Here is a 144,179-nt window from a genome sequence, read left to right on the forward strand (position 1 = left end):
TGATACGGTTGCTTCGTGCTTCTTCTAGTCGAAAAAATTTGATTTCTGGGGAAACCATTGGCAAAGTTGTGCGGGAGCAAGGCTCCTTCAGTAAACTACGCGTAATACTAGTCGGGAACTAGTAAACGGAGTGTAACTAGAAGTTTGGGAGCAAGGCCCCTTCAGTAACATAGAAAACTAGTCAGCTAGGAACTAGTAATCTGGGGATTACTGGTAGTTTGGGAGCAAGGCCCCTTCAGTAACATAGAAAACTAGTCGGGGACTAGTAATCTGGGGGTTACTGGTAGTTTTTGATAAACAATAGCGTAGGTGCTTTGTTTGACTAATTATCAGGTTCCACTAGTCATTGCCAAATGAGGCAAACACTTTTGGCAGTCGCATGGTTTGGCTGTGATAGGGTTCCCTGAATTTAGTTAGGGAATCGTGATTAACCCGAATAATGAATATAAATATTGATCCTGGCTAAGTGCTAAAAAGGGGTGCTTTTAGGTGTATGCAACCTCTTGTTTCAAGATAAGTCCCAAAACAATGGTTTAAACAGACGAAGCACCAAATAGATCCTCAGAAAACCTCCTTGAACCGGGTACTTAATTTATGAGTAAATCATTAGTCGGGTAGTCTCGTCGCCTGTCTTCATAGGCTTGGTGGAGCTCCAATGCCCTCCGAAGGGCTTGACATTCAAAAGCAGAATGCTCGCTCTTTGGGTGGTACGGGCATTGCCCGTGGAGCACTTCCTCGAGACGTTTCTTTGATCCGGCAATCTTCTTTCTGTGAGTGGATTGTTCCCCGGCTTCTGGCTTGCACTTCCGAGTCATCTCCAGGTAGTTGAGAGGGAGCTAATAGCGGGTGGGGCTGTGAGCTTCCACTTCTTTGCACTCCTGCTGTCTGGCAGTGATGAAATTGCGGGCGTCCCAGCCAGCATTGATGATGGCTCGAAGGTCACCCGTGGAGAAGTTGTAGAGGTTACGGCTTCCCTACTGGTTTGTCTTGACAGCGCAGTGCCTGCGTTGGGCGCGCTTCGCATTGATGAGCCTGCGGCGTTCCTTCTTGATCTTATCTGCGTCTTCCACCTTGATGTTGGATGAGGATTCACTATCCATTGTTTCGTCCACATCGTCCTCGAGTGGATCAAGGAGGTACTCGTCGTAGTCGTCTAGCTGGACCCGCTCTAGGCCTTCACAATCCTCGTCGGCGTGAATCATGAGTACATCTCGATTGAAGTGTTTAGCACACCGCACCACTTGGCCCTCATCTTCATCATCGGAAAGGAGGAGGGGTCTGCCTTCTTGAAAGGGGAGTTCCCCGGGTGTGGCAATGAATCGTGGTAGACTTGATTTGAGAGACTTGGAGGGTTTCATGCCCTTCCGATGTCTAAACCCGCCCAATCAATCTGATCCCCTTACCAGACCACGGCTCACATGAATAGATGGATCTGAGTAGTTGTCAGAAACCATAGCCTCCCGACAAGCGGTGGCTTTTCCTTCTCCGAGTAGTGGTAGATGAGCAAAATCCTCTTCCAAAGTGGAGAGGGTCATGGGTTGAACCGTCTCAACACGATCTTGATCCGTGAGTGATTTGTCGATGGAGCCAACTAGTCGGAGTTGATTCCGACTAGTTGTTGACCGAGCGGAGCTAGTCACCGAGTAGTTTGCGGCTCAGTCCCAACTAGTTTCTAGTCGAGACAAGTTGTCGAAGTTGTCGTTGGCGCTGCCGATTTGTCGAGGCAGTCATGACTGCGGCGCGAGTCGAGTAGTCGAGGTTTTCACGGTAGCGCGTCGATGTTGAGCGGAGTGAAGTTGAGCGGCGTAGTCGAAACCTTCCGGCTTCCTGGGGTCGGTACGCTGAAGGGTGGATTGTGCTACAAGGCGGGAGTCGAATTCGAGTACCTCAGAGGGATCTAGACCCTTCCAGTATAGGAAACAGCTTTGCGGCGTGGATGTTGTAGTTAAACCCGGATGATTACCCGAAAATGACTCGGAGTAATCATCGGGTTGCGAGTGGATCATGATAACTAGGGCCTCCCGACAAGCGGTGGCTCCCCCGACCTCGAGTCCTCCTCGGCCCGGAATTGTAATTGACGGGTACTCTTTGTTTGAGTCAGAGTCGTAATCGAGAACGGGGAGCCCCCGACGCGTGGTGGCTCCCTCAACTTGAATCCTGAAGAGGCGATCCAAGTCCTCCTCCGAGTCGGAGAGGGACTTGGATCGCGAAGCTTCCTCAGATCGGTTTGAATCCGATCCAAGTAGTCCTAGTGCAGCACGAGTTGGAGTCGAGTTGAAAACGGACATCCTTTCGATCTACCTAGGTAGATCGGGGAGCAGCATCTCGTTGAGATCGTCGATGAAGTAGTCGAGGTTGCTGCGTCGAGTTGCTGCAGAGGCCTCCGGCTTCCTGGAGTTGACTAGGTGGCTGATGAAGCCACCCAAGCCGTTGGCGACGCAGATCTAGGAGCCAAAGATGAGAGTTGTGCCCTCATCGAGCACGGTGCTGGTGAAGCTAAGCGATGCCATCGAGTTCTCCAGTGGACGCTCGATGAACACCCCTACCTGGCACGCCAGCTGTCGATGTTTTACTGCCATGCCCAACGAGGGATACCCCCGAGGTAGTGAGTTTGTAGGTAGGGTGTCGCTAAGATCAGAAACTCGAAGGTGTAAGAAACACAAGGTTTAGACAGGTTCGGGCAACTGAGAGCGTAATACCCTACGTCCTGTGTGGTTTGTATTTCCTTACGTAGTGATTGGGTGATCTCCTGGGTGATTCCCCGTGTGGAGGGGATCCCTGTCCGCCCTTATATAGTCCGGGGGATAGGTTTACATGGAAGTCCTAGTCGAATACAAGCCCTAGAGTCCTACCCGAGTACTTTTCTAGTAATTCCCTACCGTATCCGACTAGTTTTACTACTGTATGAGTAGTTCTACTAGGCTACGAATAGTTACAACTGGTGTAAGGCGTGGGCCATGTCCCACTCCTTATTATGTAAAATGTAGGCTATCTGCGTAGTCCCGTGGTTCCGGATCTGACAGGCCGGCCGATGAAGCCCGCGGGCATAGCGGCGATGGCCGCCGCACAGCCGACGGGGCAGAAGAAGGATCCCGTTTGGCTCGATAGGTCCATTTGCAGTGAAGCCGCGGGGTCCATGAATGCGGCTAAGCAGGCTGCAGGCCCGCCCCGCCGTGTGATCCGCCCGCGGCTCTACCGGCAGAGCCAAGAGGGCCACGGCTGACACTGCAACCTTTTTAGTAGTAGAGATTATTTCAACTCGATTGCAACTAATGGGCTAATGGACTTATAGTAGTTGGGGTATGCATAGCAATTCTGCATGAATAACAGCAATAAAAAATTAAAATAGATAATAAATAACAATAAACAATTAAAAGAGGGGAAAAAAGAAAGAACCTTTAGTAACGGTTGAAAACTGCAGCCGGTACTGAAGGATCTTTTAAATACCAAACTATGCATGCAGCCGGCCAGTACTAAAGATAAAGATATCAGTTGCTTAATACCGGTTGAATATCCGACACGGGCAGTTTCAACCGGTGCTGATAAACCTTTCTCCATTGTTGCTGCATCGCTACTCTCTAGTCCCGTGCAACACGCGCTTGCCGCAGCCTGGCCCGACGTAAAACGAAGACTTTTGCCGCATCCACGGAGCCAGACTGAGAAGGGAATCTTGCACAGCATGAAACAGGCCAGTGACTGCTGTAGCTAACTAAACATGCGCTGGTTGCATGGTGAGAACCTGGCTCAGCTAAAACCAGCCAACCAATTAGCCCCTTAGGCTCCCCACAGTGTGGTAGTAGTGCTTGAAATTTTTTTGGGTCCATGTCGATTTGTTGGAAATTAGTATCATACTTTGCAGTGTACAAGCACCACTCGCGGATCCCACAAATGAAATAAAGAAACTACGGGCCTGTTTGGGACTACTCCACTCCCAGTTTTACAACTCTGCTCCAACTCTGTATCGCCAAACACCTCCAACTCCACCAACTCTACTCCTTAAAAAATCATGGAGTTGGGGCAAACTCCACTGTTTTGGTGGAGTAGCAAAACAGGTGCTCTACAAATCATTGAAATCAAAGTCCTCATGGAGTTCAGGGGTAATTACCCACGTATACCGGTTACACAGAAAACGGTTCGCTTCTGTTCTTCCCACCACCCACCCCGACCCCCAGCTTATCCCTTCGTTCACCTCCTCCACAGAAACGCACGACACCACCACCACCAGGGAGAAACCCTAGCCCACCGGCCATGGATGCCACTGATGAGCTCTCCCCCGACGTCAACAGGCAACAAATGGGTGAATCCGTCGAGCCTTCACCCCAAGCTGCTGTTATTGGGGTCGAATCGGCGCCGGATGCACTGGATTTGGAGGGGGAGCTCGAGCCGGCGGTCAGGGCACAGGTGCCGCGGGTCGGGCTATCCCGCGCAGGCGCTGGCGGGTGTGGCGCGGGCGGCGGCGGCGCGGGCGGGCGCGGCGCAGGCACGGGGGGCGGGCGGCGCAGGCGGGCGCGGCGCGGGAGGCCGGGGCGCGGGCGGCCTGGGCGCCGGCGGTCTGGGCGCGGCCGGACACGGCGCGGGCGGCCGTGGCGCCGCTGTTTCGTCCGCTCAACGTGCACCAGCTCCAAAGGTAGTATATTTGCACTGAATATTTGAAGATATGCTTGTCTGCACTGAATATTACTTAGTTCATGTTTCTTGAGTGCTGTTTGCTTGAAAATATTGCTTGAATAATGGATAGGGAGATGCAATGGACAGGACAGATGCGTACCTCACCATAATATGTCAATTGTTGGCTGAACAAGTTAGGAAGGGTAATAGACTAAATACCCACCTAAACACTTTAGGTTACACTGAGGTTTCGGATAGGTTCTTTCAAATGACCGGTATTGAATTGACGAAGACACAAATAAAGAACAAGTGGGATAAGTTAAAGATAGACTGGACTATTTGGCAGAAGTTGATGAGATTGCAAACAGGAACAGGTTGGGATAGTGCTAAAGGGATCATTGTCATGGACAATGAATGGTGGAGAAAGACCAAAAAGGTTAGTTCTTATGATTTTAAGAGGCATCTTTGTATTCTTCACATATCTATGTTGTAATCGAAAGTAATGGTGTTGTACAGGATATTCCTGGGTGTGGAAAATTCAAGAAGAAACCACTTTAGTGTGAGGAACAACTAAGAGAGATGTTTGGCGATATATCTAGTGATGAAACAGATCATTGGAATCCCATGAGCAGCAACCCTGTTGTGCCAGAAAATAATGTGGAGCCTTTCACTGTTGATGGGATTAATGATGTGCCTAACGACGAAGATCATGAAGATATCATTCATGATTGGGCATATCAAGAGGAAGAGGAGGAGGATGTCCAAGAGGTCACACCTACATCTGAAAATGCGAAGAAAAGACCTCGTGTTGTCTTAGAAATACCGAAGAAGGCAAAGTCCAGTACAGCTCTTATTATTCAAGAAAAGATTTCAACAATAGCTGAGTCAGCAGCGTCTTTCACATCAAGGAAGGAGGCTGAAGTTTCAATTAAAGAAGTGATGCAACATGTGTTGGAGTGTGGGGCTGATTATGGTAGCAATGAGCATGACATTGCTACACAATTATTTGTAAAAAAGGATCAAAGGGAAATGTTTTTAACCCTTCCAACTAACAAAATTAGGTTCGATTGGCTTACCAGGTGGTATAATGATAAGTATTGGAGTGTCTAAGTGTTTGATGTATCCTTGAACATTGATGCTTTTACTCTTTTCTTGTTTGTTTTCATGACATTATTTATGTTAGTTTGATGTTCTTTTTGAATAACTATCAATTCAGTACGTACCTATATTGTTGAGTCTCTTATTTTAGTTTGAATTCATGTTGTCTACTTGCAGATTTGTGAGAGTGATAGTGACAGTTCTGATGATGATAGTCAGAAGTTTTGGAAAATTGTATTGGGTGGTGTTAAGATTGTGGAACAATACTTTTCATTATACCTTGACAAGAATCCTCCAAGGATTGCAAATACCATTGGTATGGGATGGTTGCTAGAAATATTGAGGACACCGGGTGAATGTCAAAATGAACTTCGTATGAGCACAGAAATTTTCACGGACCTTCATAATTTGTTAGTTTCAAGGTATGGGCTCCAACCATCCATGCATATGAACACATATGAGACTCTTGCAATATTTCTATTCATTTGTGCGGGAAATGAGTCTAATAGAAAAACTCAAAACCGTTTCAATCATTCGGGTGAAACAATTCATAGAAAGTTTGATCAGGTTCTTGAAGCCTTGATACTTATGGCTAAACATTTCATTGTTCCAAAAGATGCCAACTTTCGAACGGTTCATAAAAGAATCCGGGATGATAAACGAGCATACCCTCACTTTAAGGATTGCATTGGTGCTCTTGATGGCACACATATTAGAGTAGCTCTCCATCCAAATGAGCAAGTGAGATATATTGGAAAATCGGGGATTCCAACAACAAATGTTCTTGCTATTTGTGACTTTGACTTGAGATTCACTTATGTATCTGTTGGTCAAGTGGGATCGAAGCATGATACAAGTGTTTTGTATGATGCAATGCATGTGGACACAACTTCTTCCCACACCCTCCCAAAGGTATGAAGTGTCATAATTTCATTTCTATAAATATGGTTACTATAGTATCTGTCTAATTATATTATTGTTTCTACGTAAATATTATGTTGTTGATGCGGGTTATCCTAATCGCATTGGATACTTGGCACCATACAAGGGTGAGAGATATCATTTGCCGGAATGGCATAGAGGTATGGAGCCAAATACTCCTAAGGAAAAGTTTAATCGCATTCACGCACGTGTACGTAATTCTATTGAGAGGTCATTTGGAGTATGGAAAATGAAGTGGCACATTCTTTACAAAATACCGATCTATCCTGTAGGGAAGAAAAAAAGATAATTGTAGGAACTATGGTGGTTAATAATTTTATTCGTGATCATAATAGTGGTGATTTGGATTTTGACCGTGTGGAGCGTGATGATGATTATGAGCCTACAGTTTCAGAAAGATACAACAAGTATGTGGCGCTATCCGATAGATCAACTTCAATGCCTAATGCACCTACTATGGATAATTTTCGTGATGAGTTAGCGACGACTATTTGTATGAATTGGACCTAGTCATGTAATAGAAGTGAATTTATCATTTGAAATATTTATGTAATGGTATTTGGATTTTAATTATTATTCATGAACATCGAACTATTGTAATGGTATTTGAATTTTAATTATTATTAATGTGCGTCGGACTATTGTAATGATATTTGAATTTTAATTATTATTTATGTGCATCGGACTATTGTAATACTACTTGGTTTAATCACAACATTGTAATCAAGTAAAGAGTACTAGAGTCATTTCACATCAAAATTTCAATTTTCTGGAGCTGGAGTTGGTCTGCTAGCCAAACACTTGGAGCTGCTCTGGAAACTCTACAGTGAAGCTGCTCCATGGTGGAGTTGGTGGAGCAGAGTTGCAAAATTGGGAGTGGAGCGGTCCCAAACAGGCCCTACATCTGTGATATGCATGCTAGTTGCTCTGACAGAAGAACCAATCGGAGGCCCGACTGCCGCTTTTCCCATTTCTTTACTCCATAGGCATCGACACAAAGTAGATGCATCGCTCTCAAAATTTCAGGCATTGGTATCGCCGGCCACAGCGTAGAGAGCGGTGCTTCAATCCTCTCTTTATCTTCAGACATCATTTAAGATACACATTGTGGAGGGTGTTAGGGTTCTAGATTTTGGGAAGGAGACGTACCTATATATCTTCAACGATACTGGAGGGAGCTCCGGGGCGGCATAGTAGTAGCGGGCGGTAATGGCGGTTCGAAGTGATGACGAGGCACCGTGGACACCGCCAGGCGTGGATGGCTGGTAGACAACTGGCTAGCCTGTGGAAGGCCGACGGGCCTCATTGGTGGTGGAGATGGCATCGGCGAGATTTACCATTGATGCATGCAACAGGAGTAGATAAGGTGGGGTGGTGGGAGGTGATGGAGGATGGTGTCGTAGCCGTCGATTTTTGACCCGAAAGTTTAAGAAAATTCGAGCATGGGGAGGTGCTTTTTCACTCAAGTATAGTACAGTGGAGCCATCCTCTTCCACAATTCGTAAGTGGAGACAAGATCTCACTGAAAACAAGCAATTATACTGTTTAACACGTGGACAGTGAACTATAAGTACGGTTGTACTAGTTAATTAGAGGAAGTAGTTAAAAGTAAACTCGGTAATATCATAGAAGGTTGTGATAAGAGGAAGTACTTTAGTGAATCCTATTTTTGATTGCTGGCATAGAAGGTTGTTCAATTAATACAAAGTTCTAAAAAATTGAGTACAACGACCCCTACGTAAAGACATGTCACCCCAAGTCTAACGCGGCTTGCAATTTCTATTGACGACTACGTGAAGATTCCAGCAAAACCTACCTCCTACCACAATCTCACTCCTCATAACCAAAGGCGTGGATCACGTGGCATGATAATATTAAGAATACATCGCAACCTATATGTTTTTATTTCACCACCTTCCATGTCCATCTGCACAATTATACTAAAAAAATTGATCTGAATAAAAAATTACTAAATAATCACATATACTCCGTAACATCACGTTGCCATACACTATACATCAAACAGCAGAATTTAGAGAATAACACAGAGAGCACAATAATATAGAATAGTCTTTTAGCTTTTTTTTAGTGATTGGCAAGGTATTTATTGATGGCCAGATGCAACTAGTAACTTTGTCAACCTCCAAATTTGTTGGCTGAGTCTCCCGTATACGTTTGTTGCAGTATAGGTGTATTGTGTTCATATGGGTGAGTACGTGCTTATGTGAATGTCTATAATAGTACTATTTTCCGCAAAATAATAAGAGGGTCATAACGTGAAGCTAAAGCATCTATACTCCCTTCAGCCACAAGAAGTGACGTTTTGGGCTTGTCTTATGTCAACCATTTCATACTCTGGTTGGACATTACCATGCTTGTATCGAGTTTGAATATTTAAAGATTGTATACCAGTAGATGCGTCTCGAAATACATTCTTTTATAAAAGTATACTTCTGATATGTTGTAGAATTTTTTTTAGCAAAAAGTGTTAATGAAATTTGTATTTTCAAGATAGTGCCGTCACTTATTTGTGACTAGAGCTAACATTCGACTATAACATGTTTAGGTAACATTCCATACATGTTAAAAGGTACTATTAGACACTACCTTCTTAAGCTGTGCTCTTGCCTGACCCAGAGCTGCTTCCAAGAACCCACTAGGAAAAAGGGTACATGACTCATGTATCTCGCATCAATAAAATCTTGTGGGACCAAACTCAACCAAGGAAAACTTGTGGGACAAAACTCAACCAAGGAAAACAGAGTCTAATAATACTTAAATTCATTCTGAAGTGAAGTTTGATTATATGGATAATCTCTTGTATTAATTGTCCCAATCCCACCACAATCTTCTTAAAATCTGAACTATGATGATCACTCAAAATAATAATATTAACTTCGGTACATATACAACATTAAATTTTAACCATTAATCAAGAGAAAAGACGTGTGACGATTCCAGTAATAAAGTTATGCAGAATGAGGTTGTTTTCTCCAAATCACTTAAAGGAGTTTACTAACTATTGAGAAATTTCTTTTCTTGCGAAAATTATTAAGAAATATCCACTCTGTTCCAAATTATAGATTAAAAATGAGGTTATTATATATCTAAGTGCATAGTAAACACTATGTATCTATAATGATCTATAATTTGAAATGGAGGAAGTACTATTTTGAATTTGAAGAAGCTTGAGTCGTCACATGTCAGTATCAAATCGCTAGGTTGGGCCCTGAACGGCTTCGTCGACTAGGAACTAAGCCCACCGCACACCCAAACGGCCCAGCCTAGCTCAAGCTTCTTCGCCCATCCCCTCCCCGGAGACCGGGCAGGACGGCAAGGTAAGCGGCGAACGCCGGGCCGGCACGACCTCTCGCCCCACCACCACCAAACCCCCGATCGCATCCAACCCCTAGGCCGCCGCTCGGCACGAACTCCAGCGGCGAAAGACCCCTCGAATTTCGCTGCTCTTCCCGGGAGGCGCTTCTGCGGTGAGGTCTATGTTGGGCGTGGTGGCCTGAGTACCCAGCTAGGGCTCGGATGAAGGAGCGGAAGCCGGCGGCATCCTCCCCCGCTCTCGCCCGCATCCTCGCATCCTGCGCTTCCCAGGTGCCGCTCGCTCTCACGCTCGCACGCTAGCCTCCCTTCTGTGTATGCTTATGTGGTGATGACTCTTGACTCATGATTCGATCTGCTCGGTGCTCGAGTGCTCGACTCGGCTGCCGCGTCAAGTTCTAGTACGACCAATCTAGTTCCGCTTTTAAGGGTTGCTGATTAGCAGGTACAGACATGGGGAATTGGTAGACCTTGTGGTGAATTGTGGCTAGCAGTTCGATGCTCATATGGTCCATTACTCTGGTGGTGGCAGATTCCGTGGAGTTGCACGGCTTTGGGGAGTTTGTTTGGTCTCACTGCGATTACCATTATAGATTGCTGATTTGCTGCTTGGAGTGCTTGTAGATGTTTGCTAGTTGCTCTTCACCGTGATAGTAGTTTCCTTGTGATTCCTATCCCGTGCCATCGGAGCATCTGATTGCACTTCAGTTCTGATACTGGAATCCAGCCAATCCTATCACAGTTTGAGAGTTTGTGCAGCCAAAATCATCCTGCAGCAACTTAGTACTGCTGTGACCAACGGCCAAGTATCTTATTTAGGAATATACAGCCTCATTTGCTATAGAATGTGCGGTGTTAACATGTGAATCAGCTCAATCTAAAGACTTTTAAGTATTAAAGCATGTTGCACCTCCCTGTCTTAGTTACAGGCTTTGAAGCATGTGCCTAAAATCCTAAATAGGAAAACATCCTGCTAGACAAATGGCAATTATTTACAGGCTTTGAAGTTTATTGAAGCATGCTACACTTCTCTGTCTTAATTAGTTAGTTGCATCATGCACATTACCAAATGCCTTGGTTGTATACTTAATAAAGAATGCCTAATTTTGAAACCATGTCTTTCTATACTTATGTTTTGGATGTTCTTGTTTTGGCTACGTAAATGTAGGCAAAAGATTATGGGAGATGCATAGCTGCAAAGGTCCCTGAGATTGAACATAATATGTGTTCTAAGGAGTTTCTAGCGCTCAGAGCATGCATGCAGACCGTGGTAATTCTCTCTGCCAACAAATATATATGGTCCTATTGAACCGTAAAGTTACAGGCATGTACTTAAGTGCCCAATCTATATGCAAGGGGTCATTTATCCTAAATAAGTTCCGTCGCCTGTTTTCTAGGTCCTCTAGAAACAAAGGTCTATACATGAGTACACATTGTTGAGGTTCAGTCCAACTGTAAGAGGCTTTGCTTGGAGTTATGGCTTCATTAGTAAATGTGTCCAATTAAATGTTAATGTTAGTCAAATGCTCTTTGTGCTGACTGCATCTCCTGATATCTAGGTCATGTAGGATTATTGGTATCTGTTGCCTTCAGTGTCGTGGTCCATTGGTTGAGTGAGTCCTTGTTCAAATCAAACGTCTATTTTATGTTAGTCTTTGTAATCTGTATGATGTCCTAATGTTTGAAACATGAGTTATTTTCCTGTGTATAAGTCATCAATTGTAACTGTGCTCTCTCTTCTGTTCTGAAAGGTTAAGAACAAAGCTTGAGGTTAAGAACAAATCTCTTTTGGTGTGATTGCTGTGGATTTCAGGTGAGAATCTTTTTAAACCAAAGGAAAATATTTGATATCATGTAGTAAGAAAAACTATACCATGTTGATGGAACATCCCTTTCTAGTTTCAGTCATCTTGAAAAGTGGAACCTCATTTGCTTGGTTGAACAAGCAGTCTATCATAGTCACTTGAGGAGACAAACAATGCTGGGCAATCAGATGCAAGGTGGTTTGGGCACTCCTGGGGCGCTGTCTCATGCTTATGTCCAACATCCTCCACTGCGATGTGATATACCAGACATCCGGGGTCTGTTCTATGATGATGCGAATAAGTTTCTTATAGCTCCAACAGCTGATAGGGTATATGAACATTTAATCAGCTGATTTTCTTTTTTTTTGTGGCAAGAAATCTGGTTATCACTAAAGTTAAACTGTCCATACTGCAGATTCTGTACTGGAAAATAGCTCCATCTATTCCATCTGGACCTCCAAATTCTGATCCAGTTAATGAAGGGCCTGTCTTGTCAGTTAGATATTCCCTGGATCACAAAGTCATCGGGATTCAGCGTTCCAGACATGAAATTGAGTTCAGAAATAGAGAAACAGGGGTGACCTGTAGCAAAAAGTGCAGAGCCGATTCCGAAACTATTCTTGGCTTTTTCTGGACAGATTGCCCCACATGTGATGTCATACTTGTTAAAACAAGGTACGTAGAACATGTTAAAAAGCTACAACTTCAGGAACAGATGGTCTACAATGAGTCCCCTTTACGGAAGCATGCAACTATTAGCTGTTTATTCGTTAGGCCAATAAGTTTTGTCATTATTTGTGTTCTAATTTTTTGTCAACTTCAGAGAAGTAATGTCAAGTTCTTTCGTATTTTAGTTCTATATTGAGGATACAAACATATTCTTAAGTTATTTATGCAATAAATTTCTGTTGCAGTGGCCTAGATCTGCTTGCCTACGAGCCTCAGTCCCATGCTTTTCGCTTGGTAGAATCAAAGAAATTCAATGTGAGCTGGTATCTTTACACACATGAAAGTAGGCTGATTCTTCTTGCTTCTGGAATGCAATGCACGATGTTTACTGGTTATCAGGTAATTGCACCCATTTTTAGACAACATCCTCCAAACTCAAGTAAAGGATTCTTTTAGTGCGTCTTTGACTGGGATACTTTTGCATTTTACTGTGCTGAGCCATGCTAGAGTCACATGCTGGCTGATGATGTGGCTGTCCTAGAATGTAGATCCCTAGTTGAGAATTTTGCTAGTTCTTTCTGGAAGTATTTTCTTGTGAGTATATTTAAATCTTATTACTTACAGAGTATACAACATCCTATAGATAATAAAACATCTTTTGAGTGCTGATATTTATTCAGATTGAATACATTGCTTCAGCATGATTATTTCTCGAGTTAGCCTTTATTTATGTATATAACATCCAAACTTTCTTTTGATGTTAGCTGTGTGCTAAGTTTCTTTACCTTCCTTTCTGTCAGTTTTCTGCTGGTGGGATTGTCAAAATACCAAAGTTTGAGATGATGATGTCTAAAACTGAAGCAAACAACAAGCCTGTTCTAGCTGCAGATGATGTTCACATTGTAACAGTGTATGCTTTCTCAAATTTGGCAAAACTTTAGCCATCACAGTTTATGCTGTCTTTCTTTTGGCAAAACATTTGCTCCTAACTTATTCTCAACTTTGGCAGCTATGGTAGGATTTACTGCTTGCAGCTTGACCGAGTTAGTACGTCATTGAATTTATATCGTTTTTACCGTGATGCTGTTGTACAGCAGGTCTGAACTAATTTTCCCTGTTTTCTTTCTTTACAAGGAATGTCTGGCTCCTAACTCACAATTTTAAATTTCAGTGTACTTTGCCTACTTACTCAAGCAGAATTGCAGTTAGTGCGGTTGACAACATAATTATGGTTCATCAAATAGATGCAAAAGTAATCATACTTTATGATGTGGCCTTGGATTCTTACGCCCCAGTTTCTGCACCACTTCCACTGCTAGTGAGAGGGCTGCCCAGCAATAATAGGCAAGCTTCTCAAACTGCAGATAGTCAATCTAGTGCATATGGTGGAACTATTTATGGAGATGGTTGGAACTTTCTCATTCCTGACCTGATCTGTGATGCTGAGAATGGGCTCTTATGGCGACTTCATTTAGACCTTGAGGTAAGAAATTGATAATAATCTATTTTTTGTATTACAGCATTTTCGTTGTAAATAGTTTTTCTCTAACATGCATAGCTATTACAGGCTATTGCTGCTAGTAGTTCTGATGCTCCTTCAATTTTGGAATTCCTTCAGAGACGGAAGTCTGACCCAAGCATGGTAATACTATTTTCTTACTTTGCTGATAAGCATATCTGGTTGTTCAATTTTGGACAACTATCACCACCACCTTATTAATTTATGTTGATTATTATGATTCAGGTTAAGATGATATGTCTTGCTATAGTTCGTATGATCATCCTGGAGAGGAGGCCGGTAACCACAGTTGCTAAGGCAATGGATGTTGTTCTTGATTCCTACTCCCGCTTGATGAAAATGGGAGGCGGTCTTCCTGGGGTTAGGCAGATACATGAGCAAAGCCAGCGGTTGGGTGGTCAACCTGCTGAAGGCTCCCATGTGATTTCTCAGGGAACTAGTCCTGGACCTACAGTTAGTCCTTCTGTGAACCCAGACCAAGCAGGTGGGGTTGCAAATAGGTCTACAGAGGCAAATTCAGGAGTTGATCATGGAATAGACAGGGCAACTTTAAATACATCTTCAGATTCTGATGAGATTACGAATGTATCAGGAGTGACAAGTCAGGGAACATCTGGTTACCAGACATCTGATGCTATCAACAAAAGACAGCAAGTTGTGGGTGAAGATAGCAGACCGTTGTCTTCAGGCACATCGATGCAGCAAGGACAACATGCTGGAAGTGTGGCAATTTCTCCAATTGAGATGTTCCAGTCTGTCTTTGCACTTGTGGAAGATGAAATGATGGGTGACCCTGCATATCTTACTGCTGTCATCATGGAGTTTCTGCGGAGGTATTTCTTTTGTTGATTTTGTATTGATAAATTGTTGAGGAATCTCAATATTCTTGTTCATAATATAGGAGAACAATAAATCTGCAATATAATGCCGCATGATTAGCATGGTGTTTCCATGCAATATGACCATGTAACCATTCACTCCATTTTACCAAGCCAATGTGATGCCGATGATCTTTTTCTAAGAAATAATTAACATCATCCGTTTTCATCTTTCATTTTCTTGAGTTGACTTCATCAGTTATAGTGTATGCATGGGTTTTTATGTAGTGCTTGCTGTCTATCTTATCTCAAGGAAACACAAGATAAGAACAAATACTTTGTTGTCTTTTTGCAGTACCTCAAAGGCTGGGCTCAAGGCTCCTCCCAACCTTTATGTGATGATGGCAACGTTGCTAGCTCGTAGCAACCGTTATGCTGAAATAGCATTGTTTGTATCAAACAAGGTCAGTTTATTGTTCTCTGTTTTCAATGATGATTATATTGTTTACTATCGAGCTATGTTTCACCCTTACGGGATATGGATACCGATACGATACGGCAATACGTCATTTGCCCCAAAACAAGGATATGCCTATGCCGTTACGGCGAGTATATGCGAATATATATTTTAATGGCATTGGCATGTTTTCAAATAAAAGAAACAAGCAACATATACATATACAAAGAAGTAATGTGGACTCCTAATCTTTGTCAACCTCTGCAACTTCATTTTGAAGCTGTTGTCATCTTTGAGCATGCATGGATCCCATACTTAGATATTTGAATCAAATGTGTTTCAACTTTTAACCCTATAGCCTCCATTGAATTCTCTAGCACAGTACTTGCATTTGAATCGAACCATTCCAGCACTAGTTCTCCACAGAACAGTTACATGATTCCACAATGGACGAGTGTCATTTTTCCCTCCCACTCCCACATCCTGAAATTGTGATTCTAGCAATTTCAACAAACCGGATATGCATGAAAGAGAGGATCTAGAGGAATGAGAAAGCAAGGAACTCACCATGTATCATGTGCTTCTGTACCTTGATGGCTAGACCTTCCCCGCGACAGCACAAGATCCGGAAACCTGATGGCTTCGTGATGCCGTGGGGAGACAAAATGCAGAGGGTGGCCCTTGGCTTACACTGGCACTACGGATCCAGGCGCCAGTGCTGGAACCAGGAGACAAGGAGAGAAGAGAACGATATGAGAGACTGACTGCTGCTGTGCCAGTGTGTTTTTTGGATGGGCTAAAGTTGTTGGGCTGGAGTTGGGCTTTGAAATGAGATATTACTAATCCAATTTATCGGGATGGAAGTATCAGGCAGTATTGAAAGCATATTGGGAACTAAATCGGTTATTTTTAAATCATATCTTCCTGGTACTTGCCAATACCTGTGTCGGGCCGTAGCAGACACTGGTATGGTGACCTTTTTGGAGTATAGGTGGCTATTAAGTCCACTAGCATGGCTGGGGTGTTTGTGATTAATTAATGATGTAGCCCTTAGGTTGTGCATTGTGATTTGCCTAATGGTTTGAGCGCTAACATAACACATAATTTTTGTCTTGTGGTTCGCTTAATATTTCAATAATTATGGGTAACTTTTCATGTAGATTAGGTTGTGTTAGCATAAATCACAAACTTGCATGCAGTGTCATCTTGTCTTCTAAACCATTTGGACTGTCTAATGATGATCAACTGGGCATTCTCATACATTTCGCTTGCCTAGTATGCAATGCTTTGTTACTTTGGTGGAAAAGATGATGATGCCAAATATCTCGGAATGTAAAAATTGCAGTCCAGGATGGTTGTGGTTTTATTTAGCAATTATTTTTTGTTTCGATGCTAATGAGCTAATTTTCCCCTTGAATGCTATACCTGCAAAACTGGAAACAAGTATAGGCTGTCCACATCAAAAGAAATATGGTATTAACTTTTGTTCGATTTAGTACAAATTTGGAATTTCGTCTAATAACAAGTATATGTTTACCTGAATTCTGTGTAACCAGATCTCCTTGCTTATTGAGACCCTGAGTCCATTCAACCAACCATTCGACAGATTCATTATGGCCACCAGATTTTGTGAACATGAATTGCTAGGCTATTTCTGTAAAATATTGGGCTGATTTCATAGAGCTTTTTCTACCTTTAGTGATTCCCTAAAAGTTGGTGGTTAACAGTCAAGATTGAATTCACATTTTGGTTGGACAAGTGATGCGGATGTTGATTATCATTAGACACTTAGGGAAAATGTGCTGTCTTCATTTTGGTTATCGATCCATCCCTGCAGATCCTGGAGCCATCCAAGGAGCTGGCAATGCAACTCATGGAACTGGGTCAACAGCACCCTCCAACTAGGAAGCTGGGCCTCGACATGCTAAGGGAACGGAGCCTGCACCACGACTACGTCGCTGCACTTCTGCAAGACGGGTACTACCTGGAGGCCCTACGCTACGCAAGAAAATACAAGGTACTTGAGTGACGACGCCCCAATTTGTTCTTTTTACCTCTCGCCCGCTCGCCTGCTCGCCAGCGATTCACCTTGCATTTGCTTCCTTAAACGTTTTTGTCGCCTCGGATCACTGACTCGAGGATTGGCCCAGGTTATCACCGTGCAGCCCGCCCTGTTCCTGGAGAAAGCCGTGGCGAGCAACAGCGCCCAGAACCTGGCCACAGTGCTGAGCTTCTTCTGCGAGTTCACGCCTAGTTTCAAGACCACGTCGGACTTCGGCAGATACCGGCACATTCTGTCCGAAATGGTTTGAGCGGCTTTGTTTGTACAATCTTCTTGCGCCCAAATGACTTTAGCACGTCCGTTCTATAGAATAGTTAACATTGCTTGGGAGATACGACGTTCTGTCGGGTGATATTTTTAGCAGCTCTTGCAGAAATAAATAAAAGAAATAGATTGAAAATGTTGCTATATGATGAATTGTGCATAATCTGGTGTATCGCCTAGCCATCTTTGTAGATCCTTGTGGCCGTTACTTTTGTGATCCGACGACCCACAATGTCGAATCTTTTTACGGCTCGCGCAGAATGAGATGGTCACAGGGCATGTTTGTGGTAGCTTCCAGAAGCATAATCAGCAAGCGATACTTGTGTTTGGTAGCAGTAAAAGAGAAACGTTGCCTCGTATAATATGCCTGCGTAAACAAGGTAATACTTGGTCTCAAGAAATGAAAACAAGGTAGTACTTGGTACTTGGAAACGGACTATGCAAGCAGCAGAAACAAAGTGATCGAGAGTCGCACTCCAGAATCAGCTTCCAGGTTTGCACAATGCCACATCTACACAGCGCATTACACGGCGACAGCGAGTCAAAAGACAAGCGGAAGAAAGGAGAAAGAAAATCAATGCCTCTCCTACAGGTTACAGACACTCAGACAGAGTTAGGAAGAGCGCGAGAGCAGCTAAGCGGAGAAGAAGCCGTCGGCGGCGGCCATCCCCAGCGCGCCACCGGTCTCCGCGCGCGCCACGCCGGCCCCGGCCACGGATGCCGGTGCCCAAGCGCTCTGATTGCTCCTACCGGAGGCGAAAGCAGGGCGATCGCAGCCGTAGCCGTCGCCGGCGGGCGGCTCTTGGCTCCCCCGCCTCATCATCAGTGCTGCCCTCTTGGTCCCCCGCTCGAACTCCTCAATCACCAGCAGCGCTATGTCCGCCATTGCAACCCTGCAAGCTCGCTCACACCCACTGGCAGGCACACACAGCCAACCTTCCTCTGTCTTCTCCTCTGCTCTAGCTCTTAAAAGGCTGCTCCGGTGAGTCGCGATCGAGCTGGCGGTGGCCGCCCTGTATTATATCTACCCTGGCGACTCGACTGCTGACCTGCTCGACGGAGCCGGCCGGGTTTTGGATAAGCCTGCCACATGCGCGCGACGGGAGGGGGACGCGTCGACCCGAACGCCGCCGCTTGAGTAAAACATGGACATCTGGCGGCGCGGTGCGTGCGACGTGTCGAGCTATCTGTGGGAGTCGCAGCACCTTTCTTTGTAGGTGGCGTCGCACTCGTTGCTGGTTGCTGCGCCCGGACCAGAAAATACGTTCGCCGTGTACGACGTTCCTCGGCCAGCTAACTCGGTAACTCCGCTAGTGTCCTTTTTTTATACAATCGGAAGTTCACCAGTGTGGCAGTGTCCTCTAATCATGTTTTACAGGGCAACCATGGCCGCACCATTTCGCCGTCGGTTTCTACGGTAACCTTAGGCACAGTTCATTTCATCAGCTTAGATTTATGGACGGTGGTTTTTAAAAGTCTGAAGCCGAAACGCACACACTGTTTTTTACCCCAGATATTTAGCTGATCTAGATTTCACGATCCAACAATTTACCTAGATCAGCTAAATATAGATTATGAACCACATTTCACAATCCAACAGATTATGAACCATATTTTTATCAAATGCCACTGGACTTGAGAAGTAATTACCTACACTTTACCACCAAGTGACCAAACTAAGAGTAAATTACACTACCATACAACAACTTGACAAGTGGGTGTGGGTGCTAATTAGTTCAACAACCTATAAATTACTTAACATGGTGCACCATCCTAATAGGTTGGTACATCTATGATCTAAACATAGCCAGTGTGACAAAATATGCACTGATCTATTATGACCTAAGGTAGTGTTTGGTTCACTAATTTTGGGATATGATGTTATCAGGTCACAGCGCAACCTGATTCCTTTAAATATATTTGGTTCAGCTATGTCGTAATCAGCTCCCATGCAATCCGGTTCCACGCCAATGCAGATCTGGCATTAACCGATATCGCTTGCTTACGAGATTAATCGAATCCTGTAACCACACCTACGTCCGCACGGCAACAGAAGCGCGCCGCCCTTACCTTGTTCCCGCACTGCCGTTGGCATGGGCAGGCGATGGTGCCACTCGCGGCCAGCGATGCGGCGAGAACAGCCGGACGAGGAAGCCCACCGGACGCAGCCTGCCGATCGGCCGGACTTCCTTGCCGGTGGCCGGCGCGGGTGCCGTGGGCACTTCAGCGGGATCGGGACAGTGCGGACTGATGAGAGGTGGGTCTGCGGTAAGGAGGCGGCGGCCCATGCGCAGTTACGTGAGATGCGATGAGGAGGGAGGGAGAGGAGAGCCCTAGCTGGAGCAGACGCACATGAGGCGGCGGAAGGGCGGAAGGTTCCATTGTGTTCTGACGCGGTGGCTCATGTTGCCTCCTCCGAAATTATCCTATCCCAGTTACAGAGCTGTCTCCTCATGAACCAAAAAAAATGGGAAATCCTTTATTTGGTAAATGTTCCCTCCGTGATCCTATACGATTTACGTTTGCGATACAGTCTGTGAACCAAATGCCACCTAAGTTTAATGATTTGCGGCATATGCATTGGACATGGTCCTTGTAGGTGAGAACCCGATGCCGCGCCTCCCGTTGCTTTTTGCCTTAATCCTCTATTCATGCGTGGAATGAGATGGAACAGCCCACCCGGAGCGTAGACGTGGTCGTGTCCAGCTCGGTCAGGGAGAGAGGTCTCCCTCCGGTAGGCGTGAGGCTTCGCTCTCTCCCAGGGAATACAAAACAGCTCGATAATCATGATTATCGGTTAAATTTATCGTTACCGATGCTAGCTGAGAACGTAAACCGACTGGAATTTCGCTAGATTTCAATGAAAAATTCAAAAATTTAAAAAAATTTATAAAAAGTAGAGAACTTATTTTTATAAAAAACTAGACCTTCTCTTGATTCCAGAATGTTGTCACGTATTAAAAGTAACCATTGTTTGCTTAGGGAAAAAAATATTTTTATGTGCAAGGTGCTTGTGCTTTGAATCCGATGGTGAATTATACCATGAGGACAACAGATTCCTTAATGGTAGATCGTCGCAAATGTTTAGCAAGGATGTGTGATACAAACACAGCGGCTGCTGCACTTCAGGAAGCTGTGTTTTTTAAGCAAAAGCGAGGAGATTTTGCTGGAGAGCTAGCTAGGAGGATGGCCACTAATCATGCTACTTCACCGGCTAGTTGGTGGTCTATGTTTGGTAATGATACTCCAACACTTCAACGCCTTGCAATAAAGCTTTTCTCCCAATGTGCCTCATCAAGTGGATGTGAGAGGAATTGGAGTACTTTTGCCTTCATCCACATAAAATTGTGAAATCGGTTGGGACACAAGAAGTTGCATCAGTTGATTTTTGTGAACTACAACTTTCGACTTCGTATCCAGCGAGCAGGAAGCAAAATTGAGCCTAGTGACTTTGATCTTGTGAGTGGAATGATGGATCTTTCATTCTATCGCCAACGAAGTGCGATTCAAGATTGGATGGAGCACAACAGATCCAATGCCCCTCCAACATTGGATGAGGACTCTGATATTAGTGATGTTCCTCTTTCTAATCCAATGTTCACTTCTTTAGCAGAGGACAATGAAAATTTAGAGCAATGGGCAGGTGAGAATATTGGTGATACACATCTTGGCAAGAGGAAGACCAAAGTTCTCCGACCTCAGCGACCAGAAAAGAAGGGAAAAATGATTAGGAGCCCTCCAGAGGAAGAGCTTGCGAGCAATGAGACAACACCTGAGCCTAGTGGTGGTGGTGATGAAGGCAACACTGATGATGACGATGACGATGACGATGATGATGACAATGATGATGGAGGGAGTGGTTATCCTGTATCTAGTCAAGCTGGTGGAAGGAGTGATCGTAGTATGTCGCCTATTAGATTTACCGGGGAGACAGATTTCACCCATGCCACACAAGATCAAGATCATGGTCAACCCATGTCACAACGGAGGACGACAAGCAACCAACGTCGATATGATCCTCGAGAAGGTGATAGCTCCAGCTTAGTGAGTTCAACCTTCAGCTATCCACGTCCACCCTCCTACCCACATCCATACCCACAACCATACCCATATCCGTACCCACAACCATATTCACACCCACCACCATATCCAAGCCACTTCATTCAACTACCGGTACATCTTGGCATGAGCACTAGTGGTCAGATTGGTGAATTACAGGTATGTATGTACATATATTACAATTTTATCATTATGTGTTCCCCTCTTATTTGAGTTCATTTCAATATTTAGGAATATTATTATGGATATCACATGTACCAGCAAGAAGAGACCGATTGATATGCCGAATGCCTTCATGTATGGACTATGAAGGCATTCGGCATATCAATTTAATCATTCTTCGGTCTCTTCTTGCTGGTACATGTGATATCCATAATAATATTCCTAAATATTGAAATGAACTCAAATAAGAGGGGAACACATAATGATAAAATTGTAATATATGTACATACATACCTGTAATTCACCAATCTGACCACTAGTGCTCATGCCAAGATGTACCGGTAGTTGAATGAAGTGGCTTGGATATGGTGGTGGGTGTGAATATGGTTGTGGGTACGGATATGGGTATGGTTGTGGGTATGGATGTGGGTAGGAGGGTGGACGTGGATAGCTGAAGGTTGAACTCACTAAGCTGGAGCTATCACCTTCTCGAGGATCATATCGACGTCGGTTGCTTGTCGTCCTCCGTTGTGACATGGGTTTACCATGATCTTGATCTTGTGTGGCATGGGTGAAATCTATCTCCCCGGTAAATCTAATAGGCGACATACTACGATCACTCCTTCCACCAGCTTGACTAGATACAGGATAACCACTCCCTCCATCATCATTGTCATCATCATCGTCATCGTCATCATCAGTGTTGCCTTCATCACCACCACCACTAGGCTCAGGTGTTGTCTCATTGCTCGCAATCTCTTCCTCTGGAGGGCTCCTAATCATTTTTCCCTTCTTTTCTGGTCGCTGAGGTCGGAGAACTTTGGTCTTCCTCTTGCCAAGATATGTATCACCAATATTCTCACCTGCCCATTGCTCTAAATTTTCATTGTCCTCTGCTAAAGAAGTGAATATTGGATTTGAAAGAGGAACATCACTAATATCAGAGTCCTCATCCAATGTTGGAGGGGCATTGGATCTGCTGTGCTCCATCCAATCTTGAATCGCACTTCGTTGGCAATAGAATGAAAGATCCATCATTCCACTCACAAGATCAAAGTCACTAGGCTCAATTTTGCTTCCTGCTTGCTGGATACGAAGTCGAAAGTTGTAGTTCACAAAAACCAACTGATGCAACTTCTTGTGTCCCAACCGATTTCGCAATTTTATGTGGATGAAGGCAAAAGTACTCCAATTCCTCTCACATCCACTTGATGAGGCACATTGGGAAAAAAGCTTTATTGCAAGGCGTTGAAGTGTTGGAGTATCATTACCAAACATAGACCACCAACTAGCCGGTGAAGTAGCATGATCAGTGGCCATCCTCCTAGCTAGCTCTCCAGCAAAATCTCCTCGCTTTTGCTTAAAAAACACAGCTTCCTGAAGTGCAGCAGCCGCTGTGTTTGTATCACACATCCTTGCTAAACATTTGCGACGACCTGTCATTAAGGAATCTGTTGCCCCCATGGTATAATTCACCATCGGATTCAAAGCACAAGCACCTTGCACATAAAAATATTTTTTTCCCTAAGCATACAATTGTTACTTTTAATATGTGACAACATTCTGGAATCAAGAGAAGGTCTAGTTTTTTATAAAAATAAGTTCTCTACTTTTTATAATTTTTTTTAATTTTTTAAATTTTTCATTGAAATCTAGCGAAATTCCAGTCGGTTTACGTTCTCAGCTAGCATCGGTAACGATAAATTTCACCGATAATCGCGATTATCGAGCGGTTTTGTATTCCCTGCTCCCGCAGCCCCCATGGAGCTAGGGTTCGCGACCGGGAGAGAGAGAGAAAATCTGGTCTGGATCCGAAAATCCCTGTGAGAGAGCAAGTCCTTCACCCCGGAGGACTACTTCCCCGCAAGCCCAGGAGATCAGTGGAGCGGCGAACCGACGAAGCTCAGCTTTGCTGCCGAGATCTGGGGTAAGGGCGTGAAGCAAACCTTCCTCCAGGCGGTGAAGCAGATGACGTGGAGAGGACACGGCAGAGGCAGGGGTCTGAGGCAGCCAGGACCGGAGGAGGAGCGTGTGACACCTAGATATTTAAAATGCTAAAATAAAATTTATAAATTTAGCATCATGCATAATAAATAAGAATAATTTAATCATACATATTTTTTAAATATACGTGCATGTACTTGTGCATATAAGGTTTTCATAAATATGTTCATAACCATATATGTTCAACTTATCATAAAAAAAGTATAGTATAAAAACACTACCTTATATGCATAGTGTCCTGCAAACACCATTTGCAAATTCAAATTTTAAACGCATGAGATGAATAGAAATTCAAATCCTAATAGTTTTAAATTTAAAATAACTTCTAAACTAAAGCTCAAATGAACTTTGATCCAAAATAAAAGTTGTAGATTTTATAATTCCCTGCAACTTTTGTGTTCAAATTTTTTTTAAGTTTCTATTCAAAATTTTAAGAAAATTTAATTTGAATCCGACCCTTTTCTCTCTCCCTCCCTCTCTCTTCTCTCCCCTCCCCTGGTCTGCTTTGGCCAGCAGAGAAGCACCGCCACGTGGCAGGGCATCCCCGTGCTGGCGAGCCGCGCGAAGGCGCAACCCCAACGGGCCGCGACCAGCCACCGACTAAACCTGCTGCCGGCGATTTGTCGCGCCCCGTATCCCGCCTCTGCCTAGCTCTCACGCGCTACGCGGCCGGAGAAGCCCGACGCCGCACCCTCGCCGGCCCCTTGCCGCGGCCTTGTTCCGGCCGCACCTCCCTCAGCTTGGCTGTGCCCAGCCCCTCCTCCCCTTCCCTGTGCGCCTATAAAAGGGCTGCACCGAGCTCCTGCTCACGCGCGTCCGAGCACCACCACCACCGCACCGTTAGCGCCGCCGCTCGAGCTTGCTGTAGAGCCCCTACCTCCGGCCTATCTTCGCCTCCCCCCCCCCAAATCAACTCCTAGGATAGGTTCCCCTCGACCCACTGAAACTCCCTAGCCCGGCCCCCTTCGCTCTCCCTCACCGGAGCCGAGCTTGCCCCCGCTGCCAAGCACGCCACCGCCGGCAGCCCAACTTCCGCCATCCCAGCACCAACTGAAGCCATCACAAGGTAGCCCTCTCTTCCTTCTTGCTCCTTGCCCCTTTTCCCCTCGCCGCCGGCCAGTCTCCTCGCCGGAATTTGACCGCCAACCATAGCAGCCGCGCCTAGGGACTACATTGCAATCGTCAATTTTTTTTAGGGTCCTCCGTGCATAAAACTAGGGACCTGTTCATAAGACATAAAGCTGTGTAATGTGGTTTGAATCTGCAAATTGTAAAATCCACTAAAAATCATAAAAAATCAGAAAAATACAAACTAAAATGTTCTAAATTCCATATAATAAGACCTACAGCTTTCATTACAGGCACATTTAGATTTTCTTCATAAATCTTGCTCCAGAATAAATATTAGTTTATTTAACTCATGAATGTATCTTTTAATCTAGGCAAGTACTGATGGTAATTTTTGAGCAATGGCTTAGTATTTAGATGAGTAGCCTTGTGTAAAAAGTTTAAGACCAAAACAGACCCCTAGCTATAGTTGCTACTAAATCTTAATTCATGCACTAGCTTGGTAGATTTATTTATTTACCATGTTCTAGAGTTAGGCTAAGGATGCAACTTCTACAGTATTCTTACCTTACTGTATGGATGCTATAGAAAAAGTTTGGAACTTGTTACTTCTATCTAGCATACACATTTGATTTTACCATGAATACATGCATTAAATCACTATAAATAGTTCCTATGCTTGGAAAAAAATATGAAACTTTTACCAGAGGCTATATGTGAGTAGATAATCATGCTAGAAAAGTTTGATGTTCAGATACTCTGTAGAACTGCTAATAATAATGAATCTTGAGTAATATATATCTGTTTTGTTATATTTTGTGTGCTCTGACAGTTGCTCAATAAAATCTGAACAATTCACAGTAGAGTCTCTGTAGGTTGCTAACTTCTCTATAAAAATTTTAAGCACCATTACTCGTATGGTTTGGTCTTCATAAATGAATCCATGTTCTAGTAGTAGCTGTTCACTTTTTTATGACTTTTCTACTACATAAAAATGGCTGAAATTTTTACAGTAAGTTTGTCACTAAGAAATGTTCTCTCAATAAAAATTTCAATAACAGAACCTATGTCTAGCTTTAGTTAAAGAGTATCATATGTTGCCTTGTGTTGGGTTGACAAAAAGAAAAATGGCTGCAAGTTAATAACTTATGGAAACCCCTTTTCCCTAATGAAGTAAGCAAAGTTAATTAATACTCTCTAAATGACTTCCCAAGTAAATGTAAATGAAAAATTTATAAATTAACTTGAGTTTTGTTGGTTTACAACTCTATAGTGATGTAATCAATGAATCTTTACTATCAAAATAACTCTTGCATATGCATTACATGTAGACACTACCGCTCTCGCTGACGGAACATACAAGTTGGTGCCCAAGTCCGAGACTGAGCAGCGTGAAGTTCAAGTTAATCTAACTGAAGTTGCTGAAGACCCGAACCAAAGTTCGGAAGAGCAAAATGTATGTTCTAGTCGGGGACAAGTTGGTGCCTATGGAGTTGATTGAGCATTGCCTAAAGGTCGACCCCAAAGCCCCTCCGAAGAAGCAACGACTACGACGCTTCGCTCCCGATAAGAGGGAGGCTATCAAGAAGGAGCTGGCAAAACTACTCGCAGCCGATTTCATTAAAGAAGTCTACCACACCGAGTCATTAGCCAACCCTGTAGTAGTCTTGAAAAAGAACAATAATAAATGGAGGATTTGTGTGGATTACACTAATCTCAACAAACACTGCCCAAGGATCTCTTCGCGCTCCCATGGATCGACCAAGTCATCGACTCTACGGCTGGCTGCGTTCTGCTCTCTTTCCTCGACTGCTACTCGGGTTACCGCCAGATCGTTCTCAAGGAAGAAGACCAGCTCAAGACCATATTCATCACCCCCTTTGGAGCATATGCCTACACAACCATGTCCTTCGGGTTGAAGAATGCAGGAGCCACCTATCAGCGGGCCATCCAATTATGCCTTGCTGATCAGCTACATCGCAACGTTGAAGCCTACGTGGATGATGTGGCCATCAAGACCAGATCTCACGACGAATTCATCCCTGATCTCGAGGAAACCTTCAACAGCTTACGCAAGTTTTGATGGAAGCTTAACCCAACCAAGTGCATCTTCGGCGTGCCACAAGAAAAACTACTCGGTTTCATTGTTAGTCACCGAAGAATTAAAGCAAACCCGGAGAAGATCACCGCCATCATAGACGTGGATGCTCTACGGATGGTCAAGGATGTCCAGAAGCTCATAGACTGTATGGCGGCTCTGAACAGATTTATCTCACGACTTGGAGAACAGGGATTACCCTTCTTCAAATTACTCAAGCACCACGACAAGTTCCAGTGGACCGAGGAGGCGAAGCAGGCGCTGGAAGATCTCAAGCATCATTTGCAGTTGCCCCCCATCCTAACGGCTCCACAACTAGGCGAGAACCTGCTAGTCTACATCGCAGCGACTACTCACGTTGTTAGCACGGCAATCGTGGTGGAACGCCAAGAGGAAGTCCATGCCTTCGGTGTGCAGCGATCAGTCTACTTCATCAGCAAAGTCCTTTCTAAATCCAAGATTCATTACCCGACAATTCAGAAACTTCTCTACGGTATACTCATCACCTCCAGGAAGCTTCTTCATTATTTCAACGCATACAACTTGTTGGTGGTCACTAATTTTCTATTGGCGGATATCCTCCATAATTAGGATGCCACTGGGCGCATCTCCAAGTGGGCAATGGAACTTAGGGCTCTCACCCTCGACTTCAAGCCCCCGACGGCCATCAAATCATAGGCACTAGTCGATTTCATGCTGGAGTGGCGAGAAAACCAAGTGGAAGCCCCAGCCAACCAGCCAGAGCATTGGGTCATGTACTTCGACGGCTCACTCAAGTTCGGCGGTGGCGGTGCGGGAGTACTCTTAATCAGCCCAAAAGGAGAACAACTCAAATATGTGTTCCAAATACTATTTGAAGACTCCAGCAAAGTCAACAAAGAGTGGGACGTCAACAAGAACACCATGGACGCGTACGTCGTGGAAATACTCAAGCTCGAGAACAAGTTCTTGGGGTTGAAAATTTATCATGTGATTCGCGACAACAATATGGGAGCGGATGTGCTCTCAAAACTGGATTTTGATCGAGCCAACGTGCCATCGGGAGTTTTCATTCACGAGTTGTATCACCCATCCATCAAGACTCCAGATCCAAGTACCATCGCTCAGGGTCCAACGGAACCCGACCGAGAGGTCTTGATGATCGAGGTCGACTAGCGGGTGACATTTATCGACTACATCCAGGAGCACAAACTGCCCCCACCCCCAGCGTCGACCCACAAAGTGCTGAGGCCACACGCATCCTAAGGCGCAGCAAAAGGTATGTTCTAGTCGGGGACAACTTGTACAAGCGTGGATCAGCATCAGGCATACTCATGAAGTGTTTCCGTACGGAGGAAGGCAGAGAAATTCTCCAGGAGATTCACGAAGGTGTGTGTGGGAACCATGTTGCTTCTCGCATAGTAGTTGGCAAGGCTTTTAGATCAGGTTTCTACTGGCCGACTGCTTTGGCAGACGCCAAAGCACTCGTTTGCTGGTGCGCAAACTGCCAGTTCTTCATCAAACAGCCCCATGTCTCGGCTCACAACCTTATCACCATACCACCTTCATGGCCGTTCGCATGCTGGGGCATGGACATGATAGGGCCTTTGACAACTGCGCCAGGTGGTTTTACTCACGTGTTGGTAGCCATCGATAAGTTTACGAAGTGGATCGAGTACAAGCCAATCACACAGCTCTCTGCAGATCCAGTGGTTAGCTTCGTCTGCGACATCTTTCACCGACTTGGCTTCCCCAACACTATCATCACGGATCTGGTATCCAATTTCCACTCGCATCAGTTCTGGGATTTCTATGAACGCAGTGCCATAGAAGTCAAGTACATTTCAGTGGCTCACCCGCGGGATAACAACCAGGTTGAGCGCGCCAACAGCTTCATTCTTGATGACTTGAAGATATGATCTATGATGCTAACAGCAAAAAGGGCAGCAAGTGGATCAATGAGATCTCGTTAGTAATCTAGGGACTTCACACACAACCAAGCAAAGCCACAGGACAGTCACCTTTCTTTCTCATCTATGGGTTCGAAGCTATATTACCAGCTGATGTCATCTGGCAATCTCCTCAACTGGAGATGTATGAAGAAGGCGAGGCTAATGACGCAAGACATTTTGAACTCGACTCGGCAGAGGAAATTAGATGCAATGTCTTGCTCCAGTCGGCCCGCTACCTACAAGGAGTCCGTTGTTACCACGACCGAAACGTTCAACAACATTTTTCAATGTTGGAGATATGGTCCATCATCGCATCTAGGACGAAATCGAGCTGCACAAGCTTAATTCGTGATGGGAGGGAGCCTTCCTCGTGCACAAGGTTACAGGACGAGGATCGTATCGCTTACGGTACCCTGATGGCCAGGAGGTCCCAAACTCCTGAAATATTGAGCACCTATGCCATTTTCACCCTTAGCTAACTTGTGTCCCAAGTTATTAGCTATGGTGTAGCATGGTCTATTAGAGCGGCATCGTTCCTATACTGCCAGTACTACTCCGTTTACTGGTTCATGACTAGTACTACGTAGAGACTACTGCAAGGGCATCGCTACCATACGGCTACTGGTTCACGACTGGTACTACGTAGAGTTTACTGCATGGGTCTCGCTCCTGTACTCCAGTACTACTCTATTTGCTGGTTCACAACTGGTACTACATAGAGTTTACTGCATGGGTCTCGCTCCTATACTTCCAGTACTACTCCATCTATTGGTTCACGACTAGTACTACGTAGAGTTTACTGAAGGGGAATCATTCCCATACTGCCAGTTCTACTCCGTTTACTGGTCCACGACTGGTACTACGTTTACGTAGAGTTTAGTGCATGGGCCTCTCTCCCATACTTCTAATACTACTCCGTCTACTGGTTCCCGACTGGTACTACGTAGAGTTTATAGAAGGGGTATCGTTCCCATACTGCTAGTTCTACTGCATTTGCTGGTTCATGACTGGTACTACATAGAGTTTTCTGAAGGGGCATCACTCCCATACTCCCAGTACTACTCCGTTTACTGGTTCACAACTGGTACTACATAGAGATTACTGCAGGGGCATTGCTCCTATACTTCCAGTGCTACTCCGTTTACTGGTTCACGACTAGTGCAACATAGAGTTTACTGCAAGGGCATCGTTCCCATACTTCTAGTACTACTCCGTTTACTGGTTCACGACCGGTACTACGTAGAGTTTACTACAAGGATATCATTCCCATACTGCCAGTACTACTCCGTTTACTGGTTCACGACTAGTACTACATGGAGTTTACTGAAGGAGCTTCGCTCCCATGCTTCCAGTAATAGTCAGATTACTAGTTCTCGACTAGTACTCTATATTACTGAAGGGGCCTCGCTCCCATGACATTGCGTTTACTAGTTCTCGACTTTTCGCATCGTCGACTACTTTGACTACTCGTCTCGCCTACAAAACTAGTCGGAATCGACTCCGACTAGTCGGCTTCATCGACAGTTCAAGATCCAGCAGCAACTTGGCCAATGCTTGGGCTCGGGTGCTGGCGCCACCGACTACTAGGTGTATTATGTGCGACTCATCTAGCTTCCAGGCTCTGGGGCTGGATACGACATGGCTCTCAACGAACAAGGTTTGATTTGAGCGGTCTAATTTAGGGCGCTTTTTGGATCAGTTATTTGCTTAAGCATTTCTTAAGGGAAGTCTGTTGGTGTTTTACCGCCACGCCCACCGAGGGATACTCCCGACGTGGTGAGTTTGTAGGTAGGGTGTCGTAGAGATCAGAAACTCGAAGGTGCAAAGGAACGCAAGATTTTAGACAGGTTCGGGCCGCTGAGAGCGTAATACCCTACGTCTTGTGTGTTTTGTATTGTCTTTGATGATGATTGTCCCCAAGATGATCTCTGTCCGCCCTTATATAGTCTGGGGGGATAGGTTTACATGGAAGTCCTAGTCGGGTACAAGCCTAAGAGTTCTACCCGAATACTTCTCGGGTAGTTTCCTACTGTGTCTGACTAGTCTAACTACTGTACGAGTAATCCTACTGCATTACGAGTAGTTACAACAGATATAGGGCGTGGACCATGTCCCATCCCGTATCCTCGAAGAAGTGTGCCATGTGGACAGTCCCGTGTGCCCGGATCTGACAAAGTCATTTCAAAAAAGCGGTTTTTAAATTTCTGAATCAATTTGCCTATCTTAGCCATCAAATCTTTACCGTCATATATTGCATGCCATGATTCTTTGGATTCTTTATTCAAAACCTTGAGGATTTGGATTCAAAACTCGGGGGCTGCAGGGAGACTTGTCATCAACAACTTATTTTTCAAATCTTTTAGAAGATAAGGACAGAAGACTAAATTGACGCTCAGCCTGATTTTACGAGTCAACCTAAGGCTCGGGGCTACTCCATATGGAGTGCGAGTTCAATCGCACCCCATATAAAAGAAGACTTCACAAACTACTCAGGGCATGAGCATCTCACAGTCTCGATGCAGCCAAGGAAGTAGTCGGAAGACACCTTCAAGATGGAGTTCGAAAGAACTCGAAGACGCCTTTAGAAGTACTCTAAAACATGCGGTACTCGACTACGAAGAGCTTTGGGGCTTGTTAGACCCGGACCCACGGGACTACGCACATGGCCTGCATCTTACAGGATAAGGGGTGGGATATAGCCCACATCCCACACTAGTCGTAACTACTCGTAGCATAGTAGAACTACTTATACAGAAGTAAAACTAGTCGGAGATGGTACGAAACTACCCAAAAAGTACTCGGGTAGGACTCCTTAGCTCGTATCCGGATAGGACTTCCATGTAACCCTGTCCCCCAAACTATATAAGGGCGGGCAGGGACCCCCTCCAAACAGAAGATCACCCAATCACTATCTAAAGCAATACAAACCACACAGGACATAGGGTATTACGCTCTCGGCAACCCGAACCTGTCTAAACTTTGTGTTCCTTGCACCCTTGAGTTTCTGATCTCGGCGACATCTTACCTACAAACTCACCACCTCGGTGGCCCTTGGTGGGCGTGGCAGTAAAACACCGACACTTGGTGTTACAATGTCTCTTAGAATCTAGGATGGGAAAGTAGAGTCTCTTGGAAAACTAGTGGAGGCCTGGATCAAAGTCAGAGGGCTTCCACCAAGATGGTGTCACTGGTTGGTTTTTCAGCAAGTGGCTTCTAGCCTGCAGAAACTAGCTGATGTAGATTGGTACTCTCTGTTCTCAAACCACTTTGAAATGGTTAGGCTGAAGATTATGTGCAAAGACCCCACCAAGATCCCCTTCCAAAGGGTGGTGGAGCTGAATGATGAACTCTTTCTGATCTACTACAGAGTGGAAGGAGTGGAGCAGACTCCTAACAGTAAAAAGGAAAAGGATGATGATGATGATGACCCTCCAATGAATGATGATGAGGATGATCTTCTAGGTGACGACTTAAACAACACAGAACCCCGGGGGGGGCCTCCAGCACAAGGTGGGTCTGGTCAGGGGAAACCAGAATCAAGCCACAAAAGGAAATTGGGTGATTGTTCCACATCTCAGCAGAAGACAGGGGGTAACCATCTCAGTGAAGAGGTGTAGAAAGCTATGATGTCTATTCAGCAAGAAGAGAGATGGGATGGTCCAAAGAGCGAGGAAAGTCAGATCTGTATCAATCTGCTGCAGGCAATGGAGCTGGAAGACAATGACTCTGAAAGAGATCCAAAGGAGGAAGACCTATTGCTGAGAGATGAGGCTCCCAGAAGAATGGTCTTATGCCCTTGCCAAGGACAAAGAGCGGAGTTAGCAATCAGATGTGCATCCTGCTGATGCAAATATAAAAGAGTGGTGAGGAGAAGCCGGCCACTGAACCTATGGAGAATGGGGCTCAAAACCAGCAGAAGAAGTGGAAGAAAAAACCCACCAAAGTCTGGGGTCCAGTACAAGCTGAAAGGAAAAGTTTGAGGCATGTGGATGATCGAAGACCAATGCTGGAGAAAGCCCACAATCTGAAAAGAAAAGTCAACCTGGACAACAATGCAGGTAAGAAAAGCTATGTTTCTGCAATACTTTCTAAAGCTACTTTATTGCACATTGCTTGTAGCATAGATTTACATATAGAACCCGCTGATGATAGTGTTTTAGTGGATCGGTTACAACATCTAGATGAAAGTAGAATAAATACCTTTGTTAATACCTGCAAGACTTATGGGTGTGCTAGTGGTAGAATGAGCCCAGAGAAAAATGATCTGTCGGTGGACAGCCTAGAAAATAGATTAGAGGTTACAATTCCTATCTTAAATAGTAATGTAGAAGAGAGGTTGGTGCAGGAAGAGGTCCGTGCAACACCTCCAGAGCAAATTAGAAACAACCTGGATAATGATCTTCTAGAGGCAGAGGCACTATCTGGGTGGACAAAAGTAGAGCCTAGGAACAAACATAAAAGTAAGTTTAAATGATTGGTATGTTTTGGAATATTAGAGGCTTAAGCGAACTTGAAAGAGTCCCTGCCCTTATCAACATGATAAAGAGTAATCATGTGGACTTTGTAGGCATTCTAGAAACTAAGAAAAAATTCTTCCATGAGGGTTTCCTTAGGTCCTTGACAGGTAATATTCCTTTCACCTGGAACTATCTCCCTGCACAGGGGAGTGCTGGTGGGATTTTAGTTGGAGTAAGTTTTGATAAATTCCAGGTCACTGTGGGTGACAAGTTAGAGTTTTCTTTATCTGTTATGGTCCAAGATAAAAGATCCAGCTTCTGTTGGAAACTGGTCACCATCTATGGTAGTCCCTATGACTATGAGGAAGGGAAGCAGAGCTTCCTTGAGGAGCTTCATAAGGTCATGCAGCCCTGGTAGGGGCCAATCATGTTAGGTGGTGACTTCAATTTAATTAGAGGTTTAAGAGATAAAAACAATAGCAACATCAACTTCAAGTGGGTGGATGCTTTCAGTGATTGGATAGACAAGTGGGGGCTGATAGAGCTGAACCCAAAAAATAGGAAGTATATTTGGACCAACAACCAGGAGGATTTTGGTGTTGCCAAAAATTGACAGAATTTTTGTTTCAACAGACTGGGATGCTAACTTCCCTCTGACTAGGATTAAGGCTTTAGATAGGCTTCCCAGTGATCACAACCCTCTTCTGCTTGACACTGGTTTAGGTACCTCTAGCCCAGTTAAGCGCTTTCGTATTGAAAAATGGTGGCTAGAAAAATGAAAATTTCTATAAAGTAGTTGAGAAAGCCTGGGCCATTCCCTGTAGTGAGAAGAAAGAGTATCGATGTTTGGCAGTTTAGGATCGGGACTTTTAGAAGGCTCACTAGAGGATGGGCCGCAAATGAGGTAGCAGCCATGAATCGGGAGAAAGTTGCCCTGGCTGAGGAATATAATAAACTAGATCTAAAAGCAGAAACTAGCGATTTGCTAGATCGTGAGAAGGATAGGATGAAAGTGATATCTTCATCCCTAAGTAAAATTTGGGCTCCAGAAGAGATCAAAGCTAGACAAAGGTCGAGAGATAGGGATATCTTAGAAGGATATAGAAACACTGCGTATTTCCAAGCGGTGGCAAACCAGAGAACTAGAAAAAAGAGGGTAGAGGTGTTAGAAGGCCCTAGGGGCTTAGTTGAGGATGACAAATGTATGATGGAAGTGGCAGTGAACTTCTACAAGGAGTTATTCGCCAGGGAAGAGAGTGCCAAAGCTAGTTTAGGTTCAGAGTTCTGGAGTGCCGAAGAGCTAGTTAGTCAGGAAGAAAATAATTTTCTAACCGCTCCCTTCTCTGAGAAAGAGATTAAGGAGAACATCTTTAGCTGCTACCCAGAAGGGGCCCCAGGCCCTGATGGGCTTCCCTTCCTTTTCTATCAAAAGTTTTGGGAATTTGTGAAACATAGCGGCCATGTTTAATGATTTTTGGAATGGGTCTCTGGACCTCCAAAGGCTTAACTTTGCTATGCTGACCCTAATCCCTAAGGAACCAGATGCTAAGAATATGAAAAAGTTTAGACCTATTAGCCTGTGTAACTGTAGTTTTAAAATCTTCTCTAAAGTGTTGATGTTAGGCAAGGTTATTGGACGGTTAATCTCTCTTGAACAGAGTACCTTTATTCGTGGTAGATACATCTTAGAAAGTGTAGTTGTAACACATGAGGTAGTACACTCCATTCATAAGAGCCAGAACCCAGGTGTGGTCCTGAAAGTAGATTACGAGAAAGCTTACGATAGAGTCCAGAGTTTTTTTTATCAGCCGATTTTTCCAGATTTTTCCGATATATCTCGTTTATCGGTGGAGTCCGATTTTTTCCCTTACCGGCCAAAAATTTCGGCCTTTCCCGCGCGCGCCACCATGGTCCAAAATCTACCCACGCCGGCCCATTTACCTTTCCAGCCCATCGAAACCCTAAACTCCCTCACCCTCCGGCCTCCAGGCACAGGCTCGCAGCGTCGGCGGCGCTTGTTCTCCTTCTTCCTCCAAATCCCCACCCTCCGCCGGCGCCGCGCACCTGCACACCGCGCCCAGCCTCGCGCACGGCAACGTCAAGTCCTCCAACCTCTTGCTGCGCCAGGACCCCGACGCGGCCACGCTCTCCGACTACTGCCTCCACCGTATCTTCCCCCCAGCCCCCGCGCGTGAAGCGCCCCGACCCGAAGATCAAGGCTAAACCATGTATTAATTACCGAACAAAGTCTCCGGCATAATACATGTTACATCAAGTGGAGTCCAGAGTCATACAGAGCTTTATTCTACAAGTACACAAGGAGTAATGCGACAACACAGAGCTACACAACTCAAACATAGGATAGTGACTATCATGACGGCGTGGAGGACTAGCTCTTCATCCATCACGACTCCACTCGACCAGCTTGGGTGCGGACACGATCTACTCACAGTCTTCTGGAACAAAGTCGGGATCCTCTGGAGAAAAATCAACAAGGGTTGAGTACAAGAGTACTCAGCAAGTTCCACCTCACCCTACGGGAGGGGAATGTCATGCATGACTCACATTAACCACAATGCATATGCAATGCAACTCATGGTACGCCCTTCTTCCCGACACAACCCACAGTAGGTAGCTCACTAGTTGTTAGGACCACACTGTAGCTTGTCCATTCCGTGGACACGGACCATTCGAATGGATTCTACACTCTGCAGAGGTCGTACACTGTACCCACAAGCTCAACTGCCCGCACGGACAATCGACATAGCCGACACCCAGCCGTGGTCACGCCCCAGCCCGGCCGCACAAACCCTTGGGCCCTGACCACAATGGTCTATACCCATGAAACATCCCTGCGACCGTCAGGCTAACAAGTGGGATTAGGCTAAGTCCGCCCCATAACGGAACCTGTGGTCGTACTAAGGTAAGCTAGGTGAGATGTCAAAACAACTCGGTCCTTATGGTTCGCCAGGGCAGCAGCCATCCCTCAACACATCAACTCGAGCCTACCTCCACGGTAGCACTCACCTGCCAGTCTACCACCACGGTAGCGCCGGCTTCCAGCATACCCAGCTGCCCTAGCCTCAGCCAAATTCCTTCATAACCTAGCCTCAACTCTGGATATGCATAACTACTCATATGTAGGTATGAGCACACTCGATCACTCAAGTACCGATATATATAATCGATCCTAAACCAGGGCTACAACTAGACGTCCTCACATGGATGCAACCGCTCACGTAGGGGTCGATGAAATTTGCCTTCGCTTACGTATGCGTCATTGGCGGCGGCTTCCTGCTCGCGGTATGGGTCTTCTGGCTCCTTGGCAGGCTCCTCCTCGGTCACTCCGTGATCTACGGGCGGAAACGGCACAACCGGCAAACAAACACAAGCAAGCTATAAAATAAGCTCAAATGGAAATGACAATAGGAATTGATATGAAGGAGATATTGGGTTTATAGTTTTGGTTGGTACTTAAATAGAATGATTTGGGTTAGGTGCTCACGGCCTGGTGGATGTTTTGGGCCTTTATTAGTATTGCGGAGTTAATGGTCGGGGCTGCCTGCCATCTCACCTTGGCGTGCAACAGCTCGAGGAATAGGGTCAACTGTTGGGGCTTCGTCTCGTGAGTGAGCTGGGCTCGTGAGGAGTGGTTCAGCTAGCGGAGTGAAGCGGCTCGGTGTGCTTGGGCTGGTGATGGAGTTCGTCACGGCCTCGCTCCTTTTATAGGCGAGGGGAGTAGCAGTGGCGTCGCACGGGGACGGGCGACGGCGTGGGCTGCGGCAGCTCGCCGTCAACTCAAACAGTGACGGTGCTGAAGGCGCGAGCGTCGAGGCGGCAAAGCCGGCGAGGACGCTGCGGTGGCGTGGGCGAGGTGGGGACACGGAGGTGGGCGGCACGGCGCGGTGCCGGCGGCAGTGTGCGGTCCCGTCGTGGGGCCACGGAGGTGGGCGGCACGGCGCGGTGCCGGCGGCAGTGCGCGGTCCCGTCGTGGGGCCGGCGTGTCGCGCGTGCGCGGGCGAGAGCGAGCGTGCGCGGCGAAAAAATATCTCGACCGGCACTGTGCATGACGGTTTATTCCAAGGTCAATGGTGTGAGTACTTTGTGGTTTCCAGGGGATGATGAAGTTATTACGAAGGAAGTAGGCGCTGTTATGATTATCTGAGAATTAGGGCGTGGTGCGGTGACTTGAGAGGCTTCTGGTTACTTAGTGTACCGGGTCCTTTTGAATCACAACTTATATACTAAGTACTTAAGTTTAACTAGGAGACTAACGCTTATAAAAAAACACTTACCTTATTGGAGCGGCAAAGTCCCGAAGGAACACGCGCCTTTAAGTGGCTAGTCCAGCACTAACCCTCCTAGCCCTACCACAACCTATCTACCTTGCTCATGGGTGGATGTCATGGCAAGGAGGGGGCTCTATTTATAGGTCAAGGGAAGCCATGGTATTAGGACAAGTGTCCTCCTTCTAGAGAATTCCAAAATATCTTAACATTTTCAAAATTTTATTTATTACTATTTCTAGAGTCTTCCATGGAAAATATCTCCCCCCTTGCTTAGTGGAGAAGGATCCTTGAGAATATTTTATTCTTGCTTAGGGGCTAAGGATCTAGAGAGTTGCCTTGAAAATATCTCACTATTGCTTAGTGGCTAAGGATCTAGAGAGTTGCCTTGAAAATATCTCACTATTGCTTAGTGAAGAAGGTCTTAGAGAGTTTGTCTTGCATCTTCTTCAAAGTGATGAAAATTAGGATGTTACAAACCTACCCCACTTAGGTTGAATCTCGTCCTCGAGATTCAGGTGGGTCCTGAAAAAGGTGGGGAAACTCGGCTCTCAGCGCTTCCTCTCTCTCCCATGTCGCTTCCGCTTCTGAGTGCCTGCTCCACTGGACTCGGCAAAGCTTGACGGTGGACGTCCTGGTCTTACGAGTCACAGTGTCCAAAATCTTAACGGGCACCTCTTGATACCTCAAGTCATCTTGCAGATCAATGGTGTCCTGTACCACTTGTTCTTCTGGCACTCTTAAACATTTTCTCAGCTGGGACACATGAAAGACATTGTGCACATCTGACATCTCCTCCGGCAATTGGATCTTATAAGCTACGGCTCCCACTTTCTTCAAGATCGGGAAAGGACCGATAAATCTTGGGGCCAGCTTCCCACGCACTTGGAATCTGCGCATGCCACGGATTGGAGAGACTTTAAGGTACACATGATCTCCAACCTCAAAGCTGAGCTCACGCCTTCTCTTATCCGCATAGCTTTTCTGGCGCGACTGAGCTGCCTTCAAATTTGCTCTTATCTCGGCCACTTTGTCTTCTGCTGCTTCAATAAAATCCGGTCGCTCCACGATGCGATCCCCAACTTCAGACCACATCAGCGGAGTCCGACACTTCCTTCCATAGAGGGCTTCGAACGGCGACATTTTGAGGCTGGTCTGATAGCTATTGTTATAGAAAAACTCGGCATATGGCAGACTATCTTCCCAGTCCTTACCATAAGTGAGGACACAAGCTCTCAGCATATCTTCTAGGATCTGGTTGATCCTCTCAGTTTGGCCATCTGTTTGAGGATGATAAGCCGAACTAAAATCCAACTTAGTGCTGAGTGCTTCATGCAGACTCCTCCAAAACCTTGAGGTGAACTGGGTCCCTCGATCTGAGACTATACGCTTGGGCACTCCATGTAACTTCATTATACAGTCGATGTACAGCTTAGCTAGTTTGTCACCTCCGTAAGTGGTGCGCACAGGTATGAAGTGGGCAACTTTTGTGAGGCGGTCAACAACTACCCAGACGGAATCATTACCACTCTTGGTTCTAGGTAGGCCAATAATGAAGTCCATACCAACTTCATCCCATTTCCAAACTGGAATTGGCAACGGTTGGAGTAATCCACTAGGCTTCTGATGCTCAGCCTTTATCCATCGACATACATCACAGTATGCCACAAACTTAGCTATATCGCCTTTCATTCCATTCCACCAGTACTTTTCCTTAAGGTCCAAGTACATTTTGGTGGCACCAGGGTGAATAGAGTAAGCTGAGTTGTGTGCCTCATCCAAAATGGTTTGACGGTAATGACCTTGCTTTGGCACACACAGCCGCTTCTTAAACCATAGAACTCCATCCTTATCCACCCTGAAATCCGGGGCCTTGTTTTCTCCGGTTTGGGCCTTGATCTCCATTAGCTTCTCATCATCCTTTTGAGCCTCTTTGATTTGGTCATCCAGGACTGGTCGAACACTAAGGTTGTAATTATAGGAATGGGGTACCACACTTAGGTTCAACTTCTCCATTTCCTCACGTAACCGTAGCTCCTGGGTAACCAAGTGGTGGCAATAAGCTTTTCTACTTAAGGCATCTGCCACTACATTTGCTTTACCCGGATGATAATGGATCTCCAGATCATAATCCTTAATTAACTCCAACCATCTCCTTTGCCTGAGATTAAGTTCTGGTTGGGTGAAGATATACTTAAGGCTCTTATGATCCGTATAGATCTCACACTTATTCCCAATCAGATAGTGCCTCCAAATCTTCAGAGCATGCACTACCGCTGCTAACTCCAAATCATGAGTTGGATAGTTCTGCTCATGGGACCTTAATTGACGAGAGGCATAGGCTACAACTCTCCCTTCTTGCATAAGCACACAGCCTAAGCCTTGTCTGGAAGCATCACAGAAGATAACAAAGTCCTTGCGAATGTCAGGTAAGACCAACACGGGTGCGGTAGTTAGTCTTTCCTTTAGTTCATGGAAACTCCGCTCACAAGCTTCTGTCCAGACAAACTTCTTGTCCTTCTTGAGCAGCTCCGTCATTGGTCTGGCTATCCTAGAAAATCCTTCAATGAATCTCCGATAATAGCCAGCTAATCCAAGGAAACTTCGGATTTCTGAGACAGAGGTTGGCTGTTTCCACTCTGACACCGCAGTTACTTTCTCCGGGTCCACTTCTACTCCTTCAGCAGTCAGGACATGCCCAAGGAAGCTTACCTTCTGTAGCCAGAATTCACACTTACTGAACTTGGCATACAGTTGGTGGCTCCTAAGCTTGCCCAAAACTACTCTAAGGTGCTGCTCGTGCTCTTCGGCACTCCGAGAGTAGACTAGTATGTCGTCGATAAAGACAACGACAAACTGGTCCAACTCCTCCATGAACACTTTATTCATGAGGTTCATGAAGTAAGCAGGAGCATTGGTTAAACCGAACGGCATTACCGTGAACTCGTATTGACCATAACGAGTCACAAAAGCCGTCTTAGGCACATCTTCTGGCCTAATCCTCAACTGGTAATAGCCTGACCTCAGGTCTATCTTGGAAAAGAACTTGGCTCCTTTCAGCTGATCAAACGGATCATCTATCCGAGGCAATGGGTACTTGTTCTTGATGGTGACCTCATTCAGGGCTCTATAATCCACACATAGCCTCATGCTTCCATCCTTCTTCTTGACAAAAAGGACAGGTGCTCCCCACGGCGATGAGCTAGGTCTTATATAACCTTTTTGCAAAAGCTCATCTAATTGCTTTTTCAACTCGGCTAGCTCTGGGGCTGCCATCCTATAGGGTCTCTTAGCAATAGGGGCTGTACCGGGGACTAGGTCAATGGCGAATTCCACTTCACACTCTGGAGGCATACCCGGTAATTCTTCAGGGAACACATCCATATACTCCGCTACTACCGGTACCTCCTTCGGTGTTTCAGCCTTTAGGTTGTGTAGCATGGGGCCTGGTCTACTGACCCTAACATGGCAAGTGACCGTTTCTCCATGATGATTGGTCACGGTCACAGTCCTTTCTGCACACGCTATGCTTCCTCGGTGCTTGGTTAACCAATCCATCCCGAGGATAACATCTATCCCTTGGGAGTTGAGTACCACTAGGTTGGCTAAGAACACTACCCCACTTAGGTTAATAGGGATGCCGATAACTCCTAAGTGGCAAGGTATGTGGCCTCCCGGGGACTGAGTTATTAATGGCCTCTTAAGGGCTACCGTATCAACATTATTAGTTTCCACAAAGCTTGACGATATAAAGGAATGTGATGCACCGGAGTCGAAAAGCACAGTTGCAAGAACTGATTGGACCAGGAACTCACCGAGTATCACTCCTGGGGCATCCTCAGCTTCTTCGGCGTAGACGTGGTTCACCTTCGCCTTTCCAAATGACTGTTGACTCTTTGCTGGTGCTCCACGGCTGGCTCCAGATGCTTGCTTTGGTCCATTCACTGAGTTGGAGAAGACAGACGGTGCTGGCTTGTTCTTATAGGGACAGTTGGCAATAAAGTGCCCTGTCTCACGGCAGTTAAAGCAAGCCTTCGGGTTGGTCAGCTGGCTCCCTCCGGCTGACTGAGTGTGGTTAATACCTTAAGTCTTAGCAGGTGCAGACTGAGATGGCTGCCTGAATGATGCAGTAGGCACCTTGTAAGAAACCACACTATGACTCTTCGGTCCAGAATAAGCTGGGTGCTGAGTTTTCTGGGCCTTCTCCTGGTGAAACACCTTCTTGCTTTCAAACTTCCTCTTTTTGTCCTTCATTTCTTCCTTCTTGTGCTTCGCAGTAGTGATGGCCTTGTTAACTAGGGTGTTGAAATCCGGGTAAATAGAAACTCCAAGCAGGGTCCTTATCTCCGAATCCAAACCACGAAGGAAGGCATCTTGCTTCTGTTCATCTGTCTTCAGCACTTCTGAGGCATAACGGGATAGCTCCGTGAATTTATGCAGATACTCTGTCACTGACAGATTCCCTTGCTGCAGACTCATGAACTCCTCCAACTTAAGCTTCATCACACTCCTAGGAATGTGATGCTCCTTAAACACTTTGACAAATCTGTCCCAAAGCATGGTGTTAGCATCCTCATTCATCTCTCTGTAGCCTTGCCACCATGCTAAAGCTGGTCCTCTCAGTTGCTGGATGGCCAATAACACCTTATCACGGTCATCAGCATGAACAACTTCTAGCTTCATCTCGATTTCTCTGATCCAGTCATCAGCCTCAATCGGGTTGTCGGATCCTCCAAACTTAGGTGGCTGCAAGCGGTTGAAGTCTGCAATCCTGCTGCCATTGCCTTGATGCATTGCAGGTCTATTGTTGCCAAGATTGCCTTGAGCTTGAGCCGTGAGAGTGGTCACAAGAACTTGAAGGAGTTGGTTCTGTTGCTGTAGTATGGCTGCTAGGTCAATGGGTGCGGGGGCACGGGGAGGTAGCTGCGGTAGGTGTCCATTTTCTTCTGGAGCTACATTCGGAGGGGCCTGGTTCCTCGGATTGACCTCGTCACCGTCCTCCTGAGCATGGAGTCCCTGGACTCGGCTCGAACGACGGGACATCTGCGGTCAAGGAGGGATAGGATAAAATTAGGTGGCTCTCCCTATTTATTACTAGGGTAGATTTGCATGTATATAAATATATAATAGCACACAATATCAACAAGTCATTCAAGCACCACACAAGCATTCATTCAAACAAGCAGGGATACATGCCACGACGGATTACAATAACGCGGCTCGACTTTTAAGGGTCAGCCGGGATGACTCGACTACTGATCCCTACAACACGGTCTTCGGGATCACTGTTTCCGGGATCTCGGGGAGACGCGGAAGGCGTGGGCGGCACTGGTTCGCAAATCCTCCTGCGCGGTTGGGACAAAGGGTATAGTGGGATCCCCTCTAGGATGGTTGACTCAGCGGCAGTCCCAGGATGGTGTCCCTTACGCTTGGCGCGATCTACTAGGTAGACACCTCTAAGAAGCTGGCTATGGCGGTCTGCCTGCTCCCTAAGGTTTTCTTCGGCCATGGTGAGGCGGCTCTCTGCTTCAGCTGCTCGGGCTTCTGCCTGCGCTAAGGCCAGCTTAGCCTTATGCCAACGGGACTCCGCTCTCTCAGCACGCTGGATCAAATTTCTCACGCGTTGATGCAGTTGGTCGCACAAATCATCGAGGCTAAGCAAATAGCCCGACATAGCGACAACTGTGGGGTTCTTCTCTGTCCCAGCAGGACTTTCTAGGTTGCGGATCCTTGCCGCCCAAGCAGGACGGTTACGATCCAACGGTGGAAAGTACTTCATGGGAGTGGAACCCAAGTGCCATTCGAACATCTGGCACAGGTGCCGCAGTGCCTTGCGAGCTGCAAGTTGAATGGTGTCAGGCATACGGGCTCCAGTGGCGGTGACACTCCAGGGTTGCATCTCCAAGTATTTATCGCTGGCGCCAATATGGACGGTGACCTCACAGCTTTCGGTGCCATGCTCCATGAACTCGCGACCCACGTACTCCGGTCGTTCCGGAATACCTAGTCGCACCGTGGCAGCATAAAGCACCCTGGGGAATCCATCTTCGTTGATGCAGTAGGTGGTGGTCCAGTCATCCGCCATCTAACTTACAAAGGTAGGGTTAGCATAATAAGGATAAAGTTTTAAGGAGTAATAGGGTTCCAAGAATTGACCATCCTAGGGCTCCTACGGTCCTCGTTACTACCGATTCGTGTCCTACAGCCAAGCATGGCTCTGATACCACCTGAAGCGCCCCGACCCGAAGATCAAGGCTAAACCATGTATTAATTACCGAACAAAGTCTCCGGCATAATACATGTTACATCAGGTGGAGTCCAGAGTCATACAGAGCTTTATTCTACAAGTACACGAGGAGTAATGCGACAACACAGAGCTACACAACTCAAACATAGGATAATGACTATCATGACGGCGTGGAGGACTAGCTCTTCATCCATCACGACTCTACTCGACCAGCTTGGGTGCGGACACGATCTACTCACAGTCTTCTGGAACAAAGTCGGGATCCTCTGGAGAAAAATCAACAAGGGTTGAGTACAAGAGTACTCAGCAAGTTCCACCTCACCCTACGGGAGGGGAATGTCATGCATGACTCACATTAACCACAATGCATATGCAATGCAACTCATGGTACGCCCTTCTTCCCGACACAACCCACAGTAGATAGCTCACTAGTTGTTAGGACCACACCGTAGCTTGTCCATTCCGTGGACACGGACCATTCGAATGGATTCTACACTCTGCAGAGGTCGTACACTGTACCCACAAGCTCAACTGCCCGCACGGACAATCGACATAGCCGACACCCAGCCGTGGTCACGCCCCAGCCCGGCCGCACAAACCCTCGGGCCCTGACCACAATGGTCTATACCCATGAAACATCCCCGCGACCGTCAGGCTAACCAATGGGATTAGGCTAAGTCCGCCCCATAACGGAACCTGTGGTCGTACTAAGGTAAGCTAGGTGAGATGTCAAAACAACTCGGTCCTTATGGTTCGCCAGGGCAGCAGCCATCCCTCAACACATCAACTCGAGCCTACCTCCACGGTAGCACTCACCTGCCAGTCTACCACCACGGTAGCGCCGGCTTCCAGCATACCCAGCTGCCCTAGCCTCAGCCAAATTCCTTCATAACCTAGCCTCAACTCTGGATATGCATAACTACTCATATGTAGGTATGAGCACACTCGATCACTCAAGTACCGATATATGTAATCGATCCTAAACCAGGGCTACAACTAGACGTCCTCACATGGATGCAACCGCTCACGTAGGGGTCGATGAAACTTGCCTTCGCTTACGTATGCGTCATTGGCGGCGGCTTCCTGCTCGCGGTATGGGTCTTCTGGCTCCTTGGCAGGCTCCTCCTCGGTCACTCCGTGATCTACGGGCGGAAACGGCACAACCGGCAAACAAACACAAGCAAGCTATAAAATAAGCTCAAATGGAAATGACAATAGGAATTGATATGAAGGAGATATTGGGTTTATAGTTTTGGTTGGTACTTAAATAGAATGATTTGGGTTAGGTGCTCACGGCCTGGTGGATGTTTTGGGCCTTTATTAGTATTGCGGAGTTAATGGTCGGGGCTGCCTGCCATCTCACCTTGGCGTGCAACAGCTCGAGGAATAGGGTCAACTGTTGGGGCTTCGTCTCGTGAGTGAGCTGGGCTCGTGAGGAGTGGTTCAGCTAGCGGAGTGAAGCGGCTCGGTGTGCTTGGGCTGGTGATGGAGTTCGTCACGGCCTCGCTCCTTTTATAGGCGAGGGGAGTAGCAGTGGCGTCGCACGGGGACGGGCGATGGCGTGGGCTGCGGCAGCTCGCCGTCAACTCAAACAGTGACGGTGCTGAAGGCGCGAGCGTCGAGGCGGCAAAGCCGGCGAGGACGCTGCGGTGGCGTGGGCGAGGTGGGGACTGTGGCAGAACTAACCTGAATTATACCGGCTCAAGTACGCGAGTCCACTCCAGAGGGCTCCAACGTGCTTCAAACGGTATAATCCCTTGGCCTGTCGGGTAACGTCCCGATAAACCACCGATACACAGGATCAAATAAGGTTACCTCACACGAAGGTGAGTCCAGAGATACAATCACCATCACATTTTACAAAATAAGGAATTACATTACAAGAGTTTTCCAAAAGAAGTACGAAGTTTCAAGTCTAGAGAAAACGCTACAAACTGTTAAAGCTATGACTTTTGGCAGCGGAAAACATACGCGATGATTTACAGCACGTCGTCGAGACGGATGTCATGCTAAGCCCGGGCACGACATCACTCAATATCACCAGTGTTGGCCGAGGACGAATCCCATTCCACGGACCAATCTTCTGGAAGAGCACAGGGCCAAGGCAAGGGAAGAGTAGGGTCTTCAAGATATTACCTGCAAAACATATATCTAGCAAGGCTGAGTATACTAATACTCAGCAAGGCTTACCCGGGGTTGGGTATACTTTAGCCCATAATTAGACTTATGAAGGCATTGTAAAGGTTCTGGGTTTGGTTTCAGCTGAAAAGCATCTAAGAATAGATCCTTATGTTCAACTTTTAGCTTCCAAGTTCTATGTGATTATCCATTCTAGATAAGCACTTATAGCTAAGCAAGCAAGGTAGAGCTCTTTATCTCAACCATCAGTATTACTTATCATATAATTGCTCTTGTTACTCTGTGTGATAAAGGGATTAAGTAGTCTCAATCATCGTGAGAGGCGGACGATTCTGAATCGAATTTAACCTTGCAAGGTAAACCTAACTCACACGCTTGGAACACCACAGGGTCGTTCCGAAGCAACCGTTTGCCTTTCATTCCGACTCGTGGATCAGAGCCACCACAAGCGACTGCAGGAACATACGCACATCACTCGTGCAGGACATACGTCTGTAGCGCGACTACAAAACCCGTATTCCTGGTTGCCCTTGCAACACGTATTTCCTCAGTCGAACATAAGTAACCAGAAGAAGCAAGACGAGTGGTGGGAGGTATGTCCACTCCTCGGGCCGATTGGTTACTAGGCTTACCGCTTACCATATTTCGCGGCATGTGGTTAGTACTTTCAAACGCTTAACCCCGATCGGCACACACCGCGACCTTATCAAAATTCAACAACACAGATGGGGTATCACCTCAACCATGATACCGCACAAAACTCCCGTCCGGCATCCTTATAGTGATAACAGGAATGTAAACATTACAATTCCTATATCGCGCGAGTGACAGGAAATCACCCGACTTCTACCGGTCCTATTAGCATAGCATCTAGTCGATATGACCTCAGGTGCAATACATTGGTTCCTAGGATTCATGCATCTAGGGTTTCAAGCAATTCCTAAGAACTTAATGCATAGAATACGTAAATAGATATAGATTGCAGTGTAATAAAATAGTAGGTTATGTCCGGGGCTTGCCTTTACTGGTGGGACTGAAGTCAGAAATGTCAATATCTTCCGAACTTTGGTTCGGGGCTTCAGTTAATACCTTGGTGACGTTTATTTGGTCTTCAGGAACATCCTCCGTAGACTCCGGGGAGATCTCGCAGGTACCGTTGTCGAAAACAGTCGTATCTATATGCAATGCAACATTACATTCAAAGGGTGCACATAAAACTACCTTACTTCACAATTCAATTGCAAACCAGCACTCATACAACATACTAGTCACATATCAATCAGAAAGATCGGAACTAAACTTAGATAGAGTTTTAAGAGGACAACCAATTAAGATCAGCTACTTGTTGAGGGTTACAATAGAGCTGATTGGAAACAGCGAGGGTTTAGTTGATTGATGAGTGCATCAGGTTCCTAGATGATCGATGAAAGCATCGATCACTTCAGCAAAGGGATGATTCCTAAAGCAGTTGTGTCTTAACTGAGATGTGCTTAAGTGTTATCTTAGATAACTAGGGGTGGTTGCATCGGTTCGATTACGTCAGCACAACAATTGAGTGACGTACCGCCGATGGGAGTGTGGTTGAGGATACATGACCGATAGATATAGATAGCTGATCTCTCAGTCGATAAATCGGCTGATAGAGGTGTGTGGATATGGAGGGGAAAACTAAGGATCGATCGGCTCTATGTGACCGATATGGAAAACGACTAGAATCGGCTTGGATCGGCCGATAGCAAGAATCTTAAGGTAACGGCAATCAAAACAAGGATAACGTCTTAACGGTAAGGATATGAGCACTTCGTGGGAAAGGATTAACTAGATATCGCATATCTCTGCTTATGACATAACTTCTATAGCTTACGCTTTAGCTATAATACAAGCATACACTATAAAGCACAATAAAACATTCATTCCCTAACATTTGACCTAGACCACACATCAAAGATCTCAACTCAAGATCATAACATAAAACTTGTAGAGTTTGACTTAGGGTTTCAAACAAAACTGATTTTACATTTTTATGAACTTCCTACATAAATCTATGAAATGTAGAAGTTCACGGATTTGAAATAAAGAAAGTTCTGGAAATTTTACAGAAAACACCCCAGAACTATCTAAAACATAGCAATCAAGTCCCTGGTCCGGGAGAATAGATACCAGGAAGTTAACGACGATATTCCGGCAAAGGAATCGCCGGCATTAAGAAGATTTAGTGAATCAGGGCAAACCTTGGGGTAGCCTTGGTTATGAAGAAGAACACGCGGAAAGTAAATCCCTGCGGTGAATAGGATTGGCGACGATAAGATGAGCTCGGCGATGACGAGATTCCGTGAGTGACGAAGAAGTTCGTCGGGGAGGGTTGTCGTGGGTGGAAGATGGTCGAAGGGGTAATCCCCGCGGTGACTTGTAGTTTTGCTCGGCGATCGACGAAGATTAGAAGCTGCTGGATGTCGTGAATCCCTGGGACGAAATGACAGAGCTGGATTGGTTCGCTATACCATCTCTTCCGCGAACCTTAAGGTTTCCTTGTCCCCGGACTGAACTTCCTCTGTTCACATACTCTTAGCTCTTGCTCTGCTCGCGCGTGGCCTGTCATCTTGCACGCGCTCACGCTTACGGAATCGAGTCGAGCCGGTCACCGGTAGAACACTCTCGCTCGCATCCGCGGATGGGCTAGTCCAAATCCGTTCGGACCTTCGTCTTCGCTTTGCCACCTTTCCTCCGGCTCGCCATGCCATAACTGTTCTTCCGCTTTCACAAAGACCGAGGTCTGTCCGCATCAGGGCCGCGCCTTTCGTTGTCTTCTCCTCAACGGCTTCCGACATCCTCCAAACGCGGCCCTGCTGTTCCCGTGCGAATCCGCCCTGCACGCTGTGCAGCTGCTCCTCCGCTTCCAGCTGCCTAACCTGTGTTCACCCGGCCTTGCCGCATCACTCCCGTGCTCACACACGCGTGTTCGCGCCACCTGGGCCTACTCCTGCCTCGGCCAAGCCACTCACACGCGCGCGCCAAACACGCCTCCAGCACCCTCCGCGCGCGCTCCGCTCAACACCTGTCCACACCTCCCACTTCCGTACGCCATCGGTTGCACGCTCGCGCCACCCGCTCGGCGTCGCTCACGTTCCTGCCGTTCCAGCACCGCCCGCGAACCGCTCCAGCGCCCACTCGCCTACGCGCCACCGCTGCGAGCTCCTGCATTGCCAGCCGTGCCGCTCACGAGTCTGTGTCACACCCGTACGCCGCCAGCTTGCTGGGCACGCGCGCGTCTGCTCCTGGGTCACGCCCGCTCCCTGCGTTTGCACTCATGCTGCAGTCGTCAGCCTCCACCTCTGGCCCCTCGCTCCAACGCGCCGCAGCCGCGCTGCCGGCGCCAAGCTAAACCGCAGCCAGTGCCCATTCGCCCCGCGCCGGCCACAGCCGCCTGCTCGCCGCCGCGGCTGCCGCGCACCTGCACTCCGTCTGCGCCAGCCGCTCACACTCCGCCGCTCCGGCCCCTGCACGCGCTCGCTGCCCCAGCGCCGGCCAGTGCGCTTCGCCCGCCTGCCGTTCGGGCCCAGCCGAGCCGCCGCCGTCTGCTGCTCGCCTCTACTCTGCGCCCAAAGCCGCCCCCTGCGCCTGTCGCAGCCCGCGCCTACTGCTCCCACTCCGGCCCGCCAGCCCGCGCCTAGCTCCGCTCGCCCCGCGCCGAGCCACCGCCTGGGCGCCGCCCCACCTACTCCTGCCGCTCGCCCCCCTGCGACCCGCACCGCGCCAGCTCGCCAGCGCCTCCTGCCGTGGGCCGCTGCCCCGCCCGGGCCTGCACCGCCGGGGCCCGCTCGCCGCCCCTGTGCGCCTGCTGCGCGCACACGCCACCTGCCGCTGCTCCTCCCGCGGCCGACCCATGCGCTCCCCCGCGCTGGCGCCCGCACGCCGCGGCCGCCCGCTCGGGCCGCTCAGCGCCCGAGCCCCGCCGCTCCGCGCTCGCCTGGGCCGGCCTCCGCGTCAAGCCGCCCTGGGCCGAGCTGCAACCGCCGCCCGGCGCCTTGCGCCGCCTACTCCTGCGCGCTTGGGGGCCGCCCGGCCTGCTCCTGTGGTGCTTGTGCTGATCCGATTGGAGGAGGAGAGAGAGAGGGAGAAAGAGGAAAAGAAACAAGGAGAGAAGGAGATAGGTGGCCGGGTAAAAGAAACAGGAAGGGCACCAGATAAGGGAGAGCAGAGAAGAAGGTCAAGCAGGATTCTCCAAGGGCGTATACGCAAAATCAGAGAATTGCAGGGGCCTAATTGTAAAATAAAATTTCCCGTTGATTTAAAACCCTAATGGAGAAATGCCCAAAACGAAAGTTGGAGAGTTTTTCAAACTCTACAACATTGCTTTAGGGCCCAAGTTCAAAAACTCAAAATTTACATTTTTACACGTAAACTTTTGAACAAAAGTCGGATTTGAATTGCTTTTGTCCCAAAAGCGTAATTTTATAAAATTCAGGACCTAAATTCAAGCATTTATGACACGTCATTATGACGGGATAGACTCGTCATAATGGTTGGATAGACATGTCATGATGACTTGCACTTTTTACACTTTAGTCCTGAGTAATTTGAAAGTTACTTTTGTAAATCAAACATTTGCATAAAAGGACTTGTACTTTTATAAAATTACGTAAATATCCTTATTTTTACCATTTTACCCAAACTTTTTACCCACTTCAACACATGCATTTCAAATGCAATTTTTGGATAAATATATATTTTTTTTACAGGGAATAAAATAAGAAAAGCATATTTACAAAACCATCTTTTACTTATTTTGAAATCACCTTTATCCAAATGCATTTTGCAAAAACAACCCTAGATTTTTCTGTAATTACAGAAATACCCTTTTTACTTACACTTTAAATTTTCAAAAGCTTCACATAAACACACATAAGCTTTATACAAACAAACACATATTTCACACTAACAAAATATTTGCCTAGCATTGCAAATACATGAACTGTCACAGGGACACGGAGGTGGGCGGCACGGCGCGGTGCCGGCGGCAGTGCGCGGTCCAGTCGTGGGGCCGGCGTGTCGCGCGTGCGCGGGCGAGAGCGAGCGTGCGCGGTGGAAAAATATCTCGGCCGGCACTGTGCATGACGGTTTATTCCAAGGTCAATGGTGTGAGTACTTTGTGGTTTCCAGGGGATGATGAAGTTATTGCGAAGGAAGTAGGCGCTGTTATGATTATCTGAGAATTAGGGCGTGGTGCGGTGACTTGAGAGGCTTCTGGTTACTTAGTGTACCGGGTCCTTTCGAATCACAACTTATATACTAAGTACTTAAGTTTAACTAGGAGACTAACGCTTATAAAAAAAAACACTTACCTTATTGGAGCGGCAAAGTCCCGAAGGAACACGCGCCTTTAAGTGGCTAGTCCAGCACTAACCCTCCTAGCCCTACCACAACCTATCTACCTTGCTCATGGGTGGATGTCATGGCAAGGAGGGGGGGCTCTATTTATAGGTCAAGGGAAGCCATGGTATTAGGACAAGTGTCCTCCTTCTAGAGAATTCCAAAATATCTTAACATTTTCAAAATTTTATTTATTACTATTTCTAGAGTCTTCCATGGAAAATATCTCCCCCCTTGCTTAGTGGAGAAGGATCCTTGAGAATATTTTATTCTTGCTTAGGGGCTAAGGATCTAGAGAGTTGCCTTGAAAATATCTCACTATTGCTTAGTGGATAAGAATCTAGAGAGTTGCCTTGAAAATATCTCACTATTGCTTAGTGGAGAAGATCTTAGAGAGTTTGTCTTGCATCTTCTTCAAAGTGATGAAAATTGGGATGTTACAGCGCGCCCTGGCGGGAGCGGCGGCGGGTACCGCCTACCGCGCGCCGGAGCTCGTGGACGCGCGCCGCCCGACGTTCAGGTTCGACGTGTACTCGCTCGGGGTGCTGTTCCTGGAGCTCCTGACGTGCAAGTCCCCCGCGCACCACGCGTCCCTGGAGGGCGGCGACGGCGTCGTGGACCTCCCACGGTGGGGGCAGTCGGTGGTGCGGGAGGAGTGGACGGCCGAGGTGTTCGGCTCCGCCCCTCCGGCGGTCCGGCCTCCAGGCCGCCGAGGGCTGCGCCTCCTCCTACAAGTGCTTCCAGTGCTAGTGAATTTAATTTGCAGGACGTATAGAAAGATAACCTTCTCTGCTCTATCTCAGATATATATGATGTCTTTATTTCTTCATCTATATTCAGGATGCATGCTCAAGCTTTTACAGTTTGCTGATTTGAGTGCCATGGGGTCACATTGATTTGAATTTCTAGTATGATGTGTATGTGTTCCTGCTTAACAACTACTAATCCTGGCCTCGGCTCCCTGTCAGTGTTGAAGGCCCTGAGAGGAGCTCTTGGAGAAGAACGTCAAGCGGCCGGACTTGAAGCAAAGCTTCCCTGTGAGTGCCTCCTGATTTTCTCTAGCGATTAAGGTGCCTCCTTTCAACTAAAGTAATTGATTTGTAGCTAGCATCTTTATTTCTGTTTTGAGCCATATGATCTGCATCTGTGTGTTAAATATCAATTGGTTGTCCGTGAAGCAACATTATTTGTGATGATGTGTAGTGTAAAATTTGTAAGAAGTGATTGAAATTTTGGAGTGCATGAATGTAGTAGATTAATGTTGAATTGTTGAGTAATGAAAGTTTCTTTTTCATTTTAGCTGCTTGAGTGATGATTTATTTTATTGGTTTCGACTTGCTGGATCACATACTAGTAAAAATATATTGTCTGATTGTTCTTTAACGAACAGATTATACACAGATTTTATTTTCTTTTATATTAATTGAAATTAATGCTAAGGGCATACTGCAGAGAATGGATTGCCGTGGCAGTGGCAAGAGCAAAGAGAAGGCCATACCAGATAGTGACGAGGTATGCAGTGCAGCTGGTGGGTCGTCCAAGACATATGTAGTTGATAGAGCAGGTTTGTTTGACACAAAATACATGTCATTTTTTCCAAGTTCCCTCCATTGTGTGTTTTTTTTTGTAACAATAGATCTCATTCTTTTTCAGGAAAACGGATAGAATTGAAAGGAAAAATTAGAGACACATGAAGCCATGGGACAAAAGTTGGTAAATTTGGATGGAAGTGTGGCTACTGTCCTACAGGCCAGCAAAGCGGAGGTGTTACCCGTCTAAGGGAGCACTTGTGTGGATTACAAGGTAATGTGCAGCCATGTTCTAAGGTGCCACGCGAAGTTAGGGACATACTGTTGGATGAATTAGCAAAAAGCAAACAAAAGAAGAGGGACACAAGGGAAAGTCGTCTCTATATTGAGAAGGCTCTCATAGAGCATGATTATAGAACAGCTATTGCTAGCCTTGATGAAGAGGCACAATATGAGTTAGCAGTGAGTGAGTCTCTAAGGGATTTTAACTTGACTCGTGATGGTAGAGCAAGAGGTGGTGGTATTGTCATTCGGGCTGCTAGTAGTTCTAGGGTATCCAATCTTGGAGGGGCAAATACCAAGTCTTCTTTTGGGAGAGCAAGTGGAACTAGTAGTGAAGCTGGAAATGTCGGCAAGACAGTTGGCAGTGGCAGTAGCTGTGGTAGCTTGAGTAAACAAAGTTCATTGCATTCTTTCTACCCAGACCACAACAGTCCGTTTGATATAGATTTGGTACGTAATAGGGCACCATCACAACCACGAGTGGATATTATGCTTGATGGGGATTCCAAGCTTAAGCTTTGGAAGGCTTGGGCGAAATGGTTTCATGCCAATGACTTACCTGGTAGGAAAGCTGACTGCCCCTACTTTCGGGCTGCAGTTAAATTGACTCAACAGATTGGGGAACTACCTATCCCAAAAGGAAGAGATATAGATGGACCACTGTTAGATATGAACTATAATGACTTGGAAGCTCATATGGAATCTTTTAAGGAAGATTGGAGTCGTTATGGGGTTACAATTATGTGCGATTCATGGACAGACCCTACAATGATGTGTATTATCAATTTCATGATTTTTTGCAATGGTCGCATGTTCTTTCATAAATCTGTGAATGCAACCGGAGAAGTTCAAAATGCAGAATTTATTTATGAGAAGATTAGAGATGTAATGGTTGATGAAGTTGGGGCTAAGTTCGTCGTTCAGATTGTGATGGATAATGGTTCAAATTATAAAAAAGCATGCAAGCAGCTCACTACTGAACATCCACACATTACTTGGCAGCCATGTGCTGCTCATACTATTAATTTGATGTTGAAGGATATAGGAAGATTTGACGATGTTGCATATGTAGTGGATAGCGCAAAGCGCATATATAGGTTCTTCTACAACCATAATAGACTTCATGCTATGATGAGGGAGAAGATTGGTGGAGAGCTGATTCGGTGGAATGCCACTAGGTTTGGCACAGTGTTTTTGTGCTTGCAGAGTTTTTGGGATAGGCAGGACAAGTTGAAGTCATGGATGGTCTCTGCTGAGTGGAAAAACAGTGAATGGAGAAATGAGCAAGACCATGGCTTTGCATATGATTGCCTGACAAATAGGGTTTGGTGGGATAAGATGGAATCGGTGCTTAATGCTGTTGGACCCATCTTCTTTGTTCTTCGCTTTGCTGACCGGCAAAAGAATGCTACTCTATCCGGCTTACTTCCAAAGATGATACAGGCATATAATGATATATGTGCTAAGTTGAGAAAAGGTGAACAGGGAAAAAGAGATCTCCTTAACAAAACAGCCGAAGTAATCAGTAAGAGAACACGATATCTTCTTAAATGAGACACTTGTGCTTGCAGGTAACAACTGGACAGATATTTTGTTCAATTCATGTGTATTTTTTTCATGTCTCTAATATTGTTGTCTTATTTTTTTCCTTTGTAGCTGCTGCACTTGACCCTGGAGAGCTATACAGATCAAACCATGCAAAAAAATCATGTTGTCAATTGGCTGTAACTTTGGCAATAAAGAAACTGGCTACTTCAACTTCAGAGGCTGCTGCTGCAATTGACCAATATTCTTGTTTCATTGAAAAGAAGGGTCTATTTGGAGATCCAGAAGCTCTTTGGTCAGCACTTCATGGCAAAAGCAGTCCAGGTACACTTCTATGCCTAGTTACTAGTTGAAACAAGCATATCTATGCCTAGTTACTCCTTGTGTCCTTAGTTGAAACCAGAAAATCTTGTGCTACTGTTCTTGGATCATTTTGGCAAGTTACTAGTGCAGAGAATCTTAGTGAAATAATCCAATGTGCTCTTTGCTGGATCATTTATTGCAAGTTACTAGTGCAGCAAGTTACAATGTATAGAAACTTACTTTATGTGCTGTTGTTGCATATTATTATTTTTTTAATTAATTGCAGTTGAGTGGTGGGGTTCATATGAAGGGCAATGCCCTGCATTGCAAAAGATTGCAAGACGCATTGTCTCACAATGCGTATCATCTAGTGGATGTGAAAGAAATTGGAGCACCTTTGCTCTTGTTCACACAAAATTAAGAAATAAATTAGGCTTTGACAAGCTGCACAAGTTGGTGAAAGTGCATTATAACTTGAAGCTACAGATCCAACAATTCGAAGCTGACTTTCAAAGCCTTCAAGAAAAAGATGTTGATCCATGTGCTATGATGATGGATGTTGCCCTTTATGATGAACAAAACCCAATCATGGATTGGCTAAATAATTCAATGAGCGATTCCACACCAATTCTCGATGAATACAATGATGATGATCTTGATTGGAACACACCTAGCAGCTTTGTCATTGAAAGTCTGGAAATGGACATAGAAGAGGTGGCTGCATTCAAGAGGAAGCTTTGCTTGGGAAAAAATGGCAGAAAAAAGAAACAGAGAAAGCAATGGGATGAAGAAGAAGAAGAAGAAGTTATAGAGGACTATGCATCTGATTCTTCTCATGAACAAGGCAGCCCAATTTATGTTGAGTCAGGTGATAGTAGTTCCAATGAAGGTGATGGTGAGTTTCAGTTCAATTTTCTAGTTTAGATTTCGTATTAACATCATGTAAATTTTGCTCTTTGGAATATTATTTTTTCTTGCAAAGGTGATAATGATGGTGGTGAAGGAAGTGGTGGTACTAGAGCTCATGTAGGTGTATCAAATGGTTTTAGCTCAGGTGACTAAACTACAATTGCATACTTTTGCAAGTAGGCTTTCTAGAATTGTATTGGTTGCTGACAAAAAATAAATACATGTCATCACATTGTAGGTGCTAATCATGGGGAATCAGCTCCTCTACGGCCAAGATCAACTAGGATAAAGAAGCCAACTCTCAAGAGCATCAATGAACTATAAAAGGTTTGATGAACCTTTCTTTTGCTAACTTTATAACCAATGCTTTAGTGTGATTTCATTTCATGAATAGAGTTTAAACATTTCCTATGTAATTATTTGTAGGGCTGTACAACTCCGAGGAAAAGATGTGGCATGGTTCATTGGTTCAGGATTTTGTGTGGTTGTGCTGTAGCTTAAATGCACTCCAAACTTTTGTAACATGCTAATATTTGAGGCAGCCAATACTTTGCTATCCAATGGACTGTAATATGGCCTATATGACTGTAATATGTGTCACTTAGTTACATTCTATGCTGAACCTTTCATATATGCTCCTTTATTGCAATATTCTTTTGGTGTTATATGCAATTAGTGATAACTAATGGACTAGAGGCAGTTTCAAGTGAAATTCTGCCAAAAATTTTAAAAAATTTGAATTTGATCCGATATATCCTGATTATCCTGTCTATCCTGTTTATCTATAACCTCCGATAATTTTATTTTTCCGGTAACGAAAACCTTGATAGAGTCAACTTAGACTTCCTATTTGAAATCTTAGTTTCTAGAGGTTTCAGTCCAAAGTGGGTAGGCTGGATTAAGTGCCTGACGCTGAATGACACAGAGGATAAACTAAATGGCATCTGGCCAATTGGGGGAGTATTAGCGTGTGTAAAAATTTTGGTGGATTAGGTATCCCTGATTTGAGAGATCTAAATATCTGTCTGTTAGGTTCCTGGTTGAGAAGGTATCAGGTAGATGATAGGAAGCTTTGGAAACAAGTAATAGATGAGAAGTACAATACAGATAGGCCTAATATCTTTTATAGCAATGATCTAGGGGCCTCCCAATTCTTCAAAAGCCTGACGTGGGCAGCAAAAGCTGCTAAAATGGGGTATAGATGGAAAATAGGGGATGGTAGGAAAATAAAGTTTTGGGAAGACAACTGGTTAGGATCTTCAAGTTTGGAAATTCAGTTCTGGCCTCTATATGTGGTAGTGAATGAAAAGAATAAAACAATTGCTGACCTCTAGGATGGTAACAACCTGAAGTGTACCTTTAGGAGGGTGGCTGGTAAGGAAATGATGAGACAGTGGGAGGAGGTCGTCCAGATTGCTTCTACCATTAGTTTCTCTGGTGAACAAGATGAAATGGTGTGGACTTTCACTTCAAATGGAGTCTACTCTTCACAATCTTTATATAAAGTCATAGAGGTGTTACCCCAGTACATCTGCCAGCTGTTTGGAACCTGAGAATTCCCCCAGGGTCCATTTCTTTCTCTAGCTGCTCACGCAAAACAAGGTCCTGACTAGAGATAATGTGTGTAAAAAAGAATAAGCTGATAAGTCCTGTCTGTTTTGCACTGACAATGAGTCAGTTATACATCTTTTCTTTGATTGTGTGGTAGCTAAACAAATCTGGGCAAATATCTCTGAAGCCTTAGAAATTAATTGTGGTAGCAATTTTGAGTCCATAGGGAAGTTTTGGATTAGTAACAAAAAACATCTGATAATGAATATGTTTACCTCTGCTGCCCTGTGGGGGGCTCTGGAAACTAAGAAACCTCTTGTGTTTTCAGAATGGGCTCTGACAAGATGTGCCAAGTGTGCTGTGGAAGATAGCAGGTCTGATCCAAAACTGGAGAGTGCTTTGCCCAGCAGAGAAGATGCAAGAACTAGAGCTCAGGCTAGGAAAGTTGCAGTGCTTAGCAAGACAACCTGGAAGTTTGGGGAACTGGCAGGCGATCTCAAAGATGACCTGCTCAGCTTCCTGGTGAACTGCGGGGGCGACCTGACACCTTCAAAGGTCCCCAAGCACTTGGCCCACCTCTTCGTTGACGGATGGATCGACACCACAAAGGAGACGGAAGCTTGATCAACCGCTCGCCTGCTTTCTTTTCGAGGTCTTTTGTGCGCCCTGCGCCTCTCGGTGCTGTAATAGGGTAGATGTTCCTTCGAACTGCTGTCTGTCAACTTAAGGCTGTGCCTCTGCGAGCCGTTACAGTACTGTAAACTGAAACGTTCTGGTCTTTCGTTAAGTAAGACTAGGGCAAATCGCCCTAAAATTCTAAAAAATCCTCTATTCATGCTCTCAGTTCTAACCACGTCGTGATGTGGTTTTGGTGGGAGGATGATTGCTGTTTTACAATAGTAATCTGCGTTAGTATTAGTTCATGAATATGTAGGATTGATGCAACGATGTTCCTCTGTTTCTGTTGCAAGCACTATCTTCTTTTTGACCTTGCGAAGTTTAGATCTAGAAGCGATAACATTAGATGGTCATTGTATATCGTGTGAATAATGCTACTCAATTTCTATGAAGCAGGGCAGATGCAAAGGGTTGAAACCTTTTCTCCAAAATGAAATATTCAAGTTTTTATTACGAATGTAGATATTGGGATATGGATAAATTATCCTTAGATGTTAAATTTAGTCAAATGCAAGATCTCATTTCAGGTAGACCAAACGGTCCCGCTTTTATCATCTGCCCGTCTTATCGCACACCTTTATGTGACCTGATAGGACTTTTAAATTCTGATTTTTTTTGGGGAGGGGTCGGGGATGATGGGGGCAAAACAAGGACACAGGGCACAAAAGCATGTTATGCTATGTCATCATTTGAAATTATTTCAATGCATCTCTTTACGGTTCCATATGAATTTGCAGCTTTCTTTTCACAATTCACCGGCCCTCTCAGCCCCTCTCTTGTATTTTGCCACACTGGCTACATTTGAATCGTAGGTATACTAATTTATCAAAATATCGTATCAAATTGAGCAATTTACAGGTTGTTGGATCTGTAACTAACTGTCAAGTTGTCATAACCTTATTAGCTTTAAGTATGCATAAATGATGTAATTTGTTTAAAATTATTATTTGTGCATTTTTTATACTTTACAAACGGAATGCAAATTTTTCCACAAAACAATAAACAGGCGAAGTTGCATTCATAAAGCTATCTAAGTCACCAAAATCTTGGTTGCTTACAAATAGTGACTTGTTATGGGGTGGCAGCATGAGAACCCTAAGTATTTTTTAGGTAACTAGGAATTATTTTAGGTACTGCCATTAGTTGGTAGCATGCCTTTTGAATTTTGAAAAAAATACTAGAGCATCTACAAGAGCCTTTCTAAAATCTACTCTCTAAGAGAGTCACTTGAGGAAAAATCATTTTCTATATCTTTATACTCTCCAACAGCTTTTCTATATCTGGGCATAGTCTAGAGAACAATTTTCGCTCTCCATCTTTAGCTAACGAGAAATCCGAAATAAAAAAATCTATATTTAGATATTCAATTGAAGAGACTATTGGAGGGTAATTTTTAACCAAAATCTCTATTTCTAAAGATATAAAAATTCTCTTTATGCTCTCAACATATTACTTGTATTTTTCCCTAATATGAAAAAACTATTCTTTTGATAATGGAAGGTGCTCTAGCGGACTACCAAATTCATCCCCAATACTGAAATATTTTTAGTAATTACCGAAACACACCTCCTCTTACTCAGTTGCAGGGGATTTCTTGCTCTATCCTACTCAGTTGTAGGGGATTTTTTGCTTTATCCTATCCATTGAGTAATCTACTACAACATTAGCTAAAAAAATATAAAAAATATAAAAATATTACTTGTATTTTTTTCTAATATAAAAAACTATTCTTTTGATAATGGAAGGTGCTCTAGTAGATTACCAAATTCATCCTCAATACCGAAATATTTTTAGTAATTAGCAAAACACACCTCTCTCTTACTCAGTTGTAACCTCTCTCTTACTCAGTTGTAGGGGATTTCTTGCTCTATTCTACTCAGGAATTTCTTATTTTATCCTATCCATAGAGTAATTTACTACAACATTGGCTAAAAAAAATATCATCGGTGATGAAGAGAAAAAATATATCTATACTTCTATACTATAAAAGTTGAAAGAACTAAAAATAATTCTCACCAAAATTAGGTTTACTGTACTCCTTACAGAAGTTCCGTTTAGTAGCCCAAAGGTTTAATGAAAAAAGTGTAGACCCACTAAATTGATAGAAGGAAATATTTCTACCAAAATCATAATTCTTTTTTCACCGCGCTTTTTGATACCTGCCCGCCGCACCCACCCTTCGTTCGCTTCCTTCCCAATCTCCATTCTTTCCGTATCTCGCCGGTGCACGGGGCAAGGCGACAGGAGCCGTGCGGTAGAGGCGGCGCCCTTTCGCGATCTGCAGTACAGGTTGGCAGCAGACCTCCGCGGCCCCGTGCGATGCAAGCTCCGGCGGTGGTGCCGGAATGGCCGCGTTCATTGATGTTCGTTTCCCTGGCAGGCAGCTAGCGGTGGCGCACCAGTCCGCCGACGGCCCCAAAACCAAGCGACATCCAGCGGCGACCACCAGCTTGGCAGTGTAGCGGCAGCAGTCCACTGGTAAATCATCCCCGTTCTCTACATCCTCTTCTTTTGCTCCATGCCTAATGGACTAATGGTAAACTATCTCGCTAATGCTTCCTCTCCTATTTTCTTGTCCAGTGCATGTGATGTGTTCGACAAAATGCCTAAGCCACGACAAAATGCCTGTATTAATTGCAAGTTGATGGATGACCACGACCTGCATATCTATCTCCAAGGTCAGTAAATCCGGATATTTTGAATCTATCAAGTAATACCATACTCTTGAATCTTCATGTAACGAAGAGGACAATGTGGTAAAGCTGTGCAGGTTCTTTATGCTTATGTCACCTAACTTGTTGATGTTGTAAAGCCTTGACGGCCATTTTCCTTCTGTTTTGCTTATGTCTTGTTTGAACACATCACAAATATCAGATCCTGCAAATTTGCAATGATTTTGGTGGTGCCCTCAGGGTGCATTTTACAAAGCTGTTAACCCAACAAGGATCGAGGAGGGCCTTCACAGTATACAAGAACAAATGTTTCATATTTCCTTACGCACACTTTGTAGTTAAATGTTAGAAGGGAATACAGAAGGGCATTTTTTTTCTCCTTTTGTAGCTATCGTCAATTTATCAATGATGTATTTCTTCTTCAGTTTGTGTCAAGGTGGTCCACCTCCAACATTTCTAAGAGACGATTGTTGGCAATAAACCGTTGATGAATCCAAGTGGATGAACCGCTCTGTGAGCATACTGTTTTAGTGTTCCATTCTTTGGAAACCCATAAAAGTGTTGTTTGCTGATTCACATTGTTTCCTGACCCGAATTCAATTTGATCCCAGGTATGAGATCAAAATGGCACCGAGTCTTCTAATGGAGATGCATGTGATGGTCATTCTAATGTGAGTAGGCACAGCTAAGCTACTATTCTTCCTAAAGCAAATTTTTCTACTTCTCTGTCTTTAGATTTTGCATTTTAGTGAGGACAACCAAACATTCAGGTTAATTGGATGGCTAGCTAAACATTGTTTTCCATTCAAATGATCAACATCATTATTCTATGTGGCAGTAGGGTTCATTTTTTCTGTGACATTATAGTGCCCATATAATTTTGTCTGATCTATTAGGACTAGATGTCTGTGAGAATGCCTCTGTACTCTGTAGTCGCTGCTCCTCACGAAACTATGGCAGGCGGAGAGTCTAAGTCGAGATAAGTCAAGGATCATGGGTATATACTATCTCGATCTCATTAGGTACGGGAGGATGACAACCTGCTGGCCAATAATATGGGCGTATGTTATCTCGATCTACCTGGCATAGATGCAATAACTCTAAAATCACTACATAATGTGTACTGAGGTAATCCATCAATTTCAATGTACATATTGCAATTGAGCTGTATGTTGCACACCCTGAAAGCTTCAGTTCACTCCCTCATGGTTAGGTATTCTGGGATCCAATGTAGCGAATTGTGGTAATGTGCTTTTCTGGAAATTCAATGTAGTGAACTGCGTGTTGAGTCTCAATGAAATTAACATTTTATACTAAAATAACTTTCAGTTATAGCATAGGTAACTATGTATGATTCCTAACTTAGGATACGGAGATCATTTATTCATAGTCACGCTCAATAGGGGGCTCTTTAATAAACGTTTAATTTTCCTGCACAGTTTTGTGGACACTGCATGTTTTGAGTTTTGCTCAATTTTGGGGGAATTTCTGTGTACAGCAGTTAGGATAAATTGTTGTAGTAAATTCAGATTTAGAATGGTGTATTCAAGGAATTCTAAACGCACTTTGTGTGTGCACGGGTCAGCTGCGGCGACAGTCAATCTGCAGGGGAGGGCCGGCGGCAGCAGTCGATCTGGAGTGCAGCGCAGGCAGTGAGAGGCATGGGGTTGGCATGGAGGAAGAGGAGCGGCGCTGCTGCGAAAAAGGAGGAACGGGGAAGAGGATATGCTAACAGGATATGTGGTTGTTATGGGCTGGTAGGTGGGCTAGGCCTTACTCCTTGCCCTTTTCTTCCTTCTTTTTTCTTTTCTCCTTTTATGCTGTTAATTTGGTGTTTCTATATGGGTATATGGCCTCACCTCACCTCATCTAGGCGTTGAGGGGGGGGGGGGGGGGGCACCACCTTGCCTCAATGCCTTAAGAACCATGGTTCTATGCAGTGCCAATTTAGGCAACAATAGAGAAACTGGAAGGTTTTTTCTGTGCCCAATTTCTCATTTTAAGAACCTTGATTGAACTGGTAGCCTGGTAGTATTTTGTGCATTCATTTGGAGCTGGTGCTGCTTTACCTCCACATAATAATCTTACTAAGAGTATTTTTCTCTTGGATATGCAGGAATAATTTGATTCTGTAGTATCCATTGCATTTATCTATCTTGATTCAAATAGTTCATTGTCATTGTTGTTTCTTATCTGTTCACCTACATAATGGTGTAGTTTTCTTGATCGGCACAATTCAGGAAGGACCTGGACTACTTTATTATAATAGCCCTTTCCTTCTATAACCTTCGTATGTGCTTATGGAGCAAATCAATTAGTTCCCATGAATGCTTTTGTCTGCAATAGTGGTGTTTCCAAATGGTGGAGACTTGGGAGCAAAGGGTGCATTTGCAATATAAAAAGGAAGGTTGTGGCTGAAAATTTCTTTTGAGTTGTATACGGTTTCTAACTTTAAAACTTTGCAGTACTATGCCTGTTCCTTCAAAATGAATTGTTAGTTTTTACAATCATTGTGTAGTAATGTTTATTTATGCTAGTTAAACTTTTGCAGGCAGGCATTCATGTTATTATTGGGGATTTTGCATTACATCCATTTTAAGGACTTTGAAAAAGGTATAGAAAATTACATGATCTTATTGCATCTAGTTTGAAAATATCCTCTTTATTGCACTCATGTATCACAATTTTTTTTAAAATAAAAAAATTATGAACCATTTATAATATTTATTTGCTGTAATTCTCCAAAACTTTTACTGAAAGTTTTTTTTAACTCATTGCATCTTTTCCCTACTGCATCTGCCTGCGCGCTACTACACCATTCATCTAGAAGTAAGGATAACACTTCATCTACACCAACATTAATCTTTCATAGTAGGAGCAAGTGCTACGCCTATGACTATGAGCTATTTGTATCTGTTATGATCCCAAAGCAAGAAGTTCATCAGAGATAATCGTGCTTGCTTGTAGTGCCCTTTTTTTATCACTGCTCCAGAAATCAAATTGGGTTTGATTTTATCCCTGTCTTCTAAGATGTTGAGCTTGATGGCTTGCTCTTGGATGCTATTGCATATAACGTGTTCAAAGGTGGCTAGAGATTTCTGTTTTCCTTTTTCAATGCTCTGGGGGCAGTCCTAACTTATTGGACCGAGGATGGGCGAGGAGTACTATTTGATACGAAAATAAGAAGAATAGAAATTCAGATGTTGTGCTTGCCTAAAAAGGCCCACCATGAATTAGTGACCAGAGTTATCTCTCTCTTAAAATAAATATTTGATCCCTCTTTAACAGTTGCAAATCTGTCTCACTTGTGTAGGCGTATTTTTCTTGTCTTGCTGGTTAGGGACAACCCAGTTGGCTCACACACTGTGTCTCCACTCACGTTCATCTTTCTTGTCTTGCAGGTCAGGACAACCCAGTTCGCTCACACACTTTGTCTCCACTCACGTTCATCCCCAATATCAATTTAGCCGATAGCACAAAGACTAGCAAACAGTGCAAGTGCTAGAATTTGACAAAACAATCAAGCAACAAAATAGATTTATAATTTATTTTGTAAAGCTCTATTCAAGTTGTATGGTACAATTTATCTTTTGCGTAATTGAATTTCAGGATTTGTTTTAACATATCAAAGGTAGAACCTGATATTGAAAAGGGAAGAAGCATGGACTCTGCAGTATTTAGTGGTAGTATAAGGCTTTTTTGATCTGAATAATGTATCACATACTTATAAACATTGTTAGTTTAATATACCATTATATGAATGAAAATTGTAGAGAGAGACAGATAGATGGAGGAAAGGAGGGAAGAGAAGAGGGGGAAGAAATGACAATTCAAACAAGCTAATCTGACAGCTAACAAATCCTAATATAAGTTAGGCTTAGATGTGATACATTGAGGTTAGATAAGGTTTGATTGTTTCTCTCCAAATTAAGGTTTGAACAGTTCATAGAATGCACGCAAGTTCAATATTAAAGAGTGTCAATCGGATTTTTTTTTCCCTTACTATAAAGAGCAAGTATCTTGGAATGGTATGTATACAAAATTAATGTTGCTTTCTTTTGACTTCTGAATCGGATTTGATTGCTCTGGGCATTTGGTCTTTAATTGATGATTACTATTTCACCGGAGAGGATCGATGTCTATCAAACAACAATTATGGAAGCTCAATTAGCATTGTAATTGCTGGCTGAATAACTATTGTATAATCATTAGTAAATATTGTTGATGTACTATATGTAATTGCGATTTGCACTTGTTATTGGTTGAAGGAAATAAAGTAAAACCTTGGTTATTTATGAACCTATAAGATTCCTTTCCCATCTTGTAGACACGCACATAGCTCTCGTCTATGGAATTACGTGGTGCAACGAAATTTTATTATTTATTAATAAGATTTTTTAAGTAATAGTTCAATGTAATACAATAACTTTCGAATAATTGACTTTAAACACGTGTCTGTAACACATGCATCTCCACTAGTTGAATATAAATATAAGAGATGTATAATTTGCCGGAGATGCTGTACCGACCAATATATCCTCTATTGGTCTACTTATTACAAAGTTCTAGATGCAGATCTTAGCTGTTACAAGCAAGGCAACCATCACCAAAATCATACATAGAAGATCCTCAACGCCATTCTGTTCCAAATACAGACGACCTCTAAATTCCATTAGCAAGGAAACCCAACGGGCTGTCAAGGACCCGTCCGATCGGGTCAGCGGACGGTCCAGATTAGCCGTGACCGCGCTCTCGTGCGTTTGAAAGCGGCCGCGTTCCCATTCCAAAAATTCGAAGGGCCGCCACGCTCCCTTTTTACCCCGCCGCCGCCGCCGCCCGAGAACCGGCGCCTCATCCTCCCGAGCCCCCGACCATGTCCTCCCGCTCCCCACCGCCGTTCCCGGCCGCGCGGGAGTGGCCCTGCTTCCGGTGCACGTTGAACAATCCCATCTGCTCCGACAAATGCGAGGCATGCGAGGCCCCGCGCCCCTTGGAGCTCGACGCCGACAGCCCCGTCGTCGTGGCCGCCGCCGCCGCCGCGTTGACCCCGCTTCCGCAGTTGCGTAGGAAGCGGGAGCGCTCTCCCGCGGTTGCGGATGCCGAGTGCCCGGTGGAGGTCGACGTCGACAGCCCCGTCGGCGCGGTGGCCGCCCCCGCGTCGACACCGCTCCGGCGGTTGCGGAGGAAGGGGGATCGTGCTCAGGCGGTTGTGGAGGCGGAGCGCCCCGTGGAGGTCGACGCCGATAGCTCCACCGTCGTGGTCGACGCCTCCGCCTCGCCCCCTCGGCGGTGCGGGAGGAAGAGGGAGCGCGCTCCTGCGGTTGCGGAGGCGGAGCGCCCCGTGGAGGTCGACGCCGATAGCTCCACCGTCGTGGTCTACGCCTCCGCCTCGCCCCCTCGGCGGTGCGGGAGGAAGAGGGAGCGCGCTCCGGCGGTTGCGGAGGCGGAGCGCCCCGTGGAGGTCGACGCCGATAGCTCCACCGTCGTGGTCGACGCCTCCGCCTCGCCCCCTCGGCGGTGCGGGAGGAAGAGGGAGCGTACTCCGGCGGTTGCGGAGGCGGAGCGCCCCGTGGAGGTCGACGCCGATAGCTCCACCGTCGTGGTCGACGCCTCCGACTCGCCCCCTCGGCGGTGCGGGAGGAAGAGGGAACGCGCTGCGTCACCGGATGTCGTCGAGCTTCGCAATAGCGCGGGTCGAGCCGCCGGCGGCGGCGAGAATGGGGAGGGCAAGGCGGCCGCCGCCAAGAAAGGTACGCTCGCAGCCCTCTGTACTGTATTGCGGGTTCGATTGATTGGGATGTTTCTGCCTGGTGAATGGGATCGCTTCGCCCCTGTTATATCTTTTGATAAAAGAATTAGATTTTGTTATTCCAATGGTTCAGGCGGCTTGTGGTGAAAATTATACAAGTATCTAGTACTTCTGATCCCCCTCAAGATGTGTTAAATGGGACATGATGTATTGCCACAGATGAGACATTGCAATAAAGTTAGTTTGAGAGTGGCCCATTACGAGTTATAACGCTATGTCAGCTGCCAATTGGTAGTCATTATTCAGGTTGTATGCCCAATTGCCCATGTCGCCATATTTCTGTTGCATGGTGAACCACTAAGCAGAATGGATGCATGACTTGTGTAGACCTTGTTGTTACCTGCTATTTTTTCTGGCATCATTTTGTTTCAAGCTGTTACTTGTGCATTTTGTATTTGTTTCAAGCTGTTCCTTGTGCATTTTTGTTTGGTATGGTAACATGAAAACTCAAAATGTTCTTCCACAGCAAGTCTTGGGATTCATTTGGATAAGAAGACCTTCAAAATCATGACATACAATGTCTGGTTCCGGGAGGATATGGAATTGAGCAGAAGGATGGATGCTCTTGGAGATCTTATTAAGCACCACAGCCCGGACTTTATATGCTTCCAGGTCCCCATTTTGGGCTTTGCGTTATTTTGTTTTCCTCTTCTTAGTGTTATCTGATATGTCGAACTGCAGGAGATTACACCATACATATATCTGCTTATGCAAAAATCTGAATGGTGGCAACAATACAAATGCTTGTTGTCACAGGAGATGTCTATTCTGAAGCCGTATTACTGCATGCAGGTAGTTGCAACATCACATAGAAAAAACTATTTCTAACTGTGCCTAAAGGGCGTACCCAGTGCCCCTTCCCCAGACCCCGCACAGAGCGGGAGCTCTCTGCACTGGGTACGCCCTTCAACTGTCCCTAAAGAAGTTACTGAATACTTTCTTTTTCATCTCCTCGTAGACACATTTTTAGTTTATGTAAAGCCTGCAAAATACAGAGGAGTTTAAAGAGTTACGCATATTGTCATATTCGTATGGTCAATCGAGACACTTACTCATATTGTTGTCAAGTTTGTACTCATATTTTTGTCAAGTTTAAATAGTTTGACTGCATGTTTCATAACTAAACTTATTCAAAAACGTATGTTTTGTTGGGTTTTGGGTTTCATGTGGTATCATGGTTACTGGATGTACTCACCTTAAGTTGAAATTCAGGGGGGTTCAATAGTATGGAGCTATATCACCATTCACTATCCACGGTTTGTAATGTTAGAAAACTTGAACTATCATTGACCTGGTGTCACTACGCAGTTTACTACCAACTCATGCACACAATAACACATTCCAGATATTAACATGCTCACAAGCTGTCATTCAGGTGTTATGAATCCCTCTCACAATTTGTGCTTAGTTTAGATTCTTCAAATTTGTTCTTTTCATAGCCTACTGATATGTTCCCTTTATTCCATAGTTCATTTATCTTTATATTTACTGATTTGTTTCAACCTCAACAATTGCAGTTGAGCAAAGTGCCAGTTGAGCCATCTGAATGTATCCCATTTTCTAACTCAATAATGGGAAGGGAGCTTTGCATCGCAAGTGTTAGCGCAGGAGACATGACGAAGTTGGTGTTAGCCACAACCCACCTAGAGAGCCCATGCCCTGCACCTCCTAAGTGGGACCAGATGTATAGCAAAGAACGTGTAGTTCAGGCAAAGAAATCCCTGGAAATTCTGGGACGCTGCCGCAATGCAATACTCTGTGGGGACATGAACTGGGATGATAAACGAGACGGCCCCTTTCCTCTGCAGGATGGGTGGATTGATGCTTGGGTTGAGCTGAAGCCCGGAGAAGATGGCTGGACCTATGACACGAAGGCCAACAGCATGCTGTCAGGCAACCGCAAGCTGCAGAAACGAATGGACCGGTTTCTGTGCAAGCTGGAAGACTTCAAGATCGATAACATTGAGATGATTGGGAAGGAGGCGATACCGGGCATCTCCTACTTCAAGGAGAAGAAGGTTCGGAAAGAGTGTCGAAAGATTCAACTGCCTGTCTTCCCTAGCGACCACTTTGGTCTTGTTCTGACCATCACCAAGCAGGGGGGTGGCAGCTTCTGAACTATTGTTACGGTGATTCTGCAGCATTGAAGGTAGTTCTCATGTGTAGTATTTAGGCCTGTCTTTATGCATATGCCCCTCGATTTTGTGAATTTTGTGAAGGAGGCAACCATTTGCTAGACGGACATGCTAATGGTGGTGATTACCAGCTGGCTGCTTGAGTTCTTGTTACTGTTTTTTTTTGCTTCGTTGTTGGTCCTTGAGATGGTGTGGATTGGCTGAAAGACAACTTTCCATTTGGCCTGACTAATATAACTACTAATATTTTAAAAAGTAAAGTTAATCAACAGTATATCTCGAGATATGCGGAGGGGAAACATCAAAAATTTTATCCATTTTGGTAATAATTAACGCTGAAGCTTATTCTTTTTTCATAAATGCTTCATTATTTTGTCCTAGCTACCTCCTGCTGCTGCTGCTGCTGCGCCTATCTAGTATGGTAATATCTTGATAAACACTTTCCTGATTAGAAAGGGGGAAGCTGATATATCTGTGCTCCTTGCACAAAGTTTGATCTTAGTTTCAACATTTAAAATCAACACTATTTACTGAAAAAAATTGAAGCATTGAGATTTGTCATACCATAACTTGAGGAATTCACAATTTTATATAGTTCTGTTCCTGAGATTGTTCAGGATCTATGAATCGATACAGTTAGTGACACAAAGATGCATAGTAGATAGTACATTACAAGCACTGTTGACCATAGCTGCATTCAGTCTAAGTCAGCTCTAGAGACAAGAAAAGCCAGTAACTTAAGGGTACATGTTAATTGCTACCCTAGAGGAAAAACGGACATCGCAATTGTCAGCAATTGTGAATCCCAAGTGGCCGCTGCTTCATTTCGTTGCTTACATTCTAAGGTTCCTGAGCCACTTCACTCTTTACATGTACCCATACAAGTTGAACTTTCCACAAAGGTTTAATTTACAAGATACTATCGTGAGCCTACTGACTCCAACAATAAAGCCATATTAGAGCTAGAAAAGCACCATTGGTTCCTAGATAATCTAGCTTGCTCAGCTTGGAACATTCCAATCCCCATGTGTAGCGAATTCACCACCTCTGTGTAGCATGCCAACACAAAATCATCAAGGACCAAAGGTGATTCTCTGCACAAGATCAGGTCTTCTCTTGCTTGTCATCCGAAGGAGGCCAGTGATTTGCATCTCAGTAACAGCTCTGCAGAATCTTGTTCTGGAAGACACGTGTCAAGGATTATGTTGACTTAAAATCATGTGTAAGATACAATGAATCAATACTTTTCAGGAAAATATTAGTGGTACCATGCTCCCCTACAAACTAATTGCACGAATCCAAAAGTAGTAGTGAGTAGAGGAATAGTCTGTTGTCCAAGTTAGGTTCTTATCATGCCCTCAAATTTCTGATTTTCCAATTTTCTGGAGAGCAAAGAAACACTACAGAAATATATTTATTGACAATTTATAGTTGAAGGATACTGGATCATAGCTTCACTCTCTGGAGGTGTGGATTTTGATTTCTTTTTTGAGGGAGAACTGTATGATTTCCGTTTGACTTTTGAATTTCTGCTGTTGATAATTCCCTCAAAGGATATGTACCAATCATGAAGGTTAATTACATCACCATATTCTTGGGCTAGATTGCACCTGCAAAGCAAAAGGATACAGTTCATCTCACCAAGAGTAATTTAAATTAGTCTCCAGCGTTCATTAAAAAAAATTCAATTGGATCCCTATTCTTTTAATGTTGCAGGTACTCCAAACTTGAAGCTGAAATAATAGCTCGTGGACCTTTCTTAGATGCAAAGCCCAACTGGAAGCACTGCGCTGTTCAAAGGGTGGTAGCTGGTGGACTTGGGTGTAATAAGAGTATTTTGATTAAGGTTTAAAAAAGGATAAGTACCACACAACCATTTCCTCTATGCCATCTTTCCACAGTTCCCCGCTAAATGAGCAGTTCATCTAGAGACATGAAAAATATTCAATAAAGTTACATAGTCTCCTTTTCTTCCAGGCAGTCAGGTCCTCAGTTTTGTTTGGATAAAACTGAAAGCATATATATTCTATTGAAATTGTGTGACGGGCAGTCAGGTCCACAAAGTTCCTTAGTATATTTTTTGTAAATAACCATTTGTCATTGTTTTTCCTTAATCATGGGGGAGTAGCATCAATATTCCATAAATCACAACTTTCCAGATACCAGTCAAATGTTATTTAATGAATATATGGACTTACATAATTGATGTGTCATGCAAGGATCCTGACAAAGCAGTTCCAGTCCTACTGCAACAAGAGCATTTCAGATGGCTCTGTGACTTCAGTAGATCAAGTTGAACCATTCTTCTTGGATTTCCAATCAGTGCCTGGATTGAGAAACAATACTAGAAATCAGGGTAATGTTGTTTTACAGGTTTGCTATTATTATATAAATAGATGTGACAAGATAGCATCAGTTTTGTTTTTAGAACAGGACTAGATAATTTAACACCATTGGTAAGTAAGAACCACACTTACAGATTGGAGAACACCAACATTCTTGAAGCAGATGATTTCATGAAAAGGTAAACACTCAACAGGCACCAAATATTTCCTATTTGAATATACAGAATTCAGATGCTTACAGGAAAAAAACTGAATTAAATGAAAAAATTAAAAGAACCTTCCAAAATAAAGTGATAAAAATGTTTTCTTAGTGCACAAAACATAACTAAAGGGTTGATTATGATGCCAACACAATGTATGAAATTTTTTATCTTAAAGGTCCTGTTACTATATCTTTTACCTAGTAATGTCCTGTAATAGCAAGGCAACTTTCTCATTCAATGGAGCTGTCGCATTTCCAGTACTGCCAGTTGATCTCCTGATGCAGCATAAAAAAATGATAGTGAGACAATTTGAGGTAATAAAAAAATAGTATAATGGAGATTCGACTACCTAATATACTCAACCTTACGTTACTAGTACAATATTGTACCTTAAGGAATGATAAACTAGCCAGATTGATTACCAAGATGTTCAATGATTCTACTACACTAATTATATTCGGTACAAATATTCTTGTTCGTCCTTCCTCTTCAATCAAATTTTACATGGGAAGGGACTCACCTATTCCACTTTTCCTTTGTGGCCCTCGCACTATCTGCATCAATTGTGGTTGACTGAAGCTCTTTCACTTTGTCATTGATCTAGAAAGGGAATAAGCACTTTGAGAACTAGCGCAACTGTATATTGAAAGTACTATGTTTGACCCTGCAATAAATTCACATTTGGTTTCTTCATTTAAACTAAGCGCTAATGTATCCATTTGAGCAGAGAAAGGTTATCCGAGGAAAAATGTTCTCAAGGCAGTCGGACAGAAAAAAAAGCAAAAAGGAAACAAAAATCACCAACCATTTGAACATCAAAGAACAAAACTTATAGCTTTCTTTTTTCAGAAGAAATACAAATAAACAACCAGAATTAGCAAAAGCCATCATAGTAAGCACGAACACCTGCCGGCGTTAACACGGAGAGAAAAATATAAAAAGTCAGTTCTTGTGGTTTACCATAAAGAAACAAAATGACAAAAAAATATCTGGTACATTAAGGTACTGGATGGCATATGTATTTTCTAATAAACAGTATGCCATATGAAAGAGACATTTACAAAGAATGCAAGCACTACTAGCTGATAGATCAGTTTAGTATGCACGCCGAACTGTTTTTAAGAAGAAATAAAGCAATGTGAGCACACCTCACTCATTCCCCTTAAATGGATGCTCCAAACTTCAAGTACATGTAATAAAGTTTCCATTGGCAGGTACCTGAGAAGAACACACTTCAATCACTCTTACGCTCCAGAAGAACATAATTGCAATTGGAAATAAATGAAACAAATTACTCGCATCAGTGACTCAATATTGCTTCATTGGATCAGCAACACTCCGACTCTGTTAGGTAATCTTGACATCTAAGATCTAACAATAGCATTACTTTGGACCTAGTCTTCTCTCAACCCATTTAAGCTGTCGTTTTTTTCCATTTCTTTTTCTGTTCAGGGAAAGGCTTCCTATCCTAGTAATTCTAAGGTATTGAGACCAGGTTGTCAAGCATGTAGCCTCAGCCCTTGATCGTTTGCACCAAGAACACATCCTTGAGCAATCCAGTTCTAATAATGGTAATAAAGCAGATTTGTGCAGTCAAATCCTGAAACCAACTTTTGACATCTTACCTTATGGCATTCATTACTTGGGCCATATATACTTTACCAGATCCCGACTTCATTCCTGATAATTTTTCAATGTTCAATTTAGAGACCGGCGGCTCAGGATTTGATACATTTTGAGTTTGCAGATCTGGGTTGACTGCCTCACAGAAAATATCTAAAAGCTGCACTTTGTCATGTCTTCCAGCTTCATACAGGCACTGTGTATATGAGACACATTATTATTATTATGGCACTTTAGATAAGATTTCACTGTAACGACTTGCAATGACTGACAGATTTGATATAAAAACACAACAATTCACGGATGGAATGAAAACTTACCAAGAGAACAGAACTCCAATCCTTTTGCAATTTCAGTAGCGTAGACAATCCTTTTACCATGTCGTTGCTAGAATGGCTCAAGTTTGTTGCACTGCAATAAAAGTTTTATAATAAAGTGTTCCAGTACAATACTTATCAAAGACTGTGTTGCTAAGTCTTATACCTTGTACATGAGGGAAGAGCAAAAGCGTATTTCTGTATCACTTGAGGTAGCGCTTCAAATTTATCATGCCAAAATTCCTAAGTGGTATAAATCAACCATAAGTTAGATTTGGATGATGGAGAAAGAAAATAAATAACGTCAGTTAGTTGTTAGACAATAAATATAGGAGAAACTAAAAGTCATACTATACTTACTAGTACTAACATATAAAATTATAAAGAGTTAATATTTTATGATCTTCAGAATAGGAATAATAACAGCAACCTCACAATCTTCCTCAAGTACTCCCATGCACAAAAAGCTCAGAGGTTCCATGGAGAAGTGCTTACTGCATGCAAGCTGATGTTTGATTCAGTCCTAGTTGCCCATTGCATATGGAGAAAACAGAGACAACATAACAGGTAACATAAAAGGGGCAGGGAAAAATAATGTAACATTAATTATTAAGCACCAACCTTGAGAGCACTAATAAAAGAAGTTATTGTTCCATCATGCCTAAAGAAGTAATTTCTGAGGAACATCGTAACTTCATGACTGATGCAGAATCCAGCGCATGGTTTAACAAGGATAGCTTCAACAAGTGCATTCATTCTATCTGAGGGAGAGCCCAAGGTAAGTTTGCAGGGTTCTAATTGTTGCAGAGCCTCTGACGAGAGCAGTTTCTTAGGTGCATCAAGGGTAGTTGCTATCCCCATTACGAAGAAGATTGGAATTTTAATTACCCATTCACTGCAACAAAGAGACCATGCATTAAGCTGCAAATATACTATGCAAGTACTCAAATCAAGTCTATCCATCCAAAGTTATAACTTTGAGCTTTTAGTTGAGCTACATATTATGTTTATAATTGACAACCTTATCACAAAGATGTAGATAACGTAATGTGAGTTCCATGGAGCAAAAACACATTTAAATAGAGGCAAGGCAATATGCCTCCATGCTTTCCCAGATAAAACTGAGTGTGGAACCTAAAGCTATCATAATGGGATAGGTTGGTGAGTGGAAACAAGATCCTTGTTTGATGTAAACATTGCCCCCTTTTCTTTTCAAAGTTTGTACTTATTTATGTTTGGATCAGCATGGAAGATGGAAGCATACACCAAAGGACTGGAATGATACCTCAGCATCATCACAAGCTCTCCCAGCACATCACCGGAACATTGCTCCAAATCATCAATTATGACAATAATAGGCTGATCATAGTTCTCAGCTTCACAGTACCAAGACGCCAGTGCAGATACATCAGCGACCTTTTGTAGTGAGAATTGCAGCAACAGAACACATGAGAACACTCTGGTCAGTACTATTAGTACACCTTCAAAGATTTAAGCCAAGTCATGTCACTCACATCTGGAACATCTGATAGTAGCTGCCTCAACAGGCTCCTAAAGCAACCACCAATTCCATGTTTCACTGACAATTCAGCTGCTGACAGCTTGGCCAGGTGACATCCACTGGACTGGAGATGCCCCGCGAGATCCCGAAACGTTGTGATGTCATCAACAGACTCTGCATTCTCTGCAAAAGAGCAAAGTCTGAACCCATCGACAATGCAATTCTTCCACAATGGGGACAATCAGCCATTGGATATTTGACAAGGAGCACTCACTGGTGAGAACAAACGCAGTCGGGATCCTTCTGCAGATCACATCGGTTAGGAGAGGGTACGGCTGCCGGACTTCATCATGGCAAGGTTTTGCAACGGCGCGGATCGCAGAGAATGATTCCTGCGCCCATTGCAGCACCTGGTCGAACAGCTTGAGGTTGATGCCCCTGAGGACCTCCTGGTGGCAATCGACAAGGACCCAAAGAAAGCAATTCCAGGATGAGAAACCGTACCGTGCTCATAAAAGATCGTAAAAATCGAGATGCGAATGGAATCAAAGAGATGCGAGAGGGGCATACATCGATAGTGGACTGGATCCTGGACCAGATTCGGTGGAAGGCCTCCAGGCGGAGCTGCTCGTACAGCTCCGAGTCTTCCTCATCCTGCGCATCAACATCACGGGGCCTCTTCGCCGATTTGGGGTTGGGGGAAGACGGGAGTGAGGCATCAATCCGCCGCCGAGTCCGGGAGGACGGCACCGACGAAGCGGCGGCCGCGGCTGCCTTGTGGAGGACGAAGAACGGCTGCAAGAAGAAAGGAAGGGGAAGAAACGGCTAGGCATCAGTTTAGCGTCCGTGAACGGAGGGGGAAGAAGGCGAACCGGAAATAAACAGCGGACCTGGATATTGTTGGCGGCGGTGAGGGGAGCGTCGCCGGGGTGCGCGGACATGGCTGGTGCGCAGACCTTGCGAACGGAACGGAACGCTGTTTCGATTCGACGGGGACTACGGCGGCGCTGCCGCCAGCGAGCACCTTTGGGGTTGTCGGAGTGCGGGGAGGGAGGAGCCAAACCGTACCAGTGAATTGCGCCGCCGCCGCCGAGCGCGCGGAAGGAAGGAACGGCACGGAATTGCGGGAGAAAAGCGCGCGCAGTTGGCCTCGCCCCAACACTTGCAGACTTGGTTGGCTGGGGGCCAGCCCACGAGACAAGCGCCAGGAACCGGCCCAATAGCCCTCGCACCTGATAAAGTCGAAAAGTATAAAAAAAAAGAATCCGCTTTATACCGGGGTTTTGAACCCGACGTGAATCGAACACGCAACCTTCTGATCTGGAGTCAGACGCGCTACCATTGCGCCACGGATCCGGCTGTTGGATAATTGGAAGATAATACTATTTTAAACAATCACAAGCTGCGGTGACAGAACGGCAGGTACAGTAAAGTTGAAGTTGAAGCCATGAGTAAAGAGAGGAGCTGCATGTTGTACGTGTTACATATATGGGTGCGCGTGAACTAATATGAGAAGTTCAAATATTGTGTGGTTTAAGAAACGAAATGAGTTAGTCCGTCACCACCTCATTCCTCATATGCACATAATTAATATAAACGTGAGGAATGAGGTGATTTCTCTCAGATCAAATCGTCTATAGTTCTCTTGATATTCAGATCTATGTACTCGCTGCCTGCATAATATGAACATATGCCAAACGCAAAAGATGATGATATAATTAAAGAGGTAAAGTGGTCACACATGAAAGGGCCCGGATCAATGTAGTGTCTAAAAATGGCATAATGCTTGGAGAGATACCTTATTGCCTCTTGTACAAAAGAACAATCCAGCTCATGTGCCCTAACGAGTAGTGACTATCAAAAGTGGCTTGTCATTATCATTCCTGGCGCCACTTTGCTATATTTATCAATTATAAGAATTTGCAGGGACTCGCATCCATGTAGTGTCTAAAAATGGTACAGTGCTCCGAGAGATACTTATTGTCTTTTGTACAAAGGAGCAATGCGCCTCATGTGCTCTAACGAGTAGTGACTATCAAAAGCCGGTACCACTTTGCTATCTTTATCATTTATTTATTACAATATAGATGTTTTCATATTAATTTGACATATTAATTGAATGGCAAATCATTTTAGCCAGATCATAATGATAAAACTATATTAATAAGACTAGAGCTCTGTACCTTCATAATTATTAAATCTAATGAGACAATCGAACAGCCCACAAACCGGCTCACTAATAAAATAAGATGAAAAGGAGGCTGGCTTGGGTTCATTTTGTCCGATCTTATCAACTTATATTTGTAATATCCGCTGAGAAATATATACCATATAGAGTCTGTTATATCAAGAAAATATTAGTGTGACCAATATGGTGTACGTGAGATTAAGTCTTCATTATTCTTGTTATGCTTACTTGGATCTTGAAATACCTATGTCACATTCAAAATATATTGCATGAGCATCTATTTTCATGCCAAACATGTAGATCAAGCTAAGGTTTCAATTAAACACATGCCACACACACATGGAGGTGCAATGCAAAAGAAAGAAAAACTATGAACAGGGATGGAAAGGTATATAGACTAATAGGTAACTAAAGTATATAACAACGGGACAAAGATAGGGCAGTGTTTGTATGAGTACATATTGTGTTAGACTAGGGGGAGAGGGAGCAAAAATAAGCAATTTTAATTAGTCATGGACCCACACTTATCTGTTATGTCTCTTAAAATTAAAGCTTGTGCATGAGTATGGGTTGATGAACTAGCTAGTCATCTTAATTAGCGTATACTTGTCTTTGTGTCCTTATGCGAGGAATTACAAAATAATTTTTTTCAACAAAAATGTGAATTAGGAAGAGTTGGTCGATGAAATATAAATAGGAGGGTTTTGAACAGATTTGTAGTGGACGATTCTATAGTAGTGAATACATAATTGCGGACTGGAATGTGAAATTAGGTTAACGTTAAACATGAAGAAAAAGAATCTTGATAAACTTGGGTTGTCGTGGATCAAAGAAGGGACGACCCATCTATCACATGATATTTGTTGATGTTGTATTGCCCATGTAGACAGGGGAAATGTGGCGGTTGGAATCAGGAACGGCTAACTAAATATTTAGATGGGCTACAACAATTTAGATAATGTACAGAAATAGGAATAATCAATACTCTTAGTACTCCCGTTCTCTTTTACGAAGTCGTATTAGGATGCGAAAAGTCTAACTTTAAGTTTTGATCGACAATTAACTGTTGAATGATATGCACACTTAGTGGCTAAAGGGTATACCAACAATAGAGTTACTTTACATGCTTTTAATATGATATATATTGATTTTATAATAACTGATATTGTATTTTAAGAGAAGCTAATGTTCAACTTTTGTTTCCAAATACTTTTTAGAGTGCTAATACGCCTCGTATAAAGAAAGGAGGCAGCTGCATAAGATATATGGATTTGTCACAAGAATGCCTTGTTTATTTGGTCTGAGATACGCCAAGAACTTGTTGTTTCAGTGCCTTCACCACGAAGAGTGCCAGGCTATGCAGATTTCTAGATTGTCTCTTCCAACAATAATGTCGCTTGCAGCATCGAAACACACCAAAAAGTCAACATCCGACATTAAATGCCATCATTATCTTTGCACGTAGGCGCTACAGTACATATGGCAGATGATCAACATTCATCAAGCTAGCTAGATGTCGACATATGAGAGATCAGTACGTAGCGACCCAAATCGTCACACAGCGAAACATCGTGTGCCTGCATAGAACGGTTAGAGAGCGCTTTAGCGTGAGAGCTGCGGAAGCGTAGAGCGATCGAGCCGGCTCTACCAACACAAGCCACCACTTGCCCCCCTCGCCTTCACAACACTACAGAGTTACTATTTCTGCTCTTAGCTCACTAAATCATATCCACACACCCACGATGAAATTGGACATGAACTCAAAGTACAACTCAGACACTCACAACACATACACATTCACCTTTATGAATGCACGTACGCAAAGCCTACCCCTATGAGTATCTTCGAAGGCTGAACTGGCAAATTCTCAAGATTGACGAAGTCACCATAGATGCATCGCTATCGACGGGAATATCGCTTACCACTGAAAGCACAACACCGTTAAATCCTAGAAAATTCGCTCCCACGAGGAGTCGAATCTAGAGCCTGAGGTGCTACTGAAGCTCTTGTAACCACTAGGCTACATCCTCTTTAGCCTATTATGTGTAATTAATTGAATCAACAAATAAATTGGAAGGTTGCATAATCTTCAGACATTCTTGTCGTCGGTGACAGTACGGTTGGGAAATCTATATATAAGTTAAAAAACCGTTAAGGGATATATATATATATATTGTGAATGCCTTGTAGTACAACGAAGAGAGAGGCGGTCTTTGAAAAAAAAATACAATGAAGAGCGGACTTGACCGTGTTTCATGCATAATAACATTTATGGTAGTACGTCAGCATCGTTAGCTTTGTGCTTGCATGCAATTTTCGTTTGGATCCTTAGACCGTGACTCCCAGCGGTAACGTGGACATAAATGTTGAGGACTATATGCATGCGTTGATGTAGCGTGTATGGCCTTATTCTCTTCCTTATCAAGTACAGCGCATATACATCATGCGGCTCCATATTGACAAGCAAGTGAGATAGCACCAATAAGGGTTTGCCACTTTGCTCGATCTGTTTGTTCTTCACCGAGGACCACGCATAGTCAAGCAAAATACTTTGGGAGACAAGTTTATTATCTACATGCAGCCATCAGTTACACACAACTCTCTCCCTCACGCGGCATCTCCCACGTACAGCATGTCTGACATTATGTTGAATAAAAGCAAACAATTATGCATTTCTATTGTGCCAACCATTAATTATATATTTGAACTCATGATCGCTGGTAATGATACCATAATTGAGCTGCATGATTCTTAAAGTCACATCTTCATGGGGACACATACTCACGAAAATAGCTTGAAAACAAGATCATTTTAATCTCAAAACCGGACATAGGCACTAACTTGCCTGATTTCACACACTATCTTTTAAATTTTTCTACAAAAGACGAACTTTTTAACAACTTCATTTTCTCTTGAAAAGGGCAGCTTTATTAATTTTAAGTAAGTTACATCAAGACGATATAAGAGAACTTGAAACCCTCCCGGCCTCTGCCTAAACGGCACAACCTTAAAAGAAGTAAAAAGAAGCGGCTCTCAATCTGTAGACTAGACTGCCAGCCTTTGTGCCTAGGTCAAAAATTCTATGGCCATTTGCACCAAGCGCTGAGATGCTGCTACAACTAATCCCCATGTGGTAGGCTTCTGGAGAATAACCAAATACGAAGCAACCGTGAAGTTGTGTAGATAATCTGCAACAAGGAAGAATACTTGTTTTCAAATACCATAGCATTTCTACATCTCCACAAAGACCAAAAAGTAGCCGCTGGCCCAACTAATACTAGCCATTTTAGTTCATTGCATTGTAAGTCCTCTCCACCACATGCCAAACATATTTGACACACTTCATGGCAGTGGGAGACCAACGGCTGCCTGAATCATTGCCCATACCATACGAGCGAGGCGACATTCAAAAAAAGTAAGTGTTGAATCGTCTCAACCTTGTGGCAAAAGCAACATTGTTTACTACCATGCTAATTTTGCTTAGCTAGATTATGCATGGCTAGAATAACACCTTTGTCTAGGAACCATGAGAAGACCTTTGTTTTTAATGGAACTTTTATTTTCCATAGCCGCCTGTTTATATTTGGGACTTCAATATGTATCAAGGCTAGATAATGGGACTTTACTGAGAACTCTCCATTCTGGTGTAGAGTCCATCAGAATTCATCTTCATTTTGACCTAGAGTAATATTTGATATTTGTGGAAGAAGATTATTCCACATTACAAAATTAATGCCAACAAGGTCCCTCCGCCAAGATATGTTTAGCAGGTAAGTGCCGAGAACTTGTGCCACCTTATCCTGTTTACGATGAACTATATTGTATAGATCAGGATAATGTTCTCGCAGTGTTCTATTTTCTAACCACTTATCTTCTCAAAATCTAAATTGTGATCCATCATTAATGATAAAAGTTCCTTACCGGAGAAAATCCCGTTTTAACTTTCATTAGTCTAGCCCAATTAAAGTGGGAGTCGCTGCTCTTCCACCATGCTTGCATTAGTTGTGTGGTGCCTAGATATTTGTTACGCAAAATTTGTTGCCACATTCCATCTATTGTCAGTAGATAGTATAGCCATTTGCTAAGTAAGGCCTTGTTTTTATATCTAGGATATGTATCCCTAGACCCCTTGTTCCTTTTGTTAACATAGGATATCCCATTTATTTAAACGGTATTTTCTTTTATGATCATCGCATTGCTAGAAAAGTCGATCAGAAATAATCCAATTTTTTTAAGAACTCCCTTGGAAATTTTTAAAGAAGAACATCATTTACATATCATATACATGGGTAGACTACTAAGCACTGAGTTAATCAAAGTCAGTCGTCCCCGGTTGTAGGATTTTTACCCTTCCAACTGCTGAGTCTTTTTTTAAACGCTCTTCTACTTTTAACCAATCTGTATTTGATAGCTTTCTATATTGAATAGGTACACTCAGTATCAGTTTTTGGCTTCACCAAAGCAGAAAATTTCGCTATTGTGATAGTTTATTTTTAGTCTTGATAGCTGCTCAAAGGCAAAAGCAATAGCTTCATATTTTGAGCGTTCTCCAGGTCATGTTTCATAAATGGGATAGTATCATTGGAATATTGTAGAACAGATTATCCTCCATCAACCAGATGAGGCACTACACCACTTCTTTTCCTTTCTGTTTTGGCTCTAATTATTAGTATTGTTAGTATGTCAACAACGACGTTAAATAGTATTGGTGGCAGAGTGTCATCTTGTCGAAGACCTTCAACATTGATTACAACGCTTCCGCCCGATATGAAATATATGCCCAAGATATCCATTTGGATGAGAAGCCTTTCATCCTGAGCATTTACAGTAAGAGTGACCATCTTACATTATCATAAACTTTTTCGAAATCTATCTTGAATATGACTCCACTTTGCTTCTTACTGTGTAACTTATGAACATTTTCATGTAAGATTACTACACCTTTAAGGATGTTCTGCCCTCCCAAAAAGGCTATACACTAACTTCATAAGTTCGAACAAACCACCTACGTTGTGCGACTGCTAAAATTTCGCTTCAATTGCACATTGAAGAAGTCATTGCTAATTGGGTCAGTTTTCTGAAAAAATACGATATACTCCAAATACAATTCATACGCGAATATGGGATTATTTCAAGCGCCAAATGACGAGTTATTGTAAGAATCAATACAAAAACAACCACTAAAAATTACTGAAAAAGATGTCGTAACTCACCACCAATAGAGACATATTATGGTGAAAATCTTGAGCAGTCATTCAATAGAGAGAAAAAGGCAAAACCCACCGCTACAAGGCGAGGGGCCAGATTTCGGCGGACCATTCATGCATGTGCCTTGAGATCGGCTGTTGACGCTCATTATGGACAAAAATGAGCGTCAATTTGACCACAAATAAAGAGAAATTTGCATTTCTTATACACATGCTACTAATAAAACCCCTACATTTTGCATGTCGTTGGAGAAAATCATCTATGCAGGAATTTAGTTGAAAAGGAAGAAGAAAACACACCCTTTGATCCAAGGAGAAAAGCCTCAACCAATCACGCGCCGCCACGCAAGCATCACATGGATTGGAGGGCCCACAACCGAAGCAAACCGACTCAACTCTAGTCCTATCATCAACCAGAGGCACAAGGACCCACCTGGAAATCACTCAACCGAAGGGGAAGTCGGTTGGTGCCAAGACCAGTTCGGCTGAACTGGTGGTTCGGCCGAACCAGTTTAGCAGCCAACCGACTTAATCTTCCACTTGGTGCCTCCTCAACTCTTCCCAAGGTCGTTTCTAGGGAGCTTCAGTTATTTTCCCGTTCGTGAGGTGCTGTGCCACACCTATAAATACAGGGGGGTCCTCCTAAATGAACACACCAAGATGTAGTTCTCCTCTCCATTGTAAAGCTTCCTAGGCTAGTGGAGTGTAGTGGAGTGTAGGTGGAGTGTTGTACTTCAAGTTCTTCTAGTCTTCATGAAGAGTTTGGTATGGTCTTGTATCTTCTCTTTTATGCAATGGCTTTGAGTTTAGTAATAAAGTTTATTTCCTTATCTTAGCTTGTCTTTAGTTCATATACTTCTGGTTAGTATGTGATCCTTTTATAATTCATACTTGAATCATATGCCTTGCATGTTTAGGCGTGGTAAGACATCTATACCATAGCAACGGTTTCATCCCCTTAACTGGACGCTCTAGAATTACAGCTCCTGATAGAGACGGATGTCCTTGCGCGAGGCAAGAGTGGTAATCATTAATGCAGACATGGTGTCTGGGTTAAAGGTTACATTTGAATGATGTCCTATCCCATGGTTAGATGAGGTAGGCGGCAGGTGGTGACAGCCTTGTTCGTCCAGCGTAACCCTCCACCTTCGGATAGTGGCAGTAGGAGGTCCATAAAGTAGCCGAGTTGGCTGGCGGCTCCTCTGCCAGTCATGTGCGGTTCTCCCGATAGTGCCTGGTAGCATAGAGCTCGATCCTAAACATGTGTATGTGTATACAAGTTTGAGCTATGCTTGCTTACATAGGAATAAATCTTTATATGCTCTCAAATGCTCTCTCTCATCTCTCTCTATCCTAGTTATCTCTATCTGAGTGGATATATCTTGTGTCACGCTACCTCTCAACTATATTATCATTTGGCCCTGCTCAGATTTTGGATATTTAATCATGATATTCTCCTAAACTTAATAATTCTTTAAACCACCGCCTTCCCTGCAGCAATATAAAAATTCTTTAAACCACCGCCTTCCCTGTGGCAATATAAAAATTCTTTAAACCACCGCCTTGCGCTTGCGGATTTATTTGTAACATAAGAAATACAAATAGACGTTTCTAACGCCGTTGCCTGGGATTGACAATCCTGGTGATGACGCTAACAAACGCCAATACAGATCACTCTTGATGAAAATAGGGAATTTGATTTTTGTTTTTTGAACAATCTTTAGTTCTTTACACCCCCTAGTTTGAATAAATTTCTTCTACAAATGGTGAAAAGTCCTTGCACTGGAGACTGTAGAAAGCAAACAAAAGTTCATACGCGGAATGAGTCTACTTTACCCCACCCCCTAACCTATTGACGTTGGTCTATAGTTAACCCTCTTAACTATAAAACTGGATATTCTATACCCCGAACTATATATATGAAACCATCTAAATAACCCCTTAGACGATTTTAGAGGTGGTTTTCACCTACGTGGCATTACATGTGGACAATGATGTGGCAATAGTGCCAAGTTTAAAATCTACTTCACCCCCAAACTATTAATTTTCGTCTACATAATACCCTCAACTATATACTTCACCCCTCTGTATTTTTTCAATGCTATTTTCGCTAATGTAGATCACAACATGAAAGTTGACATGGCACTGGCCCTCGCTCTTTCCCAAACACAAGTTAGGTCTGCATGATTATGGTTATGTGGTAGAGTATAATAATAATAATTAATGAGGTATAATGGGTGCAAAGGTGAATAGCAGGATATGCTTGTGTGAGAGATAGGGATGAGGTCAACACCATGTCATCATTCTCGTAGACGTAGTGCCTCCACTTTATGCATAAAACTATTACACTGGATGATTTAATATTTTAGGGGTTAGGTATCCAGTTATATAGTTTGGGGATTATGTAGATGAAAATTAATTTGTGGGGCGAAGTAGATTTACAAACTTGTCATGGCTACGTCATTGTCCACGTGTAATGCCACGTAGGCGAAAAACCACCTCTAAAACCACCTAGCGGGTTATTTAGATGGTTTTTGATACTTCACGGTGTAGAATATCCGGATTTATAGTTAAGAAGATTAACTAGACCAACCTCAATAGGTTAGACGGTAAAGTAGACTTATTCCGTGAGAAAAACTAAACTACATGCTGTTGCACTGTATAAACCACCCGAAAAGCTCCGTTCTGCAACCGTGCTAGCTAACACTGAAGCCTAAACAAACACGGCTAATAGCTTTTGATCTGTACAGCTCGGCCTCCCGTAGCCGTGGCGACATAATGAACTTGTCAGGATGGGCAGCTTGCCACTGGACGCGTCACTGCGGCCACTGGACCCCGAAGCCTTCTCCGGTGAGTCACGCGCCGTTGTGAACTTCCTCGCCGAGTACTACTGTGATGTCGAGAAGTACCCGGTCCAAGCAGCTGACCTGGAGTCGAGCGCCGCCGGGTTCGCGGGCGGGACATACTGCCGGGGCTCACCCACTGGTAGAGTCCCGGCTTCTTCGCCTACTACCCCTTCAACGCCAGCGCCGCCGGGTTCGCGGGCGAGATGCTGTCCGTTGGGCTCAACGTCGTTCCATTCGTATGGGCAGCGTCGCCGGCGGCCGCTGAGCTCGAGACAATCGTGGTGGATTGGATGGGTAAGCTGATCGGGCTGCCGCAGCGGTTACTCTTCTCCGGCGATGGCGGCGGCGTCCTGCAGGGAAGCACGTGCGAGGCCGTGGTGTGCACGCTCGCCGCCGCGCGGGACCGTGCTCTGGCCAAGCTGGGGCACGAGAACATCATGAAGCTGGTGGTCTACGCCTCCGACCAGACGCACGTCACCTTCCAGAAGGGCGCGCGACTAGTCGGCATACCTCCATCGAACTTCCGTGTCATCCAGACGTCGGCGTCCTCCGGGTACGGACTGACCGCCGACGCCATCCGCGCCGCGGTCGATCGCGACGTCGCCAACGGCCTGGTGCCTTTGTACCTCTGCGCCATCGTGGGCACGACGGGGCTCGGCGCGGTCGACCCCGTGCGTGAGCTCGGGGAGGAAGCGCAGCGCCACGGCATGTGGCTGCACGTCGACGCCGCTTACGCCGGCAGCGCGGCTATCTGCCCAGAGTTCGAGGGCTATCTCGATGGCGCTGAGCTCGCCGACTCGGTGAGCATGAATCCGCACAAGTGGTTCCTCACCAACATGGACTGCTGCTGTCTGTGGGTGGCGAGCCCTGCTACCTTTACCGCTGCTCTGTCCACTGACCCGGAGTACCTTAAAAACGTGGGCACAAACGGCACAGGTAAGCCGGCAGCCATAGACTACAAGGACTGGCAGATCTCCCTGACACGCCGGTTCCGCGCCATCAAACTCTGGGTGGTGCTGCGGCGCTACGGTGCCATCGGCCTCCGTGGGTATATTCATCGACATGTCGCAGCAGCCAAACGGTTCGAGCGGATGGTGGCGGAGGACGAACGCTTCGAGGTCGTGGTGCCGAGAGGAAGTTCTTGCTGGTATGCTTCCGCCTCCGGGAGAGGATCGCGGGGGACGACACCGTGGACGACTTGAACCGGGAGCTCCTGGCGGCGGTGAACTCGAGCGGGCGGGCGTTCATTACGCACTTCGTGGTGGACGGGAAGTTCGTGATCCGGCTCGCAGTCGCCGGTGCCATGACCGAGATGCAGCACGTCATGGACGCGTGGGCGCTGCTGCAGGGCAAGGCCGAGGAGGTTCTACGGCGTCATCAACTTTAGAGGGCTCTCATCGTACAGTTGCGCGGAACAGCCAGATTGCACGTCCATGCAGACATTATTCTTTTCATTATCCTCGTTTTGGGCATAAATTCGACTTTTGTGCCTGTGTAAGTGTGTCGGTAATTGTCACCACGTAATATTAAAAAAAATTATAAGGACCAAGAGTTTCCTAGTTTAGTTTGGACATTCTTTGAGCAGGAAAACAAATTAGCATTCAAGAATCTCCAACCAACATTTCCAAAAAAACAAAACGAAGCCGCCAGAAACATTTTCTTTTAGTTTTGTAACTAGAAAGCCCGGGGCGCGCCAGCCCCCCTTTAGATGACCAGTGGTGACCAATGTTTACACCAATATTAGTGATATGCTGGGCTCACGAGCTTTACAATTTGAGCCAGCTTAGATCATGGAATCACATGTACATACATCGACACCAGACAACCTGTTAGCAAGTGTGAAAGAGAGATAAAGTCTAACAAAGCAGCAGTAGTATTCATAGTTGCCGTGCAAGTGGATGAATGCAATGCGTCTGCCTGTAAGTAAGCTGACTGTCTTATATATAAGTTAAAAGAACAGTTAGTGATGGACTAAGTAAGAAAACAGATAGCTGTTTTTCCATTTTACATCAGAGAAATTCAGAATGGAAACATTCATTTCTGCATTTTTTTCTGGTTATCTGCTCGCAAGTATCCTTCATCCTCGAGAGATGCTACAGGCAGAAGGAGGGTGTGGAGCACTACCTGCCATGGCTGCGCCGCACCCTGCAATGGAAGTCTGGAACCAAGCCACTATAATATGGAGGAGGCCGAAGGGTGGCATGTCACCGGCTCCAGGAGCTCATATGCTGAGAGAAGAGATGTAAGGAAGGGTGGCATGTCATCGGCTCCAGGAGCTCACATGCTGAGAAAAGCGATGTAAGGGTGTTAACACAGGTTGATACTTAAATACCTGTATCTGTAACAAATGATTTCCATCCAAATTGCAATGCCTTCCCAGCAACTCCAGATTATTAACTGTCCAAAAATAGATTTGATTTTAATAATTCAGCATCAATGTTGTAAACAAAAGGAAAAGCTATAGCTCGCTTGAGTGATTTGAAGCCCTCTGTCACTCGATTTTGTTGGCCGTCCGTTCATGTGACAGCTTTCATTCTCCACGTTGGATCTGATCTAGTCCTGTTGCAGTTTTTTGTGTACACATTTGGTGGGTTCCATACATCAGCAATTTTTTGATCCCCGTTAGTGGGAGAGTGATCATTTTGTTTTCTTTTTTCTCCTATTAGGAGGTGCAGGTCAGACGTTCCAGCGTCCAGGACTCCAGGTGAGGCGATTTGGCCATTTCTTCCATTTTCACTCTCGATCTGATGAATAATTTGGGTTTACTCTTCGAGGGTTCGATTTAGGCGGTGGATTCATTTTCCAGGTTTTAATGCATATTATTTATTCTTACACTAAAATTATTCTTAGACTGAAATTGTGCTATGTTGACAACATTCATATGACTATAATTTTAATGCATATTATGTGTCACTTATAATTAATTGTCCTATCATTGTATTATTATTTGAATATGTTATTTAAATTCTTAATCCTAATTTTAATATTAATGTCACAATAATATTTAGTTATCATGACAACAATCAGATGACTGTCATTTGTGTGTAACTTTTGTGTCATTTTTAGTTGATTATCCTGTCATTTTAAAAAATTCGATCTGAGTATTGTTTACTTACATTTTGAACTTATAGTTCAACTCACAGTTCAAATATGTTGAATTTCAAATCCAGATTGTACTATCAATTATATAGTTTTAGGTGCAATTTTTGCTTTTGGCCTTTGGCATTTGCATTTGTGGGATTTCAATTGCACAACCAAATTTCTGTTATTTGTAATCCATAATAAAATTTTGTTTTTCGAAACTATTTAAATTTTGCTATTTGGCCTTTGATATTTGCATTTGTGGGATTTCAATTACACAACCAATTTTCTATTATTTGTAATCCATAATAAAATTTTATTTTTTGAAACTTTGTTTATTTAGGTATTGTTCCTTTGGTATTTTTGCATTTGCACCTGAGGGATTCTCAAAGGTCCAGCGTCATTTCCTTTTATTTTCCTTTTTTTGCTATTTTTATTTTAAATGCGTTTGTTTTTTATGGGATGGTTAAAAAATCAGATGTTGGCTGTCTCTGTTTCACTTACTTTTTTGTTTGTGTAATTTCAGGTGATTTGAGTGTCCGAATCACTCGAGTGATGGGAAGCTCCAAATCACTCGAGCAAGCAATAGACGGACCCAGAAAAGGATGCACTACGGAAACATGAGATACTCAAGTCAACAGGAGATACTTCAGCACTATTATAACTGCGATAATTTTATATTTAGATTTGCATAAAGAATTCTACGGTGAGAACGAGGGCTTAGACACGGGCAGGGGCAGGGTCTCGGCCTCCTAAGCCTCGACGCTTCGCGTTCCCTGACGCTCCCACGTCACGGCCGGGGGACGGAGAAGCTAGCTCGTGGTTCATGGCCGCTCCTCCCTGAAATATCGAGGCTTCTGGCAATGTTCCCCACCAGCAAAGCGTCAGGCATGCCTTCATCCTCAAATCCTTGCCTCTGCCCTTCTCGTCCCAGTCATGCGAGTTGCCGCCCCACAGCAGCAGCCATGGAGGCGCAGGAGGCCAAGACCCTGCCCGTGCGTAAGCCCTCGTTCTCACCGTAGATGGAAAATCTGTCGGTCTATAATTGCGGGCGACGTGGCCCAATAACGTACTAGAGCTTGGTCCAGATTTCGTATTGGAGAGATTCTTTTTCATGAACTACTCAATGTCGTTCTCTTGTCGCAGCACGTATTTCTAATTAGCTGGTGTAGAAACGTGCTTTGGCCCAATGATTCATTTCAATTTTATTTAATAAACAAATAAACAAATGAAACGAATCTTGGAAATCCAACTTCTTCCTATTCTTGTTGAGAAAAGTGATTATGTTAATTTCATATATTATCAGTTACTTGCAGTGTTAGATTAAGAACTGCAAAAATAGCCCTGTTTGTTCAATCTTCCCCAAATTCTTCCAAATAAAAGTAGCTCAGAACATTCCATCAACTGAAAAATCAACAAAAAAAAACTATCGATCTCCACCTCCAATCATAAAAAAAATCAAGCGCCAGCCCCATGCGCTCGCGGACGAGCTGCCACACGACGGTCCCACCCCAGGCCGCGCACTCGCCGGGCGAGCTATCGCGCCGCCCCTAGCCTGAGAGAGATGAGATGAGAGAGAGGAGTTGAGGGGAGAGAAGAGGATTGGATAAGGCACCCTTGGTGAGTGCTGACCAGAGGATATAAGAGAGAGGGAGGGCCTCTCAAGACTTAGAAAAAATCACCCTAGCCAAGGAAACATTTTAGTCCCGGTGCATAGTTTCCACCCGGACTAAAGCTTCCCTATTAGTCTCGGATGGAGACACCACCCGAGACTAAAAAGGGAATCTGCCTTCTAGTCCCGGGTGGTGGCTACACCCAGGATTTATAGTGGATCGGTTTGTGGCTTCAACCGGACAGTTAGATCCGAAACTAATATCTTTATTAGTCCCGGGCCCAAACCGGCAGGGACAAATGTAAAAGATGAATAAGGGAATCTATAGTAGTGACATGCATCTTACCCAAAGCAATTTTTAACTACCACATCAGGTCTACCTTCCGAGTACTAACCGCCCTACTAGGTAATAGACCTTGTCATGATCCCATCATTCTGCGTGAGAGATTCCAATGGCACAAACATGAGAGCACATGTCTAGCTATCATGAAAGATCGACATGCTACATTTAATCATAGCGATTACCTAGAGCACATGGAAATTTGAATAGTCTAATCTAGATATAGACTAAGGATGCAAACAACCATGATAATGGAGAGCATAAAAGGAGGCCTTGAATCGCTAACAGATCGGATGACATGAAGAACATTGGTCATATAAAAGATGTATTAGATCATCACCTCCAAGTACATACCATCCATGGCTCTTGAACTCCATCATGGCACGACCACGCAGGAGGCCATGGCAGCTAGGGTCTAGCCTAAGACATCTCCTGGACAACTGTAAAGACTTGTTTTGACCCTTAGCCACGTATGGTGTTTGTCCCTCTATTTCATCGAGTTCTGATGGATGGATGCCGATGCCTGATCGAGGAACGGGTATTTACAGCCTGAGGGTGCCATGGGATCAAAGCCATTTCGATTGGGGCAAGGAAAGGCCCATACCGGTCAACCTAGGAGAATGCAGATCTTTTCGAGCTGATCGGTTTTGACACCAAATTCGCCCCAATCAGAATTCGGATGTGGGAGATATGACCAGTACAAGATTTGCTGCTCTTGCGGGATTTTGACCTTCCAATCTTGAGTTTCTTTGGCTGGACCACAAGATTGACTTGCCAAATCATCAAATGCGTCACTGCTAATAAGTCATCTGGAATCATGGTTCATCGAATGTGGACTCATTTGGATGGCAAAATGGACCAGGCCGATAGGCCTATGGGCTATGGGCCGATTGATCCACCCTCTTTTGGCTGCTGCAGGTGCTTACCTTTCTCTGTAGGTTCCTTGTATTGTTTGAAATCCCGATCCAAATCAAGCTCGTACAAAAATTGTCTATTTATATCATATTTATTGTTATTTTGTAACACGGTCCAAAATACAATACATATGCAAATATAAGATTATTTCATGCGTCATGTGGCAAGTTAATATATTAATCAATAAAAAAGTCACTAAAATAGTATCAAAAGGATGACCTAATCGAGCGCCAACAAGCCTCTCCCTTGGGTAAATTGCAACATTTCGAGCTTGATCCACCTTCTGGTGATGAGGTGGAGTGGGCCCCAACAAGCCTCTCCATGTGGCACTTTACATACTTCTTTATCGAGATTTGGATAGTGAAATGCAGCAAAGTAGGGATTGGATCACTGTACAGCAAAGACCACCATGGCCACCACCTATACAGCATTACAGCTAGTGATGCAAAATGATGGTGTTTGGTTCAGGCCAACACCTTGGCCATCCTTCTGTGGTCATACAGATGTGGTGCATCAAACTACTGTGTACTTGCAGGAATATATGTCAATGTAATTACTGACTCAGTGAACATGTGAATGATGAGGTCTCTCAATTGTGAGTCCAGTAATGCAGTTCATATGGTCGAGCATGTGGTTCAATTGTCAAATTCTGCATATGAGAGTTCTTCGACATATATGCATGTGATAAGAATCAGAATTCTTCCATCAGATCATGGTTTTCTCTCTAGTGGCTATCTACCTACTGATTCAGCTCGGTGGACAGACTATTTCAATTCAAATACAATTGTTACTGAAGGATGGTTAACACACAAGGTGCGGGCATTTTGCCAGCATTTTTTGAGGAGTTAAATGAATCAGTCGCCATGGGAGTACATTCTGAACTCTGCATTGCACATGGTTATCATATCTTCTGCGCGGTGCTCACAAATTCTTATTGTATTATGTTGTATTCATGATTGTGATGGTTTGGATACAACCAAACAATTGATATCAGAGAGTCACGAGGTAACATCTCATAGGGAATTTATTTTGCGAAACATAATACAGACGTAGACGCTCATAAATGTACGCACACTCACCCTTATGAATAGACGCACACAACGTACCCCTATCTGATAGGAAATATATGACAACAATTATTGGGGACAGTGTTCAAGACCAGCTGAAGCGTGGTGATATAGTGTTGATCAACTTCTGGTCAGTCCAGAAGCAGCTTCATATACCCGGTGGTGATACATGGTTTACTGCTAATCTGAGTAATCTACAAGGCACAATTCAAAGTCAAGCAAGAATTCTTTGCAATGTCCTGCAGCTGCTCAATTGTAGTTGCTGGGATCAATGCCTTCAGTTCAGCAGGCAAATAATTATCGAAGTATATAGATGGGAAGGTAACTCAAATGGTAGAGCTGATGTTGCCGTCTTTCCAAGGTGCAAGTGTAAGTTTGCCGTTGCTGCTGAGCCAGCCTATGTATTACTGTTAGCATTGTTTGATGTGCTTATTACTGTATTCTATGATGGGGTATACAAATCCAAAGTGTTTCAGTTCGGTTGCCTGGTGTGATGCTTGCCAGATCAAATCATACAATTATAACTACAAGTTGCTTGACAGTTTCAGTCAGTATGGTGTGCAGATGACATATATGCCATTCAAATGTTGTTGGATGCAGCGCGGGAAATTCCTTGGCCATCTCCTATACTGGTGTGTTTCAGGGCAGTTCTTGTTATGGTGACAGAGGTTACTATGGAGCTATTACATGAGCACTTGCTGATTTCAGCTGATAGATGGTTGGAGTGTCATGTATATGTGCAGTTCACGAGAAGCGCCGTTGGGCTATTCCTGATGCTAGGATATATATTTGCAAGCCATGTAGAACAGCTCAAGTGTGGAAATAGCCTGCTTCTCTCAAATTATTTGGTCCTGCTGCAATCATGGTCAATGCTTATATGGTTGCTCAATTTTCCACGCATATTGGTCAAGCAGTTCTGATTCCACCAATTTCTTCAGATTTGCTAGTCTATTACCAGCTAACTCGACAAAATTCTGCTGGTTCATGGTGCCATACGCCTTGTACTGTACCCCTTTTGTCCTCTATCCGCTCTCACTGGACGCAGGTGCAAATGTGGAAAGGCTCTATCCATGGCTGATTGCTGAGTTTTTGTTAAGATCCCAAGAATTCTTCTTCTAGCTGCTTCCTTTGTGGAGATCAAGATCAAGCATGTGACAAGCATCAAGTACTTGCAAGTTCCATGGAATCCCGGTGGAATTGATCTCATCATCGGCTTAAGGGCAAGCCAAATCTTAAGAAGGGGGGAATGTCACGTGTGTGTGTGTGTATATATTTATGGATAGTCTGCCAGGTGGGGTCAGATTGCCAGCCATTAGAGACCGGCTTTCAAAAACAGAACATGAGTCTATAGTTGTATTTGGGCCGAGCAAGAGGCCACAGCAGGTGCCTACCTGCACATACTTGGGCTCAGTCCATGCAATAGTCTGTGTTCCGATCGAGAGGAGAGGGATATCAGATATTGTATGAACTATCATCTTCTTCTTCTTCAAGTAAACCTTCTCTGCTCTGCTGCTCCGTTCTTCTAGATCTCCAATTTCTTGCTCCTGATCCTAATTCTTCTCTTTGATCCCTGTGTTTGGTGATTATTTTACTAAAACAAAACGTACCATAAGATATGGTAAAAGGAAATATATGTGACGTTGGTGACATAAACATTTATCTTTTAAGCCATGGTTACAAATACGGACATGGATATAGATACAAATACGGATTACCTCGGTTACGAATACGAATGTATATATATCGAATACGGATAATATCAGTCACCAATATTTCCTCGGATATGGAGTAAAAGCAATAACTATATATATCACACTTGTAATTATTTATCCACTCGACTAGCATAAATTCTAACTAGTTTCTGGTGAAAGAATAAAATTATATGATACTTGAATGAAAAGCCAAGATATATATACCAAATAAAATCAATCATAATAGATGTTTAATTGAAAATGTTGAATTTAGATTAGATAGAAACAATACTTTAGAAAAACTTGCACTCACTTCACTTACTAGTCTAGAAACCTTTTCGGATTTTCTTCTTATGGAACAAGTCTATTTTTGACTATCAAACTAATGCTAGAGTTTGAATTTAGTCCTCGAACTAAAAGAGTAGGAACAAATAAGATCCAACTCCAAATACAATGTCAATAGATAGATATATTTTTAGAAAAAATTTGGTGGTAGTTTTGTAATTTTTATTTGAAATGAATTAGTTACAAATTTTTAGAGATTAAACTAGATTTTTATTAATGTATATATTTAATATAATACAACTATCCGAACATATTATCCGACTTCACTATCCGGATTATCCGACCGGATATCTGATATCCGACGCATACCACTCCTCTTGTATCCGAATCCAATGTCCGAAAAAATATCCGGATTCGATCCAATATTTAAGAAAATATTCGGATATTCGAAAATAATATCTGAATCACTATCCACCCCTCTCGGTCGGTCGATCGGTCAGAAAATATCCGTACCATTTACATCCCTAGATTGCTATTGAGGAGGTTGGCTTCTCGGAACTGAATATGGCGTTAGAGATAAGCTCCAAATTGATTTTAGTAAAATTCGTGGTGCTCTATCTCAACAAACCATCACTACTATAGAACAGTGTATCCTAAACGTCCCATCACCACCGGGTTGTATTACGAATAGATGGTGATAAGTTCGACGGGCATCACCGCCGAATCGTAATACGACCCGACGGTGATGCGCACTATCATTAGCAGTTCGTAATATAACCTAGCGGTGATGCGCACTGCCACCGCCAGTTCGTAATATGAAATTTGAACCGGCGGTGATAGGAATGCAACCTTATATTTTATTTTTCCTCTCCCTCTCATTCCTCTTCCAAGTCCCATCTCCTCTCTTTTCGCTACACCGCCCCCCAGCCCCCTCCCTTCCCCCACCATCCTACCATGCCGCACGATGGCGGCAGGGAGGGTGGCAGGGGAGCTGCGCTGGTCGCGTCGCTGCGCCGTGGCCCTGTCCCGGCGGCGCGGGTAGGGTAGCAATGCGGGCGGCGCGGCGCTCAGCGCTGCCAGTGGGGCAGGGCAGGGTGACGGTCACTGCAGCCAGCCTGGCAAGCTGCATAGTTATGCATGCTGTCCGTTCATGAAGAGGAGCAATGGCTCCGTTAGTACCTTATTATTTTGGCTAAGGCTACCAAAGTCAAGCTGAAATAAATAAAAGAAAAGAAGCTTCGAGATGCCGGAAGACTACCAAATCAGTTTATCTTGCTAGCATCGTCCAAACATGGTCCTAACACCTCAATTGCGGTAGATTTCTACATGTCTAGTACCGACGAGGTAGGGTCACGACTCCATCGATGCGTCCCAAATAGCGGAATCGGATGATACTATTTTTGCTGGGTACCAACAAGGGGAAGGCAACATACATACATGTCCATGTTAATGAAGTTGAGCCATATGAGTAGGCACCACGAGGCGAAAGTCACCCTTTATCAATATTTTTTCCATTTACTACCGATGTGGCGATGGTACCATCGTAACCTAGTTGAACCTGGTCTCAACGAAACAAAGCCACCCGTATTTTGCGCATGTTTCACACACTATTTCTATGCCATATATTGTATATGGACGACGAGCGGATGATTTGATGACGACCATAAAAGCGTAGCTTAATCGGCGGTTTTCCATAGGCTCGCACTACCGATGTAATTAACCGGACACGCCTAATAAGCCCCGGGAATCAGAGGACTACACAATCTCTACAAGTTAGACCTCCCCTTAAGCATCAGCGCAGAAGACGGAACAAGATGAGTGCTGTCACGAGTCATGTATTTATGAATTTTATAAAAATATCAAAATTAATGAAATATATGTTCTCGCGAATGTGCGCATATGTTATCTGTGTACAGAATTTTATTATTTCCTCACCTTCGTTTGGTTTCACCAACACCCTGCTACCCTGCTGCTAACAGATTGTGGGAGCAAGCGCGTGGAATTGGCCGCAAGTCAACACATACGGTACACAGGGCAGATGCGGGCGCGGGTACACCCAAACAAATCGGCGGCCCATGGCACAGGCATAGTGAAACAGCCAAGTAGCTCGAGCATCTAATGAAGTTGGAAAGAAAAGAATCCATCTTTTGGACCGGGGTTTTGATGAACCCCACGTGAATCGAACACATAGCGCAACAGGCTCTAATAATTATCAATCACACAAGCGGTGGTAACCTGCTATGGTTGTAACTGTCCTCTTGGAGAGTGAAACAGCAAGCATACCGTGTGGAGGCGATACTAGAGTTGAAGAAATGAGTAAAGAGAGGAGCTGGATGCGGCTACATGTTATGTACGTCCATTTAGTTTGAAGAATGAAATAGTTCATTGTTTTACTTCTTTGTTTCTTTTGTAGTTGGAGGAACGAAATAGGTTAGTCCATCAGCACCTCGTTCCTCATACGTACACATAATAAATATAAACATAAAGAATGAGCTAATTTCGTTCCTCGAACTACAAAAGACGGATATGTGTATCCTTTTGCCCGCATAATATGAACATATATATGCCAAACGCATAAGACGACGATATAACTAATGAGGCAAAGTGGCACACATGCAGGGGCTCGCATCGATTTAGAGTCCAGAGATGGCCTTACCTTACTGTCACTTGTTTGAAAGAACAATGCAGCCCATGTGCTCTAACGTACGTGCGATATCAAAAGTGAGCTGTGTCATTGTCATTGCTGGCGGCACTTTGCTATATCTCTGTCAATTATAAAAATATAGATGTTTCCATACTCAAAATTGATCTTTATCAACAACACTAGATTCGACATGCTTAATGAATGGCAAATCATTTTAGCCAAATCATAATGGTAAAACGGTATTTATAAGACTAAAAAGTTTGATACTTCATATATTTGTCAAACCTAATGAGCCAATCGACCATCTCACAAGCCAGCTCGTTAATTAAATGAGATAACAAGGAGCCAATCCGCCGAGAAATGTATACCATATGTAGACTGTAATATCAAGAACATATTAGTGTTACTGATCGCTGATACGATGTGCATGGATTAAGTCCTAAATCCTTTATATGGTTAGTGGATCTTGTAAACACCTATCTCACATATGACATATTTTCACGAGTCCATCTATGCTCATATCAAACATATAGATCAAACGCATGCCAAACACACATGGAGGTGCAATACAAATGGAAAGACTACGAATAGGGATATGGACCATCATATAGAATATATAATTGGTAATTAAAGTATATCATAAGTGAACAAAAATATGTCTATATTTACGTGAGTATACGTATTTAGTTAGACTAGGGGGAGAGCGAGCAAAAGTAAGCAATTTTGATTAGTAATAATGGGCCAATATTTTTGAAGAGAGGACTTTGCAGCTATTTTAAACTGAAGAGAGGAATTTTGCACGTGTTTCATGCGTAATGATATATATGTACAGTACTACGTCGACATGGTTAGCTTTATGCTTGCATGCAATTCTTCTTTGGATCCTTGGACCATACGAGCCCCTAAAATATGGACATATATGTTGAGGACCATGCGTTGATGTAGTGTGTAAGGCCTTAGCTTATTCTCTTCCTTATCAACTGCAGCGCATGTGCATCATGCGCTCCATCTCGATGAGCAAGTGGGATAGCACCAAGAGGGGGGATGGCGGGTTGCTATATATGTTGCTGTCTTGTTCATAGTAGAAGAGGGCCAAACATATTCAACGATAATATTTTGTGATACAAGTTTATTAAGTTTCATGCACCCAAATCTCCGTCAAACATCTGAGATTGAATAAGAATGGGGAATTTTTCTTTCTATTGTGCCACTCAAGCAGGATTCACACAGCTCGAGACATTTGGTAATGATACCTTGAGCTGCATGATTCTTAAGGTCATGTCTTCTTGAGGACACACTACTAAAACTACAAAATTTCCCACGCGCGTGTTTTTTTACTGCAGAGGCGCTTCATAGAAGCGTCATTTCTAGAACGATAAACAACCATATTTTAAGAAAAATAATAACTTTTCAAATGAAATCAGATGGGACATATTTTATATATATGAGAATTATAGCTCTCGAGAGAATTACATCTTTGTTGTTAAATCTTTTTTCATTGAGATTGTTTAGGGATGAAGTCTCAAAAGAATAACATCAGTCCTTTGGTCAAGAAGAGCTTCATACCCGAGATAATAAGGAGACGACACGTGGTGAGGGAGGTCGCAGATTCAACTCGTATATAATTCATGCACGCGTATCTCACGTGAAAAATTATGATCCACCTGTAAAAATCAATTTTCACGGAAGAAACCATCTATAGAAATGCATTTCCTCAGGTAATTATGTTAAGCCAAACACCTGTACACCAACTTCTAGAGGCAATCATTTACCCGCCGGCAGAAATGTACAGTCATTCGTCCATTTTAGCCGCATCCAAAAATAATTTTTCTAGTAGTGACGCACACTCATGAAATAGCTTGAAAGCAAAATCATCCTCAAGCACAAAATGGGCCGCAGGCACAATCTTTACTGCTATCACTCTATCTTTTAAGTTTTGACAAAAGCTGAACTTTATAACTACTCCAATGTTTAGAGTTTAGGGTTCGCGTAGATTCTAACTTCGTAAGTTCAAAACAACCACTATAAGGCTTCAATTATTTTACTTGTAGGTTCAGCGATACGTAGGCTGTACTACTAATATCACTTGATTAAAACATCTAGCTAGCAGAAGAAACCTCTAGTATTTTTTTCATATAAAATTTTAACAAGTGAAAAAGAAGCTTACTTGTTTTAGATAAACAGATTTTTATAATTCCTCAAGCAGCAAATTTATATCATCATGCAATCAAACCATTTTGCAACATGATGAAAGCAATTTGTTTTGGCCAATAAATATGTAAGAGTCTCTCTCTCCTTCTATCTCTCCCTATTATCTATATATATGACGAGTTTTATCTACACTCGTGTGTAGCTGCTCTCACCATCAGTATGCCACTGTGCGTATATCTACATGTCAGATCCGGGACTACGGGACTATGTACATAACATAGTTCATACAGGATTAGGGGATAGGACATGTCCTATACCTTATCTATGTTGTACTCTACTCGCATGCGAAGTAGGACTAGCTGGTACAGAAGGAAACTACTCGGGTTGTACTCGAGTACGATTTCTAGGCTAGTATCGGACTAGGATTCATGTAACCCTGTCCTTCCGGATATATAAGGGCGGGCAGGGACCCCCTCAAAACATCAATTAACACCCAAGGCAATACAAACCACCAAACAGGATGTAGGGTATTACACACATTGCGGTCCGAACCTGTCTAAACCTTATGTTGCTTGTACCTTCGAGTTCCTGATCTCGGCGTCACCCTACCTAAAACTTACCACCTCGGGTATACCCCTCGGTGGGCAGACGGTAAAACATCGACAACTGGCGCGCCAGGTAGGGGTGCGCATCAAAGATCCACTAGCGAACTCGATGGCATCGTTCAAGTTCACCAGTGCTGTTCCCCTTCAGGGCACGATGTTCGTTTTCGGCTCGTGGGTTTGCTTCGCAGATGGTGCGGGCAATTTTCGTCGATTCATCGTCGACATGAAGCTGAAAACTCTCGCAGCGAGTTTTCATAGCGACCTCGACAAGTTCGTCGACAATCTCGACAACTTGCCGGCCCATGGTTCCGCCAGGAAGACCGTGGAGGAGTCCGTTGTCAATGCGACTCCGCCCAGCGCTGCAACAACCTCCCTCGGATCGGACCCGCTCCAATCTGAGGACTTGCGTAACCGATCGCGACTCGGTCTATGCAATTCGGCCACTGATCATCAGGAGGCCAACAACTATGAGTCCCTCTCCGCATTGGAAAAGGATTTGGACTACTTACTCCGAATCGAAAAGCCCGAAGACACCGCACGTCGGGGGGCTGCGGGTTGTCTTGGTGACAACGGTCTGATGATCACCTCCAGTCCAGAGGGACGTTTCGTGCATTGGAAGGCATGAAACTCTCTGATCTACTCGAGGATGAAGACCGACTTGTGGCACACCTTGAGCCCTTGCCTTTTCAGGAGGGCAGGCCATTAGCCACCGTGGCAGAGGAGTCGACCGAGCTAGTCGAAGCGAGCTCTGATGAGCTCATATCACACCAGGTGCTGATGGCGGAGGAGGGCGAGGATGATGGCATTGCACCCAACGACGCACTTGACATGATATCCGAAGATGAGGCCACAGCCAACGCCGGCGACAAAAACAACACCGATCGTGAGGCACGAAGGGCCAGGAATAGAGCCTGCGCAATCCGACGAAGGAGGGTCAATGAGTGCATGCGATCTATGCATCGTGAGCTAGACGCCGAATTCGCCGCCGTGAGCGAGCGGGGCTTCAAAATTCCTGTGGCCAACATCGCTAGGGTAACCGCTATACTCGAGCGCAGTAACGATACAAACCTGCATCAAGCACTTCGCTACGCGCAGAGGGCGTGGATTCAGCTCGATCAACAAAACCCGACGTCCACCGTCAGAGAAGAACACATGGGCGAAAGCCGCAGCTGGGCTCACAGTTGAACGGCAGGCGGCCGTCCTCGATCTCAGCGCAGCAATAATAACGACAACGCTCGCGGGAGTCAGGCCACTGGTGGGAGGCAGCAGCCACCTTCGGGAGGCAACCCGCGACAGGCCAATCATCGGAATCCTCCAGAAGACCTGCGATGGAAAATCAATGAAGGACGCGATGTGCGATCCATAATTGATTCCAGGCGCAGAGAGCGTGAATTAGCCGAGACAGAGGGTACCGACTGCAGCGATCGTTTTCCAGCGTTCACCGCACGGTTCAGCAGTTACAAATACCCTGAGGGCTTCAAGCTGATTGGGATCACCAAGTATGATGGCAAGCAAGGTCCTCAGCAATGGCTACGTTGTTACTCCACCGCCATTGAAGTCGCAAGAGGCTCTAACATCACCAAGGTCGTCTACTTCCCGATGGCTTTGGACGCTGCGCCGCTCACGTGGTTGGAGAGCCTCAACAACAACTCGATCGATTCCTGGGAGCGGCTCAACAAAGTGTTCATCGACAACTTCCAGGGGCCGATCACCCGTGCAGGTACTCGTCACGATCTTGCTCAATGTAAACAGGAACATAACGAGCTCCTACGGTCCTATACACACCATTTCTTCGATGTGCGCGCCACCATTGCGAATATCTCGGAGGAAGACATCATCGACTGCTTCTACAACGGCATCACCGACCCAGGCATCTACAGAGACTTTGGGCGGAACAGATCAAAAATTGTTGCAGGGCTTCGCGACATGATGCACGATTGGTCCGAGCAGGAGGAAAAGATGCGGGAGCGGTTCCCGAGGCGCAATGACAGCAACCTGAGGCACCCCAATGACAACCGTACCGACAAGAGCCAGTGGGACTACTCAGGTCCATCTCGAAAGCACAAGCCAGATGACCTCATCGCGGCTGTGGATCGTTCTTCGCGAGGTAGGAAGACAACGACATAGGAGGAGTTTGAAAAGCTCCTGCAGAAGAAATGCCCATAGCATCCAGGTGCCAATCATGCTGCAATTGATTGCTACCACCTCCGGAGGACATTCAGCAATCCCCGTGGTGGCAAGAAGAACAAGCCAGCGGACAAAGAACCCGAAGAGGATGACCAAGGGGACAAATCGCATAGCGCGAAGTTCCAGGATGCCTCGAAAACCGTCAACATCATCTTCGGGGGAGATGAGGACTTCAGTTCCAGGCTGGAACAGAAACTACTGCTCCGAGAGATCATGTCTGTCGAGCCGGCGGTAGCACGACCACTCCGTTGGTCGGAGGTCCCCATCTCGTTCTCACGCGATGATCAGTGGACAAGCTTCTCGGAGCCCGGCAAGTTCCCCTTGGTCCTGGACCCGGTGGTGGCAGAAGTCAGGCTCCCCAGAGTACTCATCGACGGCGGAAGTGGTCTCAACCTCATCTTCGCCAGTACTTTGAGAAAGATGGGTTTGGACTTAACGGACATGCTCGTTCCAAGCAAGTCTCCTTTCTGCGGCATTGTCCTAGGTAATGCAGTGCACCCACTTGGCACGATGGTTCTTCCAGTCACCTTCGGCACGAGGGAGAACTACCGAACCGAGTTCATCAAATTCAAAGTTGCCAACTTCGAATCTTCTTATCATGCCATACTGGGCAGACCGACACTGGCCAAATTCATGGCAGTGCCGCATTATGTTTATTTGCTTCTCAAGATGCCAGGACGAAGTGGGGTACTCACTCTTCGAGGTGACTTGAAGAAGTCTTATGACTGCAACCAGGAGGTGATCCAGTATGCTTCAACTGTGCGTGTGCCAGATGCTTCAGAAGAAGTACTCGCGGCCGCGCAACAACTCTCCTAAGCCAGGCTAGAAATCCCTATATGAAAGGCCAGCAAGTCGAGCATCCAGTCGACCGGCGACGTGGCCCTCAAGACGATCCAGCTCCAGGAGGGTGACTCATCCAAGACCGCCGTTATCGGTGCAGGCTTAGATGAGAAATAGGAATTCGCGCTTGTCAGTTTTCTTCAGGCTAACTGAGACATCTTCGCGTGGAAACCAGCGGATATGCCAGGGGTGCCCAGGGAACTGATCGATCATAGTCTGAATGTAAACCCCCAGGCTGTGCCCAAAAAGCAACGCCTTCGAAGGTTTGCTCACGACAAACGTGAGGCAATTAAATGGGAAATAGCTAAACTCCTCATGGCTAGTTAATCCATCCAGAGTGGGTAGCTAATCCGTCCTTGTAAGAAAAAAGAATAATGAATGGAGAATGGGCGTTGACTACACCGATCTCAACAAGCATTGCCCAAAGGATCACTTCGGGCTACCGCGCATTGATCAAGTTGTCGACTCGATGACGGGTTGTATACTCCTCTGCTTCCTTGATTGCTATTCGGGGTATCACCAGATCATGCTCAAGGAGGAAGATCAAATAAAAACCGCGTTTATCACCCCGTTCGGGACATACGCCTACAAAACTATATCTTTCGGGTTGAAAAACGCAGGAGCAACCTATCAATGCGCAATTCAGATGTGCTTCACTGATCAGCTGCATCGGAATGTTGAGGCTTACGTGGATGACGTGGTCATCAAGACCAGGAATCCCGACGACCTGATTGCTGACTTGGAAGAGACGTTCAGCAGCTTACGCAGGTTTCGGTGGAAGCTCAACCCAACTAAATGCATTTTCAGAGTACCATCAGAGAAATTGCTCGGGTTCATCATCAGTAACCGGGGAATTGAAGCCAATCCTGTGAAGATTATGGCGATCACTGACATGGGGCTCCGGCCACAATCAAGGATATGCAGAAGCTAACAGGATGTATGGCAGCCCTGAACAGGTTCATCTCCCGACTCGGAGAGAGAGGACTACCCTTCTTCAAGCTCCTGAAATGCCAAGACAAATTCCAGTGGACGGAGGAGGCCGAGCGGGCCCTGCAAGATCTAAAACAACACCTTCAGTCACCTCCAATCCTTACAACACCAGTGCTGGGACAAGATCTACTACTCTACATTGCGGTGACAACTCATGTTGTCAGCAGTGCCATTGTAGTCGAGCGTAGCGAGGAGGGCCATGCGTTTGGAGTACAGAGGCCCGTGTACTTCGTCAGCGAGGTACTCTCCGAATCTAAGATACGATACCCAGCAGTTCAGAAACTTTTATATGCAATACTGATTACATCGAGAAAGTTGCGCTATTACTTCGATGAGTACAAGATCACTGTGATTACGGATTTCCCGTTGGCGGATATTCTTCACAATCAAGATGCCTCGGGGTGTATATCAAAGTGGGCAGTAGAACTGGGGGCTTTCTCAATCGACTTCAAGCCACGCACTGCAATCAAGTCTCAAGCTCTAGTCAATTTTATGGCTGAGTGGAGAGAGAATCAAAGTCCAACCTCAGTCGACAAGCTAGAACACTGGACCATGTATTTTGATGGGTCTCTTAAGCTCGATGGCGGTGGCGCTGGAGTCTTATTTATTTCTCCGTGAGGCGAACAATTGAAGTATTTCCTCCAGATCCTTTGGGAGGTATCCAATAATGAAGCCGAGTGTGAAGCCTTGCTTCAAGGGCTATGTTTGGCGATATCACTAGGCATCAAGCGACTACTTGTATACGGCGATTCACATTTGGTCGTTCAGCAAGTCAACAAAGAGTGGGACTGCAACAAGGAGACAATGGACACCTATATACAAGAAGTGCGCAAACTGGAAAATAAATTTTCCGGCCTGGAGGTTCATCACGTGATACGGGAACAAAATATTGGCACAGATATACTATCCAAGCTAGGATCCACCTGTGCACAGGTTCCAGTGGGAGTTTTTGTCCAGGAGCAGAAGCAGCCATCCATCAAGTCCCCACCTCAGATAACCACTGATGCTGGCCTTCAACAGCCCGATCAGGAGGTTATGATGCTTGGAGAGGACTGGAGAGAGGCTTATATCGACTTCATTCGGGACCAGCGACTGCCAGTGGGGATGGACGCAAGAAGCACAGCGGCAGCTTGTGTCATGCGCAGAAGCAAAGGTTCTGTCCTAGTTGACAATAAACTCTACCGACGTGGCGCACGATCAGGTGTACTTATGAAGTGCGTCACGGGAGAAGACGGCTAGGACATACTGCGGGAGATACATGAGGGCATTTGCGGCAACCACGCGGCTTCAAGAATGCTGGTGGGGAAAGCATATAGAGCTGGTTTCTGGTGGCCCACCGCAGTGTCCGATGCTGAGGACCTCGTGGGGAGATGCCAAAACTGCCAATTCTTTGGCAAGCAATCTCACGTCCCAGCTCACAATCTTATCACCATACCGCCATCCTGACCGTTTGCTTATTGGAGCCTTGATATGATTGGGCCCTTCACAACGGCGCCAGGTGGTTTCACTCATGTATTGATGGCAATCGATAAGTTTACCAGGTGGATCGAGTACAAGCCGATAGCCAAGCTCACACCAGATAGAGTCGTTGATTTCATCTCCGACATCTTGCATCGCTTCGGCTTCCCGAACACCATCATCATGGACCTGGGATCAAATTTCACGGCTAACCAGTTCTGAGAGTTCTGTGAAAATGCTTGCATCGAGGTCAAGTACGTCTCCGTTGCACACCTAAGGGCCAATGGTCAAGTCGAGAGGGCAAACGGCATCATAATCGAGGGCCTCAAGAAAAGACTTTATGATGAAAACAGCAAGAAAAGAGGGAAGTGGATACACGAGTTGCCATATGTCATCTGGGGGCTCAGGACTCAGCCGTCCAAAGCCATAGGACAAACACCTTTCTTCCTTGTCTACGGCTCTGAAGCTATCTTACCGGTCGACATCATGTGGAAATCCCCAAGGGTTCAAATGTACAATGAAGGCGCGGCGGACGAAGCAAGGCTGTTAGAGCTTGACTCTGTCGAAGAGGCTCGCTGCACCGGTCTTGTCCAGTCAGCACGATACCTGCAGGAGATCCGGCGATATCATGACCGCAATGTGAGGGAACGGTTGTTCAGTATAGGCGATTTGGTCCTACGCCGCATCCAAGACGAGTCCGGCTTACACAAGCTCAAACTCGAGATGGGAAGGACCGTTCATCATCAAGCAGATTACAAGACGGGGGTCTTATCGACTACAATACCCCGAGGGTCAAGACATTCCAAATTCTTGGAACGTTCAGAACCTACGCAAGTTTTACCCATAAAGACGACGTGTAGGGATAGCTATTCTCTGAGCGCCTAGATGTTTTTCTTCCGAATTCAATTTGGAGGCTATGTGCCACAGAATTCGGAATGTAAATTTTCTGTTAAGATATGGAGGCTATAGCCACGTTCATGTTTTATATGAATCGACTTCTTGCCATGAGCTTTGATGGTCGTTAAATACGGAGGCTACAGCCACGTTCATGTTCTATATGACTTGACTTCTTGCCATGAGCTTTGACAGTCGTTGCGATGACGATCGCATTTTTCCTAACCGGTCAGTTCCGCTCGATCGGATTATATCTGCCTTGTTGGACGGGCTCATATGAGGAGTTATTTCAACTACACCCCAGAGTTGTTGCACTCGGGGTAGCTTTGACTTCTTGCCATGAGCATGACAGTCGTTGCGATGATGATCGCGTTCTTTCCTAACTGGTTAGATCCGCTCGATCGGATTGTATCTAACTTGTTCGACTACTCCTAGGGTCGTTGCACCCGGGGTAGTGTCTACTACTCAGCCTACGAACATGGATAATCCAAAAAATCATAAGGCAAAGATGGGTATAAACGTCAGTGATAGATATATACAAGGAGAAGAGTACTTGTTTTTACAATATCTCAATCTTGTATTACACTTTCCACTATTTTTCGGCTACAGGTCTGGCTTCTAGGAGGTACTCGCTGAATTGCTCTTCAGAGCACTCTGCAGCCACTCCCTACGCGAATACTTCTAGTCGAGCCTGAGGCCAAAAGGATTTTACAAAACTTAGCGCGTGGCTGACATGTGATGGGGGCTTCGGTGATGAAACTGAGAACATTTTGCGGAGCTCCAAGGAGTCGCTCCAGCAGGGATTGCCCGTTTGCTTCGCCGTCTTCCTGCGGATCCACCATGTCAACAAGCTGTTGGGCGGCCCCCTTAAAGTCCTCCAGCTCCTTCTGTCACTGCTCCTTTTCTTCGCCCAGCATCTTGATCTGCTGAAGGCAGTCGACGAACTGTTGTTCAGTGTTGGCAATCACCTTCTGCAGCCTCTCGACATCATCGATACGACGATACAGCATATTCTTCACATCAGTAAGCAACTCTTCTTTATATGTTAAGATTTTCCTAAGCTATGTGGTGAAGACAGTTTTTAGAACTCAAGTCAAACTGCTAAGGGAAAGTACTCGAGCAAGCAAAGGACTTGCCTTGGTGCGCTTTTTTCTGCTCTTTAAGCTGTTCTTGGAGTTCAGCGTTGGACTTTTCAAGATTGCGAAGATCGTTCTTGAGGAGCCATGTTTCTCGCGTCCGCTCCAGCTTCAACTTGTCGAGTTCCCTCTGAAGATACATGTTCTTCTGATGTTCTTCTGATATGCGTTGATCCTTTGCTTGGAGTTCCTGGAGGCCACTCACCACTGCTTTCAGCTTTTCGGATTTTTGTTGGGAGAGTTTGGCCACATCCTGCATAAGGAGAAAGACTAAGACAAGCAACTTGACAAAGTATAATGGTAGAAGAGTAATCATGCCTTACCACGGTAAATTGGTACATCTCCTTGGCGATCTTCTGGAAGTATCGCATATTGTTGACCGTTAGGAGTGGATCATCTACTAGATCTATCGTGATGATGTTCTGGTATCCTCTCCCGGACACCAGCAGATCTTCAGGGTTTCTTGAGGTACCCGCAGCTTCTTCAGCTGATGGTTGTGGGGCACCTGCAAGTCAAAACGCATTTAGTACATGAAGTTTGTGGTCTAAGCAGTTAGCCACGGAAGGTCAGACACTTACTTGTGCCATCTGCAGGAGGGGTATTGGTGGCCTCGACTTGTTCTTCACCATCGGCACTGGTTTCGTGTTGCTGGGGCACGGGGGGTGGTGAGTCGGGCAGTGTCGTGTCCTCCTCGGGGGCTGACGGCTCGGGGGTTGGAGTAGCCGAGACATACTCTAGCTTAGACCCCAAGGCAGACATAGTCCTAATGAAGCAGAATTAGTTATATCATTAAACAAGTCGAAAAGAACAGAATATGCATTATGAAAAAGGATCTGCACTTACAGCGAAGATTTCTTCATGGCGGATTTCTTTAGTCTCAGGGCCCGTGGTTTTACAACCACGGTACTCGTTGCCGGTGGCAGGGTCACACTAGCCGATTGTGAGGTACCCACCACGGCAATGGTTACCATCCCTGCTGAGGTAGTCGATGGGTCTGTCCCAGCAGTTTCTGCGGCGCCACATACTGGAACATCATCCCCAGCGAATTCGATCCCGATCACCTTTTGGCGCTTGGGGTCGGTGGAGAAGCAGAAGGACTGCAAAACAGACAATGTAAGCATGCAACAATTCCGATATTTGACAATTCTACAGGACAACAACTTCATAACTGGGGGTTCGACTGCATGCGCTTTACGTCTGCGCACTACTCGATGACCCCGAGGGACCAATGGCAAGGCTTCGGCCAACTCCACGGATGATCCGGGGGAGTTGTTCTTCTTCGCCTTCCCTTTGGTTACCCTTTCTGCCAGGGGGCTCCCGCTTTCGGTCGTCTCGCAGCCGGGCTGAACATCAGATGCTTGAGCTTTTTTCGCTTCAGCGGTGGTGCTGGGAAGGAGGTGGTCCGGTCGCGGGATGTCGGGTTATGGTGGATAACTCCAGTACAACTCTATGTCTCCCTGTAGAGGATTTTTCAGTCAACGGTTACAAAACAACAGAACTTATTCCAAAGTACTCGAATACTTATCGGCTTTGGAGGATTTTGCGTAGAAAACAACTCCGGGACGTAGGGAACTGCGTTCATGTCCAGCAATACTCGCTTGACCCGGATGAGCGCGGCGTCGTCAGTCAGCTCCTCTGCGCACATTCGAGATGGATCCTCAGCGCCCATGTACTCGAAGTCTAGCGTATGGAGCTGTTGGATTGGCTGGATTCGGCGTTTGAAGAAGGAAAACATTATGGACGCGCCAGTCACTCCTATTTCCTTATGGGCTGCTATGATGGCTAGCAACTCATCGACTTGATCCATATCCCCTTTGGAGAGTTCGGTGTTCCACTCCGGCCTTACAACAGGCGGTTTATCTGATCTTTCAGGGAGTTGGGGGACATGGTTTTCGATGTAGAACCAATGGTTTTTCCATCCAGGAATATTGGAGGGGAATTTGTAGGACAGGTATCTATCGCCGGCTTGTTGCCTAAGCTGGATGCCAGCGCCTCCTACAACGGATGAATTTTTGGAGGTGGGTTGTGGCTTTACCCGGAAAAGAAAGCGAAAAAGATCCCAATGGGGTTCAATTCCAAGAAAAGCTTCAAAAAAATGGATGAAGATAGCAATGTGGCAGATTGAATCCGGGTTGAGGTGATGGAGCTCAAGCCCGTAGAAATAAAGAAGGCCACAGAGGAAAGAGCAAGCGGGGAGAGCCAAACCCTGTTCAGAAAAATGGTAAAATGAGACGATTTCGTCCACATTTTCTATAGAAAGAAGTTCATGAAAAGAGGGGCGCCAATTGACAAGACTTTTCTCCTGAAGCAAACCCTCGGAAACAAGATTCAGGAGTTCGTTGTTGGAGCACTTACTGTAAGTCCACTCCCCAGATGGCGGCTGTGACTCCTTCCCCTTCCCATCCTTCTCGTTGGATCTCTTGGGCGCCATTTCCAGATCTGTTTGCCACAAGTTGCTCGGGGCTGCGGAGAAGGGGCGGAGAGATTTGGCTGGTTTGGGGCTTCTCAAAGGGGGTGAAGGTGGAGCACGGATCTGATTGAGGATTCGGGAATTTCTCAGCGGATTGAAGATTGGAAGCACGGATTTTACCCCTAAGTTACCGCGGGGTTAAATAACCAGCTGCCGGATATAGGTTTACTGTTCCGAGGTTGAAGAGTCGTCTTAGGGAATATTCGGAATATGATGGGTCATTTGGTGGATCTTTTAGATAAATTATTCGATTAATCATTTTTTTAGGGTTAATTGTCCCGAAAAAAGAGGTTTTTCGAATTCCAAATCTAACTTCCATCATCTGTACCATCACACCAATTATTTATCATGGGAACATTTTTTCACTGCATGCCATGACCATTGGATCCTTATTTCCAAACCTGAGAGATTTGGATTCAAGGCTCGGGGGCTGCGGGATATGTGGCATCGACTACTTATTTTTCGAGTTTATTCGAAGAGTAAATAAGAAAGATTCAAGACTAATGTGACCCTCAGCCTGATTCTTCGATTCAACCTAAGGCTCGGGGGCTACTCCATATAGAGTGCGATTTTTCATCGCACACCATACCAACAAAATATTTTGGGGCATGAGCACCTCATAGCTTCGATGCAGCCAAGAAAGTACTCGAAGAAGAACTTCAAGATGGAGCTTCAAAAGAAGCTGAAGACTATTTCGAAAGTACTCGAGAAGCATGCAATTCTCAGCTACGAATAGCTCGAGGGCTTGTCAGACCCGGGACTACGGGACTGTGTACATAACGTAGTTCATACAGGATTAGGGGATAGAACATGTCCTATACCTTATGTATGTTGTACTCTACTCGCATGCGAAGTAGGACTAGCTGGTACAGAAGGAAACTACTCAGGTTGTACTCGAGTATGATTCCTACGCTAGTGTCGGACTAGGATTCATGTAACCCTGTCCTCCCAGATATATAAGGGCGGGTAGGGACCCCCTCAAAACATCAATTAACACCCAAGGCAATACAAACCACCAAATAGGATGTAGGGTATTATGCACATCACGGTCCGAACCTGTCTAAACCTTGTGTTACTTGCACCTTCGAGTTCCTGATCTCGGCGTTACCCTACCTAAAACTTACCGACTCGGGTTTACCCCTCAGTGGGCAGGCGATAAAACACCGACACTACATACTCGTTTATCACTTCGAGTATGTTTATATACTAATTTTAAGATATTTCAAATTGATATATAAAATTTTAAAAGCATACATATTTTTTAAATATATTATGATTATATCTTAGTACTAGTATATAAAGATGAGTATATACATATACTCTATGTATGGTCACATATTCAATGTATATACCATCATAGATGGTCTAGTATGGTCACATACTCCACGTACATACTATTCATTGAGTCAGATACGTCCTACGTTATGAGATACACATGTGGGAGTAGCTACGCATGCGTGTAGAATGTATTTTTCCATATGTATGTATGTATGTATGTATGTATTTATGTATGTATACAGACACACTAATCCCACGATGAAAATATGGAAATTTATTTGTTTTAAATAAAAATTTGTAGCATATCTTTATAGTCTTAGCTTGAATAACACTATTTTAAAAAATGGTGAAAAAGTCATGCACCGAATACCTACTGTATGACGCCAGCAATGTCCTATTTTATTTATTTTAGCTTTTACTATACGTAAGCTAATTCTACAAAAGATGCTGATACTAGAGGTTTAAAGAATTTTAAGAACTGATTTCTAGAATCCGGCTGTAAGTTTCATGCATATTGGGTTTTTTAGTGGGGCTAGGCTAGAAGTTTCAGTCAAGGGAGTTATTTCCTTTCCCACTTTCTTTTTTTTAGAAAAAGGAATGTCTCTGGCCTCTGCGACTTCCAGTTTGCTCATGAAAAAGCTCCTTTGGTTTTAGATAAAAATATATGTGAATAGATTAGGTACATTAGATTGTTTGCAAAGAGTATGTTTTTTATGTAGGAAGATTGTGATTGTCGTAGAACTCATTTTTTTGGGGTTGAGAGCCGTTGAATAGATAGGTGCTCTATGGACAGCGAGGGTAGAGATAGAATCAAAGAGAATATAGCTACTGTTTCTCGGTAACGGTGCTAGAAAGCTGGTCGGATATTTTAACGATCACAAATAAATCTCCAAGCGTATAGATACCGTTGTAACTTTCACCCAAGAGTATCCCAGAGTATTGTATCCACCAAGGAACATATGTATATTCTCCAAGATTCAGGTTCGTCCAAGGACACTGCACTGGCTAGAGGAAAGAGCTAGAGAAGATTCCAAACATTTAGAATCAAAGGTAGGGTAGAACTTTTCTAGTTGTCTACTCCGGGCTACTGGCTTTCTCTGTATAAAATCAGTCTGGTTCAGTAATGCAGCACTGGGATATACCCAAACAGGAAGGGTTACGCTGAATAGACAGGGCTATCACCACCTGCTACCTACCTTATCTAACCATGTGATATACCACAACCAATAGGTAAAGTCCACCACGTCTACACTATCTTTTACTAACTCCAGCCTTTGGCCTTAGACTAGAGCACCCACTAACTAGTGAACTATTGATCCAATAAATAACTAAGGAATTAGAACTATTACTTAACTAAAAACTAGAGCACAAAGATAGTCACGAACACTTAGTATTAGTCGAGGAACGAGATGGAGAACAGTGCTGACAACACGGCATTTCCCCGACTTCCTCTCACTCTCTCCATATTTTTTATAAGCACTACCTAGGCAGCACTAAGCCTTTAGAATAAGCCTAAAGCTCAGCTATGGAAGTGAGAGCACAAGAGAGGAGTGTGATTTGTGTCTTCATTTGGAGCCCCTCCCCTCGTATTTATAGATGTGTCCAAGGGTGCTCTTGCTGTGCAAATAGGTGGAGCCTTGGAGAACCGACATTGGGGACCAATAGGGAGGCGCATGTGCAAGAGGTAAGTTGGTGGTGCCAAAGCTAGTTCGGCTGAGTACAACCGCCTTTGGCCACCCCCTTTGGCAGGGTCACTGGTAGGTGGGCTCTCTAGTCCATGGTAGATGAGTTAGCACTGTCCTAAGTCGGTTGCATGCTGTGGTGAGCCCTTTGATCGATGGGAGGCTGAACGGCATGTTTCTTGGTTGGAAAGGTGTTGCTTTGGATTGAGAGTGTGTTTCATTGCTCTTGAGGTGTGTTTAGGCTGCCATATGGGTCATTCAATTCTTGTGCTTGCTCATGATTGGTTGGTGTTTTGTGTCTTGGATTCAAAGGTGCGTTTCCCTCCATTTTAGCCCAAATTCATCTATACAAATATTTTGACCAGCACCTGTAGAATTCGTTAGATAATATATCTAAGCTAATGTTATCCCACTGATTTTATATGTGATGCAGGAATTGATGCTCTAAAAGTGGTCCGTAACAAGCGTCGATATTTAATGCTTTGGCAGCGCTTCCAGTGATTGATGGCGTGGATGAATTGTATGTCAGGAACTCCAGTGAACCTCTTCATGATACCGGGGCAAACAATATGGATCAAAGGCAACCCAGGAGCAGGCTCAAGGCATTGAGTGATGAGGATTTGATGTCTAAAGCAATGCGTCTTGCAGCCAAACGTAACTTAAAAAATGGGAAATATAGTATGCCTCTCCTCAGTTTACCTTCTCGTTTCTTCTAATATTAGGAACTTAGGTGTTTCTCTGGGCAAAGATAATACAATGATTAAACAATCAGTTTTGACAATAAAAAACATAGCCATCGATAGTATATTTCTGGTAGCAAAAACACCTAATTCTTAATACAAAACAACAGAAACTAGCTCCTTGCTGAATCCTTATGATGACGGGGATGAGAACATAGAAGAAATAGACACAACACAAAGACATATTTGTCGTAATCTGACTGAGATGCCCGATGATGAGACTCTGCAGCATGCATGTTATGATTTAAATGCGGCACCCAGGAAGAAAAAAACAAACTCAGCAAATAACAATGGAAAGATTTCTAGCCTTCCCAAGAAGCCAAATACTCCATCTAAAATACTTTTCTGATGAAAGTGATATTTTGGAATAGCAGAGGTATAGGAGACTTGGCTAAACATAATTATATTTCCGAAACTGTGAAGAACGACATATTGATTTCCTTGCTCTTATGGAGACATGTAGAAGTACTTTTCTGCTTCAACTTTAAGCCATTTATGTGCTTGTTTGGAATACCTATGGCATATTATGCCTCCACGAGGTAGATCAGGTGGAATAGTTATTGGGGTCAATGCAAATATTTTGAACATTGGTTCCATTGTTGACGGGGATTTTTATACTAAATTCCTTTTAAAAAATAAGGAGGATGGGTTTACTTGGGCATTATATGCAGTCTATGGACCAGCCCAAGACGATATAAAAACAGATTGCCTCACTTAAATGGCACATGTTTGTAGTACTGAAACAAATCCTTTCATCATTGGAGAGGACTTCAACATAATGAGACGTCCTGAGGAGAAAAACAATAACAATTTTGATCCTCGGTGGTCAGGTACATTCAATGCAATAATTGATACTTTAGACCTTCCAGAAATAGAAACGACCGGTAGACAATATACTTGATCAAATGATCATGACCCACAAACTTTTGAGAAACTTGATAGGGTTCTCATGAGAGTACTGAGTGGGAAGCCAAATACCCTAAGGTCACAGTAGAGACCCTTGATAGATCCATATCATCATACACCACTTTTACTCAATACAGGGTCCTTCCACCAGGGACAGCAACCATTATTATTTAAATTTGAACTAGGATGCTCGTTAATACGAGTTGGCTTTGTTGACATATATGGCAACTAGAGCAACGTGGTGGGAGTGCTAGAGCGCTGGCAAAATAAGATCCGGTCTCTTAGAAAATATACGTTAGGCATCCTTAAAAAAAAGACAAAAAACGACATATACTCAAACTTGACAAGTTGGGTAAAAGGCAGAACATCAACATAATACTCTTACACCTAATGGAATAGCTATGAAACATTATCTCAATGATAGGCTAGCACATATACTACGGGAAGAGGAGCTCAAGTGGTATCAAAGAGCAAAGGTTAAAGATCTACTAGAAGGAGATGATAATACCAAATACTTCCAGCTAGCAGCGAACGGCAAACATAGAAAGCAAAGAATTTACAAGCTAGAGCATGAGGATGGTACATTAATTAGGGAACATGAACTCAAACAATATATCCCTAAATATTACAGAGGGCTTTTCGGGAAACTAGATCATAATAATTTTACTCTAGAGGAAATATTAACAAGCAATATTCCACAAGTAAATATGAGAAAAAAATGAAATTCTAACATCACCTTTTGATGAAATAGAGGTGAGAGATGCTATCTTCTGGATGGAGCATAATAAGGCTCCTGGGCCAGATGGCTTCCCGGCTCAATTTTATCAAGTGTTCTGGGAGGTCATTAAGGATGATCTTATGGCTCTTTTAAGAGACTTCCATAATGGAAGCTTACCGCTATTTAGTCTCAATTTTGGTGTCATCACACTTCTCCTTAAAAGACTGATGCACTTAAAAAAAGAATACCTTCCAATCTGTCTATTAAATGTTAGCTTTAAAATTTTTACTAAAGTTGCCACTAATAGGATTGGCATGGTAGCTGATAGAGTGATGAGACCCACACAAACTGCATTCATGCCAGGTGGCAATATAATGGAAGGAGTCACAACTCTCCATGAGACCATACAAGAATTGCTTAGAAAGAAACAAAGTGGAATAATTTTGAAAATAGACTTTGAGAAAGCGTATGATAATATCAAATGGTCGTCCTTTCTCCAACAAAGTCTAAGAATGAAAGGTTTCTCACCACAATGGTGCAAATGGAGTGTATGTCAGACCCGGAGCCACAGGCTGCGCACATGGTATAGAATATTCTAGAATAAGGAATGGGGCATGTCCCATACCTTATATGTGTTGTAAAGTACTCGAATACGAGTAGGACTAGTCAAAATAGAAGGAAACTATCTGAATAGTACTCAGGTAGGACTCCTAAGATTATATTCGGTTAGGATATCTATAACCCTATCACCGCGGAGGGAGTATATAAGGGCGTGCAGGACCCCCTCCAAAGCATAACCAAACCCTAAGCAATACAAACTACCATACAGGACGTAGGGCATTACGCAACTCACGGTCCGAACCTGTCTAAACCTTGTGTTGCTTGCACCTTTAAGTTCTGATCTTGGCGACACCCCGCCTACAAGTCTACTACCTTAGGGTATTCGTAGGTAGGCTTGCCGGTAAAACACAGATAGCTGGTGCACCAGGTAGGGGTGTTCATCGAAGATCCACCGGCGAGCTCGATGGCATCGTTCAGCTTCACCAGCTCGGAGAAGATTGGAGAGAAACTTACATTGACTTCATCAAGGACCAGAAACTACCTGCAGGCATCACTGAAAAAAGTGCAGCAGTTGCTCACATTAGGAGACGGAGCAAGGGATTCGTTCTGGTTGGCGATAAGCAATACAAGCATGGTGCACGCTCAGGCATCCTCATGAAGTGTGTCACAGGAGGGGATGGCTATGACATTCTTCATGAAATCCATGACAGATCCTGTGGCAACCATGCTGCTTCAAAGACACTAGGCGGGAAGGCATACAGAGCAGGCTTCTGGTGGCCCACAGTAGTGGTAGATGTTGTAGACCTCGTCCCCAGATATCCCAACTGCCAGTTCTTCGGCAAGCAGTGACATGACCAGCATCATAACCTAATCACCATCCCACCATCCAAGTCGTTCGCATGCTGAAGCCTTGATATGATCGGGCCTTTGGCCATAGCACCAGGAGATTTTACTCATGAGTTGGTAGCCATCGACAAGTTCATAAAGTGGATCGAGTATAAGCCGATCACCAAGCTCACCCCTGATAGAGCAGTCGAATTCATCAGCGACATCTTGCATTGGTTCGGCTTCCCCAACACCATCATCACCGACCCGAGCTCCAATTTCACAGCACATCAGTTCTGGGAATTCTGCAAGAATGCAGCCATCAAAGTCAAGTATGTGTCAGTTGCACATCCGAGAGCAAATGGCCAAGTCAAGAGGGCCAACAGCATGATTCTTGATGGGTTGAAAAAGAGACTCTATGATGAGAACAGTAAGAAAGGTGGCAAGTGGGTCACAAAGCTTCCACATGTCGTCTTGGGGCTACGAACTCAACCTTCCAAAGCCACAAGACATGCATCTTTCTTTCTCTTCTATGGATCAGAAGCAATCCGCAATCCTCCTTGTGGACATCATGTTAAAATCTCCAAGAGTACAGATGTGCAAAGAAGGCGAAGCTGATAAAGCAAGGCAGCTAGAACTGGACTCGGTTGAAGAAGCCAGGTGCAAAGGCCCTTGTCCAGTCGGCTCGTTACCTACAAGGAATACAAGAAATCACACGCTACCACAACCGCAATATCCAGGAGAGGTCATTCAAAATCGTTGACTTGGTCCTCCGTCGCATCCAAGACGAGACAGGGCTACATAAGCTCAACTCGCGATGGGAAGGGTCTTTCATCGTTTCAAAGGTTACAAGGCTAAGGTCATATCGACTACAATACCCTAATGGCTAGGAGGTTCCAAACTCATGGAACATACAGCATCTATGGAAGTTCTATCCTTAATATAATCTGTACATAATCTTTCAGCTGCATGACAACATATTATTAATAAAGAGTTGTTATTGTTCCCAAAATGACTACTTTTCAAGGCTAAGATTCTAAACTTGGAGGCTTTAGCCACGAGTACTAACAACAAGCTACTTTAAGTCTAAAAAGGGGTTGCTCGGGGGCTGTGCCACAAGTTCTCCCTATACGACTACTAAACAGCCCATGAGGCTAAGACACGAGTACTAAATGTGCAGAAAACCTATTCTAGTAACCGTATGACTACTTGTCTCATGTAGACAGTAGTTATGAAAGCAATCTCTGATGGGGTTACCAAGCCCATACTACCAGTTAGGCTCTGAATACTTGCCATGAGCAGTGAACACCAAACAACTGAAGAGGTCATCGAGCCTGTAATTCCAAACAAATTAGAATACTGCAAGATCGGACGCGATCTGATTGGTTTGACGAGTTCCTATAAGGAATAGATTGTCGAACAACAAGTTATTGACTACATCCAAATTCGTTGCACTTGGAGTAGTGTGACCCAAGCATATCGATCTTAACTAAGACCTATGATCATCGATTACACTCTATATGAGAATATTTCGAACAATTCAAAAGGCAATAAGTAAATAGATATATTGTTCATGACATCATGAATGTTCTAGTCTTCTTCTAGGCTTTCAACTATCTTGTGAGCCACAGGCTCCACCTCTTTGAGGTACTTTGCAAACTTCTCCTCAGAGCAGTCCGCAGCCATACCATCGGCCAATGGCTCCACATTAGCCTTGGGCTAGAAGGACTTGATGAGCCCAAGCACATGCGCTATGTAGGTTCTGGTGGTCTTGGAGACGTAGCTAGCAATCTTGTATGGGGCTTCACGAAGTCGCTCCAACAGAGTCCTATTATCAACTGCTCCTTCTTCTAGAGGGTCCACCATGTTGACGACTACTTGCACGGCTTCCTAGAGGTCTTCAAGTTGCTTCTGCCTCAATTCCTTTTCCTAGGCCATGGATTTAATCTGTTGCATCCATGGACAAGCTGGGTGTTTGCATCCTCGAGTTGCTTCGACAGGAGCTCTGCTTCATCTGAATGACGATATAAAAGGTTTTTTAAGTCAATCAGCAATTCTTCTTTATACTTTAATATATTTCTAAGTTCCATGGGCAAAAGACAAGCAGAAGTACTCATACAATTTTAGAGACTATACTCGACTACATTGAACCGGGAAAGAGTACTCGGAAGGACGTTTTTTTTATTAACCATTTTTTAGGATAATATCCGGAAAAAAGGGGTTTTTGAATTTCAAACCAATTTTCCTATCTTAACCATCAATTCAAATTCTTAATTTATTCTACAACGCATGCCACGTTTATTTGGATCCTTTTTCCAAATCATTGGGATTTGGATTCAAGGCTCGAGGGCTGCGTGACACGTGTCATCGAGGGCTTATTTTTTAAAAATATTTGGAAGATAAGAAAAGAAGATTCAAGATTAATTTGACCCTCAGTCTGATTCTTCGATTCAACCTAAAGCTCCAGGGCTACTCCATATGAAGTGTGATTTTTATCGCACTCTATATAAAAGAAGACATAAAACTACTCAGAGCATGAGCATCTCACTGCCTCGAGGCAGCCAAGGAAGTACTCGGAGGACGCCTTCAAGATAGAATTTCTGAAGAAAATGAAGATGACTCTAGAAGTACTCGGAAGCCTGCAGTATTTGGCTACGAAGAGCTCGGGGGCTTGTCAGATCTGGGCCACGGGACTGCGTACAGGCATAGAATATTCTAGAATAAGGGATGGGGTACATCCCATACTTTATATCTGTTGTAAAGTACTCGAATACGAGTAGGACTAGTCAGAACAGAAGAAAACTATCCGAGTAGTACTCGGATAGGACTCCTAAACTTGTATTCGGATAGGATATATGTAACCCTATACCCCGGAGTATATAAGGGCCGGCAGGGACCCCCTCCAAAGTATAACTAAAACCTAAGCAATACAAATCACCATACAGGATGTACGGTATTACGCAACTTACGGTCCGAACGTGTCTAAACCTTGTGTTGCTTGCATCTTCGAGTTCCTGATCTTGGTGATACCCTGCCTACAAGTCTACTATCTTAGGGTATGTCTAGGTAGGCTTTCCGGTAAAACACCGACAATAGCAAAAACATCTAATTCTAAAACAAAAACTAGCTCCTTGCTGAATCCTTATGATGACGGGGATGAGGAGGACATAGAAGAAATAGACACAACACCAAGACATATGTCGTACTCTGACTGAGATGCCCGATGATGAGGCTCTGGAGCATGCATCTAATGATTTAAATGCGGCACCAATGAAGGAAAAGTCAAACTCAGCAAAAAAACATGGGAAAGATTTCTAGCCTTCCATAGAAGCCAAACACTCCATCTAAAATACTTCTTCGATGAAAGGGATATTTTGCAATAGCAGATCTCATGGATGATTGGCTTATCAACATAGGAGTTAAACAAAGAAGAAAAGCTTTAGTGGGGGTTGGCTGCTATATGTTTAGGGCCATATGTTATTATGTCGCAATGATGTTGCTTTCAATAATAAACCTATAACATCTTATGTGGAGACAATTTTCAGAGGCACATACTGGTTAAGATTCTGGAGATTGTTACAAGAGGAGACAGAGCGAGAGGATATCATGCAAGCATACCATGCTATGGAGGTGGTGGCCATGGAGTTATTTGCTAAGAATTGATGGTGGTTTCCCAGTAGGTTATGTGTTTGGTGTCATATGTAGTCTGCTATATTCTTTACCCCATCTGCACTTTATGCTCTTGGATAATGTAATAATGTGACGGTGGCTGTATGCATCACAATGCAAAAAAATTAGAGGCCGGAATCTTTTCCTTTGTCTAAAAATTTTTTTTGCCCTCCGGCCAATTGCACTTTGTTAAGTTGTCTTTTATCAATACTAGCCTCCTTGGTACACATATAAAACTAATCCCTTTGACATTTGGATGTCAAAGGGATTGAAAAATCATCAATCTAGCACGTGATGTTACTTAGAGCCTGTTTGGGAGCACTCATTCCACTAAATGAAGCTCTACCCCCCAAATCTTCAGGCCAAATATACTTCCCGCTCCATCAACTCCAGCTCCAAAATATTGCACATGCGCAGTTGCCTATATATATAAACCACCCCAGGCTCCATGCTGCAGCCGTGCTAGCTAAAACTGAAGCCCAAACAAACCGGGCCAATATCTTTTGATCTGTGTGTACAGCTCGGCCTTCCAATCTCCCATAGCCACAGTATAGTAGCAACTTGTTGGCGATGGGCAGCTTGCCACTCGACGCGTCGCTGCGGCCACTCGACCCCGTGTCCTTCGCCGGTGAGTCACGCGCCGTCGTGGACTTCCTTGCCGAGTACTACCGTGACGTCGACAAGTACCCGGTCCGGGCAGCTGACCTCGAGCCGGGCCTGCTACGCAAGCTACTCCCCGAGGTGGCGCCAGAGAACGGCGAGCCGATGGAGGATGTACTGGAGGATGTGCGGCGGGACATCCTGCCGGGGCTCACCCACTGGCAGAGCCCAGCTTCTTCGCCTACTTCCCCATGAACGCCAGCACTGCTGGGTTTGCCGGCGAAATGCTGTCCGTTGGCCTCAACGTTGTCCCATTCGTGTGGGCAGCGTCGCCGGCTGCCGCCGAGCTCGAGTGCGTCGTGGTGGACTGGATGGGTAAGCTGCTTGGTCTGCCGCAGTGCTTACTCTTCTCAGGTGGTGGCGGCGGCGTCCTGCAGGGAAGCACATGTGAGGCCGTGGTGTGCACGCTCGCCGCCGCGCGGGACTGTGCTCTGGCGAAGCTGGGGCACGAAAACATCATGAAGCTGGTGGTCTACGCCTCCGACCAGACGCACGTCACCTTCCAGAAGGGCGCGCGGCTCGTCGGCATCCCGCCGTCCAATTTCCGCGTCATCCAGACGTCGGCGGCGTCTGGGTACGGCCTGACCGCCCACGCCGTCCGCGCCGCGGTCGATCGCGACGTCGCAAGAGGCCTTGTGCCTTTGTACCTCTGCGCCACGGTGGGCACGACGGGGCTCGGCGCGGTCGACCCCGTGCGCGAACTCGGGGAGGAAGCACGGCGCCACGGCATGTGGCTGCACGTCGACGCCGCGTCCGCCAGCAGCGCGGCTATCTGCCCGGAATTCCATGGCTATCTTGAGGGTGCCGAGCTCGCCGATTCGGTGAGCACGAACCCGCACAAGTGGTTGCTCACCAACACGGACTGCTGCTGCTTGTGGGTCGCAAGCCCCCGTGCCCTAACCTCCGCGCTGTCTACCGACCCGGAGTACCTAAAGAATGTCGGCACAAATGGCACGGGGAAGCCTTCCGCCGTAGACTACAAGGACTGGCAGATCTCTCTTTCTCGCCGGTTCCGCGCCATCAAGCTCTTGGTGATGCTGCGGCGCTACGGTGCCGTCGGCCTGCGTGCGCACATTCATCGACACGTCACAGCAGCCAAATGGTTCGAGCGGACGGTGGCGGCAGATGAACGCTTCGAGGTCGTGGTGCCGAGAAAGTTCTCGCTGGTATGCTTCCGCCTCCGGGCGAGGTTCCCGGAGGATGACGCCGTGGACGACTTGAACCGGGAGCTCCTGGCGGCGGTGAATGAGAGCGGACAGGCGTTCATGACGCACTTCGTGGTGGACGGCAAGTTCGTGATACGGCTCGCGGTCGGCGGAGCCATGACAGAGATGAAGCACGTCGTGGACGTGTGGGAGCTGCTGCAGGGCAAGGCCGAGGAGGTTCTACGGCGTTAATAATTTTAGAGGGTTCTCATGGTACAGATGCGCGCAACAGCCAGATTGGCAGACATTATTCTCTTTACTCTCCTCGTTTTGGGCAGATATTCGACGTTTGTGCCCGTGTAAGTGATGTATGTCGGTAATTGTCACCACATAGTATCAATAAATTTTACGAGGGTTGTTTTCAAATGACCAAGAAGAGCCTCAAAGTTTATTTTGGACATTCTTTTGTTTTTATTAGAATTGATCTCATCCGACACGATCGAACGACCGTGTCCGACTACTTAATCACACTCTGATCGGGACGCTCAACCCAACACGGTTGGCAGGCCCTGTCATGCGGTGCTATAAAGAGGAAAGGGGTACATGGCCCAAGGTCAACCTGAAATGACAACCCTAGAGGACCCGATCTCCCCTACGTTGAAGTGACGGGAAGCCCGCCGCCACTGCACCGACCACCTCCACCGCCTTCTGGACCTCTACGTCGAATACGCTGCCAGCCTCAGCACCACACTGCCATCTCCTGCGACCTCAACTCAACTGCCGTCACCGCCATGCCCGACACCAACCCCAAACCTGACGGTCTCTCTCTCCCTCACTTCCCTCCTTCCTCTCGGTGTAACCCCAGATGTAAACCATGCCGTTGTTTATTCAAGTTCATGTTTTAACCCTCTGATCTGCTCCTAGATGATCCTAGATTTCTAACAATGGTATCACTAAGCCTCACCTAGTGAGCAGATTAAGATGGGGAAGAAACGGATAGAAAAAGAAGAAGAAAGAGAGGGGATTCGATCTCGAATCCAAGAAGCAACAGTTAAAACCTAACCCTAACCAAGAGACAACGCCGGCGGGACCTTCTTGTGGGTCTCACCGTCACCCCCCCAACCGGCTGTCGCCGCGATGCCGTGCAGGAAGACAAGATGAGACATTGCTCGCCGTCGCTTCGTCGGCATGAGGCTCGCACTCGCACACCACCATAAGGCCGCACAACGGTGGCACGCAAGCGCGCCTGCTAGGGGGCCTCGCGACAGCGCCACCACCGGCCGCGGTCGCTGCCGCGCCTACGAGAGGGAAGGTAAGGGGAGGAGGAGAAAATGAGAAGGGCGTGCTCGGCTCGCCGGTGGCCGGACCGACGACGCGCTCCCATGCGTCTCGCCAGTGGCACCAGCACCGCCGCGGGCCAGGAGAGTAGCACGGTGGGGTGACACCAGCGGCGGCAGGGCACCGTCCGGGCGAACCTAGGGTTTGGGTTTCAGAGGCCCGCAGCTAGCCTTAAGTACCACCGAAGACCATGCCAGGCCGTCCGATCACAGCCAACGGCTGAGATCAAGGCGGGCGAGGAGGTGCGCCACGGTGGGCCGATTCAGCAGCCCCGCCATCGATTGTTGGGCCTTAGCCCCATGACGAGATGAGCCAAGCTGGAAGCTGGCCGTTGGCCCAGAGCCAGTCGTGGCCAGCAAGCCGAGCCCTGCAGACCGAGCTGCAGGCGCGCGTGGGCCACACGCGCGTGATCAGAAGCAAGCCGGGCCGAGCTGCAGGGAGGCTGCTAGGTGGGCCGAGAAGAAAGAAGTGGGCCTTAGGCCGTTTTGCACTGTAGACTCTATGATTTTTTTATTTTTTTTCAGAAGCCATTTTTCTATAAGTTTAGTCTATTTTTTATCTCTATTCCATTTTGAACCAACGGAATAAATTGTTTAGAGAGTAGATAAGTATAAAGTGATGCTTAAGTGATGCTTCTGAATGAGATTTATTCTCAGAATATTTTTTCATGTTTCTGTTGCTATGATATTTATCTCCCAGTTAAATTGGAACCGACGGAAAAAAATTAATTGCAAGAGTAGATAATCATTTTTTAGTCAATTATGATATTGTTATTTTCCAACCAAGATTGGTGATAGCTATATTACAAGTTTTATTCATCAATTTTCCATGCATTAGTTCTATTTCTGCCCAACGATGATATAGAATTAATATAGAAGAAAAAGACGGGCAACCGTTGATTTAAACCAACGCTTGAGATTACTCGACTGCAAGCCAATGGGTTCCTCTGCTGGGTTACGTAAAGGAAAGGCTTTGGGAAAAAATGAATTAAGTAATTCTCACACTAGTTTTCACTATTGTTAGTTTATTAATTTTCTGATTAAATCGGAACCAACGGGAAGATTTTATCTAAAAATGAAGTATAAGTGAATGTTTTTTTATCGTTATGACTAAGTTTGTTGCAATGAGTTAGATGCATGTCTAATTTGATCAAGAATTAAACATGTGTGTTGTCCTGAGAGCTAATTCCTGCATTTTATCCTTTATAGGAAATTATCCCGCATGGCGGGAGAAATTTGGCATAGTACTTAAGCTATTGATATCCTGCATGGCAGGAGAAGTTTATGATGACTCATGTGCTATTTGTGTATCCTGCACAGCAAGAGAAGTTTGGGGTAGCTCTTATGCTATCCTTAAATCGACCGTACACTTCTATTGTGCGATGGTCATTAAGTTATCAAAGGGTTGAGGCCATATTAGGAGCAATCCCAAATAACACCATTGCCAAATCTTAAGAAGGTGGAGAGTCAGGTGACTGACTCTTCACATACGCATGCGGGCACTCAAATTGAGTAGCTCGCTGCGGAATAATCAAGTAATGGTGGAACATACATTTCTGAATGTATAATATGGCCACTAAGATGGAGTCATTAGACATGGATTAAAAGGAGAGGGAAAATTAAGGATTGAACAGTTGAATCTATCAACCGAGCTAAGCACATCAATAAGAAAATGAATTATTTGAATAATAATTCAAACCCTCCCTTGTAGTATCATATTGACATGGAATAAGTTTTAGGACAAAAGGAAGTTGTATACAAAACATCAGATAAGAAAAATATGCGAGCATAACTTGCAGAAGTATTGCTAATAAAGGACTTTGTTAAGTTCTTGAGGTGGAATGAGGAGAGAGTGTAAATGAAGTGAGTGATAAATATCTCCTCGTCCACGAGATTTCTGAACAATTTTCAAAATCATGGCAGTAAAGTTTATGCCATATTTCGAGGGGGACTATGGGACTGCATACATAACGTAGTACATGGGTTGTCATAACGTAGTGGGGTACAAATTCATGGCAAGTGTTGTATTATGTTTATTTATTTACTTCTCAAGATACCAGGAAGAAGTGGGATACTCACTTTCCGAGGCGACTTGAAAAAGTCGTATGACTGCAACCAGGAGGCCATCCAGTACGCTTCGACTACGCATGTGCCAGACGCTTTAGGAGAAGTACTAGCGGCCGCGCAACAACTCTCCCAAGCCGGGCTGGAAATCCCTACGAGGAAGGCCAGCAAGTCGAGCATCCAGTCGACCGGCGACGTGGCCCTCAAGACGATCCAGCTCTAGGAGGGCGACTCATCTAAGACAGCTGTCATCGGTGCAGGCTTAGATGAGAAATAGGAAATCGCGCTCGTCAGTTTTCTTCAGGCTAACCGAGACATATTCGCATGGAAACCAGCGGTTATGCCAGGAGTGCCTAGGGAACTGATTGAGCATAGTCTAAATGTACACGCACAGGCTGTGCCCAAAAAGTAACGCCTTCGCAGGTTTGCTCAAGACAAACGAGAGGCAATCAAAAGGGAAATAGCTAAACTCCTCATGGCTGGCTTCATTAAAGAAGTAATCCATTTAGAGTGGGTAGCTAATCCTGTCCTTGTAAAGAAAAAGAATAATGAATGGAGAATGTGCGTTGACCACACCGATCTCAATAAGCATTGCCCAAAGGATCACTTCAGGTTACCGCACATTGATCAAGTTGTCGACTCGACGGCGGGTTGTGTACTCCTCTGCTTCCTTAACTACTATTCGGGGTACCACCAGATGATGCTCAAGGAGGAAGATCAAATAAAGACCACGTTTATCACCCCGTTTGGGACATATGCCTACAAAACTATGTCTTTCGGGTTGAAAAACGCAGGAGCAACCTATCAACACGCAATCCAGAAGTGCTTCACTGATCAGCTGCATCGGAATGCTGAGGCCTACGTGGATGACATGGTCATCAAGACCAGGAATCCTGACAACCTGATTGCAGACTTGGAAGAGACGTTCAGCAGCTTACGCAAGTTTCGATGGAAGCTCAACACAACAAAGTGGGTTTTCGGAGTACCATCACGGAAATTGCTCGGGTTCATCGTCTGCAACCGGGGAATTGAAGCCAATCCTGTGAAGATTACAGCCATCACTGACATGGAGGCTCCGGCCATAATCAAAGATGTGCAGAAGCTAACAGGATGTATGGCAGTCCTGAACGGGTTCATCTCCCGACTCGGGGAGAGAGGACTACCCTTCTTCAAACTTCTGAAACGCCAAGACAAGCAGTTCCAGTGGATGGAGGAGGCCGAGCGGGCCCTGCAGGATCTGAAACAACAGCTACAGTCACCTCCGGTCCTTATAGCACCACTGCCGAGAGAAGATCTACTACTCTATATTGCGGAGACAACTCATGTCATCAGCAGTGACATTGTAGTCGAGCGCAGCAAGGAGGGCCTTGCGTTTGGAGTGTAGAGGCTCATGTACTTCTTCAGCGAGGTACTCTCCGAATCTAAGGTACGATACCCGGCAGTTCAGAAACTTCTATATGCAATACTGATCACATCAAGAAAGCTGCGCCATTACTTCGACGAGTACAAGATCACTGTGATTATGGATTTTCCATTGGCGGATATTCTACACAATTAGGATGCCACGGGACGTATATCAAAGTGGGTAGTGGAACTGGGGGCTCTGTCAATCGACTTCAAGCCACGCACTCCAATCAAGTCTCAAGCTCTAGTCAATTTTATGGCCGAGTGTAGAGAGAACCAAATTCCAACACCAGCCGACAAGCCAAAGCACTGGATCATATATTTTGATGGATCTCTTAAGCTCGATGGTGGAGGTGCTGGAGTCTTATTTATCTCTCCAAGAGGCGAACAACTAAAGTATGTCCTCTAGATCCTTTGGGAGGTATCCAATAACGAAGCCGGGTATGAAGCCTTGCTTCATGGGCTACGTTTGGCGATATCACTAGGTATCAAGCGACTACTTGTATACGGTGATTCATTTTTGGTCGTTCAGCAAGTCAACAAAGTGTGGGACTGCAACAAGGAGATAATGGATGCCTACATACAAGAAGTGTGCAAGCTGGAAAATAAATTTTCCGGACTGGAGGTTCATCATGTGATACAGGAACACAATGTTGGCGCAGATATACTATCCAAGCTAGGATCCACCCGTGCATAAGTTCCAGCGGGAGTTTTCGTTCAGTAGCTGAAGCAGCCATCCATCAAGTCCTCACCTCAGATAACCACTGATACCGGCCTTCAAAAGCCCTATCGGGAGGTTATAATGCTCGGAGAGGACTGGAGAGAAACTTATATCGACTTCATCTGGGACCAAAGACTACCGGCGGGGATGGACGCAACAAGCGCAGTGGCAGCTTGTGTCATGCGCAGAAGCAAAGGTCTTGTCCTAGTCGACAATAAACTCTATCGGCGTGGCGCCCGATCAGGTGTACTCATGAAATGCGTCACGGGAGAAGATGGCTATGACATACTGCGGGAGATACATGAGGACGTATGCGGCAACCACGCAGCTTCAAGAATGCTAGTGGCGAAAGCATACAGAGCTGGTTTCTGGTGGCCCATCGCAGTGTCCGATGCTGAGAACCTGGTGCGGAAATGCTAAAACTGCCAATTCTTTGGCAAGCAATCCCACGTCCCAGCCCACAATCTTATCACCATACCGCCATCATGGCCGTTTGCCTGTTGGACCCTTGATATGATTGGGCCATTCACAACGGTGCCAGGTGGTTTCACCCCCGTATTGGTAGCAATCGACAAGTTTACCAAGTGGATCGAGTACAAGACGATAACCAAGCTCACGCCAGACAGAGTCGTTGATTTCATCTCCGACATCCTGCATCGCTTCGGCTTCCCGAACACCATCATCACAGACCTGGGATCAAATTTCACAGCTAACCAGTTCTGGGAGTTTTGTGAAAGTGCGTGCATTGAAGTCAAATATGTCTCCGTTGCACATCCAAGGGTCAATGGTCAAGTCAAGAGGGCAAACGGCATATAATCGAGGGCCTCAAGAAAAGATTCTATGATAAAAACAGCAAGAAAGGCGGGAAGTGGATACACAAGTTGCCACATGTCGTCTAGGGGCTCAGGACTCAACCATCCAAAGCCATAGGACAAACACCGTTCTTTCTTGTCTACGGCTCTGAAGCAATCTTACCGGCTGACGTCATGTGGAAATCCCTAAGGCGACGCGGATGAAGCAAGGTAGCTAGAGCTTGACTCTGTCGAAGAGGCTCGCTGCACTGCTCTTGTTCAGTTAGCACAATACCTACAGGGGATCCGACGATATCACGACCGCAATGTTAGAGAACGGTCGTTCAGTATAGGCGATCTGGTCCTACGCCGCATCCAAGACGAGTCAGGGTTACACAAGCTCAATTTGAGGTGGGAAGGACCGTTCATCGTCAAGCAGATTACAAGACCGGGGTCTTATCGACTACAATATCCCGAGGGCCAAGACGTCCCAAATTCCTGAAACGTATAGCACCTACGCAAGTTTTACCCATAAGAAGACACGCAGTGATTGCTGTTCTTCGAGCGCCAAGGCAGTTTTCTTCTGATTCAATTTGGAGGCTATGTGCCACAGAATCCGGAATGTAAATTTTCTATCAAAATACGGAGGCTATAGCCACGTTAATATTTTATATAAATCAACTTCTTGCCATGAGCATGATAGCCGTTGCGATGATGATCGTGTTTTTCCAAGCAGGCTAGATCCGCTTGATCAGATTCTAACTTGTTGGACGGGCTCACATGAGGAGCTATATCGACTACTCTCAAGGTCGTTGCACCCGGGGTAGTGTCTACTACTTAGTCTATGAACATGGATGGCAATCCAGAAATCATAAGGCAATAATAAGTATAGACATTATTGACAGATATATTACAAGGAGAAGAGTACTTGTCTTTACAATATCTCAATCCTATATTACACTCTCAACTATTTTTTCAGCTATAGGCCGGACTTCTAGGAGGTACTCGCTGAACTGCTCTTAAGAGTAGTCCGCAGCCGCACCTTGTGCGAGTACCTCTAGTCGAGCCTTAGGCCAAAAGGACTTCACAAGGCCTAAGGCGTGGCTAACACATGTGGTGGGGGCTTCGGCGATGAAGCTGAGGACTTTCTGCGGAGCTCCGAGGAGTTGCTCCAGCAGGGATCGCCCGTCTGCTTCGCCGCCTTCCTGCGGATCCACCATATCAATGAGCTATTGGGCGGCCACCCTTAGGACCTCCAGCTCCTTTTGGCATTGTTCCTTCTCTTCGCCCAGCGTCTTGATCTGCTGAAGGCAGTCGATGAACTGTTGTTCAGTATTGGCGATCACCTTCTGCAGCTTCTCAACATCATTTGTACGGCAATACAGCATATTCTGCATGTCGGTAAGCAACTCTTCTTTATATATTAAGAGTTTCCTAAGCTCTGTGGTGAACACAGTTTTCAGAACTCAAGACAAACTGCTAAGAGAAAGAACTCAAGCGAGGAAAGGACTTCTCTTGGTGCGTCTTTTTCTGCTCCTTAAGCTGTTCTTGGAGCTCGAAGTTGGACTTCTCAAGATTGCGGAGATCGTTCTTGAGAAGCCATGTTTCTCATGTCCGCTCCTGCTTCAGCTTGTCGAGCTCTCTCTGAAGATATATGTTCTTTCGGTGTTCTTCTTACATGCATTGATCCTTCGCTTGGAGTTCCCGGAGGCCACTCTCGACTGCTTTCAGCTTCTCGGATTTTTCTTGAGAGCATTTGGCCACATCCTGCATAAGGGGGAAGACCGAGAAGACAAGCAACTCGACAAGGCATAATGGCAAAAGAGCAGTCATGCCTTACCAGGGTAAATTTGTACATTTCCTTGGAGATCTTCTGGAAATATCGCATGTTGTCGAACGTCAGGAGAGGATCATCCAATAGATCTTTGGTGATGATATTCTTGCATCCTCTCCCGGACACCAGCATATCTCCAGGGTTGCCAGAGGTACCCGTAGCCTTTTCAGTTGATGGCTGTGGGGCACCTGCAAGTCGAAAATGCGTTCAGTACACGAAGTCTGCGATCTAAGTAGTTAGCCACGGGGGGGGGTGTCAGACACTTACTTGTGTCATCCGTAGGAGCGGTGTTAGTGACCTTGACTTGTTCATCACCACCAGCGCTGGCTTCGAGTTGCTGGGGCTCGGGAGGTGGTGGGTCGGGCAGCATCACGTCTTCCTCGGGGGCTGGCGGCTCGGGGGCTGGAGTAGCCGAGATAGGCTCTGGCTCATTCAACCCCAAAGTAGATGCAGTCCTAACGAAGCAGAATCAGATATATCATCTGACAAGTCGAAAAGAACAGAAGATACATTATGAACAAGGAGATGCACTTACAGAGAAGATTTCTTCATGCCAGATTTCTTCAGTCTCAGTGCCTGTGGTTTTACAACCACGGTACTCGTTGCCGGTGGTGGGGTCACACAAGCCGGGGGCACGGGATGTCCCGGCGAGGTACCCGCCACGGCAACGGTTACAACCCCTGATGATGTAGTCGACGGGTCCGTCCCAGCAGTTTCTGCGGAACCACCTGCTGGAACATCGTCCCCAGCAAATTCGGCCCTGACCACCTTTTGGCGCTTGGGGTCAGGAGGAGAAGCAGAAGGACTACAAAACAGACAAAGTAAGCATTCAACAACTACAAGACTTGACAATTCTACAAGACAGTGGCTCCATACGTGGTGGGTTCGACTACGAATGCTTTGCGTTTGTGTACTACCCGATGACCCCGAGGGACCAATAGCAAGGCTTCTACCAACTCCACGGATGATTAGGGGGAGTTGTTCTTGTTCACCTTCCCTTCGGTTACCCTCTCCGCCAGGGGGCTCCCGCTCTCGGTCATCTTGCCGCTAGGTAGAGCATTAGATGCTTGAGCCTTTTTCGCTTCAGCCGCGGCGCTGGGAAGAAGGTGGTCCGGACGGGGGATGTCGGATTGTGGTGGATAACTCCAGTACAACGCTGTGTGTCCCTGCAGAGGATTCTCAGTACACAGTTACAGAATAACATAAATTATTTCAAGTAGTCGAAAACTTACCGGCTCTGGAGGATTTTGTGCAGAGAATCGCTCCGGGACGTAGGGCACCGTGTTGACATCCAGTAGCACTCGCTTGACCCGGATGAGCGTGGCATCGTCGGTCAATTCCTCTGCGCACATCCGAGATGGGTCTTCAACACCCATGTACTCGAAGCCTAGCGTATGGTACTGTTGGATTGGCTGGATGCGACGTTTGGAGAATGAAAACATTACGGATGCGCCGGTCACTCCTATTTCTTTATGGGCTGCTATGATGGCTAGCAACTCATCGACTTGATCCATGTCCCCTTTGGAGAGTTCGGTGTTCCACTCCGGTCTCAGGACAGGGGGCTTACCCGATCTTTCAGGGAGTTGGGGGACATGGTTTTCGATGTAGAACCAATGGCTTTTTCCATCCAGGAATATTGGAGGGGAATTTGTAAGAAAGTTATCTATCGCCGGCTTGTTGCCTAAGCTGGATGCCAGCACCCCTACAATGGATGGATTTTTGGAGGTGGGTTGCGGCTTTACCCGGAAAAGATAGCGGAAAAGATCCCAATGGGGTTCAATTCCAAGGAAAGCTTCGCAAAAGTGGATGAAAATAGCAATGTGGCAGATTGAGTTCGTGTTGAGGTGATGGAGCTCAAGCCCGTAGAAATAAAGAAGGCCACGGAAGAAAGAGCAAGTGGGAGAGCCAAACCCTGTTCAGAGAAATGGTAGAATGAGACGATTTCGTCTACATTCTCCATGGGAAGAAGTTGGCGAAAAGAAGGGCGCCAATTCACGAGATTTTTTTCTTGAAACAAACCCTCGGAAACAAGATTCAGGAGGTCGTTATTGGAGCACTTACTATAACTCCACTCCCCAGAAGGTGGCTGCGACTCCTTCCCCTTCCCATCCTTCTCGTTGGATCTTTTGGGCGCCATTCTAGATCTGTTTGCCACGAGTTGCTCGGGGGCTGTAGAGAAGGGGCAGAGAGATTCGGCTAGTTTGGGGCTTATCAAAGGGGGTGAAGGCAGAGCACGGATCTGATTAGGGATTCAGAAATTTCTTGGCGGATTGAAGATTGGAAGCATGGGTTTTTACTTTAGGTTACTGCAGGGTTAAATAACCAGCGGCTGAAGTTGAAGAGTCGTCACAGGGAATATTCGGAACATGAGGGGTCATTTGGTGGATTTTTAGATAAATTATTCGATTAACCATTTTTTCAGGGTTAATTATCACAAAAACGGGGGTTTTCGAATTCCAAATCTAACTTACATCATCTGTATCATCACACCAATTATTTCCAAGGGAACATTTTTTCACTGCATGCCACGACCATTGGATCTTTTTTTCCAAACCTGAGAGATTTGGATTCAAGGCTCGGGGGCTGCGGGATACGTGGCATCGACTACTTATTTTTTGAATATATTCAAAAAGCAAGTAAGGAAGATTCAAGACTAATGTGACCCTCAGCCTGATTCTTCGATTCAATCTAAGGCTCGGGAGCTACTCCATATGGAGTGCGATGTTTTATCGCATACCATATCAAAGAAGTAATTCGGGGCATGAGCACCTCATAGCTTCCATGCAGCCAAGGAAGTACTCGAAGAAGAACTTCAAGACGGAGCTTCAAAAGAAGCCGAAGACTACTTCAGAAGTATTCGAAAAGCCTGCAGTACTCAGCTACGAAGAGCTCGGGGGCTTGTTAGACCCGGGACTATGGGACTGCGTACATAACATAGTTCATACCGGAATAGGGGATAACCGTGTTGTGTTGCTTGCACCTTCGAATTCCTGATCTCAGCGTCACCCTACCTAAAACTTACCACCTCGGGTATACCCCTCGGTGGGCAGGCGGTAAAACACCGACAAGGATTGTGAGATTAGTTAAGGATGACATTTTCCAATTGTAAGATCAGTTAAGGAGGACACTCTCGATTCCCCTATACCTTAGATTAAATGCAATGTGTATAGTATGCATTGGAGGCAAGAATGATCTATCAACAATGACTATGACCGTCAGGGAAAAACAACGGTCATGAAAATGATACCCCTATGCAAAGAAATAGCTAAATTCCTAGACCGTTTACGGTCCCAATAGGAAGATAGCATAGTTGGCCAGTATTCACATTGGAAGAGCCTCAGCATAATGGAGTAGCTGAAAGATGTAACCATACATCAATGGATAAGTCGAAAGGTTATTGTTTCATCGTTCATAGAGATGAGACACACTGTCTTCTTGGAGGATAGGAAGATCAGGGGGAGCATGGTATCCCGAGAAATTAGCCTTAGGAGAAGCGGGTATACATGCCCACTCCAATGATTCAGGAGTTGTTTTTCTCGATACCTGTTGCTGTTGCACCGACAGTGCAGAACACTATGGTAATGGCACCTTTTGTTAGTTCTCCTGTGGAAACAACGAATGAAAATGAGGAACCTGTATGAAAGATGTGCCAAATGTTGAGTCCCCAGAAGGTCTCAAAGAGTTAGAAAATCAACCATCCCTAATGACTACGAAGTCTGTGTTAGCGAGGAAATTCAAATAGAAGGTGATCCCACCTCAATTTGAAGAAGCCATGAGAAGCGCTCACTCGCATAAATGGCTTAAAGCCATGCGAGATGAAACGAGATCCATGAGTACAAAAAAAGTTTGGGACTTAAAAGATATTCCTAAATGAGCCAAGATAGTAGGCTGCAAATGGATCTACAAAACAAAATGTGACTCCAAAGGGAATATGGAAAGATAAAAGCATAACTTGTGGCGGAAGGCTTCACGTAAAGAGAAGGAATAGATGATAATGAGACTTTTTCTCTAGTCTCATGCAATGATTTCTTTTAGAATCATAATGGCATTGGTGACGCATTATGATTCAGAATAGCATCAGATGGATGTAAAGACGGCATTCCTCAATGGGGATTTGTATGAAAAGTTTACATGGCACAACCCAAAGGTTGTCATGGAAGGAAAAGAACGTATGAGATGCTGCCGGAAGAAATCCATTTACGGATTAAAACAAGCCTCCAGGTAGTGGAATTTAAAGTTTCATGAAACAATAAGGAAATTGGGTTTAAAGAGAATGATGAGGACAATTGCATTTATGCAAAGTTCGAGAATGGGAAATTCAATTTCTGCATCTTGTATGTAGATGACATCTTACTCGCTAGTAGTGATGTTGATATGCTATTGGAGACGAAAGAAGGTTTTGTCCTCAAATTTTGATATGAATGATCTTCGTGAAGCGTCAATCATTCTAGGAATTGAAGTTCACCGAGATAGAAGAAAACGGGGTATTAGGAATATCGCAAAAGGCATACTCAGTAGAGGTTCTAAAGAAATATATTATGTGTGATATTTTGGGAAATTACAAAGTCCCAGGAACCAAGAAAAGATTGATCAAATGAAAGCGGATCCATGTGCTTCAGCCGTCAATGCTTGAAAGTGTTAAATTAAGAATTCACCCTGACGTAGCTCACGTATCCAGGAATGTTTTGGCAAAAGTCCAATCTAGAAATAGATTACTGGAATGGAGTTAAAGAATGTCTTCCAATTTTAAAAAGTATGACAGACCTCATAACAAGTTAAGAAGAGCAAGTACTTTAAAATAGTTGTGGGTACAAAGACAGATTTCTACGAGATGTGTAGTAAAATCCACAGTAATTACTAACATTTACAGTTTTGGAGTTTTCTTGTGGAAAAGCTCCAAACAAAAACAAACAGACAATTGTGGTATCATCAGTGATGCATACCTATAGTATAACATGATATGAGGCCACCAAGCAGCCACTTAAAGTTGATAAAATCATCCCCAGAATTGAGAATTTTACTCCTATGACAACAAGTCAAGTGTATTGCCAAACACATTGACATCAAGAGGTACATTGTAAAGGAGAAAATCCAGAATCATACTGAAAGTATTGAACATATAAGGACCTAGCAAGTGCTTGCGAATCCGCTCACATAAGGCTTACCACCCAATGTGTTCAAAGAACACTCAGTCGACATGGGTCCATGGTAGAGCCTACGATTTCTGGATAACAAAGGGGCCCAGTGTCTATTCCGAGATGGAAAGGTGTATTGTAGTTGTTGCGTCAAATGGTACCGAAGTAACTGTCATGATGCAACGTGCTCTATATATCGATTCATTGAGAAGTAGACGTGAAGTACAAGTAATAAGTATAAAAGTATAAGATGAGATCAAGGGGGAGAATGTTATGATTGATCTCATCCGACACGGTCCAACAACTGTGTCAGACTCCTTGTTCGCGCCATGATCAGGGACGCTCAACCCAACACGGTTGGCGGGCTTCCGCCGCGCAGTGCTATAAAGGGGAAAGGGGCGACACGGCCCGAGATCAACCTGAACAGACAACCCTGGAGGACCCCATCTCCTATGCGCTGAAACGACGGGAAGCCCACCGCCACTGCGCCGACCACCTCCACCACCTTGTGGACCTCTACGTCGAATACGTCGCCAGCCTCAGCACCACGCCACCAGCGCCACCATCTCCTACGATCTCAACTCCGCCATCTCCTACGACCTCAACTCCGCTGCCGTCACCGCCATGGCCGACACAAGCCCCAAGCCCGACGGTCTCTCTCTCTCCCTCACTTCCCTCCTTCCTCTCGGTGTAACCCCATATGTAAACCATGCCGTTGTTTATTCAAGTTCATATTTTAACCCTCTGATCTACTCCTTGATGATCCTAGATTTTTAACATCTTTGAGCAGGAAAACAAATAATTAGCATTCAAGAATCTCCAACCAACATTTCCAAAAAAAAGAAGAAGCCGCCGTAAACATTTTCTTTTAGTTTTGCAATTCGTTTTTCATGAACTACGTACTCAATGCCGTTCTCTTGGCGCAGCATAGATTTCTAATTAGCTTTCGTAGAAACGTGCTTTGGCCCTGATTCATTTCAATTTTAGTTAAACAAATTAAACGAACCTTGGAAAAGTGATGTATGTTAATTTCATATATAATCAGTTACTTGCAGTGTATGTGTGATTAAGAACTGCATAAATAGCCTGTTTTTTCCTGTTGTGAAGTCACAAACAGACATTCAGGCAATTTGAAATTGTTGACAAATATGGAATTTTCCCTTTTTCCTGCTCTCCCTATTCATAGGCCCATTGCCATTCAGCCTATGTTGGCCCAAACGAAAACTGCTGCAGCTGCTGCTGCATTTTTTTGGAAATCTCTAAATGCAGTGCTGTTTGTTCCATCAGAAAGCAGATTTAATTTGCTTTCCAAATATCAAAGTTTTTTTCACTGTATGACTCTGTATATGATCAGGAAATTGATGACAACAACGTATCTGATTCCATTGGGCCACGTCACCCGTTTTTTCGTCCGTTGGATCTCACAAGCATCTGCTTCGGATGTTGATCTCGGGCTTGGTTTCTCAACTTTTCACGAGAGCGGCGCAGCGGCCGACGCCTCGTGCCGCTTCCACTACTTCTCCCGTCGGTGTCGCCATCCATTGCTCCGGCCGCCACCTCGCACTCTGCCTCGTGTGGGCGTGGCCTCTATTCCTCTCCTTCCGACCGCGTCTGTCTGCTCCGGTCACCGGGCCTCGAAGAGAGCCCGCCAGACTCACTGCCACCTCCTCTTCCCCGCTGTTCGCCCCATCGATAAAACAATCAACACTGCCGGTGTCCCTTCTCATTCTCCGCCGCATGCTGCGACTGCTCCGACGGGAGCCGCTCATATGCCTGCTTCGCTTTCTCAGCGCTCGACGCGGTCAGCCACGGGCAGCAGCTGGAAAAGATCAGCGTGCAGCAGCTCTCCCGCCATCGGCAGCCGCAAGCGCCCTGGCCGTACGTGGGCCTAGCAGACCTCGCGTGCCCCTACCCGTTCGAAGCAATATAATGGCGCGCCGAGCCGCCGCGGAACAGCCCGAGCTGAAGTCCAGCCGACAGCAATGTTCAAGCCACTACTGCTCATAGTATACTCCGGGTGCCCACGACTCGTTCGATAGAATGGCGCGCCAAGCCGCAGCAAACCAGCTCAAGCTGCAGTCCAGACGAAAACAATGCTCCAGCTGCTGCTCGTGGAGGATGGCGAATACCCCAAAGAGCCAGACGAGGTCGAGATGGGCACAGCCATAGGCGAAGAGACAATTGTCGGGTGAACTAGTGGCGCTCTGCGCAACTGAACGGCATCACCGCAACATCCTTGCGCTCGAGAAGCTTGACCTCTCCACGTGTGTCTTGCTCGCTACGTCCATCGCCGGTCCGGACAGGAGCCTCACTAGCCTACACGGCTTGTGCCTGGCATGGACCGGCTATGTCGAATCGCATGGGCTCGAGGCGGCCGATATATTATACAGCGTCAGCTCCAGGGACCGTGAGGCCGCAGCTCAGGCGACAATGAACAGGCTCAGGTAGCTGAATCTAGATTGCATCACCGTCAATGCCGGGATGAAGATTGTTGGGGACGCCACCTTCGGATCACCGAAGGCCAAGACCAACATTCAGTGAGGCGACCCAAAGGGTGAAGGGCTTTGGAAGGCGCACCGAAGGGTCCACGCCAAGGGGGGCTTCGAAGGGTGAAGAAGGCGAAGCCCTGGCTCGGCGGGTTTGTGGTGGACAAGTCACCGACAACCTGGCAAAGCTGGGAGGCCGAAGGTCAATGATGAAGGGGTCTTGTTAGAGGGGACGAGACCAAAGGACGCGCTGAGCTGTAAAGTAGGGTTAGAGAGGAAATTACAGTATGCCTCCTGGAATATTTGAAGAATACAGTTATTGAGGGGTAAAAATGTATAATAACGGAATGGGGTAGGTCAACAGGTCCCTAGGTAGGTGAACAGTTCCTATAAATAGCCATATAACAGTAAATGATGGGACGGTTGATTCCTGAGTGAATAGACACTTGTTCCTGCTCTGTAGGTGTCTTGGTTCTTTACAAGGGTCACGGCGTTCCGCGGGGCTGTTGTGGTGCTTCTTTATTTCGAAGGGTATTCTCCACCAAGAAAGATCTTTGGCATCAGATGGGAATTGATCTGCTTGCCAAGAAGTGCCCAAGTAGCTTCGACATCGCCTATCTAAAGGTTAATACTATTTTGGGATTACAAATTACATGCTGTTACTTGTGTCTTGTGGCATATTATCAATCTATCAATCTTGCACGTCCCAGACTATATCAATCCAATTATGAGTCTTACACGCTCGAGGAGGACAAAAACATGAAGAACTTAAACTTCAATTTTTCTGTACTGACATTTTGATGCATTATGAATGGATCTCTGTGGCCATATATAGCCTACTATGACAACGACGACTCGTGTGAAGCTTGCCTGCAATCAAGGTAATCAACAACAACCTCGTATTCAAAATCTGGTCCTGGAGGTTGTAGCTCGAACATTGTACCTTGATGAAACATAGTAAATCTTTGATAATGTAATCATTTTTACTGCAAGTAAAATGATTAGAAGAGGACAATAGGAGCACACCAACATCGTGCCACGTAATAGCAACTACATGTCAGTAATTATTGGCTTATCAAAAGTCAACATTGAGCTGCTATGCAGTGTACATATTTTAGCACATAACTATATGAGGAGGAGGCACATAACTATATGTCAAAAACATGGATCTCCAAGCATATCAAAGAAGGCCTCCAAACTTCAACTATTTCGCTGTCCTGCCGGCTAGCCACTCAAATGAGAGCGCAGCAAAGCAGCGCCTGGTTTCTAGTTCAATCTGAAATTTTGAAGATGTCGATGATTCAACTTGCAATCCCTTGGCCATTACGTCTTTCTCCATTATTTGAATCTCATATCCCGCATGGTTAGTGAAATATCGGACTACCTCCCAGAGAATTGCTCTTTTAAGATTATTAGCTTGACCAAGCGCATAGCATGCTCGAGATTTGCAAAACCTGGGATAAAAATATGCATCTATAATTTGTACCGCCACTCATTTGCAAAAAAATATCATGGTACAATCAAATGAACCAAATGCTTTATGCATATCACTAAGCACATATCATAAGTAGGGATAAAAATGGGGTGTTTAGAGAATAGAGACTAAATGGAATAGATTGTATCTGTAAGTGGGTATTCAATATCCATACCATATCCGTATTCATATCCAAATACTCAAGTGCGATATATGATATGCGAATAGGTTGGGTATCAATATCTGGCACATTTGACACTGTTTGTATCAAAATTCAAGTGAAATTAAATATATGTATCTATATTTGTATATATTTGTTCGTATCCAATCCGTTTTTATCCCTAGTCATAGGGCGGTAAAGGTTTTGAAGGTATGAAATCAATAGGAACAAATGAGAGCAATGCTTATTTATCATTCTCAAGAAATTCGAGCCTTGAGATATGATCAAGAACAAGACATAGAATTTAAGCATTCATACTATTGGTTGGACATAGGTAATTGAAATGATCAATATCAATACCAGTAGTTACTTGAGAGTTTAATGTGTACTTTAGCCTTGGAACCTTTCTCAATAAGAATGATCTTAGTTTCATCCACTGGAGTTGAAATAGTTCAATCGCAACAACCGGAGATAATTATTAGTCATCATTTTTCTACTCATTCCTCCATTGTCCAGAATGGTACATGTAGACTCAACCAACTCTTTATCATTCAGTATCTGCAGTATCATCTGTATTGATCTCTTCTTCTTCTTTTTTCTTCTACGAACATCTGCAACTCTTATTCTCCATTGTGCATTACATTGTTGTTTGCTTTATGGTATTTTTGTGCATTGTATGTCGCCTCCTATGCCTTCACGTTCTAATATTCTTGAAAGTTTTCTTCTGCCTGAAGATTCTGAATTTCATCATATACGCTCAATGGAAGTATCAGCCCAAACTTCTCTCGGTTGCCTCCATATTCGAATCCACTGTCTTAGTATGTCATCATCTTGTCAGTGCCTCTTCTTCATGGATTTTCCCTTGCATCCATAAAAGAACAAATACTAAAATATATATATCCAGTAAAAAGTTTATGAAATGATATTTCCAGTGAGTAGTCATTCATCCAAAACGGAGTTCAAATGAGAGAGCTATGCCCATTTTGATTTCAGCACTTTGTCCAGAACTGATTTCAGGATGCGCAGGGTCCAAAATTTTGGCCATAACTGCTCATATAAATCTCCGATTGTCTTGCTACTTGATCCATTGAAAAGAAAACTTCATGGGGATACTGAATATCCAAAAATATTCTGTTGAGTGCTTCTGAGATTGTGCAAAAATGTAATCATAACAATAGCTTCCAATGTATTGCTCTATAGATGGCGATGATCTTAATCTTGTGGGCATTAGGGTATCATGTGGCGTGTCGGGGTTTGAATTGAGTCTTTTCCAATTTATAGCAATCATTAACCTAGAGCACACTAACATGAAGATTCTGGGTAGGTAACCACACTAACATGCTCATTTTCCTAGTGAAAAAGTCACAGTAACAATTAATTCAACTAGGCGACAAGTAAGCAGTCAAGCACAAACACAAGAGATGCTGAAAATAAATGCCTTAAAGTAAATGAGAGGGACACGAGAACTCTTGATTTTTTCCCATGGTGTCGAGGAGTTGACGCTCCCCCAAGTCCATGTTGGAGCTCCCACTAAGGATTTTGCTCCCTTGCATCACAAAGACTCAAGTGCTTCACCAAGAATGCTCCTTCTCCATCTCCGGAACGGCGAGCATCAAACCATGTACAATTTTATCTTGGGGCTCCCACAATCTCCAAGAGATCTCCAAGGACCTCCGGATCACCAAGACCATCTAGGTGCTGTCAAACACCAAGAGTAACAAGCCCTAAGCATTTGCATGACGTAAGCAAAGCTGCCCTTAAGCTTGAAGCACACTTACTACTCTCACAAGAACTAATTCTTCTTGAGGGATCAACATATGAGCACTACATCTTCTCTTCTTGCCTCAAACTCTATCTCAGCAGTTCTAGGGTGGCCTGAATTCAGGGTGTCAAAAGCAGCTCAAGTACAGGGGGGAGTTGAAAGTGCATTTGGCCCCCTACGTGGGCTACGCACATGGCATAGAATATTCTAGAATAAGGGATGGGGCACGTCCCATACCTTGTATCTGTTATAAAGTACTCGGATAAGAGTAGGACTAGTCAGTACGGAAGGAAACTACCCGAGTAGAACTACTCGGGTAGGACTCTTAAGCTAATATCGGTCTAGGATTCCATATAACCCTGTCCCCCAGATCATATAAGGGCGGGCAGGAACCTCCTCCAAAGCATAACCAAACCCTAAGCAATACAAACAACCATACAAGACATTGAGTATTGCGCAACTAGCGGCCCGAACCTATGTAAACCTTATGTTGCTTGCACCTTCGAGTTTCTAATCTCGGCGACACCCTACCTACAATCTATCACCTCGGGGGTATCTCTCAGTGGGCTTCGCGGTAAAACACCGATAGCTGGTGCGCCAGGTAGGGGTGCTTATCGAAGATCCACCGGCGAACTTGATGTCATCGTTCAACTTCACTGGCGCTATGCTCGACGAAGGCGCAACAATCACCTTCGGCTCCTGGATCTTCATCGCCAACGGCTCGAGTGGTTTCAATAGCCATCTTGCCGACACCAAGGGGATGGAGGAATCCGCAGCAAGCGCAGCGAGACCAAGCACAACGCCGAACACGCGACAGCGTCAAACACGCGACAGCGCCTGTCAAACCCGGGGCCACGGGACTGCTCACATGGCTTAGAATATTCTAGAGTAAGGGGTGGGGTATGTACCATACCTACATCTGTTGTAAAGTATTCGGATATGAGTAGGACTAGTTTGTACAGAAGGAAACTACCCGAGTAGTACTCGGATAGGACTTCTAAGCTAGTGTCGGTCTAGGATTCCATGTAACCCTATCCCCCCAAAGTATATAAGGGAGGGTAGGGACCCCCTCCAAAGCATAACACATCCAAAGCAATACAAACCACCAAACAGGATATAGAGTGTTATGCACATCGTGGCCCGAACCTGTCTAAACCTTGTGTTGCTTGCACCTTTGAGTTCCTGATCTCGGCGACACCCTGCCTACAAGTCTACTACCTTAGCATATACCTAGGTAGGCTTGCCGGAAAAACACCAACAGCTGGCGCACCAGGTAAGGGTGTTCATCGAAGATCCACTGACAAACTCGATGGCATCGTTCAAATTCACTAGCACCGTGCTCGAGGAGGTCACAACCTTCATCTTCGGCTCATAGGTCTGCAACGCTGATGGCGCAGGCGATTTCCGTTGGCACCTTGTCGACGACACGAAGCCGAAGGCTCCAGCAGCAAATCGACACAGTGATCTCGACGAGTTCATCGACAATCTTGACGAGATGCTGCTCCCTGACCTAGCTAGGAAGATCGAGGAGCAGTCCGTTTTCGACGCGACTTCGACTTGTGCTGCACCAAGACTCCTCGGACCAGATCCAATCCGACCCTAGGGACCACGTATCCGATTCCTCTTCAAATTATGCAACACGGCCACTGTACACTAGGAGGCCATACAATCAAAGTTTCTCTCCTCATTAGAAGAGGACTTGGATGATCTACTCAAGATCGGAGTAAAGGAGGCCACCACGTGTCGTAGGCCCCTATCTTCGATGACTACGACTCAGACTCTGATGACAGCGTTGAGCCCTTTATGGGCAGTCACCAGAGTCTGATGATCACTTCAACGCCGCAATGTCGCTTTGTGTATTGGAAGGGCAGGAAACCCTCTAAACTACTCGGAGGCGACGCACAGCTTGTGGCACACCTTGACTTGCTGCCTTTTCAAGAAGGTAGGCCCCTCACCACCACTAGCCCGTAAGGGTCCGTGTTGGTCGACTACAGCTCTGACGAGCACACCTCACACCGCCACGTCTTCATGGCGGAAGTCGAGGGCAAAGGCAACACTGGCGACCCCAACGAACTACTCGAGCAAATCTCTAGGGATGAGGCAACCAGTGACACTGGAAATGAAAATGACGCCGAACTCGACGCCCGAAGGCTGAGGAACCAGAAGCGCACCACGCACAGAAGAAGAGCCACAGAGCGCCAACAACGCGTACGACGCGATCTCGATGCTGAATTCGCGGCAGCAAGAGAACGGGTTTCATGACCCCAATTGCCAACATCGCTGGCATAACAACTTTGCTAGCCTCTGTCAAGGACCCAGCCGCACAACAAGCTCTACGAATGGCCCAGCGGGCTTGGTTGCAGCTTGACCATCAGAACCCAGCTCCCTCAGTTCCAGCTGCACACCAAGAAGGAGCAGGCGAGAGTCGTAGCCAAGTTAGCGGGACTCACGGAGGCCATCCTCGCCCCCGACGACATTGACGCAGCGCACAGGGCAACCAAGCACCACCACCACCCAATCGTTCCACCGGCAGTAGAAACCATTAAGAACAACTCGAGACCCTGCCGACGTGCAATCTACGAGAGAAGATCAACGAAGGGCGTGTCGCACACTCCATCATCAAGGCTCAATGAGGAGAACGGGCCGCAGTTGATGGATACTGCGTACCCGATGACAACGACCGCTTTCCGTTCACATGACGGTTTAGCCTATACAAGTACCTGGAGGGCTTCAAGCCGATCGGTGTCACCAAGTATGATGACAAGCAGGCCCCTCAGCAATGGCTTCGATGTTACTCTATGGCCATAGAAGTCACGGGCGTCTCTAACACCACAAAAGTCATCTAACTCCTGATAGCTGTGGAGACCACACCACTCACATGGTTAGAGAGCTTGTGAAAAGACTCCATCGACTCTTAGGATGACCTTAAGGCCATCTTCACCAACAACTTCCAAGGGATGATCACTCGAGCAGGCACTCGCCACGATCTGTCTCAATGTAAATAGGAACGTAACAAGCTCCACCATCACTGTGATCCTACACCCGCTACTTCTTCTAAACTTGCGCCACCATCACCAACATCTCCGAGCAGGACGTGATCAACTGCTTCCACAACAGCATCACCGACCAGAACCTCTTCATAGATTTTGGCCGTAACCGACCCAAGACCATTGCGGGGCTCCATGACATGATGCAGGCTTGGGTAGACCGAGAGGAACAGGAGCGCGACTGCTTCTCGAAGCGCGGCAACAACTACAACAACAACAACAATAGGCGGGGCAACAAGCACTGAAACGATAGAAGCCAACGGGACCACTCGGGACCCTCCCGAAAGCACAAGCCAGATGATACTATCGCAAAAGCTCCTGCATAAGCAGTGCTCGTGGCACCCATGTGCCAAGCACTCAGCAATCAAGTGCTAC

General features: G+C 45.0%; 4 protein-coding genes, 1 long non-coding RNA gene, 1 other non-coding gene and 3 pseudogenes across 11 annotated transcripts; 7 read left to right on the top strand and 2 right to left on the bottom strand.

Annotated features, from left to right (window-relative positions):
* Nucleotides 1-9,925: 9,925 nt before the first annotated feature.
* LOC112874904 (regulator of MON1-CCZ1 complex) lies at nucleotides 9,926-17,738 on the top strand. Of its 5 annotated transcripts, XM_025938486.1 has the most exons (15): nucleotides 10,201-10,254; nucleotides 11,150-11,251; nucleotides 11,733-11,794; nucleotides 11,887-12,115; nucleotides 12,202-12,461; nucleotides 12,701-12,854; nucleotides 13,256-13,365; nucleotides 13,465-13,552; nucleotides 13,627-13,938; nucleotides 14,023-14,097; nucleotides 14,200-14,458; nucleotides 14,567-14,807; nucleotides 15,148-15,256; nucleotides 17,087-17,266; nucleotides 17,400-17,738. In XM_025938486.1, exons 4-15 carry the CDS (start codon nucleotides 11,960-11,962, stop codon nucleotides 17,559-17,561), a joined length of 2,106 nt encoding a protein of 701 aa, XP_025794271.1. In that variant the 5' UTR covers nucleotides 10,201-10,254; nucleotides 11,150-11,251; nucleotides 11,733-11,794; nucleotides 11,887-11,959; the 3' UTR covers nucleotides 17,562-17,738. The 5 variants fall into 5 exon arrangements, with proteins under 5 accessions (XP_025794268.1, XP_025794269.1, XP_025794270.1 ...); XM_025938482.1 differs by having other exon boundaries at nucleotides 10,202-10,254; nucleotides 14,200-14,807; XM_025938483.1 differs by lacking the exon at nucleotides 11,150-11,251 and having other exon boundaries at nucleotides 9,926-10,254; nucleotides 11,881-12,115; nucleotides 14,200-14,807.
* A 34,092-nt stretch (nucleotides 17,739-51,830) lies between these two features.
* Nucleotides 51,831-53,090, top strand: LOC112873000 (probable inactive receptor kinase At3g02880). The gene is made up of 3 exons (XM_025936031.1): nucleotides 51,831-52,130; nucleotides 52,849-52,960; nucleotides 53,050-53,090. Exons 1-3 carry the CDS (start codon nucleotides 51,831-51,833, stop codon nucleotides 53,088-53,090), a joined length of 453 nt encoding a protein of 150 aa, XP_025791816.1.
* A 1,359-nt stretch (nucleotides 53,091-54,449) lies between these two features.
* Nucleotides 54,450-58,139, top strand: LOC112873001 (annotated as a pseudogene).
* Nucleotides 58,140-60,383: 2,244 nt separating this feature from the next.
* Nucleotides 60,384-64,647, top strand: LOC112876836. 2 transcript variants are annotated; one of them, XR_003225376.1, is made up of 8 exons: nucleotides 60,384-60,482; nucleotides 60,574-60,671; nucleotides 60,774-60,871; nucleotides 61,291-61,378; nucleotides 61,477-61,536; nucleotides 62,451-62,622; nucleotides 63,417-63,478; nucleotides 64,267-64,647. It is a non-coding gene; the product is annotated as an uncharacterized LOC112876836 (long non-coding RNA). The 2 variants fall into 2 exon arrangements; XR_003225375.1 differs by lacking the exons at nucleotides 60,384-60,482; nucleotides 60,574-60,671; nucleotides 60,774-60,871 and having other exon boundaries at nucleotides 60,943-61,378.
* Nucleotides 64,648-65,561: 914 nt separating this feature from the next.
* LOC112873002 lies at nucleotides 65,562-68,928 on the top strand. The gene is made up of 4 exons (XM_025936032.1): nucleotides 65,562-66,615; nucleotides 67,141-67,286; nucleotides 67,356-67,466; nucleotides 68,192-68,928. The coding sequence occupies exons 1-4, from the start codon at nucleotides 65,739-65,741 to the stop codon at nucleotides 68,789-68,791; spliced, it is 1,734 nt and encodes a 577-aa protein (XP_025791817.1). The 5' UTR covers nucleotides 65,562-65,738; the 3' UTR covers nucleotides 68,792-68,928.
* A 667-nt stretch (nucleotides 68,929-69,595) lies between these two features.
* Nucleotides 69,596-75,913, bottom strand: LOC112873681 (origin of replication complex subunit 3-like). The gene is made up of 17 exons (XM_025936692.1): nucleotides 75,689-75,913; nucleotides 75,369-75,593; nucleotides 75,073-75,247; nucleotides 74,812-74,981; nucleotides 74,583-74,713; nucleotides 73,919-74,192; nucleotides 73,728-73,802; nucleotides 73,464-73,540; nucleotides 73,301-73,391; nucleotides 72,983-73,176; nucleotides 72,506-72,575; nucleotides 71,878-71,957; nucleotides 71,555-71,632; nucleotides 71,287-71,362; nucleotides 71,008-71,135; nucleotides 70,252-70,419; nucleotides 69,596-69,988 (listed from the first exon to the last, which is right to left on the bottom strand). Exons 1-17 carry the CDS (start codon nucleotides 75,737-75,739, stop codon nucleotides 69,883-69,885), a joined length of 2,169 nt encoding a protein of 722 aa, XP_025792477.1. The 5' UTR covers nucleotides 75,740-75,913; the 3' UTR covers nucleotides 69,596-69,882.
* A 169-nt stretch (nucleotides 75,914-76,082) lies between these two features.
* TRNAW-CCA lies at nucleotides 76,083-76,154 on the bottom strand. Its single transcript has one exon. It is a non-coding gene; the product is annotated as a tRNA-Trp (tRNA).
* An 8,831-nt stretch (nucleotides 76,155-84,985) lies between these two features.
* On the top strand, nucleotides 84,986-86,426 carry LOC112873003 (annotated as a pseudogene).
* A 33,846-nt stretch (nucleotides 86,427-120,272) lies between these two features.
* Nucleotides 120,273-121,931, top strand: LOC112877674 (annotated as a pseudogene).
* Nucleotides 121,932-144,179: the final 22,248 nt, after the last annotated feature.

This window comes from Panicum hallii, chromosome 9 (genome assembly GCF_002211085.1).
Source record: "Panicum hallii strain FIL2 chromosome 9, PHallii_v3.1, whole genome shotgun sequence".
NCBI classification, from domain to species: domain Eukaryota; kingdom Viridiplantae; phylum Streptophyta; class Magnoliopsida; order Poales; family Poaceae; genus Panicum; species Panicum hallii.

Bases quoted from the DNA above. Each gene is read 5' to 3' on its own strand.
- LOC112874904 (XM_025938483.1), top strand. From the start codon at position 11,960: ATGCTGGGCAATCAGATGCAAGGTGGTTTGGGCACTCCTGGGGCGCTG. The intron at 13,939-14,022 runs GTAAGAAATTGA...TAGCTATTACAG, and splicing joins GACTTCATTTAGACCTTGAG to GCTATTGCTGCTAGTAGTTC. The intron at 17,267-17,399 runs GTACTTGAGTGA...GGATTGGCCCAG, and splicing joins GCTACGCAAGAAAATACAAG to GTTATCACCGTGCAGCCCGC.
- LOC112873002 (XM_025936032.1), top strand. From the start codon at position 65,739: ATGTCCTCCCGCTCCCCACCGCCGTTCCCGGCCGCGCGGGAGTGGCCC. The intron at 67,287-67,355 runs GTCCCCATTTTG...GTCGAACTGCAG, and splicing joins CGGACTTTATATGCTTCCAG to GAGATTACACCATACATATA. The intron at 67,467-68,191 runs GTAGTTGCAACA...CAACAATTGCAG, and splicing joins AGCCGTATTACTGCATGCAG to TTGAGCAAAGTGCCAGTTGA.
- LOC112873000 (XM_025936031.1), top strand. From the start codon at position 51,831: ATGTTACAGCGCGCCCTGGCGGGAGCGGCGGCGGGTACCGCCTACCGC. The intron at 52,131-52,848 runs GTGCTTCCAGTG...GGCATACTGCAG, and splicing joins GGCTGCGCCTCCTCCTACAA to AGAATGGATTGCCGTGGCAG. The intron at 52,961-53,049 runs GTTTGTTTGACA...ATTCTTTTTCAG, and splicing joins ATATGTAGTTGATAGAGCAG to GAAAACGGATAGAATTGAAA.
- LOC112873681 (XM_025936692.1), bottom strand. From the start codon at position 75,739: ATGTCCGCGCACCCCGGCGACGCTCCCCTCACCGCCGCCAACAATATC. The intron at 74,982-75,072 runs GTGAGTGCTCCT...GCTCTTTTGCAG, and splicing joins GACTGCGTTTGTTCTCACCA to AGAATGCAGAGTCTGTTGAT. The intron at 74,714-74,811 runs GTGAGTGACATG...TCACTACAAAAG, and splicing joins TACTATCAGATGTTCCAGAT to GTCGCTGATGTATCTGCACT.